Here is a 119212-nt window from a genome sequence, read left to right on the forward strand (position 1 = left end):
AGAGCCCGACGCGGGGCTCGAACTCACGGACCGTGAGATCACGCCCTGAGCCGAAGTCGGCCGCTTAACCGACTGAGCCACCCAGGCGCCCCCATAATCTTCTTTTAAACAGATATTTTTATTTTATAAATCCTGGTGTGTAAAGTTTTTGTTAAACTATTTATTTCAAGATAATTGGAGATTTCATAGGAGACTGAAAGGAATGTACACCAAAGTCCCATGCACCCTTCCCCCTGCCTCCTCTGATGGTAACAACTCACACAACTATGGTACTGGATCAAAACCAAAATACTGACATTGATATAATCCATAGTTTTAGATTTCACCAGTTACACACGCACTCATGTGTGTGTGTGTGTGTAGCTCTATGAAATGTTATCATGTGTAGCCTTGCATAATCATCCCCACAAGATGAAGAGACTCAACTGTACTATCCTTTGTGTCACTCCTTCATAGCTACCCCCCATCCCATGCCCCACCCAACTCTAACCCCTGGCAATTACTAATCCATCCTTCATCTCTCTATATAGGTTATTCCACGAGTGCTACATAAACGGAATTATGCTTTATGTATACTTTTGAGATTGGCTTTTTTCACTCAGCATAACTTCCTTGAGTTTCGTTTAAGTTGGAGATATCAATAGTTTATTCCTTTTTATTGCCAAACCACATCCCATGCTATGGATTTGCCCCAGTTTGTTTAAACACTAACTAATGGAAGGACATTTAGGAAGTTTCTAGTTTTTGGCTATTATGAATAAAGCTATTATGAACATTCATGCTATTTAGATACAAGTGCTCATTTCTCTGGGATGAATGACCAAGAGTGCAATGGCTGGGTTGTATTATAAATCCATTTTTAGTTTTGAAAGGAATTGCCAAACTATCTAACAGAGTGACTGTAGGAACCCTACTTTTTAAACTTAACAATATGTCGTCAATAATTCTTATCATTAAGTATTTCTTATGTCATTAAATATTCTTCTAAAACATGTATGGCAATACATAATTTCCAAACCAATTTTTAAATTTTGGCTATTTAGGAATATTTCTGATTTTATGTTAAAAATAATAAAGTAAAAAGTGTTATTGTGGATAAATCTTTGGGCCTATTTCTGATTACCTCCCTAGGATAAATTTCTAGACTTAAGCATACCAATTTAAAAAGCATGAATGAACATTTTAAAGTCTTTTGCTATGGTTTTTTTTTTTTTTCCAAATTGTCCTACTGAAAGCTGTTTCAATTTAAAATCCCACAGAAATAGGGGTGCCTGGGTGGCTCAGTCGGTTAAGCGTCTGACTTTGGCTCAGGTCATGATCTCGCAGTCCGTGAGTTCGAGCCCCGTGTCGGGCTCTGTGCTGACTGCTCAGAGCCTAGAGCCTGTTTCAGATTCTGTGTCTCCCTCTCTCTCTCTGACCCTCTCTCATTCATGCACTGTCTCTCTCTGTCTCAAAAATAAATAAATGTTAAAAAATAAATAAATTAATTAATTAAATAAAATAAAATCCCACAGAAATATGTGAGAATTGGGCAAAGTTTTTAAAACTACTAATATTGCAACACAAATTACAAATGATTGGAATCTTTAATATATAAACACACCTTACAAATTAACCAGAAAAAGATTAAATACCCAATATCAAGATGCTTTGGGCTGTAAGTGACAGAAAACTCCATTCAAAATTTTATAGAGAAATGTACCATTTCATATAATAAGAAGTCTAAAGTTAGGGCAACTTCTGGCTTTGTCGATTTCACACAACAACTTTAATAAAAGGCACCATAGTACATAGACTAACAGGATAAGCACTGAAGCTATACTGTTGGATTAACATCTCAACTCTTCCACTTACTGGGTGTGTGACACTAAGCAAGTTACTTATCCTATTTATGCCTCAGATTCCTGTTTTGGAAATGGTTATATTAGTAGTATCTATCTCATAGGACTGCTGAAGGATGACAAGAGTTTATATACGTAAATTATCCATTAAGTGTTGATATTTTCAAGACCTTAGGTTCTTTCTGTTCTTCTGTTCTGACATCTTGGCATGTTAACTTAATCCTCATTCTTGAGACTTCATGGTCATTTAAGATAGCTGCAGTAATTCTAGGCATCATATTTCAGACAATCAGAGACTAAAGAGACTAAGGAGTCTTCTCTGTTACTTAAAAACAAAGAAACCTTTCCAGGGAGTCCCAAACAGATCTCCCTCATATTCTGCTGGCTAGAAAATGGGTTACCCAGCACCAACCGAAAGAAAGAAAGAAAGAAAGAAAGAAAGAAAGAAAGAAAGAAAGAAAGAAAGAAAGAAAGAGAAAAAGAATGGAATTGCCATGATTGGCTTAGGCCAATCAGGATTTACTCATAAGCTAAAACCACTTTCCCTGTGGGTGGAAACCAAAGAAAATCAGGCCTTTTAACAAAGAAGAAGAAAGAAATGGATGTCAGGTAGACAACCAGAATGTCTGTCATGTATCATATTAGAAAAATGGGCAAATCATATGCATTGAAACATGAAAAAAATGTTCATCTATATTAATGAGCAAAGAAATGCAAACTAAAAGGAGTTTTGTATTTTCTCTATCCATTTGACAATGATGAAAAAGAATGATAATCATCTACAACAGTAAAAATTCAATGTACCTAGGAATAATCTTACATAAGATGTGCAAGTCATATATGGAGAAAATTATAAAATTTTACTAAACAACATTAAAGAAGACCTAAATAAATGAAGATATATACCATATCCATAGATAGGAAGACTCAGTATCTTAAAGATGTCAATTCTCCTCAAATTAATTTAGAGATTCAAAGTAATTCCATGGAAAATCTTTAGAGGTTGCTTTTTTTTTTTTTTGAGGAATAGACAAATTGTTTCTAAAATATATATGAAAGAGCAAAGACCTAAAACTAGTTAAGAACCGTTTAAAGAAAGAAATATTGCAAGGGAATTTTTCTTACCAGAGAGCAAGACTTTTTATAAAATAAGACAAAAATGTGATATTAGGTCAGGGATATGCAAATTTAGCAATGGAACAAAATACAAAGCCCTCAAACAGACTCACACATTATAGATACTTGATATATTAGAGTGGTAGCATTGAAAATCAAGGGAAAAAGAATGGAAAAAGAAAATAAAACTGGATTCCCACCTTACTCCTTACATAGAAAACTTATGTGTAAATCCTTTTTTAAAATATTTATTTATTTTGAGAGAGAGGCAGAGAGAGAGGGAGAGACAGAATCCCAAGCAGGGTCTGTGCTGTCAGTGAAGAGCCTGATGAGGGGCTCTATCTCATGAACTTTGAGATCACGACCTGAGCCAAAATCAAAAGTCAGACCCTCATCTGTCTAAGCCACCCAGGCACTCCCAAAACTTACATGTAAATCTAAAATTTTAACTTATTTAGAAGAAAAAAAGCAAGAGATCATCTTCAAGCCTTTAAATTAGGGAAGCGTTTTTGTTTTGTTTTGTTTTGTTTTGTTTTTGAGAGAGAGAGAGCAAGCAAGTAGGGGAGAGGCAGAGAGGGGTGGGGGTGGGGGGAATCCCAAGCAGGCTCTGCACTGTCAGCACAGAGCCCAACACAGGGCTTGATCTCACAAACCATGAGATCATGACCTGAGCCAAAATCAAGAGTTGAATGCTTAAGCGACTGAGCCACCCAGGCACCCCAGGGAAGGAGTTTTAAAATAAAATATGAAAAGCATTAACTACCTAAGACAAGGTTGATGCATTTGACCATATTTAAAATTGAGAACTCTGTTGAAAGACATCTCAAAGTGAGTGAAATAACAAGCCATGAACTGAGAGAAGATATTTATAAAACAAATAACTGAAGAAGATTAGTATTCAAAATATATAAGAAACTCCCACAAGTCCATTTTAAAAAGATTTTTAAGAAAGTAGGCAAGGGACACAAACAGGTATTTCACAAAGGAGAAAGAAAAATACATGGCCAAGAAACATATGAAAAAATGAACAACCTCATTAGTAATCAGGAAAACAAATTAAGATCATAATGATGCATCCTTTTATATCCACCTGATTCTCCCCAAATAAAATCACTGGTAGTACCAAGTGTTGCTAATAAGGTAGATCAGTTGGAACTCTTTAAGTCCTACTGGAGAGAGCATTCATTGATTTTTTCTTTAAAAAAAATTTTTTTTAATGTTTATTTATTTCTGAGACAGAGAGAGACAGAGCATGGGCGGGGGGAGGGGCAGACAGAGAGGGAGACACAGAATCCGAAGCAGGCTCCAGGCTCTGAGCTGTCAGCATTGAGCCCGAGGCGGGGCTCGAACTCACAAACCATGAGATCATGACCTGAGCCGAAGTGGGTCGCTCAAGCGACTGAGCCACCCAGGTGCCCTGAAGATTTTGTCTTTTAAGCTTTTTTTTTTTAGTAATCTCTACACCCAACGTGGGGCTCGAATGTACAACCCCAAGATCAAGAGTTGCATGCTCTACCAACTGAGCCACCCAGGCGCCCCGAGCATTCATTGATTTAACCACTTTGGAAGACTAGCGCTATTTGTAAAGTTGAATATTCACACAGTCTATGCTCCAGCTGTTCCACTTGCAGGCCAAAACATACACAAGAATATTTATAGTTTATATTCTCTCACTCCCCTAAAAAAGACTGGAAACACCCCAAATATCTGTTGAAAGAAAATGAATACATAGATTATGGTATGGTCACATGATGGGATACTAGGCAGCATTGCTAATGAAAGAGCTACAGATACACGTAACTACATCCATTTTAGGAATGTCGTATCAAGTGAAAAGAGCAAGTTGTAGAAAATTACATTATAATGTCATCTGCAAAAAAGTTAAAATCAGGTTGAACTAAACAATATGTTGTTTAGGGATTATAAATATACATTTTTTAAATAAAACAAAGCAATACCAGTCAAAATTCAGTGGTTATCCTTGGGTATTGGGAGAAGACAGAGAAACGGGGTAAGAGTACACACATCGTCGACATGGTATAGGCAGTGTTTTAGGATTTTTTAAAAATATATATCACATACTTTTTAAAATTGTGGTTAAAATACAGGTAACATAAAATTTACCTAAGTCCTTTAAGTGTGCATCTCAGTGGCATTAATGTACATCCATCCTCCACCATCCATCTCTAGAACTGTTTTCCTGTTGTAAAACCAAAATTCTGTACCCATTAAATAATAACTTATGCCCCCATCCCACCCCTGAAAACCACCATTCTACTTACATTTAAGAATTTTAGTTTTGGGGGCGCCTGGGCAGCTCAGTCGGTTAAGCGTCTGACTTCAGCTCAGGTCATGATCTCACACTCCGTGAGTTTGAGCCCCACGTCCGGCTCTGTGCTGACAGCTCAGAGCCTGGAGCCCGCTTAAGATTCTGTGTCTCCCCCTCTCTTTGCCCCTCCCCTGCTCATGCTCTGTCTCTCTCTGTCTCAAAAATAAGTAAAAACATTAAAAAAATTTAAAAAAAAAGAATTTTAGTTTTTAATTTGGGAGATGAGTTCATGCATGTTCATTTTGTCATGCTTCATAACTTGCATATATATATATATATATATTCAGACATGCTTTATCATGTCTGTGTTGTAGCATGGTAGTTTCATATATACATACATATACACACACACACATATATAACACGCAACATATATTCTTTTGTATGTATACAATAGTACATGCCTTATTTTTTAATGGCTTGATGCCTGGAAAAATAAAGAACGACAATATCCAAAATTGGCCAGAGCATGATAAGTGATATCATGATAAGTGATAACAAGCATATAAATTGGTACAATTTTTAGGACAGTTTAAACTTAACATAAATAGGGGCGCCTGGGTGGCTCAGTCAGTTAAGCGTCTGACTTCGGTTCAGGTCATGATCTCACGGTCGGTGAGTTTGAGCCCCGCTTGGGGCTCTGTGCTGACAGCTCAGAGCCTGGAGCCCGTTTCAGATTCTGTGTCTCCCTCTCTCTCTCTGCCCCTCCCCTGTTCATACTCTGTCTCTGTCTCAAAAATAAATAAACGTTAAGAAAAAATTTTTTAACTTAACACAAATAAAATTGACAAATATATTATGGCTTTTGGGAGTTATGGTGTTTCAATTTTGGTTTCTAATTATTCATTGCTAGTATATAGAAACAAGATTCATTTTTGCGTGTTGACCTTACATCCTTGCTAAATTCACTTATTCACTCTTGGGGTTTTTTTTGGTCATTGTTGATTATTTGGATTTGCTGTGTGGACAATGATGTCTTCTGTGAATAGGGGCAGTTTCCTCTCTAGTCTGTATGTTTTTAAACTTTCTTTCTCTTACCTTACTGCACTGCCTAGAACTTTGACTATAATATTAAATAGGAGTTGTGAGAGTGGACATCCTTGCCTTATTTCTGATCTTAGAAAGAAATCATTCTTTCACCTTAAAGTATGATGTTAAGTGCAGGCTCTTGTGGATATTCTTTAGCAAGTTGAAGAAGTTCCCTTCTATTCCTAGTTCTCTGAGAGTTTTTTTTTTTTTTAATTCAATGGCTGTTGAATTTTGTCAAATGCTTCTTGCATCAATAGATCTGATCATGTGGTTTCACTTTTTATATTGTTAATATGGTTGTTAAATAATGATTAATTTTCAAACATTAAAAGAGCTTTGCATCCCGGGTTTAAATTCTATTTGGTAATTATTAATCTTTTTATTCATTGCTGGATTTGATTTGTTAATATTTTGTTACAGATTTTGCATCTGTGTTTGTGAGGGATACTGGTCTGTAGTTTTCTTGTACTCTCTTTGTCTGATTTTGGTATTGATGTATCTTTTTGGATGGCAATATGTCAATTGTAACAAATGTCTTAAGAAAACGAGTTTGCCCAAAGATCCTAAGAACTTATCTTAAGGAAACAGAGCTTCTCATGACACGCAGACTTTAGATTCAGATAGTCGGTAGATTTGAACACGAATGCGTCCCCTTACCAACTGCTTGAATTTTGTGGCCGTTTTCTATCCTGTAAAATGCGGATAAGAGGACCTACCTCACAGATTGCAGTAGATAATTCACACACAGTGCCCAACACATAGTAAACTTGAAGTCAATAATAGCTCTTGGTATTATGTTATACTCTCTAGCCTATCTGGAAGGACATCATCTTTGCTCCCATATAAAGCTCCCACTTTGAACCTCCTTATTGGTGAGTATTCGGTCTCTTCATCCCTGACCCCTGCCTCACAATAAGTGTGTGAGGCGATGGGAATGCAAAGGTAAAAAAGGTACGGTCCCTGCTCTCAGGGAGCTGAATCTATTAGACACAAGTGCAAACGAACCAGTTTTATGCAGTGTAACAGCATTATAATAGAGCATCTGCCCTAGGTGTAGCGCGTCCCGGACGCGCACTCTCAGCGCGAGTCAGAACAGCTGGTGGTCACTGGAGCTTAGGGATCAGGAGGGAGGGCGGGTGGCAACTTTCACAGCACAGCCTCGGGTCGTTGAGGGGAGTGGGAGCGCCGAGACCAGCTGTTTCCATAGCAACAGAACTAGCCACCCTCGCGGGGCCTCCCAGCTCACCTCTGTCCAACTTCGTAGGAGCTGCGAACCGCCACTTCCGTTCCTCCAGTCTCGGAGGCTCGCGGACGCTCCGCCGTAAATGAGCAACTCGAGTTCCTAGTCTCTGATTGGCTCAGGCAGATGGAAGGGGTGGGCTGTGGCACGGAGGGGCGTGGCCTGCGGTCCGTGAAGCCGGAGTTTTCCTCGCGGAGCGGAAGCCCACTTCACCCGCCCCGGAAGTGCAACGATCGAGGTTGTACAGGTGCGGATTTCGCCGGCGAGGCGGCTCTTTTCGAGATGCCGGGAGCCGCAGCCAATGGCTCGGAGTTGTACGAGAGCATCGAGAGTTTCGTGGAGGCCCTGAAGCGGGGCGGCGGGCGGCGCAGCTCCGAGGACATGGCTCGGGAGACCCTGGGGCTGCTGCGCCGGATCATTACGGACCACCGCTGGAGCAATGCAGGTGAGGCAGGTCTATTCTGTCGCGTCCCTCGTCACTATCCGTTCCCGATCCCCAGGCGGAAAGTCGCCCAGGCCTCATCGTGCTCCTGCCCTCTCACGCTCTGTTCCTCGGACTGCAGGGGAGTTGATGGAACTGATTCGCCGAGAGGGCCAGAGGATGACAGCCGCGCAGCCCTCAGAGACCACGGTGGGCAACATGGTGCGGAGAGTGCTCAGGATCATCCGGGAGGAGTATGGCAGGTCAGCACGTGGGCCTTTTTGCACGAGCTCCGCCCTTTGCTTGGAGCCTTTAGTGGTGAGCAGGCCCTGTTGCTTCGAAGAGTACACCTCAGCCCACCTCCCTCTTTGCCTCTTGTTGCCTCCGTAGACTCCATGGACGCAGCGATGAGAGCGATCAGCAGGAGTCCTTGCACAAACTCTTGACATCCGAAGGCCTGAGCGAGGATTTCAGCTTCCATTACGCCCAACTCCAGTCCAACATCATCGAGGCAATTAATGAGCTGCTTGTGGAACTGGGTAAGAGTCCTGATCCCGGGTGTCAGGACAGGTTACAGGCAGATGAAGGAAGAGAAGACCCCGAAAGTTGTTCATCAGCAGAGATGGGAGATCGCCAGTTATGCTGTTCTCAGCTTTGTCCTCTATCCTGACTAAGAGGAAGGTTTGGAGCAGGACTAAGATAACCCTCCCTACATTTCTTTACAGACCAGCCCTTTATAGATTGCTGCAGAAGCTGTTAGGACAGAGCTTTATTTTCGTTTTAAAGATGAACTCCCTAAAACCACAGGTGGTAGACTTCACTAAACTTCTTCTTGAATTTTTATGCACACACGCACCACCTCCATTCCCCTGGTCTTTGTGACCTGGGAGATCTGCAGATATTCATTACAATCAGAATTCCCCAAGAAGGAAGAAGCTGGGTCTCTGTATCTGGAGCTGCTGCTTCCAAATTGCTCCCCTTTTTTCTTCTGTGGCCTCCTCAAGTGGAGGTGTTGTGGCCACCTTTTGGAGGAGGAGTCCCTTTAGGGGGAAAACTGTTTACCCCACGCTCAGCATTTTATGATTTCCCCAATTGGACCTTTTTTTTTTTTTTTGCCTGAATTCAGTGTCTTCAAAATCAATTGTAAGGAGCTGGTGTTGTGGCCGGGCAGGGTTGGGGGTTTAAGTGGATGAGTTGGGGGTTCTACTGGGAAAGAGGGTAGACTGCGAACTTAGGAGGTAGAAGATCCCAGAGGAATGGGGCTTTTAAGAAGAAGTGACCTTCATATTAAGTCCATTTACCCTGTGTTACCAGGGTCCACTAGGTAGGCACCTGTCTCTTTCATGTTGTAGCACGGTGGTTTCATATTTTCCTTGCAAAACTGACTGTTCTTGCAGAAGGGACAACAGAGAACATTGCAGCCCAGGCTCTGGAGCACATCCACTCCAATGAGGTGATCATGACCATTGGCTTCTCCCGAACAGTAGAAGCCTTCCTCAAAGAGGCGGCCCGAAAGAGGAAATTCCATGTCATTGTGGCAGAATGTGCTCCTTTCTGTCAGGTAGGGGGGAGGGGGGGGGGGGCTTCTGGAGTTGCTAAGAAAAATGAAAACTGAGGAGGGAATCAAGAAGTGATAGATGGGCTCCGTGCTATCTTTGAATTGATAAGCAAGACGTTGAGAAGATAAAGTAAAATAAAACATTAAGGGAATTTTCAAGTTGTTCATCCTGTCAACACTCTTCAACATTGGTTTGGGAGGCTTAGGTGAAATTCTGGGTTCAAGAAAAGAAATATATTGGTTCTTTTGGGAATCAAAATAGGGTAAATTACCTTGGGGATGACTGATGCTTGGCCTGACCGCACTCCATCCCTACGTAAATAATAGGTCTTTCAGAAGGAACTATGTAAGGATGCAGGATGTTGTAAAGGAACGAGCCAGGACCTATCCTGTCAGCTCTGCCCAATTATACACGCGAGCAGTATTTCCAGTTTTGTGGCTGCTCTAATGCTCCTGTGGAGAATTCAACATTTATTAGCTTCTCCTGGGCTTCCCTGCAATGTACCACAGAATACCGACCACGGGCAGAAAAAGGAGTTATCTGGAGGCAGTTGTGTGTCGGCTGTGCTCAGTATCACAGAATTCTCCAGATCCAGTTCCATTGGAGATGCCTTCCACTCTCTCTCACTCTCTCTCATAATGTCAGCCTTTCTGTCCTATTGCAGGGTCACGAAATGGCAGTCAATTTGTCCAAAGCAGGTATTGAGACAACTGTCATGACTGATGCCGCCATTTTTGCTGTTATGTCAAGAGTCAACAAGGTGGGTATATTTGGACTTATATTAAATTCATGAAGACTGTACTTCTAAAATACTGATTTTTCCCCCCTCCCTCCTATAATATCTATGAGGAAAGAAAGTTTCTAACACCTTTTGAAAGTACATATTTGGGCCTTTTTAATATATTAACTGAATTTCTTTTTCTTCTATCTGTATCATTGTTCCTCACTTAGAATAGCTTCTTTTTGCTGTCTTTGTTTTAAAGATTTTATTTATTTTAATTTTTTTTAATGTTTTTATTTATTTTTGAGACAGAGACAGAGCATGAGCAGGGGTGGGGCAGAGAGAGAGAGAGGGAGACACAGAATCTTAGGCAGGCTCCAGGCTCTGAGCTGTTAGCACAGAGCCCGACGCAGGGCTTGAACTCTTGGGCTGTGAGATTATGACCTGAGCTGAAGTCGGACGCTCAACCGACTGAGCCACCCAGGCGTCCCAAAAGATTTTATTTTTTAAAGCAATCTCTACACCCAGTGTGGGGCTCGAACTCACAACCCCAAGATCAAGAGTCATGATCTACATGCTCTACAACTGAGCCAGCCGGGCACCTCAGAGTAGTTTCTTTTTGGTGAAAGCATTGAAGAGAATGAAATAGGGCTAAGCTAAGCATGGCACTGCTAGGGATTGGGTAGAGGGTCCCTGCTTTCTGAGCAGAGAGCTTGGCAGTGGTGGATGATGAATAGAAAGGCTTCTGGCTTCTCAGGAGCTGTGACATAGAGATCCTAGAAGACAGGGCTAAGAGCAGGAGGTGGTACAGCTTCTGGTCACAGACTATATTCATTCTTTGGGAAGCCACTTTTGAGCTAGAACTCATGGTCCTTAGTCTAGAATCCCTTTTCCTTTACGGCTGTGTGACCCTCACGATGTCAAGAGGGAGGCCTGGGCATTCAGCCTATTGTGCCCAATGGCCTATTTAAGGTTGTATCTCTAGGATGACTCACATTTTGCTTCCTGTTCCAAAGGTGATCATTGGCACAAAGACCATCCTGGCCAATGGTGCCCTGAGAGCTGTGACAGGAACTCACACTCTAGCACTGGCAGCAAAACACCATTCCACCCCGCTCATCGTTTGTGCTCCCATGTTCAAGCTTTCCCCACAGGTACGTCTGTCTGTCTGTAGCCAACAGAAAGAAGGAAGCCAAAGTGTAGGCTTGATCTCCAGGCCTTCAACCTGCTCACTCTGGGGCTTCTCTTTATCTGTGTTTACTAAATGGATTAGACCCAGTAGAGGCTGGAAAAAGCCACAAAAGTCTTGAACCAGGAAAAAAATTGATAGTTTTTTTTTTAATTCCTTTTTTTTTAATGTTCATTTATTTTGAGAGAGAGAGAGCACGTGTGCGAGCAGGGGAGGGGCAGAGAGAGAGGGAGAGAGAATCCCAGGCTGAAAGTGCAGAGCCAGATGTGGGGCTCAAACTCATGAACTGTGAGATCGTGACCTGAGCTGAAATCAAGAATCGGACACTCAACCGACTGAGTCCCCCAGGCGCCCCCCAAAAATTGATAGTATAATTATCAGCTTTGAAAAGTCAAAATTGTAAGGTCAGGGTAGTACATAGTTGGGGAAGGCCCTTTGTTTCCACTGCCACCATTCCCCATCACCCTGACCATTTCTGAAAATGCCAAACAAGTTGAAACTAGGAACATAGAATCGGTTTTATTTGTCATAGTTGGAGGGACGTTCCTCTGTAGCTTGAATACAAACAGTATTACAAAATGAAGAGTTATTTCATTAGCAATAGAAGCTATTTGTAGGTCTCTTTTTTAAATTGAGGTGAATTTCACATAACATACAATTAGCCAGTTTTAAATGTACAGTTCAGGGGCACTTACTACATTCACAACATTGTGCAACTACCACTCTCTGGTTCCAGACCTTCATCATCCCGGCAAAACACTCTGTACCCGTTACATAATCACTCCCTATTGCCTCCTCTCCCCATCTCCTAGGAATCACTAATCTGTTTTCTGTCTCTGTGGCTTTGCCTGTTTTGGATATTTCATATAAAAGAAATCATACAATGTGTGCCTTTTGTTTTTGACATCTTTCACTTTGCATGATGTTTTCAAGGTTCCTAGCTATAGCACAGCTCTTTGTTTCTTTCTGTGGCTGAATGATACTCTCTTGCATGGATATACCACAGTTTATTTATCCATTCACCCCCTTGGGTAGTTGGGTTGTTCAGCCTTTGGTTTTAGTGAATAATGGTCCTGGAAGCATTTGTGTGCAAGCTTCTTTGTGGACATAAGATTTTTATTTCCCTTGGGTATGTACCTAGAAGTGGAATTTGCTAGGTCTGTCTCACTCTTTTTTTTTTTTTTTCTTTTCCTTATCTAGTTCCCCAATGAAGAAGATTCATTTCACAAGTTTGTGGCCCCTGAAGAAGTTCTGCCTTTCACAGAAGGTACAGAAGGGTGTGTGTGTGTGTGCGTGTGCACGCGCACACATGTGTGTTTGGGTCCTTTTGCTTTTGTTTTGGTAGACAGTCAGGGGTGAATGCTGCCAGGTTGTGTTTTTTTTATCATACTTCTTGTGGAGACTTCTCTTTAGTGTCTTAGAGTGCATGGGGACCTGATCATTTTGTTCTGGGACTAATATATTCAACGGAGTATTGGGGTCATGGTGGGTTGGATCACCCAGCATTGACTGAGTTTGGCTTTGCACATTGCTTGACAGAGGCAACAACCGAATGGGAAAATAGCCTTGTTTTTCAGTTGCTGTAGGGAGTCATTTTGGTGACGTGAATGGCAAAGGAAGTAGGCTCCAAAATGTTCCTACTATAAAACTTGCCTGTAATCTTTGTGCGTTGGGGTCCTTTTCTGTGACTTCTGAATGTAGCAGCTGTGGTCAGTGAGCCTGCCACCTCATCAACATCACATGGCCTTAAACACCATCTGAGAGCAAAGCAAGTGCTTGGGCTACAGTTCTTCTTAGAAGTTGAATAACTTCATTTATTCACACATTCGTTCTTTCAAGAATTATTTTATGTATGTATCCACTATGTATCCAGCACTATGCTAGCAACTAGGGATGTAAAAATGAACAACAAATAGGTCCTGCTCCCACAGAGCTTACGTTCTGTTGCAGAAGATAGACAAGAAAATGTCAGGTCATGAGATGTTTTGGGAAGAGAACAAAGAAGGATGATGTGATTGGAAGGTGGTTGGAGACTATGTTAGTTTGGGGAGGGTCTTAATGAGGGGACATTTCAGCTGAGTCCAGAATGAATAGACCCCACCGTGTGAAGATCAAGGAAAGAGTCTTCCAGGCATTGGTGCAAAGGGCCTGAGTTAGGTCCCTGCTTAGCCAGTTGGAACCAGATGGCCATTATGGCTGGAGAGGAACGAGCACGAGGGAGAGTGGCATGAATTATAATTAGTGTAGTGCAGCGGGGGAGGGGCTAGATCTTGAGGGCTGCTATCCCAAGCTGGAATTCTGTTCTAAGGGCTATGCAAAGGCATTGGAGAGTTTTAAGCAGGGAGTGGTATGGTCTGAAGTCCTCTCTTCTGGTTTGCACTCTGCTGCAGCTTCCCGAGGGGTAGCGAGTATGCCTGCATTATTGAGCCTAGAATCTATATGCTACCTGGTTATTAGAGCAGGATCCTCAGTTTTATCTTTGGCATGTGTGATTGATTGCCTTTCAGGGGACATTCTGGAGAAGGTCAGCGTTCACTGCCCCGTGTTTGACTACGTCCCCCCAGAGCTCATTACCCTCTTTATCTCCAACATTGGTGGGAATGCGCCTTCCTACATCTACCGCTTGATGAGTGAACTCTACCATCCTGATGATCATGTCCTATGACCACCATTCATTCTAAGCAGAAGCTGCTTAGCCAGATATGGAATGGAGAGGGACTTCAGTGCGACTGCTGAAAATCAAGTCCTTGGAATGGGGAGTGAACTGGAGCCAACCTAAAAAACTTAATACCGTTTCCTGCCTTTTTAGGCATCCCATAACAAGGACACACATTCAGGTCTGTCTTCTTGCCCTTCTGATCTTAACAGCAGCAGCGGGCCTTGACCTATTAATTTTGTAGCCTCTTGGGGCGCCTGGCTGGCCGTCGGTAGAGCGTGCGACTCTTGATGCTGGGGTTATGAGCCCTGTTCCCACGCTGGGCACGGTTTACTGTAAAAATTTGTTCTTTGGAACCTCTTAGAGACCTGGGGAGTCTGTTTTAGGAACTTAAACTTTCTGGTTCAGTGGGGCGTTAAACATAACACTGAAGACCTTGATGGGATATAGGTTTTTGCCCAGAAATGGCTACCACACCTTTTCCTGGGCTGTGCCAATAAAAGCTGCTTGAAGATTCCTGAGTTGGTTTATTTATTGTTCTGCTCTGAACTGCCTGAAACAGCAGCAGCAGCAGAGCCCTTTTTGTGCTTTGATAGAGGGCTGTAATTAGAGGGAACCGGCTAAGACAGAAATGCAAATGAAAGTATTTACAGTTTCCTTACTAATTCACTGGCAGTGGTCCCAAACAACTTGTTAGTAATCGAAGAGAGTGGCTCCAAAACCTCTCCGAATCATCGGGTAGCTTAAGAAAATGTACCATCTTGGGCTCTATCCCAGACCTACTACATCTGATCTCCGGGATGGCACCTGGGAATCCGCTTAAAGCTTCCCAGAAAAGGACCCTCTCGTGTACTGTTAATAGGATTGTACGCTGGTACCTTTCGAGAGCAATTCTGAACGTGCATTTCTCAAATTATTTGTACAAGCACATGGAGATATAGAGAAGAATACTTATCACTGTAGCAGCTGTAATGTCACAGCCTAAGTGTCCAGCAATAGCATTTTGTATTCTGTTAATTAAAAACAAGGAAGGTTTTTAAACATGACATACTGTGGAACATTATGTATACACTGCAGTAGAAGTTTCAAAAGAGTGGCTTAAGGGCCGTGTTTGGGTTAAGGACATTTTGGCTGGCTCACCCTGTATTTAATTTGAATTAGTTACCAATAATTAAAAATGTGAAAATAGGGGCTCCTGGGTGGCTCAGTCGGTTAAGCGGCCAACTTAGGCTCAGGGCACGATCTTGCCATTGGTGACTTTGAGCCCCACATCAGGCTCTGTGCTGACAGCTCAGAGCCTGGAACCTGCTTCAGATTTTGTGTTTCCCTCTCTCTCTCTGCCCCTCCCCTGCTCATACTCTGTCTCTGTCTCTCAACAATAAATAAATGTTAAAAAAATTTTTTAAAAATAATAAAAATGTGAAAATAAAGTAGAATAATAAAAATGTGAAGATCACATACTAAAATTCAGATTTCTTGCTTCTCTTGGAAACTCCGCAGCTTTGGCAATTTTGCGCCCATGTTCCCAAATGGCAGCAGTTGGCTACACTTGAGCAGCTTCTGACTCCATTAAATGGAAAACCTCCTTTTCTGCAGTTCCTCCCCGGTCCGTGTAACTCATGTTATCTGCCTGACCCCTAGAGGCATTTGATCCGTGAGCCTTGTGTTAAAAGAATGGGACAGATTCGGAAGGAAGTCCATTTAATGTTGTTAATTAAAGACAAGCTGGGGAAAAGTCAAGCTGCCGAGCAGTATGCATAATATGACCTTTTACTTCATTAAAACAAAACAATATGTACATGCAATAGGATAAAAGTCTGGAAGAATACTACCAAACAGTGGCAAGCTGGAGGATATCTTCTAATTTTTAGTAGGTTCATATATTATTTCCATTTTTTATGTGTTCTACTTTAGTACTTACCTTTTCAGAAAGTCTCCCCAGGTAATCCAGATGATCCGCCATGTTTGGGAACCACTGGCCCAGAGCAGAGGTCCCGGGCAGACTTGAGCATACCGCGGAACCCCCCGAGATGCTGGTCCCAGGCCAGCTTCCTGTCTCCTGCGGCACTGTCTGTGGGGTGGAGGGAGGGAGCACCAGGAGTCTGCAAGCACCCTAAGCACCCTAAGGATCTGAACAGGTGATTTGATAACCACACTTCGGTAAACACTGGCCAGAGGTAGGTTATGAGGGGAAGGCCTCTGCATCAACTTGAGATAGATCTTTGCCTTAGGGCTCTTGTCTTCCCTGAAAGAGGGAGAAAACAAGATTGAAGAGGTTTAGTCTGAAAGACCGGCCTAAAAGCTCTGACTCAGAAGAGGCTGACTCACTCAGGCCTCAGTCTGTCAGTTCTTTTCCTTAAAGCATCTAAGACCCCGCGCTTTCTCAGTGAAGTGGCTTATAGCTACCAATTACGAGCAATTGTCTCCTCTGAAGGCACCAATTCTAACAGCAATCCACTTGGGTACATACAACTGTGTGGTCTGGAGTAAAAGGAGTGAGTCAAGGAACTTAAATCTGTTTCTGGTCTAAAAATGCTTTATGATACTTGTCCTTTGTGCGTCCTAGTCTCTGGGTCTAAAATTAGCACCCACATTCTTCCCAGGCATAAGTGAGATGGATGAAGGTTCCAAGGGTAGTTTTGGTCAACTTTTAAAGTGCCTGGGACAGAAGAACTGCACCAATGCATGCTCTTCGGGCTCTTTAGGACCTCAATTAAGCAAGTCCCACAAAGCTATTTATATGCCTCATTTTTCTATTTCTCTCTCTCCTCTCTTCGACTGGAGGAGGAGTAAATATTGGAAAGGGGAGAACCTTATCTGAACAGGGAGAGACAAGCATGTCAACTTCCTACCTCTCGGCCTTTGTGTCTGTCTGCCTTTGCCAGCAGGACCCGGAAGCTAAGGACAAAAACTTGTAGCTGTAGCTTGAAAAGAATTAATAGAAAGAGGATTCCATGGATGTGAAAGTCCTCCTGAATACGCCAAATAAACCAAGTTAGATAACTTACTCAATACAGTTTGTAAAGACACTTTTCCCACGGTTTATATCTTCCAATTTAGGCGGAGGGCAGGAGAGGCACAATTCTTGGAACTCAAATCAGGAACAGAAATTCCTAATTTAGCCTCAGAAGTCTCTGAAAAACACTCCACCAAGGAAAACTTAAGTGTAAAGTGATACCTCAAAGAAATAAATGCGGGTATGGGTAGGATCGTACGTTTCACAGATGTGCTTCACAACCATTTCTCAAGGCAATCTGTTGGCTCAGTCTCTGGGTTAACGAAGGCCACCAGTCCTGTGGCTCCATCATCGGGCTACGTGATTCTATAACATATGTGGAACTCAGGACATCAGAACTGTTTTTGCTATATGGTACCAGATGGTGACGTAATTATTGTAAAGGCCCCATACTATCCACCTGTCCTCGCAAAAACTCCCTCTGCAGACATGCACCTAGTTGACACAAAGGAGCTATTCTGAAATGTGGTTTGGAAGTGTTTTCTATCTGGCCTACTTTGCTTTGAATTATTCTTTCATTCACCAAACAGCTGTTCCAGGTTATTGTGCAATGGCTAAGCAATTATTATTAATAAAGAGCTTATAGTCTAAGCTTTCAGTCTTCTGCACAACACTCACACAATGGAGGGCAGCCTTTGAGCCTAACCACACTGGCAACAGTGATTGCTTGATGTTTATATTAAATACCAAGCTGAAGAAGAGACTTTCAGTAGTGTTTTTTCAGGCATGTTACATTTAGAATTAAGACCTGCCTAGAGAAGAAGGAAGCTGCTTAAAAACTTGACAAGATTCCTAAAATTCGTAACTTCTATGCAAAACTCTGCAGTTTACTATAAAAGAGAGGTGATAAAATACCTTGAATAATAATGATACACTAATATAGCAGTAGCTAACTCCAACTCCAAACCATCTTTTTTTTTTTTTTTTTTGGCCAGGGTAGGGGTGGGTGGCAACCACCACTGCATATGCCTTACTTTTGTGGTAAATAAGAACAAGTTGTTAGGCAAGTTGTGAGGGTAAGGTCAGGCCAAATTAGCTTCTTCAGATTGCTACCTGGGGCACGCTAGCTTACGGGCTCCAGTAAGCTCCATAGATTCAGGTACGTAAGACGCTTGGATCCTCCAGACTTTGATCAGGTTGCCTGAACTTTATGTTTCAAAGCACAGGGTGCTGACAAATGGGCACGGGATGACAATGACCCAAGGGTCTGAAAGATCCTAAGCCATAGGATAGCCTCTTTTTTTCTTTATATGCCTGCAACTTCTGATACATTTAGAAGGGACACATACATGGAGTTACTGAGTGATGAATAAATGGAGAAAGAGAAGCAAGGGTTTGTTTGGTGAGATTATCTAGATTTTTGGTTTCCCAGACGTCCTTCTTTTCTGAGTCCACCTTGTTGCTATCTCAGTGCTGATAAGCAACTTCAGTTGAGAAAGTGTGAAAAGGCAGGACAGGTAACAGCAAACGCAGCAGTCAGTTCTCCTTGGTAGCCTGCTTTCGTAAAGGTTCTGATGGAACCTGGTGGCACTTCAGATGGAAAACAGGTAGAACGAGTCCGACTCTTTGTGCCAGAAACTGCTCTTCCCTTCATTTGGACTTGCTACCACTGGCTCCCACTTAAAGCTTCATCCAAGCACAGTTGTCCTCGCTCTCTAGGAGCTGACCACTGCATCTGTTCTCGCTTGGCATGGCTCCTCAGGCCCCTACACATCTCTAGAACTTGGTCTTGGGCCCCCTCCTGCTCTGCCCCTGTGTTGGCTGCCTTGTTTTTTTCCACTGTTAGGTTCAGATCCCATCTGTTCATTTGTGTCTGACCTTTTCTTTGCCTCACTCTGATGTGTGATTGCTTGAACCTCTCCATTCTCAGCTGCTCATGGGGTTCCAGATCACCAGCTAGGTTCTGGACCTTTCCCTAGCCCTCTCCCCTGTCTCTTCCCTCCCTTCTAGCCTACACTCTAAGCTTTGCTTTTAAGCTTTTCTGAGTCTAGCCCCTATTATCATCTATAGATTTTATTTCTGACAGAACTGTCATCTCCTCGTATCCCAGTAAAAACGACATAGCTATAACTCAGTGACCTCTAAACTAGAGGAAGTTACCACATTCCATCATCAGTTTCCTTGTCCTGACTAAAGCTAAGCTTCTTAAAGACATGCACCCTTATTTCAAATATAATTGTGATGAACGTTCCCCAAAAAGGCACTCTCTAGAATGGCTTCATCGCATATCGTATCTTTTTTTTTTACTCTGAAGTTAGTGAAGTTGGTGAAGTCTCCACTAACCAGAATCTAATAAAGTTGGACCACTAAGTTTACAAACTGGTAAGTCCCTAATAAATTAAAAATATATGGCAAGCACAAGGTAACAATGGGAAGGAGTGTGCAACGTGAAGCCACCCAGATCTGGGTCTGAATTCTGGCTCTTTTAGCAAATGGGGTAACATCTCTGAGGCTTAGCAGTCTCACTGTTAAAGAGACATCGGCGGGGCGCCTGGGTGGCTCAGTCAGTTAAGCGTCTGACTCTTGGTTTGGGCTCAGGTTATGATCTCACAGTTCGGTTCGTGAGTTCATGCCCCACTCTGCTGACTGGACACAGCCTGCTTGGGGTTCTCTTTCTCCCTCTCTCTCTGTCCCTCCCCTACTGACGCTCTCGCTGGCTCGCTCTCTCAAATAAATAAATAAAACTTAAAAAAATAAAGAGACATTAGCTTGCTAACAGAACTGCTGTAAGGCTAGTAATAATGTACACAAAACATTGGGTATATATAGTAGGCCCTTAGTGACTGGAGCCAGAAAACTTGTTTACCATTAGTCTGCCACTTAGTACCTGTGTGATCTTAGACAAATCACTTAATATATTTCAGCCTTTGTAAACTGGGGAGCCTAACACTATCTTATCTGGTGGGTTGCCAAGAAAATTCAAATAAGACATGCAAAAATCATGTTGTAAACCTTAAAGCACCACAAAGGTGTTAATGACTACTATCATGTGTTAGAAAATTAAGTCTGTTTTTACTCTATGGCAAGTAAAGTTAAAAACAAACAGAACAAAACAAAATCCAAACAGGCAACAAAAGTAATGTTAGATATTTTTGGCTAATAGGTTGGTTTTATGTTGATGTATGCAACTGGGTTTATAAATTATGAAAAAGGATAATTATCTCTTCCATTGCTTGAGTCAGGCTAGCCAGGAAGATTATTACATTATTTATGGAGAACTTTTTCTAATCTCTGCTATTCTCAAAAAAACGGTGGTCTGAGATTGTAGCAAAACATTTTGAAACTGCACCTCATCCTAATATAAGAAGTATTATAACACTTTTTTTAATCCCACAAATTGGTCTAACCTGAAAAATATTTTAAACTCCCAGGACAGCTGGCCTCCATATAGCTCTGGAGAGTGGAGGCAGAGGTCCAGAGGCCACAACACCCCACTGGGCCTGGAGGCAGAGACCCTGACAGCCTTGCAAATCCCCTGAAAACACCCTCCTTTTGAAGGTCATGTCTCCCAGTCTATGAAACCACTTATATGTATTAAGAAGAATAAAGGCCATTTTTAGACAGTGGTGCCTATTCTTCAGAGTTCCAATTACGTAATTCTACAAGGATCCCCTTGAAAACCAGTGAAGGCTTTTCCTGAACCTTCTCTGAGACACACACTAATGAATGCAATACTTCATTGCTCCTGTAAGATTCACTGCAGGGCTGCTGGCAAACAAAGTTTTCTTCCATGAGTACAAATGTGTTTCCTGTATTAAAAAATGAGAAAAATCATTCCATTGATGATACAAAGGCCAGTTTCAGCAGGCTGCAAAATACAAAAGTGGAAATTCTCACTGCAACGTCTTTCTCATTGTATGGGATCCCAGTTGCAATAAACATTACCAGCTGGGGTTTTTTGCTTTTCTTTTTGTCTTTCTATAAACCTTTAGTCTATTGAGTCTTATTAACCAGAAATCAAACATTCTAAAAAGGTAGAGGAAATACAGATTAAGGATGGCATAACAAGCATTTGCCACAAAGATCAGTCCTGGTCCCAAATGAAATTATGAGGCCATTAGATAGGCATACTGTAATAAAACTAAGATATAATTTGAAAGGGATCAAAAGAACTGTTGTCTCCTGGAAAACTGTAGAGAACAGGTCTGGTTAGGTTGAAAGAATAAATTCTGCATTTTGATATGAAACTTGCTCTCACATAAAGAGACACTTTTAAAGTACCAAAAAAATCATAGTTTTACAAGTCCTAGTACTTTCACCATTTTCCCAGTTGGAGTATGAACAATATCAGATGCTGAATGAGATCTTGCAGGGGAAAGAAGACAACCAACCAGGACAGGAGTTTAATTGTCTCTATTCTATCCTTGTCCTTGTTTCTCTCCCTCTCTCTTTTTTTTTAATGTTTTATTTATTTTTGCAAGACAGAGACAGAGTGTGAGCAGGGGAGGGGCAGAGAGAGAGGGAGACACAGAATCCGAAGCAGGCTCCAGGCTCTGAGCTGTCAGCACAGAGCCCGATGCGGGGCTCGAATTCACGAACTGAGAGATCATGACCTGAGCCGAAGTTGGACGCTTAACTGGCTGAGCCACCCAGGTGCCCCTGTCCTTGTTTCTCTTTTATCAATAGTTTTTTAATCCCTAAAATAATCTAACTATAGGCCTGATGGAAGACTACAGGGGACATTTTTTATTGAGTGTAGAGAACTCTTTAAGTCTGAGATTTAGAATGTAAATTACAGCAGCAGCAGTGAGAGATCAAGAAGACGGGGGAAGGAGGAGACCAATGGAGCGGGGCTATGGGCTGTTTAGGAAGGCAGAATGGATCCCAGGGAGTTCAGCATAGGTAAATTACATCAATGCAAACTATGAGGCTGGAAAAAATTGCAAAGCCAAAACCAAGCAACCCCTCCTCCCACCTCCCCCCACCAAAACAAAACAAAATCAAACCCACAAATGAATCAATTAGTCATTAAATTTTATCTCTAAATAAGTTAAAAAAAGTAGATATCATAGGGCAACCTCCTGAGTCCACAGCTGCAGATGAATGAACTGTCTTTAGCTTGGAGGGATCATCTGCTCAAGACTGATTGATCACGTTGCTTGGAGACACTGGTGGCCTCAGACTCTGCTGGTACCTGCAGCCCATGCTATCTGCTCAGAGGCAGTTAGCATCCCTTTGGCTCCTTACAGATCAATAATTCTGTTCTCACGGTGGCTCACAAGGAGGCATGGATGCCCTCTGGCTTTGCCCTGTTTCACATCTTTCCGCTTTTCCAAAGAGATGCCAGGCCTGGGCCATTTTGCGAAGTTTAGCAAGATTGGGTTTAATCTGTGGGAAGAAAGAGAATAACTCCCATATGCAGCTTGAAAAGCCAAGTACCAAATAAAAATTTCCTAATTACGGCTATTCCAATCTGTTCGGATTTCTAATTTCTGGATTCAGAAAAGATTAGAGATTTCCTTAGGATAAGCGGGACTGCCAACTTTAAGTCTAGACTCCCATCTCTTCAGGAATGAGGACAAAAGTTTGTTTTCATTGTCCTATGAAACAGTAAGATTTTAACGGAGTAAAGCCTATTGGATGCATCAGAAAACTCCATGCAAGTAAAGACTTTATAGCCCTTACAAGGAAAGGCAAGCAAAAGAAAAGATTTTGGAAAGCAGCAACATGGACATTCCTATTATGCTTTTGTGTTCTGTTTCATTTAAGATTATAACAAGAACAGAAAATGTCTTTAATTTAAACCACTCCGTGTCTTTATTGCATTATCCACATCATTGTTCCTGGACTGCTGAGTAATCAAGGCCAAACCATAATGTGAAAATCTCCTAAGCTTGGTTTCCTGCCGGATGATCCCCAAATCATAACTCTAGAGATCCTTAGAAATGGCTACCATTTCCAGCAAAGGCACCATCAAGAAACTGGCTGTTCAGGTTGTATTTGTTAGCAGTAAATTTGCTGTGTTTCTACCAACTTTCTGTAGCCCCAGAGAGACCTTCTACATCCTATCAAACCTAGAGCTAGTAGGCAACAGATGTCCAGGATACATCAGTCCGTACATGTGTTAAGCTTAAAAAATACAAAGGCATCACGTGTGTAATCTGACAGTGCAGCCTGAGCTCCATGGTGAATTTGAGCTAGAAGATGAAGTGGTGGGATTTTATATAAATAAACTTTCAATGCATACTTTTCAAAACTCGGGTATTTTGGAAAGGATTAAGACAGGCTACATTTGGCTGATAGGAGCGGGAGAAGAAAGAGAAGATAAACCTTGCTCCTCTTCTCCTGTTAGTCATTACTGTACCTGCTTTTCCTGCTCCAAGTGGTCTATGTCAGCCAGCGGCAGCATAGAAGGTCTCCCGTGAGCACACTGGAATGGCAGCTGGCACCACGACAGGGCTTCAATAAGGCGATAGCTCTCCTCCGGGCTCAGGCCATCATTAAACTTGATGGCCCCTACACGAAAGACAGAAACAAGGTTATGGTGTGTATAGTAGGAAAACAGTGCTGACCCTGGGCCAGCGCCAGATATCTGGGAAAAGTAAAATGTGTCTTAGGCTTCTTTCATGTGACCAATACTGCTTGAAATTGGCACTTATCGACACGTGGATGAAACTAAGGGTTCATGATGCACCTGTGTCTCAGCTCTTCCTTATGGAATCATGGTCTTTCTAATCCCTAGGGGAGGCATTCCTTCACTTGTTGGGATTCTGCTTTCAGAGTTCTTCTCAAAGAGACAAGGGCAACATTTTGCTTACTTCTTACAGATTGTAAAATCAAGATCATCTTTTAGCCAGTCTATCACAAAGATCTCTACTTGTTGTTTTTCCCACAATGTCCATTTTATTTGCTTTTTTCTATTTCCATAATAATCTTCCTGCCTTTATGCAGACATTGATACATTAATTCACTCGGTCAACAAATATTTGTAAGTATGTACTTTGTGCAGCAGGAGCTATGTCAGGCAGTGAATGAGACAGATGGTCTCTGCCTTTAGGGGGCTTATGATCCAATGGGTCCAACAGGTGAGACAAACATGAAACAAATAATTATACAATAATTATAAATTTTTGTTGTAGGCTTCTATTCTTTCTTACCAGCCTAATTTCTTGGTATCCTTTGCTGCTCCTCATATAACTAATTTCTTTCTGCCTTTCGATCTGTGCATAGGCTATTTCTACCCCTTGTGGCAAACCTTCTCTTCCATCCTATGAATCCATGTCCCTCAGTTTGTTCAAGGCTTGACTTACAATGCATCTCCTCTATGAGTTACTGCTCCACTCATCCGTGTCAGTCTGAATTATGGTCAAATGTATGTGTTGGTGTTTTGCTTTGTAAAAGCAATTTTTTAGTGTTCACTCTTCGTGTATTCAGTTTCTTGATCTAAACCGTACCCTCCATGGGGCACCTGGGTGGCTCAGTCAGTCAAGCGTCTGACTCTTGATTTTGGATCAGGTCCTGATCTCACAGTTTGTGAGACTGAGCCCCATGTTGGGCTCCACACTGACAGCTCATGCCCTCTCTCTCTCTCTCAAAATAAATAAACTTTAAAAAATAAATAATAAACTGTACCCTCCAAGAAGTGAGTAGTAAATGTGCCTTCTATCTCTTTCATAACTTCTGTACTCCTGCCGGGGCTTAGCATACAGAAGCACTCATTATCTGGTGTGCTGAGTCTTACCGTGGCAAGCTTGGGATGCCAACACCTTCTGGACAGTCAGTGGCAAAGTCCCTTGGATGCCTCCTGTGGTCTGGAGTAGCTAATGCATAAACACATTCTTCATTAAGAAAATGAAGGGAAAAGGAAATGCGACAATAGAGCCTTTTGTGTGTGGTGCCTCTGTGTGAAACCCCAAAATAAGAGGCTTACCTCTACTTGTTCTCGAATAAATTCCTACAAAGCAGAAAGGAAAACAGGCATTAATCCATTGTTGTAATTCTTCTTTTATAGTTTAAAAATACACTTCCTGGGGCGCCTGGGTGGCTCAGTCAGTTGAGTGTCTGACTCTTGATTTCGGCTCGGGTCATGATCTTGTGGTGGTGGGATTGAGCCCTGTGTCGGGCTCAGCGCTGACAGCATGGAGCCTGCTTGGGATTCTCTCTCTCCCCCTCTCTCTCAGCCCCTCCTCCTCCTCCTCCTCCTCCTTCTTCTTCTTCTTCTTCTTCTCTCTCTCTCTCTCTCTCTCTCAAAATAAATAAAGGAATATTAAAAAAAATACACCTCATAAAGGAGAGAGTTCCAGCAATATAGCACTTAGGTGCAAATAATTTATTTGTTGTGAGGCACTCTGAATATGAAATACCAAGACAATTTAATAGAACTCCTACTGAAGAGAGAATATATTTAGCTACTGAAGCTTCCTCCAGAGACAGCTCATAACTCATGAAGTTATGTAACTGCTGAGAGCAGCTTTGATGATTCCAGAGTCTAACTCTCAGGGAGGCTTCTCACTAAGAGGCTGCGTGTATTTACGATCTTAGCCAGAGCAAGTGTAATGCTACACACAAACGGAATAAATACACAACGATCATCAACACAATGGAGCACTGAGTGGGACATTCGCTTAGATATATAGTAAACATAAGTAGTCACTTTAGTTCCCACAGCATTTTTTTTTTTTTGACAATTCCATTCGGGGTCGAAAAGCTTATTTTGGGGGGCATTTTGTTGAGTTTCTCCTCACTAGTATATTTCTGTCCCTCAAGTAGCCTTTTCAATAGTTATCCCTGCAGATGTTAATATTTACAAAAGGACTTCAGAGAAATTTAAAGCAGACGCTATTTTTCATGCTGCCAATTTGTTTAACCTCTGGAGCTAAAAAAAACTGTTTTGAGATACAGCACATTTAATAATTTCTTTATAAGAAAACCCAAGATTTTTTTACTCCTAGAATTGGCTATGTATAAATCACCTTCCTAAGATTACAAAATGGTAGATCTTCTTGTTAAACCAGACTCAGAAAATTCTCCCCTTTCCTCAAAGACACCCTAGTCCACCATGCTTACAAATGAGTACAGTTACCAAGCACTGGGTGGTAGATACCATATATTTTTTAAAAGCTGCATACGTTCCCAAACAAACCTACACAGAAAGATGTTTCAGAATACCTGACCCATTAAAAAGCTTAGCGTGGACAGAGATCAAACCTAACCTCTTTGCCATTCTCTCTTGTGCTTGGTCATCTGGGACTTGTGACACATCATTTTTTAAGCCTGGTGAAGGGGAGAAAGATCGTATCTCTGTTCATGTCACATTTCAATGGTTTAATTAATACCAGATAACTTAATATTAAAAAGGCGCACTCATCAGGCTAAAGGACAGAACTTTATAGAAAATATTTGTGATCTTTCAACTGTCAGGATCCAAGTAGCTACTCCTTTTCAAGATACCAAAACTGTTCCAGCTTCTTCCAGAATTAACAAATCTCTCCTGAGCAGTGTGACTTAACATAGTCAAGATTTTCTGAAGCCATAAGCTGTATTTCAATTTGAAGTAAACTCCTTACCAGCAGTCTTTGAAGTCTCTTTGGGAAAAGTTGTTATTATAATTTTCTGGTTAAATACTTAGGGATTGAATTACAATAAAAGATTCTAACAGATTTTATCTTTTGGATTTAAGACAGTTTGGAGGAGGAGCCCTGGAGAAAAAAGGCTGTGTTGGGAAAAAGAGCACTGCTGAAAGCAAAGCAAAGGCTGTCTGATCAGAGAGCAATTCTGGAAGGGCCAAACTCATGATGGTCCAAGCACTGGCACTATTAACTGCCTTTCCCTCTCAAATGTCTTCTCACCCTTAGCCTACAGACATGCTTAAGTCTCTCCCATCTGAAAACACACCAAAATCTTTCTTCTACCCCATGTCCTGCCCCACACTGCAGACCACCTTTAGCTCTCACCCTCTCTCTCTTCTTCTGAAAACTCTTGAAAGAGCAGGCTACTTAGCTCTACCTCTTCTCCCTCCACTCCCTCCCTGACCCATAGCAACCTGGTTGGGCGCCCCCGCCCCCACCCCTAGGAGCAGACGCCACCATGGAACACCGTCCTCATGATAGCCAAATCCAACTTTTTAGGCTTGATGGCTATTGTTGACCATTCCCTTCTTGCTTAAAACTTTCATTGGTTTTAGTAATATTACTTTTTCCTGATTTTCTTCCTCTCTCTGACTAAATATTTTCAATCATCCTTTACAGTTTCTTCTTTTCAGCAGCAGCTTTCCAGACCGCTGCCAAAATATATGCACCCTGAATGCTGGTGTGCCACCAACTCCACCCTTTGCTCTCCTCTCTTTTTATTCTTCATATTCTTCCTAGGCAGTCACACTTCCTCTAGGCTCTTCTCCAGCTTCTGATGTTATAAAAATATATATACTATTAACTACCTCAAACATACATACAGCCCAGGTTTCTCTCCCAAGCACAGATGTGTAAGCCTGCCTATCCACTAGACATCCCCATGTGATGGCACATTCAATGCAACTAAACCCAGGCTCATAATCTAACTCCCCAGGCAGGTATACCCCTCCTCCTCTACTTCCTTTTTCTGTTGATGGCATTACCATCCTTCCAGTCATCTATGCTAGAACCTTCAGAATCCTATCTTATCTTTTCTCCTTTAATCCCTTTTATACTTTCTATTATTGTTCACCAAGTCTTCTTAATTCTACTTTCCAACTTATGTTTCAAATATGTCTCTCCTTTCAATTCCCAATGCTGTTGACCTAGGTCCTCATCCTTTCCTATTTGAACCAGTGCAATCAATAGCTTCTCAACTGTGCTCCCTGCCTCAAACATTTCCCATATCAATGTAGCATACAATTTATCTACTAAATCTATCTTCTAATTTTTATTTTTAGATATGACTAAAGTAACTCAGACTTCTGGGAAAATTGTAGACTTACTTCATGTGGATTTACCTGTGCTCCAAACAGAAAGAGTTAGAGATGAATAAGGAGTAGAAACCACAATGAATTAAATAGGACACCATGAAAAAAGAACAGACAGATATGAGAAAAAAACCTAACCAACATTCTGAATGTAAAACATGTAGTCATGGAAATAAAAAGCTCAGTGGATCAGGTAAACATCTGGTTAAATAGTAGGTGAAGAGAGAATTCAACTCACTAGAAGATAATGTATCACGAAGGGGTAAAACAATGGGAAATACGACAGAGAAGTTAAAAAGGTAGGTCCAGTAGACATCTGACAGGATTTCTAGGAAATGAGAGAGAATGGCAGAAGAGCAGTGGTTGAAGCGACAATAACTGTACATTTTCCAAGTGGAAGAAGCATGATGAATCTGAAGAAGGAAATGAAAACAAAGATAGATCATAGGGAAACTGCAGAACACCAAAGACAGAGAAAGTCTTAAAAGCCACCAGAGAGAAAATCAGATTACCTACAAAGTAATGATAACTAGATTGACAATGGACTTCAATGGCATAGAGAACGTCAAAGTTCTCAAAACACTGAGGGATGACTGACAATGTGGAAATTCCCTGCTTAGCTCAACAATCATGCAATTGTGAAGGCAAAATAAAGACATTTTCAAAGATGGTTTATCATTTACGGACTCTTAATAAAAGAACATTTAAAAGCTTTCAGCAAAAAGAAAGCTGAACACAGAATGAATAATCGGATGCAAGGAGCAACACTGAACAAAGACACTGGTAAATACTTTCGTTAATCTAAATAAACATTGACTCTATAAAATTAATGACTACCAGGGAGATTAAAACAGGTCGAGTTGGAGTGCCTGGGTGGCTCAGTCCAACTTAGGTTCAGGTCATGATCTCGTGGTCTGTGAGTTCGAGCCCCACGTTAGGCTCTGTGCTGAAGCTCAGAGCCTGGAGCCTGCTTTGGATTCTGTGTCTCCCTCTCTCTCTGCCCCTCCCCTGCCCACACTCTGTCTCTCTCTCTCTCTTAAAAATAAACATTAAAACAAAAAAATTAAAAAAAAAAAAAAGGTCAAGTTAAAATACTGAGCCACAACATGGAAGATGGGAGGGGAATGCTGGAAGATAAAGGGTTGTAAGGCTTTTGTACAGTTTAGGAAGAGAATAGAGAAGCAAATTACCTTAAACTTTGTTAAGGCTAAAATTCAAGGCTAATCTGAAGTAATACAAATGGAATATGTAACAACTTAAAGAAAATTTTTTTTAACATTTATTCATTTTTGAGAGCCAGAGACAGAGCACGAGTGGGGAAGGGGCAGTGAGAGAGGGAGACACAGAATCCAAAGCAGGCTCCAGGCTCTGAGCTGTCAGCACAGAGCCCGATGCGGGGCTCGAACTCACAAAGCCATGAGATCATGACCTAAGCCGAAGTTGGATGCTTAACCGACTGAGCCATCCAGGTGACCATGGAATATGTAACTTCTACGCTAGCAGAGGAAAACAAGGAGAAATAAAGAAAACTCTAATAGAAAAACAGAAAGGAGCAAAGAAAAGGCAACAAAGACAAAATAAACTGTTTGTTGTTAAAAAAAAAAAAGCGAAACACATAAGTAAAGAAGTTCTAGTTCTCTTCAACACCTCCAATGTCGTATCCCAAAAGCAGTTTTCCAGACGTTTACCAAAACACAAATGTAGAGGGTGAAATGAAAACTACTCAGCAGAATATGCTAAATTCCTTTATGATTTCGTATTGATGACCTATCTAGCCTCATCTAGCTCACCACTACGTATATATCTTAATTCGAGCCATATATACTGGTAGTTCCCTAAACACAGGATCTGCTCCAAGTCTCTGATACCTGTTGTTCTGTCTAGAACGCCCTTCTCTCTTCTGCACTCGGCAGGCTCCTACTGTTCTACCAGATTTTTCCTAAGGAAAAAATTAGCTTTTCTGTGACAGTTTCCTTGAACTCCACCCCCCTGGGCATAGTAATCATTTTGTATTTTCATAGCACTTTGAACATCCCTCTAACTGGCCAAATTTCATTGTATTTGTAATTATTTAGATGTCCTTCTTCACCTTGAGCTAATTCATCTTTTAATTTCTAGCACCTGGTACACAGCAGGTATTGATACTTGTTGGATGAAAGATGAACACAGAATTTCTAAAGAAAACAGGAGGTTACCCTCAGTTAGCAATTTCCTCAACATCTGAAGCAGTCTTACCTCCACAATACTCTTGGTCACAGGAGATCTTCCTCTTCGAAGTTCATTGGCTTCTCTTTGTACAAAACAGAGTGGTACTTTTCCTACAAGGACCAGGGAATCACTATTGTCTGGAAATATAATTTCAAGGCCCAGATCTTCCAGATTTTTGTGGTAGCACCTAAAGAGAGAGCCTCAATTACAAAACTATTACTTCATTCGCATTTCAGCACCAGTCCCAAGCACTGGAGGGTTTCTCACAAGATGCCACAAATTTTAAAAATTGTACTGCTTTTCTCATACATTTGTTTAGGATTTTATTATCAAATTTCCTGTTTGAATTACAGTAACTTTCATTTTTTTTCTCTTTTCCATTAAGAGAATCAATTTGTTTCTAAGTCTTGTTCCTAAGTTTTTATTCTTCACCGAGGAACTGCTAACTTCTCGCTGCTGGCACTTCAAGGAGTTTGGCACAAATAGAAGGGCTGAGAATGTTTTGAATCAGCATTAAAGCAGGGAGGTAATTTACAGCCCTAGGAACTGAGAAGTCCTGATTAACTGGATGTAAATAAATGGATCTGCCTCTACTACACATCATGCCCCAGGGAAAAAGATTTATTGGCAGTAGCATATTCCCAAACCTGACATGAATTCAGAGACAATTCTTTATTTCCAATAATTTGTGCCACCCAAAAGTGGGAAAACGTCCTATCTTATGACTCACCATATGATTTGCCCCTTCCTTGCGGCCCAGTGTTTTACTTTCTTCCCAGTATGATTATGGTAATGAAAACTAAGAATCTAGAATGCACCGAGGCAAAGCAGAATGGAAGCAATTACTGCAGTAACTTTGCTTTCAGAAACAGCACAGCATAAACACGGACTTTTCCAAGAAATGGTAAGAGGATTCTAAGCCAACTGCTGGAAAAAATTATCAAGGAAACTCTATCCTATACTCAACAGCTGTGATATAGTGGAAAGAACAGCATTTGAAGTCAGAAGACCCGCATCTGAAAGCCTGCTACACCATTCAAGAGTTGTTATGACCTTGAACAAGTCATGTAACCTCTCTTGGCCTCAGGGTCTCATCTGAAAAAAGGAACAACAGGTATGCTTGTACTGCGCAGAATTACTGTGAGAGTTTATACTATAGATATCATGTCCTCATGGTAGTACTAACCGTAAGAGTCTGCTTTGTTCTTCTGTCACTGTTATCTCTAGTGGAGGGCTTACAATGGAAGACAGTAATTTCTTCCGACCAGAGCCTTGTGGCTGTTGCTTCTCATACGAATCTATTGGAAAAGAAACGAATGGGTTCAGAGTAGGAAATGAAGTCTTCTAGACTTCAAGAAGAGCATGAGAAGGCACAGCCATGTTAACTATTATTGTGCTCAGCAGTGTGTTCAAACCGGTTGAGGCTTTGAGTTTCCATTATTATAGTCAAACGAGTAAGTATCCAGACCATTTATTCATTTCAGCAGTATTTCCAAAGTAAGATGTCTAAGACTTCAGTCTTACATTCAAATGAACAATGCAATGTTCCTGTAGATAGTCAATAAATGTGATTTTAATAATGGGGTGAATAATGTTGATTACTTAAGAAATAAAATTGGTTTACTATACAATCCTGTGGTTCAAGACAGTTTCCCATTCCTTCAGAAAGGTTTCCCAGTCTCTGAAGAGAATTTGTCAGTACTATTCTCAAATGAATGGTCTCAAGCCTATAGACAGTTTTTCTAACACTGCTTTTACCATATCTTTCTCAACAATTAGGTCTTCATTTCATACGGAAAAGTGAACATGGAAGTAATATCATTGCCATTCTAGCCCATGAACTATCTCCTTAGGTCCTCACCTACCTCTTTGACATAGTTTTCCATTATTTGACTACAGGGGTAAAGATTTTCCTGGGATTTTACCACTTGGAGAACACTGCCTCATGATAAGAAAAGAGCGTAGCAAAGATTAAAAAGCACGTATTGGCTTTGGAAGGCAGCTATGCTCACCACTATACCACCAACGCTGCACAGCAAAAAACACATATTGGCTTTGGAGAAACATATAACAAATTAGTGATATTGGTTGTCTCTGGGGAGAGAAACTAAGTGGGATGGGGAACAAGGGTAAAAAGGAGACTTGATCATATTCCATTTTGTACCTTTCAGACTTGAACTCATACCACCTATTCCAAAACAAATTTTAAAGTACAAACAATATATTGGGCCTTCTGAGCTGGTGGTGGTCTCTGCCTGACGAACTGTGAAGAAGGTATACCAAGATCATATGGGCACACAGAGGGGCGTATCTTTGTGATGGATGTCACGATAAAGTAGCCTAATCCTTAGGTACCCAACCCTTAGGGTTGATGACAAATGTATGGCAAATATGTCTTTGACCATGTAAGACCACCAAATTCGAATCCGTAAAGTGAATCACTATATTCTTTCAGTTAAACAAGAAGCCAAACCAGAAGGCTTCAGATTACTTTTTTTAAACATACAATTCATCTTTCCTCATGACAGCCACAGTTAGAAAAACTCTTTCAGTATACTAACTGTGCAGGGCAGTTTCACATATTTTCTAGTTCCAAACAGATCCTTACCAACAATCAGCTGCTCTAAACGGACACGCTCATGGGCGGCATGCTGATCCACTAAGACTAGCAGGTTTCCACCTAGAACATGAGCAAGGATTACTGGAGTATCAAATTCTCAGATCAAGATTAAAATAATCATGTTGTGTGGAGGGAAAAAAAGGTTAATTCAAACTAGCTAATGACATAAGCATAAGAAAGACATACATACTTAGTATGTATCTTTCATTTCTTAAAAAATTGAAATTATGGGGAAAACTATAAATTTATCCCTAATGAGAAACTTTTTAATACATTGGTATTTCATTTACAAAACAAGGTTAAAGCCCTATATTCCTAATGTTTAAATACTGATTTTGCGGGGCGCCTGGGTGGCTCAGTCGGTTGAGCGTCCGACTTCGGATCAGGTCATGATCTCGCACTCCGTGAGTTCCAGCCCCGCGTCGGGCTCTGTGCTGACAGCTCAGAGCCTGGAGCCTGCTCCGGACTCTGTGTCTCCCTCTCTCTCTGACCCTCCCCCATTCATGCTCTGTCTCTCTCTGTATCAAAAAATAAATAAACGTTAAAAAAAAATCTTTAAAAATAAAAAAATAAAAAAAAAAACAACTGATTTTGCTTTATTAATTCAGGTTGATACAATGAAGGGCCTTAAACACATTATCAAAATCAGCTGACTTTGATTTGCAAGCTACTCTGGAGCCCACAGAGAATGTAATTCTAGTACACTTTTTATTTCCAGAGAGTACACTTTTAATAAATGACAGATGTGATTCACTTTAAGAAACATTATAACCAAACATATAAATTCAATTTGTTGATTTACATTATATAATAATTATGTATTTTAAATGTAAGTGTAATTAGAATTGTTTTTAAAGACAGGCTGCTTCTGGCCAATTTAAACTTTTCTCACAAACCATTTACATATTAAAAAGGTGCAGGCCAGATGCAGTCCATTTAAAAAAATTTTTTCTTTTTTTAATATGTATTTATTTTTGGGAGAGAGAGACAAAGTGCAAGTGGGGTAGGGGCAGAGAGAGAGAGGGAGACACAGAATCTGAAACAGAGTCCAGGCTCCCAACTGTCAACACAGAGCCCAACGCAGGGCTCAACTCGGGAATGGAGAGATCATGGCCTCAGCCGAGGTTGGGTGCTTAACCAACTGAGCCACCCAGGTACCCCAGATCTAGTCTACTTTAGATCAGAGGTCAGAAAATTTTTCTGTGAAGGGCCAGACAGTAAATATTTTAGGCTTTTTAGGACATATAGTTTGTCACAACTACTCACTATTCCTTTTGAACCAAAGCAGCCATAGACAGTATGTGAACATTGTAGCTGTGTTCCAATAAAACTTTATTTATGGATACTGAAATATTAATTTCATATAATTTTAATGTGTCAAGAAATAATATTCTTCTTTTGCTTTTTCAATCATTTAGAACTGTAAAAACCATTCTCATCTCCCTGGGTGCACAAAAGCAGGTGATGGTTGGATTTGACCCACAGCCACAGCTTGCCTTGTTTTAGACCCAGGTTTCTCAAACTTTGATGGGCATACAGATCGCCTGTGGATCTTATTAAAGTGCAGATTCTGATTCAGTAGGTTACAGACGACACACGAGATTCTGCAATTTTAACAAACTCCCAACTGATGCTATTTACAGACCACGCATTTGAGTAGAAAGGCTTTGGACTCTCAAGTACAAGAAAGAAGGCAGAATGTCCTGACCCAAAAAACCAAACCTACAGGGAAATCCCTTTCTCGCTGACAGGAGGACTGATTCTCAATTACATTAGTACATCTTTTTATCTTGTCATTTTATTAATCTGGTCCAAAGGTTGAGGTCTATTGCTATCAGTTGTTTTGAAATAAAAGCTCTCCTCCTGAATTTGATCAAAATAGATAATACCTGTTTTTTCCATTTCTACTAAAGGATATAATGTTTTTATGACACCATCAAATTCATGGCATGAGAGCTTAAGACTTCAGGAAAAAAAAGGAACTAATTTTTCTGACAGTATGTTCAACCACAGGAATAGGCCCCAAAATATTGAATTTTAAATTCCTTTGAGGATAGGAGGAGTTGCAGCTGGTTGTGATGAATACTGAACATCCTGTATTGGGCAAAACAATGGAATAAATAATAAATTGTGAGGGAGTAACCTCAAACTTGAAATTGGAGTCAGTGTGAATTACCAAGAGTCAGGAACCCTAAGAAATCAATCCTGTACGTGATGGTGGCAGAATGATTCATAGTCTACATAGGGCTCACAACATTTTCTATTCCTTGAATGAAGCAGAATATATGAAAGTAATTTAATCACATCAGAAGCTGTATTTTTGATATTCTAACACAATAGAAGTTTCATAAGGGCAAGGGATTCTTTTTTCCCTTTATTTATTTTCATTTATTTATTTTAGAGAGAGAGTATGAGCAGGGGAGAGGGACAGAAGACAGACAAAGAAAGAGAAAGAGAAAGAGAAAGAGAGAGAGAGAGAGAGAGAGAGAGAGAGAGAGAGAGAGAATCTTAAGCAGGTGCCATGCTCAGTGTGGAGCCCAATGCAGGGCTCAAGCCCACAACCCTGGAATCATGACCTAAGCTGAAATCAAGAGTTGGACGTTCAACCGACTGAGCCACCCAGGTGTCAAGGGCAAGGAATTTTATCTGTTGTACTCCCAGCATGTATAATGGTACCAGGCACATAATAGGTACTCAAATATTTACAGAATAAATGAACGAATCATTTTCTTTGGGGTATCATAACTGAACAACTGTATTTTATCATAGGTGGAAACATGCAATACAAAATGCCAATATATGGCATTAATTTCACCTTAATTTAAAAACAGTAATAGAGGCTCCTGGGGGGCTCAGTTCTCTAAGTGTCCGGCTGATCTCAGCTCAGGCTTTGATTTCAGGGTCATGAGTTCAAGCCCTGTGTTGGGTGCTGTGCTCAGTGTGAAGCCTACTTAAAAAAAAAAAAAAAAAGTTTTAAAACAATAATATATTTGTCAATTACAAAATTATGTGCACATATTAAAATAAGTCGATTATAGGAACAGGTTGCTTTTAGTACTAATGAGTGACAGTAAAAGCACTTACATTTTTATTTAAAAAATGTATTTATCTAAGAGTACTCTTTGGTGGTATCTGACTAAAGTTGACTATTGAACGACATGGGTGTGAATGGCACAGGTCCACTTATGTGTACATTTTTTTCGATAAATACAGTACAGTACTGGGATGCTTGGGTGACTCTGTTGGTTAAGAGTCCAACTTCACCTCAGGTCATGATCTCACAGTTCGTGAGTTCGAGCCCCGCGTCGGGCTCTGTGCTGACAGCTCGGAGCTTGGCGCTTGCTTCAGATTCTGTGTCTCCCTCTCTCTCTGCCCCTCCCCACTCATGCTCTGTCTCTGTCTCAAAAATAAATAAAACATTAAAAAAGACCAGTACAGTACTGTAATGTATTTTCTCTTCTTTAGATTTTCTTAGTAACCCCATCCTAGGTGCCATTAGTAGAGATTTTGGTATTAAACAACAAAGAATTCTAGGTCATCAAAACCTTAGAAAAAAAATCTATTCATTTTTCCAAAACAAACTACTAGAATTTGACTTTCACTGAATCCATATTTATGACAATTCTGACCTATTATGACATTTACTAAATAAATCTACAATGTAAGCAAGGTAAAAGGGAATATTTTGAAATACAAAGAAAATAAGCTGCTTTCAAACTTTAGAAGCATTCGCCTGCCGGTCTACTGGTCTGGGCCCAAACCCTCCCCTGGTGCTCAGGGCTCTCAGCCACCTGCACTATCACGCATGCCTCATAAATGTGCTCAAGAGTCTTCCGATTGGAAAAAAACAAAAACAAAAACAAGTCTTCTTTCACCCTCACCCTCCTTCAGTCCTTCTCTTCCATGTCACAGATTTCTAAGGCTCTCCTTGTGATCTCTGTCACCTGGTCCAGGAACATCATCCACTCAGTTACAGAGGTCAGAAAATCAGGAGTCATCTTTGATCTCCCTTCCCATTGCCAATGCATCACTAAACCCTGCTGACTTTCTCTCCTACATATCCTCCCAATGCACTCGCTAGGCTTCACCAACTATCATTTTTAGATACTGAAATATCCTTCCTACCAATCCTTTTGCAGGTACTGGGACTCCACCCCACCCCCAATCCATTCTCCACACTGCAACCAGAGCAATATTTTCAAAGTACAAATGGAATGTGACATGTACCACTGTAAAAACAATAAAAAAAGAAAACAGAAAGCTTCCCGTTGTTTCCAATTGGTGTCGGGACAAATACAAAGCTTGTAACTGGCACTTAAGATCTGGCTTTGACCTACTTCTCTGGCCTCATCTCTGCACTCTCACTCCAGCTGTACTTGTCCTGCTTCCTCTCACTCAAGGAGAGGAAACACAAATTGTGTATGTCATTCCCTCAGCCCAGAATACTCCTCCCTCCCTTCTTTACTTAGTTAAATGCTCATACTCATCCTCACTTTACCAAAAAAAACCTTTCCAGACCTCCCTAATTCAAATCTCTCTGTACAGTTTCTTACAGCATCTTGTTTCTCCCGTAATGTTAGCTAGAATTAAAACTTTAACGTTTATGTCCTTATCTGTTTCTCTTACATGTGAATTTTTTGCCACCATTATGGGCTAGGGCCTAGTACAGTCTCTGGCATGCAACAGGCAGTCAATCAATGCTTGTTGGATGAGTTAATGTTATTATTTACAAACTATTATTGCTTTATTAAAGTAGGTCACCGAGATATTGTATGTAATTCTTGATAAACTTAGCAGGGTTCATTATATGAACTTTCTATTATTACAAAGGGAATACGTGAAGCCTCAAAAAGTCAAACAATATAACATATTTTAAAGAATAAAAGATGAAATTTCCCCTTTGCCCACTCTCATTGTCACTCCAAAGGCAACTACTATTAATAGTTTGAAATGTATCTTACATACATATGTCTCTGTATATGTATACAGAACTAATGCACATTAAAACTGTTGTTTCAATGCCTGGGTAGCTCAGTGCTTAAGCATCTGACTTCGGCTCAGGTCATAACTTCACGGTTCCTGAGTTCTAGTCTCACATCAGGTGAGTTCATGCCCTACTTCGGGTGAGCTCTGCTTTGGGTGAGCACAAGCCCCACTTTGGGTGAGCACGAGCCCCACTTCAGGTGAGCATGAGCCCCACTCTGGGTGAGCCCAGCTTTTCTCTTTCTCTCTCTTCCCCTTATGGGATAGTCTCTCTCTCTCCGCCCCCTCTCCGTCTGCCCATCACTCACTTGTGCCCCCCCTCAAAAACAAAAAACAAAACAAAAAAACAATGTTCTTTCATATAAATTTAGATTGGTTTTCCCAATTGGCTTTAATCTGTCCAAATCATTGCAACTATATTATATATAAAAAATATCTTAAGAAGTGCTTGCGTGTTTCAGTCGGTTAAGCATCCCACTCTTGATTTCGGCTCAGGTCATGATCTCATGGTTGTGAGTTCCAGCCCCACACTGGGCTCTGTGCTGTTAGCTTGGGATTCTCTCCCTCTCTCTGCCCCTCCCCTGCTTACGCTTGCACACACACATGCTCTCTCTCAAAATAAATAAATAAACACTAAAAAAAAAACTTAAAAGGAGGCTATTAGGAGACCAGCTGGTTATTAATCAAGGCTAAACTCCATTCTTACCTGCCTCACCATTCTCTTCAGTCTTGGTGCTCATTAAACAGGCAATAAACTTGTTATCCACTTGCTGTAGAACCTGCCATATATTCAAATAAGTGGTATAACACTAAATAAAAGTTAACAAAGCCTCATCTGTATACAAAGAGATAAAACTGCACTTAATTAAGAGTTATTTGCATTACAATCTTCATATCTAAGACTATGGTAAGGGAGTCATTAGGAAGGATTAAAAAAATAAGCAGAGCTATCAGAAGGCATAAAAGGAAGGAGACTACAGGCTAAGGATTCTAAAAAGGACACACAAGCAACAAAACTCTACAGAGCACACCTGAGATTCTCCCAACAGGACTCTTACTCATAGGTAACTATGACCAGGGGCGCCCAAGTGGCTTGGTCGGTTAAGTATCCGACTTCGGCTCAGGTCATGATCTCATGACTTGTGAGTTCGAGCCCTGCGTGGGACTCTGTGCTGTCACCTCAGAGCCTGGGGCCTGCTTCAGATTCTGTGTTTCCCTCTCTCTCTGCTCCTCCCCTACTCATGGCCAGAGACTGCTAACAAATGGGGCTGAAATAAATTTTGCATTTTGCAAAGGTAAGGAAAACCGTTTCAGAGGAGCTAATCCCTTAAAGTAGTAAGTTAATAGCCACCAGGGGCTTTAACCCTTGGGGACTCCTCTCTGTCCAGGTACAGACAAGGTTCTCATTGCCCTTCCCTGCCTCGGTCCCTATCGTTTAACTAAAACTGTTGTTTCAGCGCCTGAGCAGCTCAGTCATTAAGCATCTGACTTCAACTCAGGTCATGATCTCACGGTTCGTGACTTCAAGTCCCACATCAGGTGAGCTCATGCCCCACTTTGGGTGATCAAGAGCTTGCTTTGCTCTGGTACCAGGTCAGTGCCATGTGAGGGATTTACCTAGATCTATCTAACCTCCTAATTTGTTTCCATACTGAAAATAAGATGAAGACAGCCTGAGTGGTGTAAGGAGAGGGCAAACTAGCAAAGCAGATGAGACAAGGGGTCCCTTTTGTTAAGACTGCTCCTCAATCTGGAGTCTCCTAAGCCATGTCATTTGTCGCCTCACACAATAGAGGGTCATTTACAAAGGGGCACTGTTGTACATTTAAGGACAATGTCTGTACAGGATTTAGTTGATTTATAAATTATTGTCAAAATATAAAGTCAATATATAATCCTTGAAACTGTGAGCCTCAATCCTTAATTCATCCCTCCAACCTGCTCACACTACTAAAGACATTTTTTCCTTTGTAATTAAAATTGGTCCCTGCTTTTTCTTATAATAAAAGTTCTAGTAAGATTTAAAAAAACACACGTGCCTTGACCAAGGTGGTCTAGATCATTAAATAAATCCAATTTCACAAGAGTTAGTCCAGCTTAGGTCTTATATATATTTTTATGAGATTTCAAAGTCAATCTCTTACCTGCATTGAATGAATCATTTCTTTGGTGAAACGATAAGGATATAAGACATTGTGAATTTTAACCGCGAGGCTTTTGGCCTGGCCACTGCTTACATCAACAGCAACCTAGAAAGCAGCACAAACATCATTTAAATTTTTAATTCTTTATATCTGCAGAACTGTTTTACCAAAGATCCCAAACTGCTTTATCATTTTCACAGAACCTATTAGAAGTGGGTTGAATTCAGGGAACTTAGAGAAATTCAAAAAGCTCTGTGAATTATTAGTCTTAAATAATAATTTGGGGGTATAAACAAAATTACTAACAAAAACCAATGTTGTTTCAGAATAACAATTCGTTTATGCTCCATGATCAAGTCCTTAAACACATCTTAACTGAAAAATCAGTAATCAAGTGCTCATTTATTCTACACCTTTATCACAACACACAAAGTACCTTCTGTGATAACCCACTGAGAACACATACACTCACGTCCAATGATGAATTGTTCCTCCAGTAGAAGACTCGCTATTTTATCTGCTGATGTAACAGTGCTTTTTGTTTTGTTTTGTTTTGTTTTAATTATCACCACCCTAAATACCCTGCCAAAGCTGCAAGATAGGGTTTGTAAGAGTGGTAAACACATTCAACTCATCACACACTGACTACACATGTTTAATCCAGAATGTCTGAGCTCCCAAATTCTATGGATTCTGATTTCTCCTCTCTATATTAAATGGTATTTCCAAATAAATTATTTGGAAACATGCCCACTTTCCGCTTGTAATTAAAAATTAATATAGCCATTCATGTTCATATCCAGCTTAAATGAAGTACAAATTTTAAAATAACAAGCAAAGAAAATTTGCTACAGACCCACCTCTGGATAACGGGCAAATACTGGATTTTCCCACTCTGAGAACAAAGACTGAAGTGATTCTCTACCAACAGTATCATCCACAGCATCTAAGGCAAAAGGAAACAGATCAAGTTGGCATCGACAGCCACAGAAAAAAAGGTGAGTGGCACTCCTGTTTGCTGTGGTGCAGCGGCAAGACCAAAGATCAGACATATTGTCCCAATATTCTACAAAAGTTTAGTGTTTGCTGGATCTCTAAATTGTTCTGATCTGTTACTTTTTAAGTTAGAGTTGATGACTGTATCTTTTGGCATTATAGCTTTTTCTCCAAACTATTTTCAAGAGATATTTCAGAATACAAATCCAGAAGAAACTGGTTCAAATTAGTAGTCTCACTTCCTTTAGATAAAAATATACCTTACCTATTTTTAGAAACAAAGAATCTGTAGCCTTTTTTTTTAAAATAAGGATTTTGCTTACATAAACCTACTACAATACGGAGTGCAACTCCAATCTTTAAAAATAAGAGATATTCTCTCAATCACAAGACACCACAGACTGTGCATAATCACCCAGTATTGACTTCAAGTCTGGAAAAGTAATTTCTGATCTAAATGCATGCACTGAATTACTTAGTTCTGCTGTTAAATAGGACCGTGGGGAATTACTGGTTCCAGGAAGGCACAGCTGGCCCTGATCAAGCTTAATAACATAACCCTGCTTTTTAAAAAAATTTTTTTAGTTAGGTGGTACAGTATGTACTAGATGTCCCGGCAACCTCTGTTTTTGCCCCTACCTCTGTTATTCTGTCTCATCACAGTCCTCTCTTCCCGAGCTCTAGGAAGGAAGGGAAGAACAAGGTCGCTTCTAAAAGGATGACACTTGTACTGAGATCCTAAATGTAAAAAAGAAAACCTAGACATTTGAACTCAAAATATAAATTATTAAAAAATCAAGTTACATTAAAATCTTTCTGCACAAATGGAGTTGAGACCCGAAGCAGACTACCAAGCACGAGATTGAGAGTCAGAGTTCTTTAATGAGTTATGCTGCTAATTTAGGAACCTACATTAATGCTTAGTCCCGTTATCCACATATACCAGACAGAATGAGCACTAAAACAGATCACTGATTCTCAATGGGCACAATTTTGTATGAGAGACATTTGGCAACATGTGGTTGTCACAACCTGGGTAAGGGGTGCTACTGGTATCTAGCAGAGATAGAGGCTAGGGACTGCCAAATATTCTACATGTATAGGACGAACCCTACGACAAAGAGTTAGGAGTCCAAAATGTCAAGTGTCACGGTTGATATAGCTGGTATTTGACATATACTGGTACTTAATTGTTAGCCTTCACTACTTGGTGCAACCTTCACAAGTCCCCAGGTTTATGTCTCTTATACTCAAAATGTGTTGCTATTATAACATTTATCTGATATTACGTTTACATAGCTGTCTTCCCTAATTGATTGTGAACTCCTGAAAGCCAAGCCAGTGAATCTGCAACCTAGCAGTGTGAACAATAAATGAATACATGGACAGATAAATGAATGAAAAGTTCTCAATTTAAACTCCAAAGTCCAGGGGTGCCTGGGTGGCTCAGTCAGTAAGGCATCAGACTTTTGATTTCAGCTCAGGTTGTGATCTCACGGTTTGTTGAGTTCAATCCCCACATTGGGCTCGGTGCTGATAGCATGGAGCCTGCCTGGGATTCTCTCCTCTTCTCTCTCTCTATCCCTCTCTGCTCTCTCTCTCTCTCTCTCAAAAATAAAAAAACATACATTAAAAAAATAAACTCCAAAGTCCAGTAATATCTGGCCTAAATTCTGCCGTCCTCTCTAAAGGATGATTGAGTTTTAGAAACAATGCCTGCATTTGACAGTTTTTGAATAGGGGCCAAAACATGATGGAACTATTATTTCAAAACAATAAATCCATTGGACAAGAACTGGAGAGATGAATTCAGAATGATAAAATGAAAGGGTAAGGTGAAATTAGGTTGTGTTATTGGTAATAGAAAGGACAGAATTAGAGGCATTTTAATTTTTTTTAATTAATGTTTCTTCCTTCAAAAAAATTTTTTTAATGTTTTTATATATTATTTTTGAGAGGCAGAGAGAGACAGAGCACGAGCCAGGGAGGGGCAGAGATAGAAACACTGAATCGGAAGCAGGTTCTAGGCTCTGAGCTGTCAGCACAGAGCCCCAGCGGGGGCTCGAACTCAAGAACAGTGAGGTCATGACCTGAGCCCAGGTGAGATGCTTAACCGACTGAGCCACCCAGGCACCCCAGAATTAAAGGCATTTTAAAGAAAAAAACTGCCAAGGCTTGGAGACTTACACCACTCCTTAAAATTACCTGTATAGATATTCTCTTGTGTACGATTTAATTTGCCTCTTAACAATTCATCCTAAGTAACGTTTTTCTGTATGGTTCAGCAGTGTCCCAACGTCCTACCACACGTTAGCCCTTTACAGAAGGTGTGACATGCACTGTGAATGGGGGAGCCATCTTTCCATGAAACTCATTTCTATACCCAACATACTTTTTTATTTTCATTTTTCTTATGGAATTGAGTTAACAGGACACTTCAGAGACTTGCTACAAGACTTGCTAATGCAGAAAGTTAAATAGGTTGAAGTGTTTTAAACATCTAGATTGGCTCAACGGAAGCAGATGTTCATGTTGTGTGTGGCAGCTGACGTTCCCGCTTTGGTTCAGCAGCAACCATCTCAGGTTAATGTAATCGCTGCCTTTTTTGTCTCCATTTAAAAGCAGTTGCATTTCAGGAAGATGAGGTGCCAGTGCTTTAGGTTTACTTCCGATAAGCAGTCGTATAAAACAGGACATAAAACTACATCAACTGAAAATCACGTATGTCTTTAAGAGCCACCTGAGAGTCTCAGGAGCAGTGCTGAAAGACAGTTCTCCTACTTAAAACTTTGAAAGTTACTACAGTGATTATTTTTTCATGAGGAAAAAACTGGAAACCACTGAAAAATAAAGGCCTTATTTAACCTTAGATAAATCAGAGCCTCCTACCAGAGATATTCATGCTAAGGAGAATTACAAGTCAATTTACAATTACATTCATACAGTTTACATTCTTTTGCAACATTCAAGACTTTTAATATGTATGCACATTTAATGTTTATCCTCCTGATGCGAAACCAAGATTATAGCCAGATGGAAATCAGTTTTACCATCTCCCAACATCTGGCTCTCAACACACTGCCAAAACAATGTCACTTTTAATGTTGACTGAGACATGAGAACTCAAGAGTCCCAATCTAGGCTCTGTTGTAGCCTTGTGGTATGATTTCAAAGCCACATTACTGTCTTCCTGAATAACGGCTACTTATAGCATAAACAGATCAAATGGATTAGCATATGTATTATAATAAACCATGTCTGAAAAGTATAGTTGGGAAAATACACACTTAACCTACATTCCAAAAAATTCATGGTCAAGTCCTTTTTTCTAAAAACACAAAAACAGTTCAAAAATATAGTACTGTACTGAGCCACAGACTTCTGGGGAAACCCAGGATGATTACAGGATCATTCTGGCTTTTCACCTGAGAGCTGCAGAGAGCAACTTCCAGAAAAATATCACACTGGCATTGCAGGTATCTTTAAAGACAAATTTCTAGGAGAGTTTTATGTTTGGGAGAGAGAAGAAAGGAGGCTAGGGAAGCACTGTGGATCTTCTCAACTATTAATAGTGCCATTTTCATGAAAAATGGTCTCACCCTCCTACACATCCACACATCCATATACAAACACTTCCATTCTATTATGTCTTTCATTGTATTTCTGGATGTAAATAGTATTGGACCTAGAGAATCTTTATATACCATAAAACACATGTTTTATAATTAAACTTGAAAATGATCTATCAGCTGAGATCATCTCTTTGGACAATGATTATCTTACTCTTTGGCCATTATTACCACCTTCAAAAGCATTCCATGCCAGTGAGCACTATATATATAGTATAGTATACTATACTATAGTATAGTATATAGCATTATATATATATATATATATACTTACCATTCTCAAGTATGACATCCACAGCTACAGTTGTCAGGTCTTTAGTACAAGCAGTCTGAACATCCTCAGTAGGAGCAATGAATGTACTCAGTCCAGTTATTTTGTTGATGTAAACCATTCTTCCCAGGGCTACATCAAAATGCTGCTGCCAATCCAAAGAACATGTGTTTGACTCTTCATTTTCAAAACAAGTTCTTGCTATAGATTCTTCACTCTGAAAACGAGTTCGTTTTCTGTCAGCTGTGCCATCTTCTATGTGACTCATTAACATTTTACTGGGAGAGTCAGGACTTCCTGTCTGTGGGTCTGAAGCTATAAGAACATCCGTATCTTCACTGATGACTTTAGAATGACTACGGGGTAATACCAAAGGCGTTTCTGGTATCACGGAGTTCCCTGTTGTGTTGTTGTTAGAGTATGTTTTACTATCTTTATTGAAGGGATTATCCTGTGTGACAGAGTCCAACACTGGAATGATGCCACTGTCTATTTTTTTATACTCATTTTTAAATAACTTGCAAGAATCCAGGATTAACCCACTGCACAAGTCATGGTCTTTCCTACTAGAATCTGATTGTGGAAGTTCATTAAAATGACTCATCATTTCCAATGCTTGAGTCTCTCTTTCGGAACCTTTCATTCTGGATAATTTAGAGGCTAAAGATTTAGGAGACTGCTTGGCATCCAAAGGTTTTCTGTTAAAATCAGATAATTCCTTTAGAGTTACAGGACTTTCTCTTAAGCAAGGAGTCTGTTGTTCCAAACAATCTTCTTCACTAGAGAATGGAAACTTCTTTGAGTAAAAGATGTGACTTACTGGCAGACAACTGTTATTTGAATCATTATGTTTCATAGTAGTGATTTTACAAATGCCTGAGTTGTCTAAGTGATTCTTCTCTTTCCATGGAATGTCAGATTCAACTTGAGGACCGAGATTGGTAGAGATTTCAGAATTATTATTTTCTTCCACCTCTGTATTCAGAGGACTTTTAACCTTCCCATATTGCCTCTTAAACTTCTCTAAAGATCCCAGTTGTGACCTTAAGCTTAGCTTCTTACGGGCTATGGGTTTGGAGAAACCAATCAATTTATCTATTTTCTTACTACCATTTGAAACATATCTACACCAAGGGGAAGAAGAGGATGTGTCAAGTAATAAGCAATCCATGTGTGATTCTTTAGTACCTTCCTGAGAAACAGCAATGTGTTCACAAGTTGCTATAGGTTTGTTCTCTAGCCCATAACTTGTATTTGTTCTGCACAATTTCTTGTCAGACAGTTGAGCAAAGTCTTTACTTAAAGTGCTGGTTGGATCTTCGATGTTTGGAGTCTCAACTGAATGGCATGCTCTGTTTACAAATGTTTCTCGGGCACTCACGGGACCAGGTTGAATACAGTTTTTAAGTAAATGTTCTCTTTCAGTTGATTTAGTTTGCTCATTTTGTACCACATGAGTTATAAAGCCAGTGGAGCATAATTTAACTTGTCCATAACTAAAAATGTTTACTCTTCCACAATTACTAGGTTGTTTTTCTTTCTCTTCCTCTCTCTGAGCACCACGTACTCTCAATAACGTTGTCTCAAAAGGCAGAGGTTGGGATCCCATTTTGGTAGCGTCTTTAAATCTCTCTAATTGATTCTGAACTCCATTATTTTTCAGGATACTGGCAGCCATGCCATTAACAATAGCACTTGCTTGCTGTATTTCTAGATCTTCTCTATTCTTCTCAAAGCAGTATGATGTCTGAAAAGGGTTTACAAACATTTCTGAACTGTTTCCACATGGACTTTCTGAAGAGTTATGTTCTAAGCAAAGTTTTTTATGTTTCCCATTTTCTCCCCATTCTGATGCTTCAGCTGTCTGTTGTTGTAAGATCCCTGATTCTGAGCAAGAGCTATCTTTGTTTTGTAAAGATGACTCTGTCACTTTACCATGGCCTGGGCCATCTGATTCACAAATGTACAAGAATGAATCATTTGTGTTTTTTCTGGTAGCTTCTGAATCTCTAGAATTCTGTGTGTTTCTTCTGTTTTCTACAGTAGCTTTTCTTTTCACAGCTTTTGATTGAAAATTAAACATTTCATAGGAATCCAAAATGCTATTACATGCTTCTTGGAAACTGACCTGGTCACCCTTCTCATCAGAAGACACATGCTTCTGAAGAGTAGCACTAAATAAACTAAAATCGTTATCTTCACTAAATTCTTTAATGTCCTCACCTGATAATTCCACAAATAGTTTTTCTTTCTTTAAAAACATTTTCACTCCTTCCTGAATGCAAACCAAAATAGTATCCCAGTTCTGAAATTCAATCAGCGTTTTTGCTGGCTCCAGGCACACATCATATTCACAGAACTGACACTGCACATTGATTACATATATCCCATGGAGTTCTGGGTTAGACCGATGCCGAGGACTTGAATTCATTTGTCTAGTGGCAGAACCATTCTTTGGCTTGCATATAATACTTTCTTTCCTCAATAAAAAGTCAATGAATTTATGCAACTTTGTCCTTAAAACCAGTCTTTTGTTCACAAACAAAAATTGCATATTCTTATTGTAATGTGCTTCAGAGCTGATATAGCCGCTGAGCTCAAACTCCTTGTATTTAAATTTTATTTCTCTTAATTTTTGGGACTTACCCAGTCCATAAATTTGACAAAATCGGGAACATATGTCTTTGGTTTTAGGAAGCTGAAGAACCATGGAACCAGAAACATCATTCCTCAAAGAGAAAGAAATGGAAGGGTGCATGAGCGAAAGAGCTTCTATCCTCTGCCTGACCTTCTCAAACTCCAGTCTAGGATCCATGCATTTCCTCCTTACAGGTAACTGGTAAAATAGGTTATATACTGTTACTGTTGTCCCGGCACTTGGTCTAGTCAGGTCAGCTTCACAAGCTTTCAGGGCTTTTCCATTCTGAAACAGTTTCACAAAAGTTTTCATTGTCTTGTTTTTCTTGGATGAAATTTCCACAGCACTGGCCATGTCAGCTATACTTGCCAAGGCCTCCCTCGGAAACCATAAAACCTGGGATTCTCCAAGTCCTGTAGCGAGTTGCATTTACTAGTGAAATAACGATTTCCCACCTTGTCTATATCATCCCTCCCCATCCCAAATCCATTGTCTATCACTTGAACTTGGAAAGTCTCCATATTCACCCTGACAGCCACACATTTTGCTTCAGCATCAATGCTATTGAGGGCAAGTTCCTCAACACACTGGCCTAAGGAGCATATAGCCAAACCAGAACGCAATCTGGCTTGTACTTCAACTGACAAGCACTTGATCATGGCAGGTAGAAAGCTGGTTAAGAAGGCCAGGCACTGGCTTCCTTCTCTGACCGGAAATAATTGCCTATGGGAGGAAAACACACACACACAATCAAACCCTCAGAGCTACGGAGCATTATCCATTGCTCTCAAGCATAAGGGAGAAATGCCATTTGAGGTAAATTAAATCTCTTATTAAACCACACTGTAAAAAACAAAACAAATTATAGCTTTGATCTCTACACAGATCACACAGCTCATGTTTAGTGCAATGGATTTAATATCCAAAGCAGCATTCGCAATTTCATAATTTTCACTGCTCCTTTCTAAATCCCACATGCCCTAAAGTGAAATCATAATCACACTTGAAGTTGACCCATAAGACAGTGTTCACAATTCTAATCACTTCACCAAAAACAGATGTCTAAATTAAATTCAGCTAGAAATTCATGAAAAAAAATGTCCAAGCTAGTTTCATAATATTTATACATTACACAATAACCATGACTTTTAGTAAAAACTTGTAATGAACGGTTAAGACAGAAGAAATTTAAAAAATCAAATCTTTGTATCAAGAAGAGATGGGGGTCAAGAGATTATTATTCTTGGTTAAATGTTGTCTCCGGGGGGAAAAGACCGGGAATGCAAAACGATAAGGCAGGAATTTTCATTATGAACTTTTCTGTATCATTTGATTTTTAGATCTTGTCCACATATTACTTTCACAAAAAGTTTTCAGAAGGTCCCTGTATTACCATTCTTTGGGTATTTACACATGGCGGCTACAAACTACCTTCACAAGAATAGTGATGGTCAGGGGCTATCTGAACTTGATTTTAAGTTTTCCCTTCAGGTAAAAAATATGAAGATTATAGTGCCATTAAAGGTCTCCCTTCATAGGGGAGAGAGCAGCATGGGCTGGACCTCTCGAAGGTGGTAGGGCTAGTTCTTCAAGCCCGGACATCACAGTTATAATCGCAGAGCTGATGTTTTTTTATATAAGGAACTTTGCAGCCGGCAGCAAATGAGAGGTATTCTGAGACTGTTACCCAACTTCACGATTTCCTTATTACAACCCAGTCTTTTCAGGGCCACAGTCAAAGGGGATGATTCGGCCCCGGTCTCGAGCTGCGAGAGCTCCGGGTCGGGGGCGGGGGGACAGGACAGCCGCCGCGGGCCCCCCAGGCTCAGGCTCCACCCCGTCCCCTCCCCCAACTCGCAGGCCGAACCCCTGCCGCCCGACGCAAGAGGCCTCCCGGAGCCCCTGCACAGCCGGGTCCGAGAAACGCTCGCGGCGGTCGCCACGGCCTTTCCGCTATTAGAAGGGCTCCCGGAATCATCCTTTCGACGCGTGCTTTTCCCCCAAGTCACCTCGAACCGCGCTTCACCAACTCCCAGTTACCCACCGCCTCGGACGCCGGGCACGCGCACGTTCGCTCGCGAGGCTCGCGCACGCGCCACGAGCATGCGCTTCTGCGAACGCGCTTGCGCTTCTGGGAACGCGCTTTCGTCGGTGACACCCAAATGCGCGTGCGTACCAGCTGTTGTCTGACTGGGAGACTAGGCGGGGTCTCTTCACACTGGTACCCCTAGTTCTCAATCCTTATCCCCCTTTCGCATGGTGTGAAAAGCCGTTTCAAGCAGTTTTCTCTGTTTCTGTCGTTTTCCTTCCCCCTTTCCTCCTTTGCACCTACTACCATTTAATTCAATTATATTTTATTTGTGTTTATATCTTCTCTCACTATAATGTAAACTATTTGAAGGCAGGGATTTTATCTATTCTGTTTACTGCTGTATCCCGCTGGCCAAAAACAGTGCCTGGACGGTGAGGCACTCAATGGGTGAATAAATCCACACCCTTCCATCTTACAGAATGACAGCATTTCAGAGCTGGAAAACACTGAGAAACTAGCTCCACCCTCTTAATGTACGGATGAGGACCCCGAGACTCCTTTCATTGACTTTTTCGTTGTGTTCCTAATGCCACTGCAGCTTATTTTCAAACTGAATAAGAACGTTAAGAACCCTGTGAGAATAGATGTTTGGGGAATTATTTTTTTTAATGGTGATTTAATTTTGAGAGAGAGCGAGCCAGCACAAGCGGGGCAGGAGCAGAGAGAGGGGGACAGAAGATCCAAAGCAGGCTATGGGCCAACAGCAGCAAGCCCGATGGCAGGCTCGAACCTGTGAACTGCAAGATCATGACCTGAGCCTAAGTCTGACACTCAACCTACTGAGCCACCCAGGGATCCCGATATTTGGGGAATGACTGACCAATCCTCAGTTTTTGCTGTCTCATTTTCAGAGCAATCTAGTATTTCCAAAAATTGTAATTTATGACAGACATGTTAAACTCAGTAGGCATTTGCGATCCACCTGTTTAATGACTGACCGAGACTAATTGACACATGTGAAAGGCTGGATGATGAGGCAAAATCCTGAGTATTGCTTGTAGGGCTGCCATAACAAAATGCCACAAATCGAGGGGCTTAAACAATAGAAGTTTATTTTGTCTCAGTTCTGGAGGCCAGAAGGCTGAGATCAAGGTGTTGACAGGTTGATTTCTTCTGAGACCTCTCTTCTTGGCTTGTAGATGGCAGTCTTCTCCCTCTGTCGTCACATGTTCTTTCCTCAGTGCACGTACATGTCTGTGTCCAATTTCCTTTTTTTTTTAAGGACACTGGGGCATATTGGATTGGGGCTTACTCTAATGTCCTCATTTAACCTTGAGTACCTCTTGAAAGACTCTATCTCCAGATAGTCACATTTTGAGGTTAGGACTTAAACATATGAATTTGGGATAGGGTGACATAATTTATCCCATAACATTGTTTATATGAAATCCTTGCCCAGAGGAAAGGAATGACAGCGGGAACTCCAGAAAAGTAAAAGTAATTAGTCCAAAATGCCATTTAAACAGCTAACCTTAATAGGTGTACAATTTCCTGAAGAAAACTTCATGAAAACAATTTTTTAAAATGATTCAAAGTAATTTCTTTTTCTTTCAGCTCTCTTTAAATTACCTCAAAACTCTCTTCCCATAGATGTTTGCTGAGTAAATACCTCTTATTTTGCCCAAAATGAAGTTCACCAAAGAAAGTACCCTACACAGAAGGTTCTAATGTGTTTTTATTTATTAGAATTGTGAATAGTTAGTTGTCATCCTTCTATCATACATATACAGTGATATTCAAATATCTGATACTAACATAACTTACTGACAAATTCTAATACTGAACACAGAATAGTTCTATATTAACAATAAAAACAAAACCAGTGAGTTTATCTTAGAAAATTTAAATTCGGGCCATTATTTCACAATCTGGAAATCTGAGTAATCCAACTTTACGATGACTTTCTCATTCCTGAAGTTTGCTCTATCAATATGTGATTTGGGACTTCCTCTTGTCTCAAGCCATTCCTGCATATGACGCACTTTAGAGATGGGACCTTGCAATTGTCCTTGCACTGTGCCCTGGTCAGTGTTCTGGACCCAGCCAACCAATCCCAGCTTTTTACCCTCAGCCTAAGGGAAAGAAAAATATGAGAGAGAGAAAAATCCAGTGAGATTGAAAACAGTGCGACTACAATCTGTTGCCAGAATCTTGGCCTAGAATCAAGCCACTGAAACTAATTTGATATTGTCCAGAACAGTCAAAACAGAACTACAGCAAGGAGAATCTCATTGACCTTAACATGAAGAGTTGGCCACTTGACGCCATTTCCTTCTTCTACCCTATAAAACCCAGGCACTAGAAATTTTCATTATGTAATCAGTTTGGTTAAGTACTAAAGACTTAAGTACTAAAGCAAATCAGATGCTTTCAAAATGATTCCCTAAGGCTGATTGTTGTTAGGATACTGGGCTGTATCTTGCTCATTTTCCTTTCCCCTAATCAAGAATCTGGTGGGTATATTAAACAGAAAAAGCATGAAGTTATCTGATCCTTCTCTTTGTCTTTAGCCAGGACCACACCTAAACAAATCCAGATGAACGAGTGTCCATTATATCTTTAAAAATCGGGGCGCCTGGGTGGCTCGGTCGGTTAAGCGTCCGACTTCGGCTCAGGTCATGATCTCATGGTCCGTGAGTTCGAGCCCCGCGTCAGGCTCTGTGCTGACAGCTCAGAGCCCAGAGCCTGTTTCAGATTCTGTGTCTCCCTCTCTCTGTGCCCATCCCCTGTTCATGCTCTGTCTCTCTCTGTCTCAAAAATAAATAAACGTTAAAAAAAATTTTTGTTTAAATCATTATTTCCTGGGCAACTCATTCCTGTGTTCTCACTATAGAAAAACTGTCTAACCCAAAGTCTTTATGTTACATCCAAAGTCTACTTTCTATCCTCCTCCTAGGGCAGGAAAAATCATATAGTGATTAGCCTCTGAACATCAAAGTTTCATGAGACTATATAACTATTAGGTTTTTATTTGATTTTCTTTTCTTCTGTCTAAATAATCACAGCACCTTTAAATTGAATAAGTTTATGAAGATCATCTAATCATTGTAGTTGCTTTTCTCTTAGCCTTTCCAATGTTCTTTCCTTTAAGTCATTAAACTGTGGAATGACTGAAAAACTGGGAAAGGTAGCAATGTTTACAGGTAATTTTTTTTTTTTTGGTAAAATTTGCAAGCAGAGATATTATAAAATTTATTGTTAAAGTAACCTATGTAAATGGAAGGAATTGGGTTACAAAAGAAAATGGGAGTTAACATGATTGCGTGCCCAAATGCCAGAGTAGTGACCTAATAAATATGGGAAATTGCTGCAGTAGGCCAAAGAAAATGTTATGCACAGCAAAACCATGTTTGATGAGAAACTAAAGTATCTATCATATCAGTTATGTTCAAAGCAAAGACATGTTTGTATAATGAACAAAGAGGCTGCCCTCAAATAAGTAACCAATTTAAGGGATACAGAGAAAATTAAGGAATGAAGAAAAATAGAAGATACCTACAGCACGCATTAAGTGCCAAAATGGTGGCATAAAAAAAAAAAAAAAAAAAAGAACAAAAACACAGAGAATGGATTTCAAGGAAGGACTACATCCAATTGACTTTGTATAACAATTGCACTCTTCTGCTTCAAATTAACCTAGGAGGGTTCGATATCCTTAGATCTTAGAAGTTACCTTATATGGTAACTAGATATAATTATATTAAGTTTTGAGCAGGAGTTTACAAAGTCACAATAATCTTTAAATTGCAATGTGATTTATCTGAACTCCTGAGAGTGGAAAAAAACACTCCCAAGTTTGATTCGTGTTGAGAATGGGAATTTCCTATAGGAGTTTCCTGTAGGTTTTATTTGTGCATTTGATTCTGTTCTTATTTATTTTTTATTTTTATTTTTTCAATTTTTTTTTGACGTTTATTTATTTTTGAGACAGAGGGAGACAGAGCATGAACAGGGGAGGGGCAGAGAGAGAGGGAGACACAGAATCTGAAACAGGCCCCGGGCTCTGAGCTGTCAGCACAGAGCCTGACGCGGGGCTCGAACTCACGGACCGTGAGATCATGACGTGAGCCGAAGTCGGACGCTTAACCGACCAAGCCACTCAGGCGCCCCATTTTTATTTTTTCAAAAATTTATTTATTTGTTTTGAGAGAGGCAGAGACAGCACAAGTGGGGGAGGGGCAGAGAGGGAGGAAGAGAGAGAGAATCCCAAGTAGGCTGTCAGTGCAGAGCCCAACACAGGGCTTGAACCCACAAAAGCCTGAGATCATGACCTGAGCCAAAACCAAGGGTTGGATGCTTAACCAACTGAGCCACCCATGTGCCCCTGTTCTTATTTTTATTTTTAAAGTCTATTTATTTATTTTGAGAGAGAAAACAGGGGAGAGTCAGAGAGTGAAAGGGAGGGGCACCTGGGTGGCTCAGTTGGTCGAGCATCTGACTCTTGATTTCCACTCAAGTTATGATCTCACCGTTTGTGGGATCAAGCCCTGTGTTGGGCTCTGTACTGACAGCTCAGAGCCTGCCTGGGCTTTTCTCTTTCTCTCTCCCTGGCTTTAGTGTGTGCGCTTTCTCTCTCTCTCTCTCTCAAAATAAATATACTATAAATACATACATACATAAAAACCTTTTTTAAAAAAGAAAGAGAGATGGGGCGCCTGGGTGGCTCAGTCGGTTAAGCGGCCGACTTCAGCTCAGGTCATGATCTCACGGTCCGTGAGTCCGAGCCCCACACTGGGCTCTGTGCTGACAGCTCAGAGCCTGGAGCCTGTTTCAGATTCTGTGTCTCCCTCTCTCTGACCCTCCCCCGTTCATGCTCTGTCTCTCTCTGTCTCAAAAAAATAAAATAAACGTTTTAAAAAAATAAATAAATAAAAATAAAAGAGAGAGAGGGAGAGAATCCCAAGCAGGCTCTGCTTACCACAGAGCCCAACACAGGGCTTGATCTCACAGAAGTAAGATCACAACCTGAGCTGCTATCAAGAGTTGGACGCTTAACCGACTGAGCCACTAGGTTCCCCTATTCTGTTCTTATTTTTAAATGATAGTATATTTTTAAGTGATAGCATAATGTTGCTGAATCATGTTCAGTTTTGAATATCTATCTAAATAAATGAACAGTATTTGTTCCTAAGAAAATTACAGGAAGCTAATTCTTCCTCATAACCATATTCTGAAAACATTATTTTAAGGAATATAATCACCAACTCCAGTCTCAATCTAAAAAGAAAGTCCTTGCAGGGGCACCTGGGTGGCTCGGTCAGTTGAGCGTCCGACTTCGGCTCAGGTCATGATCTAGCGGTTTGTGGGTTTGAGCCCCGCGCCGGGCTCTGTGCTGACAGCTCGGAGCCTGGAGCCTGCTTCCGATTCTGTGTCTCCCTCTCTCACTGCCCCTCCCCTGCTCATGCTCTGTCTCTCAAAAATAAATAAATGTAAATAAATAAATAAATAAATAAATAAATAAATAATAAATAAATAAATAGAAAGTCCTTTCAGATCAATAACCTAGACTTCCATCTTAGGAAACTAGAAAACGAAGATCAAGCCAAAATTCAAAACAAGCAGAAAGATAAAAATAATAAAGATTAGAGTAGGGGCTAATAAAATAGAGAATGGAAAAAAAGAGAAAAATCAATGAAACAAAAAGTTGGTTCTTTAGAAAGATCAACAAAAATTGCCAAACCTTTAGCTAGACTGATAAAGAAAAAGAGAGAGAAGGCTCAAATTACTAAAATCAGTAATTAAAGAGGGGACATCACCATCAAGCTTACAAAAATAAAAAGGACTATAAGGGAATATCATAAACAATTGGGTAGCAACAAATTACATAACTTAGATGAAAAGGGAAGATCCTTAGAAAGACTCAAACTACTGAAACTGGCTCAAGAAGAAATAGACAATCTGAATAGACCTGTACTAAACAAAGAGACTGACTTAGTAATTTAAAACTTCCCACAAAGAAAAGCCCAGGACTAAAGGGCTTCAGAGGTGAATTATATCAAATGTTTAAAAAAGACTCTTTCACCAACCCTTCACAAATTCTTCCACAAAACAAAAGAAAACTCTTCCCAAATCATTCTATTAAGCCAGTATTACCCTCACATCAAAACTGGGCAAAGACATCACAAGAAAAAAAAAAAACAAAAACCCAAAAACTATAAGCTAATATTACTTGTGAATATGGATGCAAAACTCAACAAAACACGAACAAACCAAATACAGCAACATATAAAAAGGATGGCACACCAAAGAAAAATTGGGGTTTATCCTAGCAATGCAAGGTTGGTTCAACATAGAAAAATCAATACACTATAGCTTAAAAAATCATATTAATAAGCATGATATTAACAAAACAATGCAACATACCATATTAGCAAATAAAACAGAAACCGGATGAAACCAGATGATCACGTCACAGATGAAGGAAAAGCATTTGACAAAATTGAACACTCAAACTCGGAATAGAAGGGAACATCCTCAGCCTAATAAAAAGGCATCTGTGAAAACCCACAGCTAACATAACTAATAGTGGAAGGTTGAACACTTTCTCCTGTGATCAGGAACAAGACAAGTGGCCCTTGCCACATCTACTTAATATTATACTGGAGGTTCTAGCCAGGGCAGGGAAAAAGAAATAAAAGGCATTCAAAGTGGAAAGGAAGATGTAAAACTACCTTTACTCACAGATAACATATCTCATATACAGAAAAATCTTAGGGGATAAACTCACACACACAAATTAGAACTAGTAAACAAGTTCACAAGATTGCAGGATATAAGATCAATATGCAAAAATCAATTGTATTTCTATACACTGTCAACGAACAATCAAAAATGAAACTAAGGGAACAGTTCCATTTATAATAGCATTGAATATAATACATTTCTTTTTTTTTATTAAAAAAAATTTTTTTTAACGTTTATTTATTTTTGAGACAGAGAGAGACAGAGCATGAACGGGGAAGGGTCAGAGAGAGGGAGACACAGAATCCGAAACAGGCTCCAGGCTCTGAGCTGTCAGCACAGAGCCCGGTGCGGGGCTCGAACTCACGGACCGTGAGATCATGACCTGAGCCGAAGTCGGCCGCTCAACCGACTGAGCCTCCCAGGCGCCCCGAATATAATACATTTCTTAGGACTAAATTTAACAAAAGAAGTACCAGATTTACTTATGGACAACTATAAAATATTGTTGAAAGAAATTAAAGAAGATGTAAATAAATGGAAAGACATCCCATGCTCAAAAATGGAAGACAATATTGTTAAGATGACAATACTTTCTAAATTGATCTACAGATTTTTAGAAATTTTTTAAAATGCTTATTTATTTTTGAGAGAACGAGAGATAGAGTGCAAGCAGGGTAGGGGCAGAGAGAGAGGGAAACACAGAATCTGAAGCAGGTTCTGAGTTGTCCGCACAGAGCCCAATGCAGGGCTTGAATCCACGAACTGAGAGATCATGACCTGAGCCGAAGTCAGACACTTAATCAACTGAGCCACCCGGGCGCCCCATGATCTACAGATTTTAAGCAGTCTCTATTAAAATCCCAGCTGCCTTCTTGTAGAAATTGACAAATTAATTGTAAGATTCACATGGAAACATAAAGGACCCAGAATAGACAAAAATAATCGTGAAAAGGAAGAACAAATCTGAAGGACTCACACATCCCAATTTCAAAATTTACTTCAAAGCTACAATAATCAAGACAGCATGGCACTGACATAAGGGGTGAGGGGACAGTAGAGAAAGATGGGCTATAATACTGCCGGGTCCTTTCCCTCAACAACTTTAATCTTTGACGCTATCACCTCAATTTACTAAGACACAGGAATTTACACTGCATACTTGGTACCAAAGCTAATTGGAACATAGCTCTTGCTTTAACTTTTCAGCAGTTCTCTTTTTCAACAAGCACTTCATGTATGAGTATGAAACAGGGGGAACTGATCTGCAAGTGATTGGAAAAAGAGGTATGACACATACCATTCATATTTCGAAGATGCAGCATTGAATTTTCTGTCCCACAGTACCAGGACTGTGACACTTCTTGTTCTTCAGGCTTAACTCATTATCTTTGGGGTTGGCAATACAGTGGGAAGGCCTGATATCCTCTTACAGAGACAGAAAGCAAACTGAGATTGCAGCTGTGTGTGCAAGTTGAGGGTAGGTGAGTGACATTAAGGCAGAGGTAGAGTCTGGCTGTCAATGGTTTGTTCATGTCCACAATTACTCTCTATTACTCTAGTAGGAATACTAGACTCCATGTTCAATGTTACCATTACTTACCCTGGGATACATAAGGTATTTTTATTAGAAAAGCTTTAGCTTGAAAAGGTAACTCTTCTTTCAAAGCCATAATGAGTAGGCAGGAATCAAGTGGGGGAATGGGGTAGATGGAAGAAATAAAAGAGGTCTGAAGAACATGCAGCAGCTGCAGAGGAAACAATTACATAAATTGCATAATTTACCAATAGTTCATCTAAATGCCATCTGACCAATGTTAGCTTTCCTACAAGAATTGTGATCTCGTTTGATGAGGCCACAATAGGGAGAACTGGGAAAGCCCTCAATTCCCCTGGGGAAGAGAGACGCTCATTAGTAAGTGTTTAGGTACTCTGGCACCATTGTCAGGAAAGACCGATAGTAACAGCAGATGATTCTGCCATTTACATTGTATTTCACTCACTACAAAGCATTTTCATACCCATTGCTCTACAAAATACCATGCGGCTACCAGACAGCCAGCGTCTCCCAAAACACATTTGTTAGGAACACTGTCTCTTGTTCCCATACACATAGCCTAGCTATGTCCCCAAAGCTTGTAGGCCACATACCTGAGTGTATTTGCGGAAAAACACCCCTTGGACCTTCCCAAAAATCTCATAATCCACTGATATCAGGGTGTCCCCTTCTGCCATGTTCATGCTCATACCTGTCAGGGACCAGAAAAGCAGAAAAGTAAAGGGCTCGGTATCTTATTCCAGGACCCCAAATCCTGAAGAAGAAAGGGCCATACCCACACGTCTCCATCTGTAACCCCTGCGACCTCTCCCTGACATCATGATCCTCGAACTTCAGAGCACAGAAGCGAATACGTGCAAGCGCGGATATTGTGACAGGAAATCACCCAGGCCAAAGAGCTTTGGGTCACAAATGCCCACAGAGGCCCCTGTTTGGGCAATTACCTGCTTATCCAACTACCTTCCTAAACCCATCTCTCACCTGGCTCCCTCTCCATCCCTTCCTCTTCCCACGGACCTGGTCCCCTCGGCCACCAGAATCACCTCCTACCAACATTTGAGGGGTAATCAAACTATGAGCACGCCACGGGGCCCTGTCCCAGGCTCACCCTCCACGTCCTCTTGTCAGGCGCAAGGGACTACACCGGCGACCCGCACCCCAACGGTTCCCACAGTCCGGTAACCTCGGCGCCCGGAAGCCTAGAGAACGGCTCCTCCTTCGCTGTCTCCCATGCCCATCACCTCGTATGACCAATCAGAAACGGCGCCCTCGGCCCAGGGCCCGCCCAGAAGGCGGGATTTCCATCGGGCTAGTCTGGGAGCGCCGGTAAACCTTGGGTCCGGGATCTGTCCAGAGTCTTAGCTCTGATTCTACAGACACAGGCCTCCCCCCACCTCGGTGTCTAAGCGCACCCCTTTTCTCATTTTTCTCGTGGGGAGAAAGACACACGTGAAGAAGCACTTGAGATAAATTTACTCACTCAGTGAATATTTACTGAAAGCGTTCTGTGTCCCAGGCACATTTCTAGGTGGTTGACCTACATTAGAGGACAAAAAGGATCACTGACTGGTCGGGAGGAACTTAAATTTTGGAAGTGGGAGATAGATGATAGACATTAAATACCATAAACAAATAAATTGAATAGGACACATTGGCAATCCTGCATTGATTAAGTCTAACAGCATCATTTTTTTTTTTTTTTTCCAGCAGCATTTGCTCACTTTGTGTCTCTGAGTCACCCTTTGGTAGTTCTCACAATACATCAAACTTTTTAATCATTATCATATTTGTTATGGTGATCTATGATCAGTGATTATGACTCACTGAAAGCTCAGATAATGGTTAGCATTTTTTAGCAAAGTATTTTTCAAATTAAGGTATGGGCACTTTTTAAAGACATAATGCAATTGCATACTTAATAGACTACAATATAATACAATGGGAAAGCAATGCATATAAAAGTTATATTTCTATTTGATTCACTTTATCACAACCTTCACTTTATTGCAGTGATCTGGAACAGAGCCCATGATGTCTCTGAGGTATGCCTGGTACCTTTCTGCCCTTTTTCTTTCAGTTCTCTTCAAATTTTGGGCCATGCCCAAGTCTGGAATTGGTAGCAAGGGAGATAAGTGAATAGAGAGGTCCCAACGGCAGTTATTTTTCCTTCTGTGCTTCTGGAAGCTGCCCATGAAATGCTATCTTACTATGAAAACTCCAAATAATGCTTATCTAAATCAACCAATCACAAACACAAGCAAAATAACCCATGGCCCTGGAATCACAATTGAATCAATCAATCTAAGCCAAATGACCACAATGCATGAATTTCTTTCCAGAAAAGGGAATTGTCAAGGGGGTCGTGGCTGATGATTGTTAAAAGTACAGTCATCTTGCAGGCATTTGAATACAGCTATCCTTGTGATTAAGAATGCGTGTGAAGGAAAACTGTGGTGTTTACTGTTCCTCTTTGGATTGCTTGTATACATTACATCCTTTCATAATATAAGACTCCATATGTGATTATTCCAGGAAGGCAGACTTGGCGAGGTGAGGTGGATTTGCAACAGAAGTCATAAAGATTAACCATTTTGCTTGTTCCCCCACTGAAAAGTGAGGATCCAGATCCTGAGGAATCATATAACCTTAGTGGGGGTGAAGGTGGGGTGGGAAGCAGGATTGAATGTTATACTTGGAATATTTGAAAATAATGCTAAACAGAGTGCCTGACTGATGTTATTTCTTTCTCTAAAATTCATTTTTAATGTTTATTTTTGAGAGAGAGAGAGAGAGAGAGAGAGAGAGAACAAGCAGGAGAGGGGCAGAGAGAGAGAGGGAGACACAAAATCTGAAGCAGGCTCCAGGCTCTGAGCTGTCAGCACAGAGCCCAATGTGAGGCTCGAACTCATAAACTGTGAGATCATGACCTGAGCTGAAGTTGGACGCTTAACTGACAGAGCCACCCAGGCGCCCCTCTAAAATTCATTAAAAAAAAAAAAAAAGACAAAAAAATCCCAAAGCAAAACAAAACAAAAAACTAGTTTCTCTATAGAATTAAAAAAAAAAACAAAACTATGGTCTACTACATATGGGACATACGTAGAATATACAAAGAAATATACAAAGATGAATGATATATAATTTTGTCCTCAAAGAATTTATTTAGGGGGTGCCTGAGTGGCTCAGTTGGGTGAATGTCTGACATCAGTTCAGGTTATGATCTCACAGTTTGTGAGTTTGTGCCCCGCATTGGGCTTGCTGCTGTCAGCACAGAGCCCACTTCAGATCTTCTATTCCCCTCTCTCTCTGTCCCTCCCCCTCTCGCACTCTCACTCTCAAAAATAATGAATAAAACACTTAAAAAATTTTTTTAAAGGGTTTATTTAGTATAAGGGATGAATATGCATGCAAATAAAGCGTACAACATGCTCATCAATTCCACGACCGGCCACTGAGAGCTCATCATGAGTCAGCCCTGTCCTGCCACAAGGACAGAAAATATCTGAGAGCACAAAGGAGCAAAAAGATTCATTTTGACTGGGAAGATTGGGAAAGTGTTCTTGGAGGAAGCAGTACATCATCCAAGGTTACACAACCACGACCAGTAAGTGATAGAGCTGGGATTTACTTCCAGCAGTCTGAGTACAGAGCCCACTCCCAGAAATGTTACGCTCTCCCACCTTCCAGTGCATGGAACTTGAGGCAAGTTAGTACTGCTGAGAAAAGAAAGTGTGGGGGGGGGGGCGGGGAGTGCAAGTAGTCAGGTGTGGCTGGACCAGGGGAATCTCAACCCTGGCTGAACAATAGGACATTGGGGGAAGCTTTTCAAAATACCAATACCCAGGTCTCACCCCAGAAATCGCTTTCCAGGGGGAGTCCTAAAGCTCAGCCAGGGGTGCTATCCACTGGGCTAGACTCTGGAGAGGCAGGGCTGGAAAGGTAGACTGGACCTCATCTGGCAGATCCAAAAACCACGTTAAATTATGTGTTCCAACTTGAAGGGGAAAGATAAAGAAGGTATAAGTAAAGATATAGGTAAAGAAGAAGCCACTAGGTAGGAGAATGATGGGGGTCAGAGGTAGTAGGATAACTGCTCTGGCAGCAGCATAAAAAATGAGCTTTGGGAACAGATGTTGCAAGCAAGAATAGCAGTTAGGAGAGTGATGCTGTCTGAATGAAAACTGAGGAAGAACTCACCAAGGACAGTAGAAATATAAAGGAACAGTCACAGGGGCGCCAGGACAGCTCATTTGGTTTAGCAACCGACTCTAGGTTTCGGCTCAGGTCACGATCTCATGGTTCGTGAGTTTGAGCCCTGCATTGGGTTCTGCGATGTTTGAGCCTGTTTGGCATTCTTTCACTCCCCCTCTTTCTCTGCTGCGCACACACACACTCTCTCAAAATAAATAAATAAATAAATAAATGTAAAACAAACAAACAAACAAGAAAGAAACAGTCATGTATGAGACATTGCAGAATAAATTCAACAGAACCTGCTGACTAGTTAATCAGAAGGGGGGACCAAAAGGGAAGGAGTGGAAGACGACACACTATCAGCATGAAGGAGAACCCTGGACAAGAAGTAGATGGGGAAATGGGGAGATGATCATGAGTTTGTTTTCTGTCATACCGAGTTTGAGGTTCCTGAGGAACGCTCATGTGCAGGTGATACACGGGCTGTTGGAAATTTGAGTCTGTAACTAAGGAGAGAGTGTTAAGGTGGGTATCATTTAAACATAGGTGAGACCAGAAATGTCAGCATTTGGTTGAAATCATTAAGGAAGAGAATTTCTGGAACTGCATATATATGAGAAACCAGAGGGCTTTGGAGAACACCAAATTTGGGAGGCAGGTGAGGAAAAGACATAAATGTCAGAGACCTGGAAGAAGATGGAGGAAACACATGAAAGAAGAAACCAAGAAGGCACCAGAGCAAGTGAGAAGAGAGTTCCAAGGGAGGGAAAAATCAATGATGGCTGATGAATAGGCTGAAGAAATAAATAGCTTTTGTCTTTGGCTATCGGGAAGTCACTGGCAGCCTGGCAGTTAAAGAAAATGGAAATGGTGGAAGCCAGACCACAATGGACTGGACAATGAGGGCAGATGAGAGAGTGGGGACCGCAAATGTACAGCTATCTATTAAGAAGTCTTGTGGAGAAGAGGAGAAATGAAGGGGAACCTAAGATGAGAAGCAGCAGGTCAGGGGAAGTGAGGTTTGTTTTGCAGGGGAAAGTTAAACATAGGTTAAAACCAAAGAGAAGGAGTGTGGGGGTAGATACAACTTGAAGTAAACAAGATGGAGGGATAAAGTAATGGAGGCAATTCCTGGAGGGTACTGGAAGGGACTAATTCAACAGAACTCATGCGAAGAGAAAGATTCTTTTCCTTCAGAAACAAGAGGGAAGGAATGCAAGATGGAGGGGGGCACCCTGGGAAATTCTGGCAGACTGGAGGGGAGCTGTAGGAGTTGATGACAGGCAGGCCAGATGCTGAGATAATTGGGACCGTCGGAGTAGCGGGAAATGCCTGAAACTGCATATATAGAGAAGGCAGTAGAATCAGCTAGGAAAGAAAAGAAGGAATCAGAAAGGACTGCCCTGGAGGGCCCACCAAGGAATTTCTCTGAAACATATAAAGCTGTAATATGACATGTTGAAGCATTAACACCGACTACTGCTGTCCATTTTATTTCCCATGTGCATTAATCTTTTGAGTAGTTACAGGAAAAAAGTAAACTGCCTGTTTCAAACAGCTTACACAAATGAACTGAAGCATGAAGACAAATAAACGCTCTTCTAATGTTAACAAGTTATAGAATATCATTTAGTGTTGAAACCAAGTTATACAGATTATTTTCGATCTGGTAGTTCACTTTATTATCATTACACTTGGCTGAGTCACTGTTGGGCCCCACAGAGAGACGGCCAGAGTTACCACGTGAGAGTAAAACATTATATCAAAATAATTAGCTTGGCTACAAAAACTACCTCGGAGAGATACTGACTAGCAAAACCTAGCCAAGTTGCTAAAATTTGACCGCAAGTTCCACACTAGTGGGGAAGAAAAGCACAGATGGACAGCCATACCTGGGGCCCGTACAAAGCAGCCGAGCGTGCTAAGAAAGGCTATCAGCAGGCCCACTCCCGCTAAGTGGGCGGACACCGGAATCCTGCGGCAGAACGACTCCAAGGCACATCTAGGGGCTCTGTCTTTTGCCAGAGAAGGGCACACCCCAGGGTCTGGGAGCATCGTTCTCAGAAAAATACAAGTTCTTTGATGGAGCCCCAGAAGAGCCTCTCCCACCCCCTCTCCCGTTCCCCAAGGGCAGGGCGGGACAGAGCTGCAGAGTTGGCGGGACACCGGGTCAAGTGACACTCAAACTGACGACACCCCCCCTCCCCCCGCGGGCGGCTCCCGACCGCATGCGGACTGCGCCTGCGCGCGCTGGCCGGGTTGCGGTCGCGGCTGGAGAAGGGGCGGGGCGCGCACGCGCTCCCGTCTCCAGGCAACGGGAATAACAGAGGCCACCTGAGAGCGCCTGCGCGGCGGTCGGTTGAGGTGGGGGTCTGGTCTGGAAAACTAAGTCCTGGTGCTTCCCCTGAGCAGGAACGTCGCCAGTGACTCAGGTACGCGGAAGGGGGGGACAGACATGGGGTCAGCGTCTCAACCCCCCCAAGGGCTCCATGGACAGAAGAGCGAGGGCTTGTTCCCACAGCGGAATCCCCAGCGGGGGCGCCCTGGCTGACCTCGTAGCACAGAGCGTGACTTCGGCATTCCGGATCTAAAAGCTGCAGCGGCCAGGTCAGGTGGCCCCCAGCTCTCAGGTTACAGACCTTCCGCCGTCCGCACCGCCGGGACTTCTTGGGTGAGAGTTTGGCAGCCAGGCACCTGCTGCAGGCCCTGAGCGGCCTCTGTGTTTGGAGTCAAGCACGGTGCCAGCAAGAGCCAAGCCCTGAGAGCTCTCTTGTGCCAGTCACTTACCTCTGGGCCTTAGTTTACCCACCTGTGAAATGATAGGGCTGGATTCAGAGTCCTAAGGTCCCTAAATGCCAGTCACGTAACTGAGCGAAACGTTCAGTTTATGGGTGAAGAACCGAGCCAGCAAGGGGAAGCTGCTTGTGCTGTGTCACAGGCCTAAACCTTGACTTTCAATTCGATAGCTCTTGCCATTAAATCTTTCCACCCATCCATACTGCGTATGGCAGGAGCATCACTGTGTATGGCAGAGGCTGGTACTGGAATAAAGCTAGGTGGCAGGAACACCCGTGTCACGTTCGTTTTTCTATTCTCAGGACCTAGTAAGTACCCACAGGAAATAATAAGCATTCACCAAATGCTTATTGGAGGAAAGCTCTGGCATACCCAACACCACTGTTCCTAAGAAGTTCGAGAGAATATGTAGGTAGGACAAATGTGGAAACAGTTTACTTTAGCAGCTGGGGTGAACCTCAGACAAACTCCTTACAGATATCTGGTTTAAATCTCCCCTAGGCTTCAGTCCAGTCCCTGAATGGCTGGTCTCCAGTTGGCGCCACATCTGCCTGTGGGCGTTATGCTCCCATATAATAAAGCGGAAGCTCCAGGGCTCCTCTCAGCTAAGCAAGAGCCCTGTGAAAAAGGTGACTCTTCTCAGCGGTCCTCAATGGGGCACCCGAGGAACAATTTCCAGCAGAAGCTTTTGAGCAACAAAGAGCTGATGCCGGAGAATCTCTACACTCCCTCCAAATGGAACACGTACAGCAAAGCTTGGAGCTACTCCTATCCCCAGTGTGTTGGAATCAGCCAGCAGGATTCCAGAAGCAGTCCCCAGGGCCAAGCAAAGGGTTTGTTTTACTCATCAGATCCTCAGTCCTGGTATCCCAAAGCAGATAACCAGGAATTCATCCCCTTTACAAAGAAGCGAGTTGGGGTGGACCGGGCATACCCACTGAAACCTGTGTTCCACAGGAAGTCTCATAGTATGAGTGAGGCTGCCATTGATGGGGACCAGAATGTCTCTCCAAGACCCCCTGAACCAAGAGGGTTTCCATACAGCAGCGCTGGTTCAAGGAACTGGGAGAATTCATCTGGGGTTTGTGCTGTTGCTGCCACACAGGAGGAGAGGGCCGTGGCACATCCCGACAGGACTGAACGGGTGCAGATCCAAAGACTAGAAGCTGCAGGGGAGAGCTTACGGGAGGAAATCCGAAGAAAAGAGACCCTCCTAAGGGAAAAGCTGAAGAAGACAGAGGAGGAACTCAGAAGGATCCAGAAAGAAAAGGAACAGGCTAAGGAAAATGAAAAAAGAGAGCTACAGAGAATGACACTCCCCAGGAGGAGAGTTAAAGGTAACAGCAACACCACATACAAATCTACCTTCTCCCCAGAACTGGGGGCTGAGGAGGTCTTCAGCAGACAGAGGGGAGAGGATGAAACTAGAGGATGGCCTCAAGAAAATTCTAGTCCACTCCAGTTCTCTGATTATGGAATACAGAAGCTCAAAAGGGAAAGACTGGTGGCGAGCAATAACAAAATCCGAGACTTAGTCTCAGGGCCACCAAAAGAGTTCTCTCAGTCTTCAGGAGTGCCAGGCCGTGCTTCACGGGGATCCACCAGCAATTCTAGTCTGTCTAGGGCACCAGACTCCTCAGTTTCCATCTGTTCTACCGAGGAGCCAGAACTTGGCGAATGTAGCCATTGTGGACGCAAGTTCCTGTTGCTCAGACTGGAGAGACACTCCAACGCCTGCAGCAGGATGCAGAGTTCCAAGAGGAAAGTGTTTGACTCCTCCAAGGCCCGGGCCAAGGGCACAGAACTAGAGCAGTACTTGAACTGGAAGGGATCGGCCTCAGTCCAGGTAACAAGGGCAGGGCCTTATGGATTTGACTTTGAGTGGGGATCATTGTAAAGGGACTGTTATATCAGTTTTCTTTAGAAAAAGTTCATGTGTCATATAGGGAGAGAGTGAGAATGAACATTTATTGATTACAACCGCGTGCCAGGCACTGTAATGGGAGCTTTTCATAAGACCCCCACCACACCCCTTTGGGGGTTTCACGGTCTCTTATTTTATCAATTCAAAAATCAAGTCTCAGAGAATTTTACTTACTTGAGATCACAAAAGGCTTTAAATGGCTGAGTCAGCCTATAAATCTGGGTTGGAATGACTTCAAAATCTAGACTTAAAAAATATTATGTCCTATTGATTATAAAAGTAATAAATGTTTACTACAGAAAATGTAAAAGATGGGAAAAATATAAGGAAAAACCATGCAGCTGTTCAACCCCCCCGCCCCCCGGCCCCCCGCCCCGAGAGAATTCCTTGCTCTTTGCAATATATGTTCTGCCAGCTCCCAAGATTAGGATTTGTTACTAACTCCATAACCATATCTACTTTTCCAAGATTAGCTCAATTTTGATATACCTTCTTAGTAAGTATATAAAACACAATTAAGTTTGCACTTTTGGTTAACATTCCAACTGCAGAAAAACTAGGTTGTAAAAAAACCATGAGACACTTCCGTGGTGAGGTTAGGGGTACCTCACAGGCACATCTGGACAGTCAGATCTGGAGAAGATTGTCTGTCTCATGTCTCATGGATCAGTCCACCACACCGCCAAGGTTATGCCCCTTGGTTTTTCAATGAGTGTTTGCCAAAGTGTGGCGTGCTGGCAAACGCTTTTTATTTTAGTAGTTTTAGTGTGCGTTAGAAAAATATAACATCGTATGAAGCCCGTGGTGTCTAGGAATCATGAACTTAAAAGAAAAATATGAAGTGATCTATAGTAAGGGGAATAAAATGAAAGTGGTAGGCAAATGATCAAAGTTTGGGAAAGCCTAGACCATATGACCTCAAAGCTCCATCCAACTCTACTTTTCTAAAAAAATATGAGAGCATATTCTGTTTTCATTTCTTTTCAACACTCCCTTTGCTGCACTAGCACGTCTTGTCCGTAAGCACTTTACAGTTTCCATGCATATTGCTGGGGCCTTTGAAAACTCAAACTTATGTGGTGGCTGTTAGGAGAAGTCATTGGTAGTTATTTCTTTCAGTACTATTTGGAAGATCACCACAAGAAAGTCCCTTCTGGGTTCAGAGATAATCTGCCTGAGGCCCAGTTTCCAACATTTTTCTCTTGCAGATAATGATATGATCACCAGTTTTCCTGCTCTTTCCTGTTTTCTTTCTGGTCAACCCAATAACCCACTGGGGTCTTCTCTGTCCCACTGTAGCGGTTATTTCTGGCCAGCACCCAAAAGAATCTTGCGTTTCTTAAATTCCTAAATACATTAGGAGTGAAGCAAAAGAATTGAGTTTCTGAGATCAGACCCCCTAGCTTTGTGGAAACTCATTTGGGGCAGTATGTTGCACTGAGGACACCAAAGCAGAAAGGGTCTAGATTGAGATGCGCTCCGCTCCTTGGAATGTCCCAAGTCTTATTCGAAAGCTTTATGCCTTTGGAAGCTGAGTGGTTTGTATCTCCCTCTTACTCGTCTGGTGTACTCATGAGAGTAGGTGATTTTCCTTGTGTCCTTTAATGTTCCCATAACTTCCAGTCTCCAGTCTGGAGACTCTCCAGTCTCTCCACTGGACCTTAAGCATTTGAGCACAAGGCCAACATCTTTGTGCTTTGTGATTGATGAGTGTTAACTGAATAAAATTTCAATATGATGAATTCAGTGTAACTATCATATAGTTGAGGAACTTCTCCCTAATTCAATTCTCTTTAAAGTTCCTGGATTCCATCTCTAACACTCAGATTCTCTTGTCTTCTTGTCTGTTTCATTCAGTAAGGCTCTCTCCTGAAGGATCCTTTTCCTTTGATAATATCTCTTCCTGTTATTCATCATTAATGATGTCAGATCACCAAGCGGCTACTTGCCTTCTTTCTTCTGAAGAATTTTACATTAATCTAAATCATACTTGAATACATTTTAAAAATCATGTACTGAGTGACGTATAAGGTAGATAAGCAGGATCCTGCTTCACCCCTCCATCCTAAACTGGCCCCCAGCAGCAGCCTTCAGTTCTGAAAGATGACTTTTTCGATATGTATTTCCATATTTCTCAATATGCTTATTTTCTTGATTAACCCATTTTACACATCATCTGTTGACTTCCTCTTATGAGTGCTGTGGGTAAAGCTTTCTCTCACATCTCCTCTCTTCTTACTTTTCTCTTTCCCTTCTCCTTCCATTGTAGTGGAATCACAATTTTGCGTTAAACCAGTAATCAGCTTTTCCATTATAATAACCACATAAATGTTGTTCACTCATCAGTGAACAAATTCTGCCTCTGCCCACATGCACCTGGAATTAGTAGTTGACTCATGTTTTCATTTGCTTGGTTTCTTGCATACCGGTCTCTAGTTTTTTCCCCTAAATGATCCATCTGATGTCAGACACCTGTTAATGTTTTTGTAAATGTTCAAACACCTCTTATAATCCATCAATTTGATTTTTTTTTTTTTTTAATTTTGGAAACCTCCCTCCCACCACTCTTTTTCCTCCTGTACCAGTCTGGACTGGTTATTCTCTAGACCTGGTGCAGACCTATTGTTTTAGGATTTCTATTTGTTCCTCTTATGTGTTGGGTCCCATTTCCAGCTTCTTATGTCTTCCTTCTCTTGCCTTACTCTTTGCGTTGCTGAAGCTTTCAAGAAATGTGCTTGGGAGGCATGTTTTTTTGTCTCGGAATGAATGAAAATATCTATATAATAGCATTATATTTGATGGATGACTTGGCCAGGTATAGAATTCTAGGTAGAAAATGAATTTCTATTTGAACTTCTAAGGCATTTTTTCCACTAGCTTTTAGCCTCCAATGTTACTTTTGAGAAATCTGATGCTGTTTTGCTTCCGCTGCCCAATATGAAACCTCTTTTGGTGTTTCTCTTTTTCCGAAAGCTTACAGGATTCTCTATTCTGAAATTCTGAAATTTTACAATGATTGCGTTGGATACTTGGTAGGCCATTTCAATTTCATGAGCAGTCACCTTAATTCTAGGAATGTTTATTGTTGTTATTTCTTTAATAATTTCCTCCTTGTGCTTTTTCTGTTCTTTTTGAAACTCCTATTGGTCAGGTGTTGGATTTCTTGGATTGGCTTTTTAATTTTGTAATCTTATCTACTTTCTATCTTGATCTTTTTTCTCATTTGGAGTAGTTTTCATGACAGTATTTTACAACATTTGTTTTTATTTTTAGCTATCACAGTTTTTTTTTTTAATTTTTAAAAATTTACATCCAAATTAGTTAGCATATAGTGAAACAATGATTTCTGGAGTAGATTCCTTAACGCCCCTCACCCATTTAGCCCATTCCCCGCCCCCCACACCCCCTCCAGTAACCCTCAGTTTATTCCCCATATTTATGAGTCTCTTCTGTTTTGTCTCCCTCCCTGTTTTTATATTATTTTTGTTTCCCTTCCCTTATGTTCATCTGTTTTGTCTCATAAAGTCCTCATATGAGTGAAGTCATATGATTTTTGTCTTTCTCTGACTAATTTCACTTAGCATAATACCCTCCACTTCCATCCACGTAGTTGCAAATGGCAAGATTTCATTCTTTTTGATTGCCAAGTGATACTCCATTGTATATATATATATACCACATCTTCTTTATCCATTCATCCATCGATGGACATTTGGGCTCTTTCCATACTTTGGCTATTGTTGATAGTGCTGCTATAAACATGGGGGTGCATGTGTCCCTTCGAAACAGCACACCTGTATCCCCTGGATAAATGCCTAGCAGTGCAATTGCTGGGTCGTAGTTCTGTTTTTAGTTTTTTGAGGAACCTCCATACTGTTTTCCAGAGTGGCTGCACCAGCTTGCATTCCCATATCATAGTTTTAATTTATAATAGTTCCTTCTGGTTCTCTGGTTGTAAGTTTTCTTTTACCTGCTTTGTTGCTGTTTCCTGAGGGAGGAGGAACGAGTTCATGTACTTGTTGTTTTTTCTCTCTTCCTAGAGCTTTACTCAAATATCTGGTGATCCTAGGCTGTCCATTCATATTTAAGTGAGGCTTGTTCATATTAGGGTTATCAAACAGTGAACCTTTGCATTGGGGTCACTCAGGGTCAGCATCTAATGGCTTTTCTCTCAACTGCTTGGTGCATCCGGAGAACTCTTGTCTCCTACAAGGGTGCCAATGTGTTTGATATCCTGGGAGCAGAGTGGGGGAAACAGACCGACAGTTCCGTAATTTGCCACGTACACTTGCATTTAATCCCAATTCTCAGTCCCAATATTAACCCTGTTCGCCACTGTGCCCGGACTTCCTGAGTCCGCAACCTGTCTGGTTCAGCTTCTCCAGAGAATAAAGCCCTGTTCTCCTGTGAGGGTGCTGGCAGTGATGAAAACTTGGTTGTGCAAGATGGCAGAGGGGCCCCGGGATCCAGTTTATTCTTGCCATGCACATTCTCGTGAGCACCGAGCCTCCCAGTACTATCCTCCTTGGCAGGCCCTTAGCTTAAGTGCCTCCACTCTGGCAAGTCAGCTCTGCTGCCCTTTCCTGTTCTCTTTGACCTTATGGGTGAACACCCTTTACATTTCCTTGCTGTCTTTCTGATGACGACTCAGGAGATGAGGTAAACTCCAAGGTGAATGACCAGCCTTCCTCCTTACAGGCTGAACCTCCTCGGAAGAGCAACTGGAGACAGAAGCATGAGTCTTTCATCTGTACCCTCCGTCAGGCTCGAGAAGTCCAGCAGGTAATTGCCAAAGGTGGAAACCCCTCAGACTTGCCTCCTATCCTGCCTGCAGAAAATCCAGATTATATTCAGTGTCCTCACTGTAGTCGCCGCTTTGCCCCCAACGTGGCCGAGCGGCACATTCCCAAGTGTAAGACCATCAAGAACCGGCCTCCACCTCCAAGGAAGCATCCCAGTTGAGCGGACAACAGTGGAAGCCTCCTTGATAATTCAGAAGGCTCTGCTTCTCGTCAGCAGTAAATGGGAGTAGAATAATTTGATGGAAAACAGAACTAAAAGTTTTATACCTCCCCCATCTGCCTGCAGAGCTTCAATCAGTGAGGAGAGACCCTTTGCTAAGCAGCAGGAGGCAAAAGGAAGCCTCAGCTTCCCACTAAATTACCAGCTCAGGCTGGAGTGCCTTGTTATTGCCCTAAGAACGGATGGCTGAAGGAAGACACTCGAGAGGCGAGCGGGCTACATTAAAGCTCTCTTCTCGCAAGCCCGACTTGTGATGTGTGCTGGTTAAGTGCCTGCATTCGCTCTGCCTTCTTGCCACTGCCTCTGCATGTATGTCTGTGGTTCCAGTTAACTCTTCTCTTGCAGGAAGTTGGTTCATTACATTGAGTTGGGTCAGAGGATCATGATCACCCAGGTGGTATCTTATGAAAGATAATACGATTTTGCCGTAAGGCAAATGGAAATTTATCCTTGACCTCCCTGATGCATGGTCCTGCCAAAAGCTAATACAAGTCGGTAAGGTTAGGGTGCCAGTATATCCTAAATCCTCCTGTGGTTACTGTGTACTAAAGGGAAACTCATCTTTATGTGCTTTACAGGGTAAGGGGGGGGGGAGGACCCAGTATGTCTCAGTAGTTGTTCTTTTCTAATGGATTTCATGTCAAAAAAAAAAAAAAATGAAGAAACTTCAGTTTCAGCCACTGCTAGCATTCTGCTTTGAAATCAGTTTGCTTGTATGGCTTTTTCAAATGAGAACAAAATCTACCATCAAAGCAAGCTGAGACATTCCCGTGGCACACGTCCCTCTCCCATTACACCACAGCAAACATCTATCTTAGCAAGTAAACAGATGAAAAAGATACCAGATCTTTTTAATTTTCCCTATGCAGAATTGTGCATACTGCAAGTAACCTTCATAATTAGACCTTCAATAAATGGGGTTTGGAGATTAAAATTAAATAATAAAAAGAGGAAGTCCTAGATTGGTCAAATGGGAGAAGTGATAAGGTAATGCCTGTCAGGGGTAGTATCAGTTCAGATAGGATGAAGATTGCACGACAGATCTGAAATAACTGATCTGATTATGGTCCTGAGACCATCACTCAAATTGTTAGTTTCAAATATTAGAGGGGTGCCTCAGTGGCACAGTCAGTTGAGCATCCCACTTCGGCTCAGGTCACGATCTCACGGTTTGCGGGTTCAAGACCCACATCGGGCTCTGTGCTGACAGCTCAGAGCCTGGAGCCTGCTTCGGATCCTCTGTCCACCTCTCCCTCTGCCCCTTCTCCGTTCATACTTTTTCAAAAATAAATAAACTTAAAAGAAAAGAAAAAGAATGGGGTGCCTGGGTGGCTCAGTCGGTTAAGCGTCCGACTTCAGCTCGGGTCACGATCTCACGGTCCGTGAGTTCGAGCCCTGCGTCGGGCTCTGTGCTGACAGCTCAGAGCCTGGAGCCTGCTTTGGATTCTCTGTCTCCCTCTCTCTCTGCCCCTCCCCCCTCCCCCCACTCTCTCTCTCTCAAAAATAAATAAACATTAAAAAAAATACTGGAAAAAAAACACCCAACCTGACCTGGGCCAATGTGACTAGGCAGACAATAAAGCCATATTTTACTAAACAATAAATGGCCACTCACTCTTGTTCCATTTCCTCTGCAGCTTCTGCTGATTGGGCTAACAGATCAGACCAATATGAAATATGAATTTAAAATTTTAGCTGTGAAGCTGAAAAAAATTTACATACTTAAAAAACAGTACATATTAAATTGCTTTATGTTCTTCCTAATTGTTGCAAAGAGGGATCACATAATGGAGCTTTAGGTTGGCCACTTGAAGAACCCTCACACACAGTGGATATTTAAACCGATATATACATTCATTCCCCAGGCAAGCCTAGTGAGGTACAAATTGTAAGTTTCACACTTGATGGTAAAAGCAATAGATGGCAAGAATGAGCTGTGGCCAAGGCCGCAAAGTGGTAGCTTATGGACTGCTTTGTCCTACAGATGTGTTTTATTTGGCTGGTACAGAACTGAAACTGGATTGACATTTAAAAATTGGGATATGGAGGGGCAGCTGGGTGACTCAGTCAGTTCTGTGTCCAACTACAACTTAGGTCATGATCTCATGGTTTGTGGGTTCAAGCCCCATGTCGGGCTCTGTGCTGACAACTCAGAGCCTACAGCCAGCTTCAGATTCTGTGCCTCCCTCTCTCTGCTCCTCCCCGTGCTCTCTCTCTCTCAAAAATAAGTGTTAAAAAAAAAAAATTAAAAATAAATAAAAATAAAAATTGGGATATGGAGAATCTCTTGAAAAGGCAGAAGTTCTGGAAACACCAGGCCAGCAACCCTGCATAGTACCACTGAGTGTCCTTCAGACAGGCTCGCCACTCAGATAACCACAGCCCCTCCTGGCCTGCTTCACTTATTTGCCTTATCTGCCTTATCTGCCTGGCTCAACAGGCACTTGGGTTTGGGATCCCTGAATGATGTTATTAAGTTCACAGATCAGGGTCCTCCGGGGGAACAAATGTATGTGTGGGGAGTGCTGTCTTTAGACACAGGAAGCAGTTATTCATTCTTACATTGCTAGAGAAATAAAACAATAGTCAATGCCTTAGTGTTCCCTCCACTCTCAACATGTTTAGGCCTTGCTTATATTAGGAATATCTTTTAAATTTAGCTTGATCTGATCTTTGGGAAGAGGTCAGAACCCTTTTTCTATCTAAGTCCATTCCTGGATAGCAGAGAATAATAGTGGATAAATAAATGCTGCTTGTTAATGTCCATGTGTTATACTACTTTATCCAAGAAACTTTAGTACATGCAAATGTTATGAATTTTAAAGTTCAAAAGGTTAATAAACAATGGGGAAAAAAATCTCATGGTGAAACTCACTTCATATAAAAGTATACGCAGACGTGCTGAGAGAGTATTTCCTAACAGCAGTGTATTTAATGCAGCCTAGTACCTTGTGGCCAACATTTGCTTTTGGTCATTAACTTATCGTTCTTCCCAACTACAAAGGAGGTAGCGCAGATGTGATAAAGTGTTTTTCTAATGTTCCTGATTCTGTGAGGTTTAGTGATCAGCATGTTTATTTCCATAGTTAATCATTGAAGTAATAAATGATTTTTGGCTTTGTGGCAGGAAGGAACATGTTTTGTAGTCCTGACTACAGCCCAGCCTGCCTTGACACTAATGAATAATACTACTTTGGAGGCCCAGGGATACTCATCTGAAAGAATTTATTTATAATACATCCTCGCTCCAGAGCTGTTCTTTCTCTTATGAATGTTTCCAAATATATGGCAAATCAAATGAAATTTGAGTTTAAGGCTGCTTTTGCTTTAAACTTTAATGACATGCTCAGCCAAGAGAAGTGATAACTTGGCTATGCCAGGGAGACCAAATACAGTTCACCCTCTTTGACGGAAAACAGATTTATAAACATAGACACACATTATCACTTGAAAAAGTCCACTGTGACTGAGGGGTAAGTATAAGAAATGATCCTTCCTCTTTCAGTGGCTCATTTTTTCCCTTCCTTCTGCATTTTAAGCACTTGAGAAGTTTGGGGGAAAAAGTTGTAGCAGCAGAAACGATTCTATTAGCAAGAAAAAGAAACTGGAAAAAAGCAAAAGATTATTTGTGCAAATGTCCCTTGTGTTGTTTCTATTACAAGGTCATTTATTTATTTATATAAAGACTCATGGAATCAAAGATTCATGAAGGCCTAGAATCTGGGTGTTTCATCCCCAGTGACTAAGGTCCGTGAGCAGGCATAGCACTGATTGAGAGTTTAAATGTTTATTTAAAACAGAAATGCCAAACCACTCCACCCTCAACCTTTCAAACATCTGGCTAACAATAAGCTAGTTCTTCAGCAACAATGTCAGAGCAGCGGAGTAACTCAGGTTATATTGTAACTCAAAAGCAATACTACTCGAAAACTGAAAACACCTAGCGCTGCAGAAAGAACGGCAGGACAAACTTGAAGAGAATTAGCTATAAAAAAAACCATTCAAAGGCATTTCTGCTGCCTAACCTTTCGCTTTTTATCTAATGCATGGCTGCCACCTTTGAACTGGTTTCTACTTGCATAGCTATTTGGTGGGAAAAATCATATGGCTGTCCCAGGCACAATTTGGGAAAGTGCAAATTGTCTCTAAGGCACAGAACTCAGATTCTCAGCCAGATTACCAGCAAACTAGACTTCCCAAGGGAACATGCTAGAGAAAATGACCAGTGTTCCCCTGCTAGAGAATGGCTCCCCTCTGGAACAAGAGCAGGGCTCTCCCCCTCCCTCTGATGCTTACTTTCATCCCTGTCTCAGCAACGTGCCCCTGTTCCTCCGTTCCACAGCAGAACCAATACTCCGGATTAACACCCAAACTGAGCCTGCCTCTCAGGCCTGCTGAGATGGTGAGTCTGAGGGATACAGGAACGTGAAAGGCCAGTCAGCCCTTAAAAAAATCAAAGGTGCATTTACATGATGAACCAAAACCCATTGTTAGGGTTTACAGCAAACCCCCAAGTCCCCAGAACTTGTAACTTTAATCTGGGGTTGGCCCCTTCTCTTATTTTAAGAAAAGGCTTTAGTGATTACGTTAGTACCATTGTACTAGGCTTCCCAGAATTGAGAAAACAATGGGAACATCAAACCAAAGAAGATCCCATTGAACAGAGTTGCCCATCCCCAGCCATGGGGTCTTCCCCAAGCATGAGCCTTTACGCCACCAGTTTTAGGGAAATAGCAAAATTTCCATTGCACAGGTCCTTCCAAAATATTATAGATATCAAACATTCATTTTTGGGGTTTGGGGAAAATGAAACACAAATTAATTTAGCTGTTTCTAGGGAGGCACGATGTGAGACTCATCAAGGCAGCCCCTATGACCCCAAACGCTAACAGAATATTGCATAAGGCTAGGTGGAAACCTAAAGCTCATATCCTTAAGTAAAACCATCAAAAGCTTTGAGGACACTTTCTCTCTTTGGGAAAGCTGGTTCGTTCCTGTCCATAAGGACATAATGACTACGGGATTAGAACGGAGCTCTCAGCCAAATTCCTTTCACTTGGCGGCTTCTGCCTGTTTTGTTAGGCTTCAGGGACTACCAGGTTTTGGTGCTGGCTTTGGGCCACTCAAGTAGGAAAGATGATACAGATTCACTGATATGGCTTCATAAAACACCAAAAGGGGAAAATACTGACTAGACATACAGAAAGGGAGTGGTTGGGGCTGCTGAAGTCAAGGTTAGAACCCTAAGAGCCATGAAGGCAGAGCACTCTAGACCTTCTTAAAGATACCAAGTAGAGGCAGCTACAGGAGGCCCTCTCTCCCTCATGGTTTTCTCTTAAGGCTGTTCTATTGCCCCACTGACTCAATTCTCGATGAAGCACCTCACTTTTTAGAGGCATCTTCTAAAGTTAGGAAATCCTACCTGCATCGGCCACAGACTGAAACTCCAGCTGTGTGATGAGGAGGGACCTAGCCTTCTTTCTTGACTCCTCACTGAAGAAATTCAATCGACCCTCAGAGGAAAAGCAACTAAGCCCGCTTTTCCTCCTAAAGCATGTAGCTGCGCAAAGTAACTGAACTTTCTGAAAACAAGCCCTAGATTGACTCCACCAGACATATTTTCCCAGACTCAGGGCTCCTGAGAGGGTTTTACCACTTCACCGCTCTCCAGACGACCCTGGATGGGCCCCACCTGGTTCTAGCCCACTCAAGTTTAACACTTTTCCCTCCTCCACCCAGAGGTGCAATGCCTGGTGTTGAATTCCCAAGGCAGCTTCCAAGTAATGGTGAAATGATAAATGGGATATAAGCTGCTACCAGCAAAATTAAGGTGAGCATTGTGTCTCCTCTTCAAAGGTGGGATCACCAGATGAGGTACAGAGCTGCTGTTGCTATGGCAGTCACTGAGGACAAAGCCAGGGCCGTGGGGCCCTTCCATTCTCCAAACAAAACCACTCCTAGATCCTATCTAAGAGGCAATGCCACTTTCCAAGTGTACACGGAAAGTGCTTTGGAGCCTCCGCCTTGCACTCCTTGTCTGCAAGTGAACAAAGCCAGGAAAGCGCTCTCTGCATTCAGTAAGTGTGCTGTGAAGTTCTTTGGATCCCAGTTTCCTGGAGGCTATACGGGCTCAGGAGACTAGAGGCTGGGTCGACAGGAGTCTGTTCCCAGGAGGCACCAGGAATCTGAATCTAAGTCAGGCTTTGGATCCATTTCCATCTCTTCCTTTGCTGTCTGAGTTCCTTTGGAATGCATCCCCTCCTGTCCAAACAAAACACAATTCCACATTAACAATACTGCCACCAGTCACCGCAGTCCAGGACTAGGTTTTCAATGTTGACTTGTAAGGATCTGTGGCCACAGTTTTGTGAGAAGCTCGTAATACTACCCTTAGATAATACCATAATAATGCTACCTTAAATAAAGCCAACACCTTTACACTTGCTGCAGGCAGGGTGACCAACTGTTTGCCCAGGACTGTAAGATTTTCTGGAATGCAGAACTCTAAGTTTTAAAACTGAGACAACCATGAGGTGCCTGGGTAGCTCAGTCGGTTAAATGTCCGACTTCAGCTCAGGTCATGATCTTGTGGTTTGTGGGTTCGAGCCCCATACCCGGCTTGCTGCTGTCAGCATGGAGCCTGCTTTGGATCCTCTGTCTCCCTGTCTCTGCCCCTCCACCACGCATGCATGCACGTGTATGCTCCCTCTCTTTCAAAAATAAATAAACATTAACAATAAATAAAAGTGAGACAGCCCTAAGCCAAACAATCCTCCTGCCTGCCACGGCTGCCAATCACCCCATGCTTGCCTCGAGTATACTACTTCCCAAAGTCCTTTCATAGACATGATTTCATTTAATCCTCAAAACAACCATAACAAAGTACATGGTATTATTTGCCCCTTTTAGGTGAGAAACCAAGTTTCACAGAAACAAATTTGTCCAGACACACAAAACTGACAAATGGCAAAGCCAAGGGTTGAACCCTATTTCCCAGTCCTGGTTCACTCTAAATAGAACTAATGGCTAAAAGAGCTATGGCTCTTGAAAAACAATGCAAACAGCATTGAAATTATTTTTATCAAAAATGTTTAATATGAACCTAATTAAGTCTTAAGTCTAACTCCTAGTTTATAGAAATGACAGGGTGACAAAAGAACAAGTTAAATAACGTTCTAAGAAGAAAAGACAAATCCAGAATGTAGCTCATTTTGTTAAAGAGCCGACCCTGTTTCTTCAACAAATTGATGCCATGAAAATTTAAAAAAAAAGTTCATATATTGAAAAAAAAAAATCATATATTGAAAAAAAAAGGAAACCAATTTGACAATAAACTTCATATATTGAAAAAAAAAGAAAAGTGATGGTAGTAGAAAGAAGTATTCTAGATAAAAAAAAATAAGAGATATAACAATGTGATAATGTAATGTAGGGCCCTTGACTGGATTCTGGACTCATAAAAAAAAAAAGTTATAGAGGACATTTTTGTGGGAAAACTGGGAAAATTCGACTATCAATTGGGTACTGGATGAAAATTGAGAATATCAGTGTTGAGTGTGATAGTAGTTTGGTGGTTAGCTGGGAGAATGAATGTGTTTATTTTTGGATTTGTGTAAGAAAGTATTTAGAGGGGCTATGTTATGACTTCTATAATCTATTTGAAAATGATTTAGCAAAATAAAAAATATATATACACACATATACCCACATATATTTTAAATACACACAGATATATACCCCCACATATTTTAAATGTACACACACACACACACTTTTGAAACATGTTAACAATTGTTCAATCTAGATGGTGGATTATGAGTATTCGCTGAACTATATGTTTATAAAGTTTTTCATAGTAACAAGTAAAAGAGGGGTGCCTGGGTGGCTCTGTCAATTAAACGCCCAACTCTTGATTTCAGCTCATGATCTCATGGTTCGTGGGACTGAGCCCCAAGTCGGGCTTTGTGCTGTCAGCACGGAGCCTTCTTGGGATTCTGTCCTCTCTCTCTGCCCCTCTCCCACTCACATGTGCACTCTCTCAAAATAAATAAATAAGCATTAAAAAAAAATAATAAAAGAAAAAATATACAATAACAAAAAACAAAGTGATGAAAATGATCTAACCGAGGTGCCTGAACAAGGCCCAGGGCTGCTGAAATTAATTACATAAGTTACATCATCAAAAGATAAGTCTCTGCAAAGGAAAAGGTCTATTTCAATTCTTGGGTGTTTTGTTTCTGTTACTCTTCAAAACAGTTAGAAATTGAATTATTCCTTTAATGCTCTCACCTGCTGCCCTCCTTCTAATTTCTTGTTCAGCTTCTGTAGTTGGGTAAAAATCTGGAGGTTTTCTTGCTGTAGCTTCTGTTGTTCAGCCAGACACTTTAACACCAGCCCGTGCAATCTCTCAACCTCTCCCTGCAGAGTGCTGCAGGCACAGGTAGGAGTTAATGGCGTTCCCTTCCCAGCACAGGTCTCTGCAGGACTCAGCCGAGGTGGCTAAGGAGAGAAGAAAGAGGTCACAGGTGCTTCTGCATGCTTATCCCAACTCCCCAATCCAACCTTCCTCGAAATACTATCGGACCTTACTTTAAAAGTAAAAAGATAAACCACACACACACACAAAGTAAATGCAAGAGAAACAGAAAGCTGCTGGGGTTACAGTAGCACCTGGCTCTAACATAACAGCAAGAGAACTCTCAGTGCCTCAGTCTCCATTATGCTAACGTAAAAAGAACAATCACCTGTTTTGGAGAACTTGGCAATTAAATTTAAAGTGCATGGCTATCATCCCATTTAAAATGCTGAAGTGGGGGATATGGTTTGGAACAAGTCTTTCTGATCACAGTGAGAACACTGTGACCCAACAGGTCAATATTCATGAAATGCAGTGGATCACACTTTAGAAGAGATTTAAAAGGTGTTCAGTAAATAGGACTGCCAAAATAATTCAAGAAAGTTAATTGATAGAGGAATTTAAATGTTCACCTTAAAGTTTCAAAGGTTTTATTACACCTTTTCTAGTCTGGATTTCTCTCCTTTCTTCCACTGTACTTCGTTTATAGGAAGGGTCAGCAAATGATAGCCAAATCCGGCCTATTGCCTGTTTTTGTAAATGAAGTCTTATTGAAACACAGTCATGCTCATTCATTATGTATTATCTACAGCTGCTTTTATGCTACAGAGTTGAGTAGTTGCAAAAGGGACTGCATGGTCCATAAGCCTAAAATAGTTACTACGTAGCCCTTTATAGAAAAAGCTTGGTGACCCCTGGTTTACATTTGAGGTACTTACCACAATTTGATTTCTACCAAGGTTAGGCACACGTGTGTGGCTCCCTCACGAGACTACAAGCATTATTTCTGACTCATATTTAGAGCCCCCAACCTACACTAGCAGTGTCAAGAAAAAGTGGATTTGAATTTTGGAACTTTAATTTTGGTACTTCTGAGGCAAAGAGAAAAGAAAGTCCTCTGGTGTGGAGAACTGTTAGTGCGTCAGGAATGTGAAAGGGTCAATGTTTTTCCAAGGCAACTCAGGTAAGCCTAGGACAGAAGCTTTAAGCACTGCCGAGTAGACAGTATAATGAGTCGATTCAGGGCAGTGGGAGACTGAGGAAGCTAGAGGAGACAGGCCAGGAGAAGTGGAGAGAGCTCTCTGGTTACCTAGTTGTGACTCAAAGGCAAAACGTTCAGTTACCCAGGCTCCTACTGGGGGCTTGTGTTCCGAAGGAGCTTCAGAGGCCACTTTGAGTCCTTGCAGCTCTTCATAGGGCAGGGTGTCTTTCTCAGACTCTGAAAAGGCTGTACTTAGGGGAGATGGGCTGTCAGGCATGGGGATGAATTCTGCATTTTCCAGCTCCTATGTATAAGACAAAGAATCTCATCAGTTCTGTTTGAGCCATCTATTTTCCTTCTCCCAAATTCCCATCTTGCTATAGCTTTCACTCTGCTGTGACATCAGCACCCCCTAGTGGGGCATGACAGTTGTGAGTACAACTCAGCTCACCGGGCCTGTCAACAGGACATCCCTTCCTCAGAGGAGTAACAGTGATTTGAATTCAAACTCAAATTCAAGAACATGGTTTGGAGTGTGTGGCACATCTCCTTGACACACTTATTTTACACAGTCTGTTCGAGCTGGGAAGCTTGAAGGTGATGGCAGTGAGGCCAATGCCCAGGCTGAAACGTTAGGTACAACAGTGCCTCTTGCCTCTTGCATTCATACTCCTAACTGGCTATCAAGTTTCGTCATCTTACACGGGAAACTAAATCTCTAGATTTTTTTTTTTACGTAAAAATATAAATTTCACAAACTACAATGTAGTTTGACAAAATACAGAAAATGACAAAATCCAGATGGGCAAAAAGACCAGCAATTCCATCACTCCTAAATAAGCACTGTTAAAATGAGCAATACTGTGTTCAGTCTTCATAGCAGATACTCTTCTATGCATTACATATTTTCTAAGAGAACGGGATCCTGCTGCACAGGTATTCCATCTTTTTCTGCCCAGCCACATGTTGTAGCCAACTTTCCATCTAAATATACTCCAACATTTTTACTATCCGCACTTCAACATTCATAACCTCTCTATTGTACAACATTCCAACTGCCCCAATAGTCCACTTCTACAAACCACAGTACAAAATCTCTAAGCTTAATCTGCACACATGCATTACAAAGACTGCTTCAAGGAAGGTTTTATTAATTTAAATTCATTTAATACCGGTATGAGAACATTTTGTGTCTCTTCTTGTCAGGAAGAAAAAAGAATTAGAGGTTTGGTAGTTTCGTTCCAGGTGGAAGTCAGAAACCTCGATGCCTACTGCAAAACGCTTGAACAGGGCATGGGACACGGAGAGATTCTGACGGCTCCTTTCTAGTTCCTGTAAAGGGTCTGCTATTGTATCGAAGATACCTCTGCCAAAGGAATTACCTTTCGAAGCCAGCCAGGGCAGGAGCTGCTGGCCCCACTAATGATCCCCATGGCCTCCGTGGGACTGACTAAACCTTCCATTCCTCGGTCTGCTTCCATTGTTCCTCGGAAGCCTCCGCTTGGATCAGGAGTTTCAGATTCCCGCTGACTGTCCTCCTCTTCTCCCCCACCGCCGCCGCCTCCTGGGCTAGCACTCTGAACCACTGACAGATACACAGCACAGAAAGAGAGAGCCTTGCTAGGCAGCAAGAAAGATTTACGATCTCACAGCCCCCCTGACCCCTGGAGAGCTTCCTAGAGTCGCATGAAGTAGTAGCAACAGTGTCAAGATATTTGGGACTAAATTTGTAGTTTTTATACAAGATTGAATATCAGCATCTTTATAATGATAATTGACTTCTACATCCCAAACTTACTCATTTCTATGTCCATAGCAGATTATCAATGTTCTAAAGCACTACTGAACAGCCGCCCCGACCACAGCTCATTGAATCTACCGCCCGTGCTTTAATAGATACATCCAGACTCTAGCATTCTCCACCGAGGCTTGTCAAGGTTTCGTATAAATACAAAGCACTTTCACATTTGAGCCAAACAACTCTTAAAATGGCCAGATAAACTCACCACTAACTTCCTTTCTGGAGAAGTCTTCAACCATTAAATTCATTAAATTCTTTTGATAACGATTTGTAAGAATTTTTAAAATATGATGGCTGGTTCTTTCATATCATGTAGCACATTCCAAGTTATCTTAATGAAGACTAGCTGACGTGTAGTCAAAAAATGGAATGAAATTTTAATATGGGCCAAAAAGATGTATTTGCTAAAGCTAAAAAAGTAAGTGCATGGTATATTCCAAAGTTAAACATAAAGGACTGTTCACGATCACCAGCTATAGTGGCTTGCAGACTGTGTCACACTGTGATCCTACCGAAGCAGCAGACCTGGAGATGCCAACAAAAGCTCCGAAGCTTGTTTTAAATGGCTTTTAAAAATAATGTTACATTTGAAATATACAAAAGACTATTTTAACACACGTGTAAGTTTTGACGCCTAACAAAACAAAAACGTGAATCTACCACTTGAAGAACTAGAACTGTACTCTCCAATACGGTAGTCACTAGCCATATATGGCTATTTAAATTTAAATAAAAAGTTCAGTTCCTCAGTCACGGTAGCCACTTTTCAAGTGCTGGACAGCATACATATAGAACATTTCCACTGTTGCAGAACGATTTATGGGACAGTGCTGAACTAAAACATTACCTGTATCATATCTGTCTTGTGAATTCCTTCTCTTTCTCTGGCCTCCTACCTACATGTAACTACTGATTAATTCTGTATTTGTCATTTCTTTATATAGTTTTTAAAGTTTATTTTGAGAGAGAGCGAGCGCCCGTACGTGTGAACAAGGGAGGGGCAGAGACAGAGAGAGAGAATCCTAAATAGGCTCTGCATGGTCAGCACAAAGCCCAACGTGGCGCTCGATCCTACAACCTTGAAGTCATGACCTGAGCCAAAATCAAGAGTCGGACACTCCATTGGAAACACCTCATAGAGTGTATGTGTGGTTTCCTTTATTCACGGAGCTATGTGTTAGATCTGTGGGAAAGAACTACAAGACACTTATCTGCTAAAACACTGAAAGACCCTAACGGTCAAATTTTTTAAATCTTATGTATTGGAATATCCCAAGAATCTGTACAGTTCTAGGCTGTGCTAGTTTAGGGGTGAATGGGATTTGAACTCATTCACATTTAGAGGGTGTTTGAAATTGAGAACCAGTAGACCCATCTATTCTGACCCTAAACATGACCCAAAGTAAAAAAACTGGATCCCAAAGATTACAGGTGGGGAATTCTTGAAGCATATCCATATTCAAGTGGAGATTAAAGAAGCCCAACGGAAAGAACTCTGTACTAACGGTGACAACTGTGGACTGAACAAAAGCTCTTTTTAAAAGGGCTATTTTGAAGATTGTGATTCTGACCCAGAGGGAACCACAGTGACTGGGAGAGGAAGGAATCACATGTTAAAATTCTTAAATAAAAATTTATTGACTTAAAAAAAGAGTCTAGATACTGAACCGACTGAGCCATCCAGGCACTTCTATCATTTCTTCTTAAAAAAAAAAAAACAAAAAAAACAATAACATACTTATATATCCTTAAGCAATATATAAATCTGGCTTGTTTTTCAACTTGATAAAAAGGCACATAGTCTGCTGCAGCTTCCTTTTTACATTTCACATTATAGACCTATTTGTAGATGTTCATTTCTACTTTCGTACAGTATTCCACTGGATGGTTAGAACCCATCCAACCAACAAGTATTTATTGAGCATTCACCATTTGCCGGGCACTCTTCTAGGTAATGTGGATAAAACTAATGAATAAAAAAACCCCAAAATCCCTGCCCTTATGGAGTTTACATTTTCCAGCTAATTGATATGTGCTTTTAATCTTATTTTTTCCATTAAATACTGTTCCAGCAAAACAATGCTGTAAGAGAACAGCTGTGATTAGCAAAAAGATATTTTATCATTTGGGACAGATATTAATATGCACAAATAAATGCTGAGCAATAGATTACTAAAAGAAACTAATAAAAGGTATGGTGTGTGTGTGTGTGTAAACTAGAGTTCAACAAGTCTAGATCAGACTCTCAACTTTCTTTTTCTTGGATTAATTTGCTTTTATTCTGGGTCTTTATCTGTGTTGATTCTACAAACTATCAGAATCCAAGTTTCGAGACATCAAAGAGTATAGGTACTTTAGAGCAAGTGGAAAACCAAAAAGGAACACAGATTTAATTTCCTGGCATAGTCCTAAATAACAGAGAACCATGCAAAAAGCAGCCAGAGGAAAGCTATCAGAGAGCTTTGGGCTGATTCTCCTAACTGCTTTGAAAGTTTAGCCAACTTTTAATTCTGAGGGCCTGTTTGGAAGAACTATTTCTATAGACGGGAATAACCCTGGGAATACGGTGGAAGCAAAGAGTAGATAGAACCATAGCCCCTAGCATGGTAAGGAAAGAAACAATACATAAGCCACATTACAATGTTGGGCAAGCCACTTCATTACTTCCATATGCTTGGTTGGCAAAGATGTACTCTCCCTCTGACCACAATGTAATAAAAGTCATAACTTATTGTGAAATACACCCAAAATATGATCCTCCCTCTTGATCACCGTATTCCTCATTTCCCAAAGATATTTCCTATTTCCTTTTTTTGGAGACTGCATGGAATCTAACCCAAAGACCCACAGCTCAGAAAAACCACTGGTACCTGAGACACTGCTACTTACCAGTTCCAATGGATAAGCCACTGCTATTGGAACGGATGGTCTTAGAATTCAATACTTTCTCTGAGGAAAAATATTAAGTAGGTAAGCATCAGAAACAGCTATAGGGAGGAAAAGTGAGAAGACTAGACTAGGGAACTAATATACGAGATAACAGCTATCTCTCACTCCAGATAACTTTATAAATACTTACTGTTCTAGATATTAAAGCACCACTAGCTACCCTAACTACATCCACTATGTAAAGTAGCAATTCTTCTTAACTGCTCTTTGGAATTACCTGAGAAGCTTTAAATAGTAGCAACCTAGGTCCCACCCCAGAGATTCTGATTCAATTGGTCAGGACAATGGGATTTCCAAAAGCTCCTTGGGGGATTCTAATGTGCAGCCAAGGTTGTGAACCACTGATCTAATAGAATGGACTTGGAAACCCTCATACAGGCTTTTATAATTTAGTTCCTAACAGAGTAATCCTTATGCAGAAAACAACTGATTTAGTTTCCTTTTAAAGGTGTACTGAATGTTTCTCTCAAAAGCATGAACACAGGCAACAAATTAGTGGACAACTAGAGATAACGATTCTATGGCAGAGGAAGAGCCCAAAGTTATGTTAAAAAAGTCAGAAGGTTGCCAATGACAAATGTCAGGAAATAACAGTGTTCTGTCCCCGTCACAAGGCATGGCGTCACTGTTATAAGACTTAAAGGAACAGCCTCTTTTCTTAGAAACACTTCTGTTTCTAAGAATGTGACCATCAGTACCTTCAGTGTGGGTCTACCCTCTGTCAAATCCATCCCAACCCACACATATGAGACACTTACCAACAATGAGAATGGTGTGCCAGCCACGGCAAGATAGGTCTGGGACGTGATGCAGAGATCCAAAAATAGGCCGAGGCCATGAGGTGCAGATATCAGAGCCATGTGGTCTCTCTGTGGGGGTCATTGCCAGGCGACCATTACCACCATTGCCCCAGGCAAAAATGTGATTATCTAGGGAAAAAAATTAAACAGCAGATAGTTTAACAGAAAAGTGACTTCCCTACTCTTTGGGTTCCCCATCTTTATGTCCGAGAGTTAGAAAGATTTCCCACTATGAACAAAACAAGGGAAAGCTGTTTATTCCCCTAAACAATTCCTGATGCCAACCTGGAAAAAATGACGCGTCTATGTATTGCCTGCCATCCATCTATCCACCCATCCATCCATCCACCCATCCATCCACTCATTCAACAACCTTTTTTGGTCATTCAACTGTTTATTGGGCATTGATTTCACGACATGCACTGCTGGAGGTGTGGGAATACAGCAGTGAATAAAACAAACTCAACTACTTTTGTGGAACTGACATTCTAGTCAGAGGAGACTGATCAGTCAATAAGTATCAAATACTTCTGGTAGTCATAAGTATTATGAAAGAAGATACATGGTAAAGAAAAGTGGAAATAAAGACTAATAATGGGGTAGCATTATTTCAGATAGGGTAGTCAGAGAAGTACTTGTCCATACTTCAGCAGAGACCTGATTGAAGTGAGAGAGGGCTATGTGGATATGTAGGGGAAGAGCTTCCCTGGCAGAGAAAACAGCAAGTGCAAAGGTCCTATGTGAATAACAGGAGCATCATGAACAAAGAGTAAGAAGGCCCCTGCAGCTAGAGCAAAATAAGCGGGGGGGACAGTGGTCAGTAAAGAGGTCAGGAGGTAGCTGGAGTCCTAGTCATATAGGGCCATGCAGGCCACTATAATGGCTTTGGTTTTTACTGATTGAGATAGGAATCCATTAGAAGTTCTGAGTGTACTAGTAGGTATGTAAAGGATTCATCAGGCTACTATGAGAACAATCAATTGCAAGGGACCAAGGGTGAGCAGGGAGACCAGTTGTAGTAGTGAAGATGGTGGGAAGTGGTTGGATATATTGTGAAGATAATCGATAGGATTTGCTGATGAATGGGATGTGGGGAATAGGATGAAGCTGCCATTTCGTGAGACAGGAAAGCTATAGGAGGAACAGATCTGGGCAGAAAATCAAGTTTGATTTTGACTATAATACGTTTGTCTGAGATGCATGTAACTTCTTATCCAAATCAGAGCATTTTTTAATGAAAAGGGGGTACTATTAATGATGAAACCTGGACAATAGGGATGAATGAGGACTGACCTGGGAAAACTGGGCTCTAAAGCCACCATATCTTTAGACATCTAAGTCCAGGGGCTGATGAATAACCGAGCCTGGAGTTCAAGGGTGGTGACGATATAAAACTGTCAGTGGATACAGGGAACTTAAGGTAATAAGCTCGCTTAGGGAGTGAAGGGAGACAGAGGAGAGATAGAAGGATTGAGCAGTTCCGGGCATTCTAGGACTTAGAGGGGTCAGATACTGCCATCAATGGCACCTGATCTATCAGCCTGTACGAGTCTGTTTATGTGTCTCCCCTACCCTACTTAGACTGTGAGCTCCTTAAGGATAGGGGCTTTCTGAGACTCACTTTTATATTGCCAAAGCCTAAAGAGGACCTGGAACATAGTAGGCACTCAATTTATGTTGGCTGTGTGAATGAGGCAATAGAGAACAGTCCGGAAAAGTAGAGGTAATACGCCCAACCATGGAATCCAATTCTACACTCCTCATTCTGAAGTTTACCTTGTGAAGTACACAGATCTACTGAAGAGACATTAGCTCCCTGAGGCCCTGTCAGGAAGTGCTGGTAGACTTGCAACACTAAATTTAATCCTCAGCGACATCCTCACTCTTTCTAGGTAACATTTCCATTTATCTAGCCTGACCTGACCTAAACAGTTTGCTCCCTAATATCCCTCATTTGGGGACAAGCAGGGAATGTTAACGTGCCACTCTGAAAGCTGCTTCACTTAAATATGGCAACACATCACTTATCTGACACCGTCCTTGGATCCCTCATGTGTACACAACAGGCACAGACCAAAAGAAAACAAAGGCATCTTAGATCACGAGCAACAAAAAAAGCTGAAATGAGTCAAAAGACAAGATGATAAAACGTGATTTGTTGTTCCCCCAGTCACAAGAAAGAGTGGCTACAATTAGTCCAGAAGGTGATACAGGAAAAAGAGAGAAGAAAGAAAGAATGCGGAAGAGGGAGGGGATAAGGACTAGCAGAACTGGCAGTAAAGAAGAGAAGTGGGTGAGTTGCCCGGGTGGCTCAGTTGGTTAAGCGTCCAACTCTTGATTTCAGTTCAGGTCACAGTTCGTGAGTTTGAGCCCTGCATTGGGCTCTGCAATGAGCGTGGATCCTGCTTAAGATTCTCCCTCTCTCGGGGCACCTGGGTGGCTCAGTTGGTTGAGCGTCCAACTTCGGCTCAGGTCATGATCTCACAGTTTGTGGGTTCGAGCCCCGCATCAGGCTCTGTGCTGACAGCTCAGAGCCTGGAGCCTGCTTCGGATTCTGTGTCTCCCTCTCTCTCTGCCCCTCCCTCACTCATGCTCTATCTCCCTCTGTCTCAAAAATAAACAAACATTAAAAAAAAATTAAAAAGATTCTCTCTCTCTCTCTCCCCCTCCCTCCCTTCCTCCCCCACCTCTCCCCAGCTCACACATGCACTTGCTCTCTCTCTAAAATTAAAAAAAAAAAAAAAAAAAAAAAAAAAAGATTGGGGTGCTTGGGTGGCTCAGCTGGTTAAGCATCCAACTCTTGACTTCGGCTCAGGTCATAATCTCACAGTTTGTGAGTTTGAGCCTCGCATCAGGCTCTGTGCTGACAGTGTGGAGACTGCTTGGGATTCTCTCTCTCTCCATCTCTCTCTCTCCTCTCTCTCAAAATCAAAAAGTAAACTTAAAAAAAAGAGAGAGAAAAGTAGTAAAAGAGGCAAGAAAATGCCACAGAGCGAGCAATGTGAAGAAAGAGAGAAGAAAGTTCAATTAGACCAATTCCAATTCCAATGGAAGCTGAGAGACACATAGTATTCAGCCCTTCAATCCTTAGCAGTCCCTGAGGACATCACTGCAGTGTGGCTGACAGCAGCCAAGGAGCAAGATTAGATTATGTCATTTTCCTCTCCAGCCACTTCACCCAACATTTATTGAAACCAACGTGGTCCTGGGCCAGGTATACATAGAAGTATTTAGATGTGCCTGGGTGATGCAGTTAAGAGTCTCACTTCGGCTCAGATCACGATCTCATGGTTTGTGGGTTTGAGCCCCACATCAGGCTCTGTGCTGACAGCTCAGAGCCTGGAGCCTGCTTCGGATTCTATGTCTCCCTCTTTCTCTCCCCCACCCCTGCTCATGCTCTCTCTCTGGCTCTCAAAAACAAATAAAAAATGTTAAACTAAAAAAAATTTACACAGAAGTATTTAATAATTTTTGGGGTGCCTGGGTGGCTGGCTTAGTTAAATGTCCAACTCTTGATTAGGTTCAGGTCATGATCTCAATTTGTGGGTTCGAGCCTTGCATTGGGCCCCACAATGTAGTGCAGAGCCTCCTTGGGATTCTCTCCTCTCTGCCTCTCCCCTGTTCGCATGCCCTCACTCTCAAAATAAATAAATAAACTTAAAAAAAAAAAAAGATTTAGTAATTCTTAAAACATTTAAACAAAAAAGTAAAAAAAGCAGGGACTTAGAATATTAACTTGGTCATTATTTAGATAACTATTTTTTTTAAACAACCACTATGTTGAACACACAAAAAATTAATGAAGCTCTATGAGCATAACAATTAGATACCAACTGAATGTAAATAAAAAGTGAACGTATGATCCAGCTATATAACCAGTCTACCTCTTTCCCAGCCAAACATTAAAATATAGCCATCCATCCGGAAAGCTTGAAATGACGTGTCCAGACTCACTCACCATCGGTGGCAGCAATGGTAAACTCATCACCGCAGGAGACCCTGACCACTTGCTTCCCACCTAGGGGTCCTCCCAGCAGGTTGATTCCTAGACGCTTCTTGTAATTCCCAACGCCCAGCTGTCCACACTTATTGCAGCCAAAGGTCAGCAGCCGGCCTCGTTCTAAAAGAGAAAAACAACCAGGCACACGTGGGGCATGGAGTACAAGGGAAAACACAGCCAGAGCAGAGTTCCACGGACTAGCTTCTGGTTGTTCAGAGTATACGAATATAAAGCTTGCCACACAACCTTGCATCTATGGCAGCTAGGGTATCTAAAACTAATTAGACTCTGAAAGTTACTCAATATTGTATTTTCTAATATTGTATTTTAAATGTGGAAAAGGGGTACTACCTTAGTAAACGGACAGATGGTACTAATTTAAAGGCAGTCATTTTCTGGAATTATTGGCATGGCATTGTCATTAAGAGATGTACTGACTGCGCATTTATAATGATTATTAAAAAAAGTTTACTTGAATTCCTAATTTGTTAATGAGATAATACTGGATGCCAGGGGGAAAACGGGAGAATGTATATGTTGTTAAGAAGGGCTACTACTAAGGCTGCCTGGCTGGCTCAGTCAGTAGAGCGTTCGACTCTTGATCTCAGGGTTGTGAGTTTGAGCCCTGTGTTGGGTGTGGAGATGACTTAAAAATGAAATCTTTTTTTTTTTTTTTTTTGGTGCCGAAACCTGGGACCATTAAAAATGAAATCTTAAAAAAAAAAAAAAAAAGGAAGAAGCGCTAACACTTGACAGAATAAAAGAGCATGAGCTACTGAGGCCTGTGTAAAAAGTTGTAAACCAACTCACCATCAATAGCAGCCGTGTGAGTCTTGCCTGGGGCAATTGTACGGATCTTATAAAAGGACAGCTGTTTGGCCAAGGTAAAGGAGGTTGTGTAGGGAACTTCGTGGTAAGCCTGAAATAAGATAAAACACAAAGCAAATACTCCTTAGGTAAAAAACGAAGGGGTAGCAGGCTGAGAATGTTGTCATGGTGACCAAAAGGCCTTTCAAGCAAATTTGTTACTAAGTAGAAGATGCCAGGTAGCTTTTCATCTCCAACAGAATACAAAACGGAATAAGCTCAATATGTCATCAGAGAATTATAATCAGTATATGAGGCAGGGCTTCCTGACAACAAAAATTTTAGATTCCTAATCTAAGAGTATGTAAAACATTAACTCTCCGTCCCAGAAAGTATCTACATGAGGATACAACCAGGGACACTTATGTTGGGTATAAACACTGTATATCTAACAAAGGCAGGGCAAAGAATTAAAATCTTGGAAGACTCTCCAGCCCAGAACGCAACCAGTTTACTGTGATCTAATTTCATCTACAAGGCAGTGTTCTCAATGTGTTAAAACCCACGTTCCCTTTAGATTAGTATTAAAAAATTCCTCTCATGTAAGTTTAAAATTTCACAACAAACCCAATGTTATAATAAAACTGAAATCAAGTAATGGTAATTTTGAATATGCCTTTTCAAACTATGCAGACACCCTTCCCAGATTTGCCCCAAATTTGTACTCTCCCATTTGAGAATCAATACTGCAGAGATTACTTAAAAATTCTTATCTCTTTCACTGAGTCAGGAAACTTTTTCTCTTGATTCTTTAGAACATGACAAAGACTCATCATATTAACACAAAGAGGCGACTTAATGTGAATTTCACAACATCCTTGAAGGAAGTGAACAGTAATTATACTTACTAAGCCTGTACAGGATCAGTGATTTGGGAACAATAAATCTAAAAAACTCTCCAGGGAGATCATGCATGAAAATGTGTTTCTTTTCATGTCAATTATCTTGTACCTATTTCAGTGATAGGTAGAACCTGAGTTCCGTCACTTGATTCTTTGTAATCAATTTATTTGTTGAGGCATAATAAACTATAAAATATTGTACAGCTTGAAAAATTTTTCTGTATGCATATAAATGTAAAACCACCACCCAGATCAAAATAGAGACCATTTCCATGATCCCAGGATCCCTTCCATTTATACCCATACCCCCCACCCAGAAGTTACCACTACTTTGTCTTCTGGTATCTATAAGTTAATTTTGCTTGTTCTTAAGCTCCATATAATTGGAATCATATAGCACGGACTCTTTCATGGCTGGCTTCTTTTGCTGAACATAATAATGTCTGTGAAATCTTTTTCCTTACGTACAATTTCATGGTCACTAACCAAAAGCATTCCCAAAGAAATTCCAGCCTAAGAGAAGTTCTGACAGTGTGGTGAGGACACCAAAGAGGGTACTTACTTCATGGTTTATGATTCCAGACATGCACTGATTCAGACCCAGCTTATTGAATTCATTGAGTCCACAGGCCAGCACTTTACCTGACTGGGTCAGCAGAAAAGTCCCATCACAGCCACACTGAACTGCGACAATAATCAAGGCCTTGGGAACATCCACCTGCAAGGAAAAAAAAAAATCAGAAAAAAAAAAAAAAAAAAAAAAATCCCCCAAATGTAACTTGTATTAGGAAAAAACCCTCAAATTTTTGATGTCCTGCATCTGGCAGAACTGACCACAGTAAAGACTGCTCTATCATCTTCAGATTTTCCCAGCAGCTTATTGTTTTCAACAAGGAGCTCAAGTTTTATAATTAAGTAAAAGGCAGCAGTTCCAGGTTGGCTCAGCAGTCCTGCTGAAGTTTGTTTTAGCAATAGGTCTTATTTAGAAAGACTTCTCAGAAAATGTTGGGAAAGGAGAAGCTTCGATCCATTGCTGATTTTTGTTCTCTGAGATGGAAGGCCCCATGACAGTTATAGAAGAAACTCAGTAGCCTTGTAGGGTCCTAGTCTGGTCACATTATAAACGAGGTGACAGAGTACTGAGGAGGCAGCCAGGACTTCCAACTGCTCACATCCCTCTAGAGCTAAATAAACAGAGCTGGAGAATGGTAGGGGGATAGAATGGATGTCTGTGAAACCTGAAAACTCAAACTTCAGTGCTTCTACTATGGCTTTTTGAAGAGAAACAACCATGAAATCCATTGAGAATGGTCCCACAAGTGATAGAAGTTAATTTTTAAGATGTTAATGAGCATTGTTAACAGTGAATGGTACAGTCGATTCCTGTCAACCTTCCAGTGGGCAGGCAAGCCTGTGACCCAGGGTGGGTGTGAGAGAGAGGACCATGTTCTTCCTGCAGCTGCTTTTAGCTCCTGGGCCAGCTCCTGCAGGGCTAGCTCCTACAGTGCAGACAGTAATTAGATATTATGTTTCGTACAACGTGACCCCTCAATACAAACACGTATTTCATCTGGTGTCCAAATGTGGAAATGGGGAGGGGGGGAATGGCTGTGTTGGGTTAAGAAACAACATACTGCTTTCCAGTATCTTCCCAAGGAATTTTCTGGGTTCACTGTACTTGCTGATTTTAGCTGCCATTCCTGAGTAAGATGTGACTCCAGTGTCCAAAGTGGCTATATCCTCTTTCTCAGCTTTTTATGATTTAGTCAGATGACAAGATCACATAGTGCTAACTCAGGAATTCTGGGTTGTCAGTCCCCCAGATAGAAAATATTTCAGAAATAAACACCTTGACATGAGGATTCGGAGAAAGAGGAGTCTGTATTATTACTGGAGTCTGTGTGTCCTCTACACAGGCTCTAGGAAGAAGCTGCTTCTGAGTTTACCTTTTGTGGTGTATAATAATCCTCTTCTGAATCCAAACCCAGTCGTCCTGAGACATACATAAGAAAGAAAACAATGAAAATGAGGGTCTTCTTCCCAATGAAAATATTCTACAGTATTCTCTTCCACTGAATCAACACTTCTCAAGTATAGGCTACATGTGTTTAGATGCATACAAGCTTGAAGTCAAGTTGGCTCCTGGGAATAAGTGGACAGAGACAAATCTATACCTACCATATTCACCACAGCCCCAAGAATAGACTTCTTTGTTTCGTGTCAAAACCACCACATGATTATCTCCACAGGAGACCTGCTCCACTGGATTGTTCAGGAAGAAGTTCAGCTGCATGGGTTCTAGTACTTCGGGCCCAGCAACCTTGTCCACCCCCATGCAGCCATAATAATCAGATCCAAAGGCATAGAGCTGACCCTCATCTGCAAAAGGAAGAAAGGCATAACACATCAAAGGAATGACTCTGTCCAGCCGGAAAGCTGGGCAGGGCTGGCATGAGAACTATCCCAGCCACTGATCTTATATGAAATGACTGCATCAGAGAAATCCGAAGGATAGACTGTGCAAGTCTAGAGTTATTTTTATTTAGGGGGTCACGTGTACTGTTGTAATAATTTTTAAAAATTGGTAGTATTATGTTGAAATTTTATTAGGGCCATCTCTATTTTCTAGAGAAAAGGAAAAGTAAGCAATGGCAAGACAAAAACTAAACTTTAGCTCTTGATTCCTGATTTAGTGTTATTTACACCTGACCAGGTGGTAACGTCATTTTTCCCCCCAACTGGGACGTACAACATATTTCTCCTGATCCCATGAGATTTGTTATCTGTGTGCCTCTATGTGCTATTTGCCATAGAAAATTGGGCATGTTATTATTAACGTGTGTATCCGCTCACTGCCTTTGGTTCATGAATATGGTCTTTTGCTGTAAAATCCCAGCTGAAACTGCACAGCATTAAGTACAATACTTCACTTTAAATGCACTTTGGATGCTTTCTGTTGATGGCTTACCTGTCACACAGACAGTGAAATCATCACCACAGGACACCTGACGGATAGCTCTGCCTTGCAACTTTTCCACATGCTTTGGCTGTCGGTAGGAGGCTTTGTCTCCGTGGCCCAGCTGACCATGGAGTTTAGTACCCCCTTGCATGTTCTGTGAAATAAAGAGGACTCGTAAAGTTTTAGCTTTTCATGCGAAAAGCTAATCTTCAATAAAACTTCCTATCGAGAAGACCAGGAACGGGGCACCTGGGTGGCTCAGTTGGTTAAGGGTCCGACTCTTGATTTCAGCTCAGGTCATGATTTCATGGTTTGTGGGATTGAGCCCCACATCAGGTTCTATGCTGACAGCATGGAGCCTGCTTGGGATTCTCTCTCCCTCTCTCTCTGCCCCTCCCCTGCACGTGTGCTCTCTCTCTCTCTCTCTCTCTCAAAATAAACAAACATTAAAAAAAATAATAAAGAAAAGAAAACCATAGGAAAAAATCAGCTGGAAATTTAGAAACGAAAAAAAAATGGGTAAGGGGATTAAACCTTTTAATGATAGGTAGTATAAAACCCCTGCCAACAGGTAAAGATTTAAAAGTATCCAGATTGCTATCCATCAAGACTTAAAAGAACACATTCCCAATTCTTTCTCCTTCAAGTCTAAGGTGAACTTTATATTTAATTATGAGTGCTGGGAAAAAAAAAAGAAAATCCGTACATAGTTTAATTAATTTGATTGTTTTTTATAGGAGTATACTCTCTTGGAAATCCTTAACTAGGAGTTTTACAAATTTTGGTCACAGTTTCCCTGAAGTATGGAACAATTATAAAGAATCTGGCTATATCAAAGAGGCTGCTATATAGCACTAAGAATAGTCCCAAATGACTTTTCAACAGTTTTATAGGGGCTGTGGCAGCCCCCTAGGGGCTAGTTCCTTAAGGGACAGGGCTTTAGGAAGTAACAGCTAACATGCATGCATGCATTCATTCATTCATTGATTCTTTTAATCAATCAATCAATCAATCAATCAATAATTGTCTACTCTGTCATGCACTGGGGACAAAGCCTGGCCTTGTGGAGAAGTTATCTGAGACTGCTGGAAAAAATGAGCTCTCAAGAAGAAAAGGAAGAGTGAGAAGAACTGACGACCAGAGACAAAGTTAGGTAAAGGAAAAGCACTCTGAAACACATGAGAAGGCACACTATGGCCAAAAAGACAGGAGAAAAGCCAAGAGAAGATGTTCTCATGGAAGTCAAGGGAAGACACAGCTTCAAGGAGGGAGAGATCAACTATGTCAAATGCTGCTGGGAGGTCAAGCAAAGTAAGGACTACAAAGTATATGTTTTATTTTCACAATTTATAGGTCATTTTGTTAAGAGTAGTTTCAATCAAGTGGCAGGGACGGAAGCTGCATTGTAGGCGAATGAGGACTGAGTGGCAGATAAAGGAACAGATAGCAAATACACGCAATTTGTCCCAGAAGGTGAGAGAGAAAGTGAAATCTAGAGGGGAGCAAAGAAAAATTCTGAAGATATACCTAGCCATCTTCGATCACTGACACAGGTCTTAGAATTTTCCTGATGTGGGAACACTGCTTCATTTGTTTATAAAACTGTTTCACAGATACTAGTTGCTCTGAAATTCATGGTAACAGAACAGAGTAATTAAGGGACTTCCTGAAATCACCCAGCTGTAAATAAGAGTCCAGTCTCCTGAGTCTAAACCTAGGGCTCTTTTAATTCTTTCTTTCCTTCTTTCTTCCTCTCATTCATTCATTCATTCAAAAAACACTTACAAATGACCTAATATGTCCCAGGCATTGGGGACACATCAGTGAACTAGACAGACAAAATCCCTGCTCTCGTTAGAGCCTACATTCCACCACTCCACACTGTCATTCCTGTGCACATGTTCAACTAACAAAATACTTAGACATCCTCAGCCCAGTAAATAATTAGGCTTACATCACTGTTCTAAAGTACTTAGCTTTCACTTACCACCCAGGTGTACAGTTCCTTCTCCACTGTGACCACAGCAAAGTGGGTATTCCCTGCACACACCTGCCGGGCACTACAGCCACTCTTGATGACATCCAGTTTCTGGGGAGTGGATTTTCCACCACCCCAAACATAGACTTCACTGGTTCGTGACGTTACCACAGCAATGGGTGCTTCAGTCACAGTGCTTGACCTGTCAACAACCCCCAGAACAAAGGCACATTTAACATAAAAACTGTATCAAAGGAAAATGCTTCCAGTCCGTTCCCAGAGAAGAACCGCCAATTATGGTATGAGAAAGTATGTTCTTTCTCGACAACTTATTTCAACCCTCTATCATAGCAGGCTCTGCAATTTCTGCCTCAGGCCTTCATCACAGCTCAGCCAGATCAGATTCCAGTCTGGTCCATAACACCTACACTTCTCAACTTTTCAACATTCATCATGGTAATGATGACCGCTACAGCACAAGGGTGAAATCACAGCTTTCTTTTTCTCAGAAATAACTATCTGACATTTACGCAGACGTTGGCTTCTGAAAGGATGCCAAAGGCTACTTACTGGGATCAAGCAAGGCATAGACCAAAAGAAAGAAAGACCCCCTGATGGTAATTTAAGATATATCACTTTTCACGAGTCTCTTAGGCATTACCTTGGTCTTTTTGTAGGTGCATTAAGCAGTATGACTTTTTCCTCCATCTCTCTACCAAAAAAAAAAAGCAAAGATACGTGAGTGAAAGAATTGGTTCCTACACTGCACCAATGTCTCTGAAATACACTTCACAGGTTTAGTCCTCTAATAAACCATATGTCTCCAGCAACACGACAATTCTTTGGGGAAAGTACCTTGATATGATTGGAACAGTTATACAGGCCTGGCTTTGGACCATTCATTAAATAGGAAGGGGCCAGCAGTTTGGGGACATTTGTTTTCTATCACCAAAAAACATTCCAAACTGGAACAGAGAACCTCGAGAACCTCTGATGCACATTTTAAATACCTGACATCTCCATCTAGTCTGCCCACTGACTTCCCAAACTCACCATCTCTAAACCTCAGTTCATTCTCCTTCTCCCACACAGCTTTTCTTTCTGACTCTCCTATTTCTGTAACTGGCACTCCCCATTCTCTCAGCAGACTACACTTACAACGTTGGTCATCCTGGACTCAGGTGTCTCCCTTTCTTCAGTATTTGAGTCCTACAGATTCTACCTATGCAATGCCCTTTATAGTCACTTCTGCTCTCCAGGCTTGCCACATTAGCTCTGGGCAGCTTTGCTTCCTGGAATGTAGTAGCACCTCCTAAAGGTAAGACTTAACACAGTACCAACTGACTTTATTCAGTCCTATACTGATTCAACACCGAGACTAGTTTGCTAAGTAAGTCTTCCTTAGGCATGCCCCTCATCACATGAACCACCCTCTCATAAACATCCATTACTTCTACACTACTGCTTGAATTAAGCACACATCCCTTTGTCTAGCATTCAAGATTCTTGACCTACCTTTTCAGCCTTTCTTCCTGCTACTTCCTCCCCATATTCTGGTCCAGGGTTCTCATTTTGCCTAAAACACTTATAGATGAATTCCTGGGGTGGTGTTTAGGCATCAGTATTTTTGGAAAGCTCTGGAGAGGCTGCTATTTAGAGTCCCAGGTCTAGAACCACTAACCTACTCACGTAGAACTTAGTATTTCCTGAATATTTTCCACAGTTTGCTATGTCTCTGCTTTATCTGGAAGGCTCTTATATTTTTTCATCAAAGTACAAAGTTCTAATGAAGTACTATGTACACATCTACAATTATCTCTATAAAAATTGCAATTAAAAATTAGCAGTGGAAATATCTGAAAAGAAATTAAAATAGTGATTGTATTGCTGGGAAGTAAGCCAGATAAAAAATTTAAATATGCCTAACCGGCTGCAAAGGGTGATACTGCTGGACGATGTATGGTACATAAGTGGAAGGTCGGAGTGCTGTATCCGGAGTATTACACATAATTCTAGGCACTGAAACACTGGCTAGAGTTCAAGTGGAGAAGAACCAGAAAAAATTAATTAAACGATACCACAAAATAAAGGTACTGACCAAATAGCAAAGATTATGGAATTAAGTATATGCTTAGTGTATCTAAGAGCAAGGCTTGAAAAAGAGCACAGCAAAGGTCTGAAAATTGGGAAGATATAGAAACAGAACTGGTAGGGGAGGAGGAAGGACAGTAAGACAAAAATAGTATAACAGGATGAAATATAGACTAGAACATTTAAGAATAATAATGGGGTGGCTGGCTGGCTCAGAGGAGCATGTGACTCTTAATCTAGCGGTCGTGAGTTCAAGCCCCTTGTTGGGTGTAGAGATAAGAAGGAAGGAAGGAAGGAAGGAAGGAAGGAAGGAAGGAAGGAAGGAAGGAAGGAAGGAAGAAAGAAAGAAAGAATGAATAATAAAGAACATGTCTTTTTTTAAGTTAGTGTTTGAAGCCTCTTGTAAGACGTGAGGGATAAAAGATCTCCTTCCTACCTCTAGAGACCAATAACACAGAATAAATCTCAGGAAGTAACCTGTCAACCATCAATCAAGTCTGATTTCAGGACCTGAGCAAAGGTATCTGAAGAATACTCCTCTAACTGAAATCTACCATCTGAACACATGTACTGAAAAACAAAGGCCCACTCTAAATCCACACTACTGTCTGATCATTGCTGAGCATCTTGTGCCAAGCCCTGGGCTGAGCACTTTAGATACATTACTTCCTTTAATCCATACCCTACCTGGCTTTATAGAGGAGGAAATGAAAGACGAGAGGTGTTAAATAACTTGACAAAGATAACAGAACTCAGATACAAATCTAAGGATGTCTGAATCCAGAGCTCTCCTCTCTTAATTACTACACTCTAATGCCTCAACTCTAGATTAAAACTCACAGATGGGGGGAGTGCAAGGTTCCAGGGTCTCATCATATAAATTCAGAACAAAACAGCACAAGCTAAGGAGGTGAAAGTCAGGAGCTCCTCTCAAGCAACAAAAGAAGCGATGTTAGTGGAAAACAGCACCAGAGTGGCCAAGTCAGGAAACACTGCCCTCTCTTGTGGTCCTTTGATCAGGCCTTCAACAATCAACCATCTATAGAGAAAGACAACAGAGTGACTTCTCTGTACTTTACCTCCTGCGTTTCCTGAGAAGGGGACGATCCAGAAGTTCATCTGCTGTGGGTCTCCGCTCAGGATCCTAAAAAGTACAAACTGGGTTAGTTTTAATTTAAAGGAAAAGGGAAAAATGGGATCTAAAGAGGCATTTTACTTCCTCTTAGAAGGCTGTATGCTAAAATTACTCAAAGACCACAGTGTATTATCCTTTTGTATATTATCCTTATGTTTCAAAAAACATAATTCCTTTTTTTTTTTTAATTTTTTTAATGTCTATTTATTTTTGAGAGACAGAGAGAGAGAGGGAGACACGGAATCGGAAGCAGGCTCCAGGCTCTGAGCCATCAGCACAGAGACTGATGCAGGGCTCAAACCCACGAACTGCAAGATCATGACCTGAGCCGAAGTTGGACGCTCAACTGACTGAGCCACCCAGGCGCCCCCAAAAAACATAATTTCTTATGTCATATTCCATGTTTCACGCATATCATCTCATTATCATCAACACTTGTACATGAATGAGAATGCACCTTCCTTACTTGTTCAGTTAGGGCAGTGACTCTCAAATTACAATATATATAGCACTTAAGAATCTCCCAGAGCGGGGCCCCTGGGTAGCTCAGTCAGTTAAGCATCTGACGTTGGCTTAGGTCATGATCTCATGGTTCCTGAGTTCGAGCTCTGCATCAAGCTGTGCTGACAGCTCACCTGGACTCTGCTTCAGATTCTGTGTCTCCCTCTCTCTCTGCTCCTCCCCCACTTTTGCTCTGTCTCTCTCTCAAAAATACATAAACATTAAAAAAAAAAAAAAAAAACAATCTCCCAGAGTGCTTGTTATAAATAAAGATTTCTCGGATTTACCTACAGAGATTCAGATCCACTTGGTGTGCATTGGGTCTCAGGAATCTTCATTTTTTTTACTTGTAAAACATCCCCATCCCCCAGTGATTCCAACACCTATGGTCCATGAACCATATTTTGAATAATAGCAACCTAGACGACACTGCAAGGCAACTGTGAAATGGCAGAACTATATTTATTCTGCACATTAGGAACTCTAAATTATCTCTGACTATAATTTTGTAAAATCGATTTACAAAAATTAATCTTGATCATAAAAAATGGAGCACAATGTAGATGGTAAAATCATTCCACTAATTAATTACAAAGTAAGAATTAAGAATCTGCTGCCTGAAGGACATAACTATCATGAATTGCCAATGCCTATTCTCCTAGGTACAGCCACAAATACATCCTACCCTGGGGAAGTGGATGTGGCTTTATACAGGTTCATCTATGCCATACTCCAAACACTAAGGTGGGAAGAGAAAACACCAAACTGAAATCAGCATGTAAGTCACACTTACCTGGTCAAGACATGCATGGACCATTTGAATCAGTTCCAAAGAGTACTGGCTAGAATCAACTTCCATGGCCCGGATTCCTTGTACAATCTTCACACACAAATTGAGTGGATTCTATGGGAAAATGATTATTCTTGGTTATATAAAGATTATAGTCCACCAATAGGGGCTCTGAGATATCTGTGACTATTATTTAAAGAAATGGAAATATGATTTCTTTTATAAACTATTAATAAGCATCAGCAAGAAACGGTTAGGGATACACTGTTGCAATCAAGAAGAATGAAGCCAAATGGCCAACATGGAGATATGACTATGTGGCCAGTGGCATAATACTCAGAGTATATTATAATCTGACCCTTCAGCTGAATCGCAAGAAAAAGGAAAACAAGATTAGCCATGCTTCTTAGCTTTAAGCACCTCCTTTACCAAGTAATCTGCTTTCTAATTCATATATCCTAATAATGGTTATGCAAGGGATACTCTGTTGCGACAGACGAGGTAAATAGTAAGATGATAATGATAATATAATAATACCATCAACACCTTAACCAAGAGACCACTCTGTACTAGGTAGGCATGTTACATATATTATTCTTTTTAACCCTTGCAAACCCCCCTTAAGGAGGTTATTATGATTACCAATTCAGAGATGTAAAGCATCTTGCCCAAGACTCCACAGACAGTAAAAAATGGAGACATAACTCTAACCAAAGTCTATCTGACTCCAAAACTCATTTTCCTTCCACTATATTACTTAGGAGAATTAAATGACAGACCAGAATAAACTTCAGGATTTAGAAAAATAAATAGGTCTCGTGAAAGGCCAATGAATCTGCATTATCTTATATTTGCATTTTTCATATACATTATTGTAGCATCTCTATGAGAAGGATATATATTTTTCCTTGTTATAGATAATGAAACAGGATCAAAAAGATGAAACGATTTGCTGAAGTTCTCACACGTGGCTTGCAGAAGATCTGAATCCGTTTTTGCTACTCAGATTGGTCCACAGATAGCAGCATCAGCATTGTGCGGGAGTTTGTTAGAAATGCAGAATATTGGGGGATGGGGGGAGGCACCTGGGTGGCTCAGTCAGTTGAGCATCGGACTCCGCCTCAGGTCATGATCCCATGGTTTGTGGGTTCAAGCCCTATGTTGGACTCTGTGCTGACAACTCAAGAGCCTGGAGCCCACTTCGGATTCTGTATCTCCCTCTCTCTCTGCCCCTCCCCCACTCGCTCGCGCACTCTCTCTCTCTCTCTCAAAATTAAATAAAACACTAAAAAAAAAAATTAAAAAAGAAAAAAAGAAATGCATACTATTGGGACCTACCCAGACCTACTAAAAAAAAAAGAGTCTGCATTTTAACAAGGTGCCCAGGTGATTTCCTATGTGTATGAAAGTTGGAGAAGCACTATTTTACATTGGGCTTCAGTTAGGAAGAAAAGAAAAAAAGACTTAAAGGAATTTGTTGTCAGGAAAGAGGACAACAGCCTTGCTAGGGATGTAGTGTGTAACTTTTTATAAAAAATATCAAAACACTTTAATGAGTATTATATAATTTGCCTTAGCTTTAAAAAAAAAAAAAAAAAAAAAACATAGCTGAAGCATAAGAAATGAAATGGTTTATCCAGACTACAGTGTCACATAGTGGATCCTAGAGCCAATTTCAAAATTATAAGTCAATAAATTCAAGTACAATGCTTAAAGCACTTGAGTAGGATTATTTCAGTGGGGATTGAATATAAATCTGGTATACAGCATTTTAATAATACACTACTAAGCCCTTGCATACTTTTTTTTTTGTCTACAGCTGATTGCTGTTGAAGAAATCAGAAACTGAGGGATAAATGAATTTGATTCTCTCAACTGAGTTATACCATTTGGAAGGACAAGGTGGGGATAATACAACTTACTGTGGCATCAAATGTTCTCTTTAGTGTAAGCAGTTCAAAAATGACACAGCCTACTGCCCAGATATCAGACTTGAAATTGTATTTTACTCCTTGGCAGAGCTCTGGAGACATGTAATATGGCGTTCCCACAAGCTGGAAAACAAAGAGTAACTTCATTTTTGAGAGAACTATATTAATATTTCAACAACTAAAGTAAATTTCCCACAAACTAGTGATAACACCTATGAAACATTCACTAGTATATCCCAAAATGTTTTTTATGAGATGATGCCACTATGGAGAGAAATTTTCTTTCACATCAAATTTCTTGGACCAATGATAAAGGGCAAAGACACTGTGGTATTTGGGAGGTACAACGGTGATTCCTCGATCACAGAGGCTTTAGGCCCACTGAAGACTTCATACAGATAAAGACACAGTAAAAGCTCACCAATGGAAAAAATCCAAAGAACTGGCAGTGGGGAGAAGATAACTGAATAAAGGGTCAAAGTTCTAACTAAAATGCATAGTAGTGAAACTCTGTAAATAACTCAATTTGACATCTGCAATACCAACACAGCTAGTGAATTTCTTTCAAATTTAAAAAAGATCTTCTGCCTTGAAGAATGGGTTTGGAGTCTGGCTATAGCCAGACTCTGGCTATCACCTGAGTCTGGGTGACTCAGTCGGTTGAGCGTCTGACTCTTGATTTTGGCTTGGGTCATGATCCCAGGGTAGTGGGACTGAGCCCTGCCTCAGGCTCTGTGTTGAGCATAGAGCCTGCTTAAGATATTCTCTCTCTCTCCTCCTCTGTCCCTCTATCCTGTTCTCTCTCTAAAAAAGAATGGGTTTGGAAATAAAAATATCCTGAATGGCGACTGTGCCAATGTACCCCAGAAGTTCTAATAAAACTGATAGCCATGTTTATTTTTCTTAATATGAAATTTATTGTCAAATTGGTTTCCATACAACACCCAGTGCTCATCCCAACAGGTGCCCCCCTCAATGCCCATCAGCTCCTTTCCCCTCCCTCCCACCCCCCATCAACCCTCAGTTTATTCTCACATTTTAAGAGTCTCTTATGGTTTGCCTCCCTCCCTCCCTAACTTTTTTCCCCCCCTTTCCCTCCCCCATGGTCTTCTGTGAAGTTCCTCAGGATCCATATAAGAGTGAAAACATATGGAATCTGTCTTTCTGTATGACTTATTTCACTTAGCATAACACTTTCCTGTTCCATCCACGTTGCTACAAAAGGCCATATTTCATTCTTTCTCATTGCCAAGTAGTATTCCATTGTGTATATAAACCACAATTTCTTTATCCATTCATCAGTTGATGGACATTTAGGCTCTTTCCATAGTTTGGCTATTGTTGAAAGTGCTGCTATAAACATGGGGTACAAGTGCCCCTATGCATCAGCAATCCTGTATCCCTTGGGTAAATTCCTAGTAGTGCTATTGCTGGGTCATAGGGTAGATCTATTTTGAATTTTTTGAGGAAGCTCCACACTGTTTTCCAGAGTGTGATAGCCATGTTTAATGAGCAAAGCCAGTAATTTTTAGATGACTTATATGGCATTTATAAATTTTCCTATCATTCTTTCTTTAAACTTGTTAAAAAAAAAAGTCAAGTTTTGGTTTTACCAGAATACTATTGATGAGAAAAACTCATATAAGGACACGATTGTTTCCTCTGAAGCAGAGACTCCCAACCTTGGCTATCAGCATCCTTGGATGGCTCTAAATTGCTTATAGGCATTATCTTGACATTATCAAAAAAAACATCAACAGGACAAAATTCATTTAATTAACTCACATTTTCAAGTTCAAGGACAGGGCAGTATGAAACCAGAAGAGTAATAACTGGGTTTTATAATTCCTAAAAAAATGAAATCACTGTCCTTAAAAATCAACGCATGTCTACTCTTTACCAATGGTCTTTCTTTAAAAAAATTTTTTTTAATGTTTATTTTTGAGACAGAATGTGAGCGGGGGTAGGGCAGAGAGAGAGGGAGATACAGAATCTGAAGCAGGCTCCAGGCTCTGAGCTGTCAGCACTGAGCTCAGCTCTGAGCCGTCTGAGCCGAAGTCGGATGCTTAACTGACTGAGCCACCCAGGCGCCCTACCAATGGTCTTTCTAAGTAAGGATCAGGGAAGAAGGGAGCCCTGCAGTTAAGACTATGTATGATATTAAGATCAGACTGTTCTCTGGGCATCAGCCTTTATTTGTAATATCAGGCTTCTGAACCAGAAACATTCAGAGGAAACACAAAAAGAGATGTCTAACATCCTAAGCTCAAATATTAAATAAGAGATAAACTGAAATCCACTAAAGATCCTAGGCTGGAAAAAATGATAGAGCATTTTTCTGTTTTTAGAAAAGTCTCCTGGTCAGTGTTAGAAAGGGCTATGAGGTCAGAGCTGTGATGTGGACAATGACTCTTGAAAGAACATCTCAGCATGTAAATGCCTGTTAGCAAGCCCAGGAAAAAACACTGCTGAAGACTTGCTTTATAAGTATCGAGAACTTGCAAGAATACTGAGAAAAGTGTGTGAGATTTAGAGTGTACACTATCTCATGATACTGGAAAGGAAAAGAAAAGAAAAAGTATGACAAGGGCAATACATACTTACCGTCTCAGCCATGGAATACTCAGAATTCAGTTTCTTTGCTAGGCCATAATCTCCAAGTTTTATCAGGTTTGCCTTGGTCAGAAAAATATTTAATGTCTTTATATCTCTGGAAAAAAAAGATACCGTGTATTTATTATTTACCATATATTACCATATATTTTGCTTCAGGCCCAACGCTGCCCAGAATTAGTACAGAATAAAATGTGTGGTTACCCCTGCTCAGACTGTTACAGGATCCAAAACAGTGGTCCCCACTTTCACACATACTTTAACATTGAAAAGGGAATTTGAGGGACTAGAGGCAGAGAATTAACTTCATTCTCCGGGGCTTCACAGCACAGGTATGTCTCCCACACCATGGAGGACGTTAGGAAAATTGAGGGCTGGATGGAAAATATAGTGCCCCAGGTAATCCTGTAATTCCTGTAAAGTGCACTGCCTCTTCAACAACCATTTATGCCTTGAACTGGTTGGTGTTAAAGTTTCAAATCTGTTAAGGCAAGGGAAGAGGCTGCGCATCTCAGCAGCAACATGATTCGGCTGTAGAGATCACCTAAATAAAATCACTGGCTATTTTTCTAAAGATGAATTGATCCTATGCAACACAAATAAACTGCCTGGTTCATACTCTGGCTTCCTTAAAAAGGGAAAAAAACAGAAAAATGTTCTTTTTTTTTTTTAATTTATTTATTTATTTTGAGACAGAGAAAGAGAGAACACACACATGTGCAAACAGGGGAGGGGCAGAGAGAGAGGGAAAGAATCCTAAGCGGGTTCTGTGCCTCCAGGGCAGAGCCCGACACGGGGCATGATCTCACAAATTGTGAGATTATGACCCAAGCCAAAATCAAGAGTCAGTGCATGGCGCCTAGATGGCCCAGTTGGTTAAGTGTCTGACTCTTGTCTCAGGTTCAAGCCCCACATTGGGGGGCTCTGTGCTGACAGTGTAGAGCCTACTTGGGATTCTCTCTCTCCTTCTATCCCTGCCCCTTCCCCACTTGTGCATGTACTCTCTCTTAAAATAAATAAACTTAAAAAAAAAAAAAACTTAAAAAAAAAAGTCAGCGCTTAATTGACTAAGCCACCCAGGCACCCCACAACAATACTCTTTGTAACTTTTGAAAAGAAAATGCAAGTGTAGCCATTCAATAACTATTGAGAAACACATATTAACTGAATGAACAAACAAAAAGAGAAATACAGTACTGGTGGATCAACATTCATCTCTAGCAATGATCAATGACTTACTTCAGAAGGGTATAATGTGGAAATGTTTTTCTAACAGTTCTTTCCTATAGCTAGAAATGAATAGAAAGATGTTTTCCCTCCTCAAATCTGGTAAAACTGTGTAATTATACAAAACAAACAAACAAAATATTTTTTGGGGCGAGGAGGGGCAGAGAGATAGGGCGACAGAGGATCCAAAGTGGGCTCTGCACTGATAGCAGTGAGCCCAATGCGGGGCTCAAACTCACGAACTGTGAGATTATGATGAGCTACCCAGGCACCCCAACAGCTTTTTATTTAAATTAAGACTCCATTATAAAATTAAAAACACTTGCCAATTATTATTGCTCACAGGGAACATTTACTGGGAATTCCAACCAATCTAATACCACTCCTCTCAGTGGCTTCTAGACTTTACTGATGAATTAATGAATTGAACTCTAAAGTATCTGTTAAAGAAGTGACTGAGTAGTACTTAGCTATTGAAGAGATTCTTCCTAGATCATAAACATAGTTTAACTGCAGGAAGTGAAGGTAACACGCCTCATTACTCACTCTTTCCTTCCTAAATTATATTAACGGAAAAGCCTTGACAGCTTAATCAAGAAAATAATAGTGCTGACGGGAGGCACATCCAAGGTGGGGGTCAGATTGGTGGAGGACTGCATCCCGTATTCTTTTACTCATACCTATGAAGGATTCCAGCTTTATGGATACAGCTCACTGCTGAAACAATCTGAAATAAGTACCACACCACCATCTGCAGAAAAAAAATGAATTATATTTGGACTGGAAATAAGAAAAATTCCATAAAGACACACACTAAAACAAAACAAAGGAAGCTACAACCAGAGGTTATGATTCAACATGACCTTACATCTCTTGCTTGGAGGTTGAGTAGACAAAGAAAAGTGGTAGGGGTAAAAATAAAAAACAGGTCATCATAAAACAGTTCCAATGTCATTATAAAATATAATATGGTGAAGCAGAGTTGTGGAAAGAAATCCAAGAAGAATGCAAAGGTATAGAAAACTGGGCATACCAGTATGCAGTAATAGAACCAGGAAAGAAAGCCCATAGAGAATCATGATGTGGAGGTAAACCGTTTAGGAAGCAGCTATAGACAGCTTCCTTGTTAGAGGTTTCCTTTCTCATGAATATCAACCAGGGCCTGGAGGGAGTCTGAACAAAAGGAAAAAAATGCTCTTCATTGTTGGAAGAGGAAATACAGAACTAGAATACAAGAATCACAGCATTACAATTCTAGCTTCCTTCCACAGAAATATGAATTACCTCTTCCTCAAACAACTTGTCCTTCTGGCGAAGGATTTTGTCATACAGGTTCCCTCCTGCAATTAAAGGAGAGGCAGGTTTGAATTGCTTAATAAAGATCAAAGCTTGACTTCTATATCTACCAGGGTTTTAACAGGTGACCCAAAGAAATGAAGGATTCTACTTCCTTTCCAAAGGAAACCCCTTCTTCTCTCTTGGCTCTTTACAAAACTCTTCCATCCCTCAAGTACTGTATCTAAAGTAATTTTAAAAGGCTCCCCTAAAAAATGAGGCTCAATACAAAAATGGGAAGTATGACATTTTTAGAAAAGAATAAAGGCCATTTCTATATTATCCCAATTAGCAAAATACCTTGAATGTCTTCATATCAGAAGACTTTCTTTTTTAGAACTCCTTTTAAAGGAATCTGCAATATTTTTGTAACAACTCTCTGAAGTGTGACTACTAGAACACTGGGTACCTGTGATGCAATGTTTTGTACATACAGGTGTATCTCATCGACAACTTCCTTTCTATTGCATACTGAAAAGGTTTCCCATAATTTACGGTACACCTTAGATTGTTTCCAGTCCTTACTCCCTTTGCTAACTCCTTCCTGTGGAATAAGTCTGAATTTGCTTCTCCCTTTCCTTTATCAAGTAACAGACTGCAAATGATCAGGGTTCATTTTACTTCCTACCTGCAACTATAACTTAGGCCTTAGCCCGGGCTCTGTTTCACAACTTCTTTTCCCCTGCAATTTAGTAACTTGTCACTTCAACAAATCTACCACCGTTCTAGTCCCTCCTAACCACAAAGGAAGTTACTACTTGTGGCTTCTGCTACTTTAGAAATATCTAATACAATCTTCTACATTTAGGGTTGATCAGAACCAGGAACAACCGTGGTGCACAAGAGTCAAGACAAAAAGTTAGAATTCTAGGAGCTTTCTCTTTGAGATTTAAGTGAAGAATATGCTGGGACTTCTTTAGCATAGCTAAAGCTTCTTTAGGGTAGCTTAAGAAAGGGCTTTGAGGGTTCTTCTATGTAATAAGGATAAGAGCTAGGACAGCACGTATGAAAGATTTGCTGCACACCAAGTACTATGCTAGGGGCTTTACATATTCGTTTAATACAACACCCTAGGAGACAGGTACTGTTTATTAATAAACTCATATTAAGGTGAGGAAGCTGAGGCACAGAGAAGTTTCTTGTGCAAATTTACAAAGTTAAGAAGCAGTGGAGCTTGGGAAATGGGTTTAGAGTCTATTTTCTTAGCAAATGAGCTATACACACTGCTATCTTATAAGCAAAATGGTCCAAAGTAATCAAAGACCAGATATATTAAAGCCATCCTTTACTATCTGTCATTTTCATTCACCTGTGATCTTTGAATCACTCTTCAAAAGGACAGTTTTGACTGAGTCAGTATTAATAAATGTCCCTTATAAGATTTCATTAAATATACCAAGGAGTGCCAAGCTACACTGTTTCTAGTGCCCAACTAGATGTCTAACATTAATGCCTAACTAATGTTAATTCATTAGAAAAAACCTTGAAGAGTGAATGTAAAATTCAACTGAATTAATAATTTGAAAATGGAACTATAAGCATAATAGAGAATTTGAGCATGCAGTATGCAGTATTCCTTCCCTTATTTTGTAAATCACTTCAAAATTCTCCAGGGTCTGAACTTATTTCTCTTAAACTCTAGAAATCCATTTAAAATTGTTTTTTTGTTTTTGTTTTTGTTTTTCAAAGTAGGCTTCACGCCCAGTGCCAGAGCCCAATGTGAGGCTTAAACTCACAACCCCGAGATCAAGACCTGAGCTGAGATCAAGAGTCAGATGCTCAACTGACCGAATCACCCAGGCAGCCCTCCATTTGAAGTTTTTCACCAATGCATATACCTTATTTTCCTCTCCCCCTCAAGGTAAGTACAAGCACAATAATGTCTTGCCAGAGGAGGTCCCACTGAAGTCTACCTTACCATTACAATATTCCAGCTCAATCAGCAGAGTCGTATTGTCCATGAAATGATTGTAGTAGGCAATAATGTTGTCATGCTGCAGCAGCGCCAGAATAACAATCTCATTCAAGGCATCACGACGCTCCTTCTCTGACAGTCGGGTTAAATCAACTTCCTTCCACACAACCAACGAGTCATCCTACAACACAGTAATAGAGGTATCGTGCTTTCCTCTTGGCTGGCAGAGAATGAATCCACACCCGGATCTCTAAGCCTAGAAAGAAAACTTCCTAGATGGGCACAGACGGACTCCTTTTATTTTTTCCTTTAGACAAAACAGGAACAGAATTTTAAGATTCTTCATAAAATTAAGCTTTACAATTTACTGCAGGACTAGGGAAAGCAAAGCACTAAGATGCTATTACATTGTGGCCACATTTAAATTTGCATGATGTCAGTTCCAGATAAAAAATAGGAGATATAGATCTCAAAGATCCTACTGAAGGGCATCATGACAAACTGCTAGTCATAAGCATTGTAGTAGGGCTAGAATACTGGAGAAATGGAGAACTGGAGAGACTGGTTATCTATAGCTGACCAGAGTTTCTTATAAAATGGAAACATTACACTTACCTCTAATTTTATAAATTTAGATTTCTCTAGTGATTTCTGTTTATGTTTTCTGGATAGGAATAAGTCATGCCTAAGGGTTCAGAGTTCACTTTCCTCACCTGCCCTATTTTGCAACTCTGTATCTCCTATAACTTTTATGTATCACATGTTTCCCTCTATCGGGGACAACTCACCTTCAGCTCCCAATACCCACTTCCTTTTATAACACCCAAATTCTTTCTGGATACTGCTTCTTAGCCCAGAAGCATCCACACCTACATCACTCTCCCTATCCTTTAGAATGATTCGGCTAAGCCTTTTATACTTTTGGGGGGGAGATATCCTGATAAACTTTCTACTGTGCATGTATTCAGTGCAACCGTTCCCTTTAGAACTCAGACACTAAAATGATATTTGTCCATCCTTTTTCATTTATATACACATACAACTTAAATGCTATGTGTTTACTAACAGGGCTAACTTGTCTTCCCATCGAAATAGAAGCTTCTTGGGGGAAACGGCTGCTTCTAATCAAACCTTTGTACATTCAGACCTAATAAACATTTGGCCAGATGGCTAATGTTGTGCCATTTTTTGAGAAATGTAATCAAATTTAAATAAACCAACCTCAGTAATCAAGTTCAACATGATGGAAAGGCATGGATAAGGAGATGTGAAACTCTGTTCTAGCCCAAGATTTACTTCTAATTTAAGTGTAAAGTCCTTTAAATATACCGTCTTCGTTTCTTTAACTTAGTTTAACAGAAATAGTAATGTTCATCTCCTCTTTCTCATATTTTGAGTACAAATAAAAGCAGAATACTAACAGTAACCCTAACATCATACATTAATGCGGCATTAGGATAAAAAAGAACACTTGAAAATTTTCTCTTGCAACCACCCCTTTCCTCCATCTTTTAGCCTTAAAACTATGCTAGTTTGGAACACACCCCAGAACTGCAGATGGTGTACTGATGGATGAATCATCATCATCATCATCATCACCTATAGTCTTCAAGTTTAAGACTTTAGTAATCAAATACAATTGATGGTTAGTTTTTGGAAGCAGAGTCACCACTACAGGGTTTTTAATATCACTATACATTTTGAACTTGGTGGTCAGTGATCTAGGAATCTCTTCAAAAGATGTGTATATATGCAATAGGGGAGGGGGGGTGGGTTATGTTCACATTAGGTTCTCAAAGGTCTCTTTGCCTCTCGCCACCCGAGAGGCTTAGAATATACCAAAAAGGTATTTCCCATGCATAAACACTGCGGGATAAACATTGATGAAGACAGCAATGACCCTCTCAGTGACGTTCTAGAAAAATCTCCAATTAAATGTTCATACCTGAGCTTAAAGATAACGGCAAAGACAGCCGAGTTGCCACTGATTGTGGGAATTCTGAAGCTACGCCCCTCCTCTCCACCCCGACCCTGGAGAGCTATACTGCATGAGGAAGGAAGTTTTGACAACACTTCACATTCGTATGCCATTTTTAATTTACAGTTTGCAAAAAGTACCTTCGTTCGATTCTCAAAGTAAGCGTAAAAAAATAAAGATTATTTTTGAAGGTAGTTATCATTAACCCCAATTTACAGATGGGTAAGCTAAGGCTCAGAGAAAGTTCAATGACTCGCTCCCTTCCCCGGGTTCGACAGAAACGCCCAGTTAGCAAAAACAGCGATCTGACGGATTCCCGGTGCCGGTGAGCCGGAGACTGGAGAAGACCCTGAGACACACACCCCGCCTGCGGCTGCGCAAACCTAAGCGAGCACAAGGCGCAAGCCGCAGGCAAAGCGGGGAACCGGTCGGGGCTGGGAAGCGGGGCGGCGAAGGAGGGGCTGGGACGGCCGGAGCCAGGGGCCGCTACCTCGGTGCGGCGGTACAGCGTGGCCTCCCCGAAGGCGCCGCGGCCCAGGACGCGGATGGGGATGTAGTGCAGCTCCTCCTGCTCCGCCGCGCCGCCGCCGGCTCGCGGCCCCGGACCAGCACTGGGCCCCGGGCCCGAGTCCCCGCCACCCCCGGACTCGCTCCCAAAGTCCGAGTTGATGGAATCGCAGTGTCGCTCGTACTCGCCCAGCACCGACATGGCGGCGGCCGCGGAACCGGCCTGCGTGTCCCCGGCGGGGCTGACCGCGCTGAGCCTCTCTCGCTTCAGACGCCGGCGCGCGGCTCCGTCAGCCCCGCAACCCCGCGAGGCTCCATGGTGGCTCCTTCCCCCCCTGACCCGGAAACAGTTCCTGGTGCTTCCGGCTCGGCGGGCTTTTCTCCGCCTGCGCTGGCCCACTTGCTTAGCCCGGCGGCCTCGGCTTCCCTCCCTCCCTCCCGGGCGGGCCGGGCTTGGCGGGCGCTGGTGGGGACGCCGTGGGACCGAAGGGCTCCAGACACGGCAGGGGATCACCGACGGGTCTGTAGACCACTTCCCCGATCCCTGGCCGGGTCCCCAGACAGCTTCGAGGTCCGGAGGTCGCCCAGTCACCTCTTGGCGCCAGGCCTATCTCAAGGGCAAGTGATTCCACGTTGGACAGTGCTCTTTGTTTAGGGAGATATTAAAGATACTATAGTAAGCGGAAATATTTACTGCCTGTCATCTCAGTAGGTGGGCCCAGTTATTTCTCCCAGAACCCCCACTAGGTTCTCCCTGTTCTGTACTACTCCAAAAATATTTTAAATCAACTCTCCTGACACTCTTTTTCCAGATTTAACATTCTCCTTGCGTCTGTCTTTCCAAATCTCTGACCGTCTGATCTCATGCAGCATTCTTCGAGCAGTGAGGTGTCAATGTATTTAAGGGTGGGAAATCTACAATAAGATGCTCCTTACCCTTAAGTCACTAGGAGAATTGTAATACAGTAAAAAAAAAAAAAAAAAAAAATAGGTCCCAACAGTTATGGACCTTGGGCAACTTTACGTTACCAAAGTTTTTTAAAATCTGTAAAGCTTGTAGGAATATGACCTACCTCACAGAGATAAGTTAATTTTTTATTGTGTTATGTTCCTGACACTACGCTAAAGGTTTTCTTATGTCATCCTACTTAATCCTTATATTATTCTTATTCTAAATAAAGAACTGAGATACAGAGGTTAAGTAACCTGCTCATTGTTACACAGCTAGTAAGGGGAGCCCAGAGTCAAACCCAGCACTCTGGATCCACATCTTTGAGAGAGCACAATGTTTTGGGTGTTGTGGCTGGAGGCCAGGGTGTGTGTGGGGTAGAAGCAAGAGAATACCGGGCCTCAACTGTTGAGTTTGCCTTTCCTGTGGGCAATGAAAAATTATGTGAGATTTTTTTTTTTTAATTTTTTTTTTCAACGTTTTTTATTTATTTTTGGGACAGAGAGAGACAGAGCATGAACGGGGGAGGGGCAGAGAGAGAGGGAGACACAGAATCGGAAACAGGCTCCAGGCTCCGAGCCATCAGCCCAGAGCCTGACGCGGGGCTCGAACTCACGGACCGCGAGATCGTGACCTGGCTGAAGTCGGACGCTTAACCGACTGCGCCACCCAGGCGCCCCGTGTGAGATTTTTTTAAGCAGGGGAGTATATGATTAGTGACCGTATGTCCTAATTTGCTGGGGAAGTCCCAATTTATGCCTCCTCCCCTCCCCCCTCCAGCATAACAAATAGAGCTTTATTTTGCTCAAGTGCCCAGTTTGGACAATAAACTATACTACGATCACCTTACATAAGACCAAAGATGTATCTTACAAATAACTCCAATGACAATGTGGAGGACAAAGACTGGAGGCAGGGAGACTAGATAGGAGGCAATTTAATAGTCTAAGAAAAGAAAAGGCACTGAAGTATTTACCAGTGTGAGTGGAGAGGGTTCCAGATTTGAGAAGTCCATTTGAGGAACATTTAGAACTTTGTGATCAATCGAAATGTGGTTGATGAGGTAAATTTCAGTGGAAGAAATTCACTTCCTGATTTTTAATGAGGTGGGTAGTGATAGCAAGGAGAGGATAAAGAAAATTGGTAAAATGGGATAGAGGAGTTGTGAAGGATGAGTTCACATTCCTCTGACCTCTGTACGGTTCATCAATGTCCCTTTCATTTATGTATGTATGTATGTGTTTAAGAGAGAGAGTGTGGTTGAGCATATGAGTGGCGGAGGGGCAGAGAGAGCGAGCAAGAGATAAAATCCCAAGCCAGCTCGGCACTGTCAGGGCAGAACCCAGTGCAGAGCTCGAATCTACAAAAGTGAGATCATGACCTGAACCAAAGTCAAGAGCTGGGACGCTTAACCAACTGAGCCATCCAGGCGCCTACACTGTGTGTGATGTCCTACACTCTGCATAACATTCCACATTGGGTCTGAGTAAGAGTACAAAGAGACTTCTGTCTCCCTTGATCTGGATCCAATACTTCTTTTTCGTATGCTAGTCTTCATAATGATGGTCTGCTTATGTCATACTTGTACTTTAAGCCTCTTTTTCACATCCAAAGCAATCCAGAGTAACACAGCTCTCCCAGTAGATCACATCACTTCTTTGTAAAATACTGATGCTTGTTATGTTTACTTTATTGTCTATCTCCATTCATTAGAACCTTAGCTCCACAAGAGTCTGGATTTTGTACTCGTTTACAGCTGTATATCAACACCTAGAAAAGTGCTTGATATTCTAGGGTTAAAATTTATTTGATAAATGAGTATCAGGTCGTTATTATCTCCTATGTATAGAACATTTCTTTTTAACCTAAACGCAGGCCTGATAACTCCTGTCATGTTTTATTTTGATGGCTTTCATTCCAGGATGCCAGATTATAGATATTTTTAAAATTTTCAGTTAATTCATGCAACAAACACTGAGTACCAATTTATGCCAGGTGCTGAGTTACAACAGAAAACAAAATAAACATGGTTCCTACTCTTATGGAGCTTACAGTCCATATAACAAACAACCAAGCAATTACAACTGTGTAAATGCTGTGGTTAAGTACAAGCTTCCAGAAAGGAATCCAGGAGGGGCATCTTTCCAAGAAAACTTGCTGGGTTAGTGAAGGCTTCCTGGAGGAATATCCAAAATTCAGTGACAGGTGAACAAAGTAGGGAGATTATTCTGGATAGACGCCATTCCATTTACCTTCTATTCATCACAAGGCACTTGGAGGATACATACTGCTTCTTATTTGAGTTTATTCCAGAGCTTGGCTCAGCACATTAAACAAAATATATGTTCAATGTGGTTTTTTTTAGTGTTTTTATTTTTATTTTTTGGTTAAAGGAATGAAAAAAACAATGACTTAAAAAGCAAATAGGTTTCACCAAAGCTTAAAAATTTATTTTTCTGGGGGCCCCTGGGTGGCTTAGTTGGTTAACTGTCTTGACTCTTGGTTTTGGCTCAGGTCATGATCTCACAGTTTGTGGGTTTGAGAGAGAGAGAGAACCTGTGTTGGGCTTTGTACTCACAGTGCAGGGCCAGCTTGGGATTCTGTCTCCCTCTCTCTGCCCCTCCCTTGCTCGTGCCCTCTTTCTCAAAAATAAACAGACAAAAGAAATTTATTTTTCTGGCATCTTCGCCATGAGGAATGACAGTTTTCTGTAGCTTGGTTAACCTGATAGTGTAATTTGTTCTAGTTATAATGCATAGATTAAGCTTAACAAATGTCCTGTTAGAGAATACAGAACAGAAATACTCATGCTCAGTTCTTCATTACACTGGATATAAATGAAACTAAACATCTGGCCTTTGAATATTCTAAAGTCCAGAAACACTGAACATTGTAAACGTGTAACTAATTTTAAAGTGCCTTTGGTAAAAATGGACATTTCCAGGGGCGCCTGGGTGGCGCAGTCGGTTAAGCGTCCGACTTCAGCCAGGTCACGATCTCGCGGTCCGTGAGTTCGAGCCCCGCGTCAGGCTCTGGTCTGATGGCTCGGAGCCTGGAGCCTGTTTCCGATTCTGTGTCTCCCTCTCTCTCTGCCCCTCCCCCGTTCATGCTCTGTCTCTCTCTGTCCCAAAAAAAAAAAAAAAAAAAAAAAAAAAAAAAAAAAAAAAAAAAAAAAAAAAAAACGTTGAAAAATGGACATTTCCAGGTTTTATTTTAACAATACAATGCTATATAGCAGATGTTCCTGGTTGTTAACGGCAGACTCCTGGGGCCACAGAATCACTGTAAAAATTAAAGAATCTACCAAAGTGCCAAGCAAACTCTATCCCTTCACTTTCCAGTTTGGTAGACTCTAGCTACATGCAGCTATTGAACACCTGAATTGTGGTTAGTCTGAATGGAGATGTGCTATAGCTGTAAAATGCACACTGGGTTTCAAAGACTATATGGGGGGATAGAAGCAAAATACTCATTAATCTTTTTTCTATTGACTACATGTTGAAATGCTATTTTGGATATATTAAATATACTAAAACTAATTTCGCCTGTTTCTTATTGTGGCACTGGAAAATTTAAAACTACACACAGGGTTTATGTTATGTGGGATACCACTACAACAGACTGAATAGTCTGCACAACACATACTACCATTTAACAAGTATGTGATACTGTTGAGACTATTAAGTTCATTTAAAAGTTTTGAATTCAGGGGCAACTGGGTAGCTCAGTTGGTTGAGTGCCTGGCTCTTGGTTTTGGCTCAGGTCATGATCTCATGGTTCGTGGGTTTGAGCCCCAAATTGGGCTTGTGCTGGCAGTGTGGAGCCTGCTAGGAATATTCTCTCTCTCTCTCTCTCTCTCTCTCTCTCTCTCTCTCTCCCCCCCCCACCCTTTGCTCCCGCCCCCCCCACCCCCAGCTTGCACTCTCTCTCTCTCAAAATAAATTTTAAAAAGTTTCAAATTCATTTGTTTATGTTCTCCAAAAGTAAATCATCAGTGAAGAATAAGACATTTTTGATATTAAAATAGTTACACTCAAAATTGGGAATCACTACTTTATAGACTATAGATTCACTGACAAATTTATTACCTGTTTTTGGGTGGAATAGAGGCAGAGGGAAAATAAGATGCCAGCTAGTCAATGTGCAAAGCACTTTAGGCTAACCTCTTGGAAAGAAGCTTTATGAAAAATGTTCAAATGTAAGTAAAAAGAAGGAGAAAATGGCCTTTACCTCATGGGTTGGATTTTGCACAGATGTGATGGGCAAAAATGCAAGTCCTAAAAGGTTATAAATTGGAAGGGGTGTTTTCAGAATAGAGGGCAAAAGAGAAGACACTCTGTAGGAATAATTCCAGTAACAGTTTCCAAAAGAGAGAAGGTACAGAAAATGCTTGACTTAGAGAACCCTATTTTGCCTATCTGAAGATGTGTATTATTGTTATGTTTATAATTTTTTTTTTAATGTTTATTTTTTTTTTGAGACAGAGACAGAGCATGAGCAGAGGAGGGGCAGAGAGAGAGAGGGAAACACAGACTCCAAAGCAGGCTCCAGGCTCTGCGCTGTCAGCACAGAGCCCGATGCAGGGCTCGAACTCATGAGCTGTGAGATCATGACCTGAGCCGAAGTCAGACACCCAACCAACTGGGCTGCCCAGGTGCCCCTATTATTGTTACATTTATATACATATTATATATAGCTTACATATTTATATATAAAATATAATAAAATTTTATTA

General features: G+C 41.2%; 5 protein-coding genes and 1 non-coding gene across 16 annotated transcripts; 3 read left to right on the top strand and 3 right to left on the bottom strand.

Moving 5' to 3' along the window:
- The first annotated feature begins 7765 nt into the window (after window positions 1-7765).
- Window positions 7766-14618, top strand: EIF2B2 (eukaryotic translation initiation factor 2B subunit beta). Its single transcript, XM_042990137.1, has 8 exons — window positions 7766-8000; window positions 8119-8239; window positions 8367-8515; window positions 9374-9537; window positions 10200-10295; window positions 11273-11410; window positions 12646-12712; window positions 13953-14618. Exons 1-8 carry the CDS (start codon window positions 7838-7840, stop codon window positions 14108-14110), a joined length of 1056 nt encoding a protein of 351 aa, XP_042846071.1. The 5' UTR covers window positions 7766-7837; the 3' UTR covers window positions 14111-14618.
- A 7456-nt stretch (window positions 14619-22074) lies between these two features.
- Window positions 22075-49537, bottom strand: MLH3 (mutL homolog 3). Its single transcript, XM_042990139.1, is given in 14 exon segments — window positions 22075-22445; window positions 23422-23573; window positions 24799-24877; window positions 24988-25011; window positions 30232-30391; window positions 31391-31502; window positions 32813-32884; window positions 38514-38586; window positions 39952-40056; window positions 40812-40897; window positions 41587-41685; window positions 44851-47862; window positions 47865-48208; window positions 49530-49537. Coding segments are annotated over 13 exon segments (4377 nt in total). The 5' UTR covers window positions 48145-48208; window positions 49530-49537; the 3' UTR covers window positions 22075-22322.
- Window positions 49538-51234: 1697 nt separating this feature from the next.
- Window positions 51235-64164, bottom strand: ACYP1 (acylphosphatase 1). Of its 4 annotated transcripts, none has more exons than XM_015543398.2 (4): window positions 63903-64143; window positions 59297-59353; window positions 58410-58507; window positions 51235-51649 (listed from the first exon to the last, which is right to left on the bottom strand). In XM_015543398.2, exons 1-4 carry the CDS (start codon window positions 64063-64065, stop codon window positions 51434-51436), a joined length of 534 nt encoding a protein of 177 aa, XP_015398884.2. In that variant the 5' UTR covers window positions 64066-64143; the 3' UTR covers window positions 51235-51433. The 4 variants fall into 4 exon arrangements, with proteins under 4 accessions (XP_015398884.2, XP_007095110.2, XP_042846074.1 ...); XM_015543399.2 differs by lacking the exon at window positions 51235-51649 and adding an exon at window positions 57368-58006 and having other exon boundaries at window positions 63903-64164; XM_007095048.2 differs by lacking the exons at window positions 59297-59353; window positions 63903-64143 and adding an exon at window positions 58925-59025.
- A 167-nt stretch (window positions 64165-64331) lies between these two features.
- ZC2HC1C (zinc finger C2HC-type containing 1C) lies at window positions 64332-103886 on the top strand. Of its 8 annotated transcripts, none has more exons than XM_042990149.1 (5): window positions 64332-64442; window positions 65109-65218; window positions 65308-66652; window positions 71429-71512; window positions 103842-103886. In XM_042990149.1, the coding sequence occupies exons 3-5, from the start codon at window positions 65327-65329 to the stop codon at window positions 103869-103871; spliced, it is 1440 nt and encodes a 479-aa protein (XP_042846083.1). In that variant the 5' UTR covers window positions 64332-64442; window positions 65109-65218; window positions 65308-65326; the 3' UTR covers window positions 103872-103886. The 8 variants fall into 8 exon arrangements, with proteins under 8 accessions (XP_042846083.1, XP_042846082.1, XP_042846084.1 ...); XM_042990148.1 differs by lacking the exon at window positions 103842-103886 and adding an exon at window positions 74880-75008; XM_042990150.1 differs by lacking the exon at window positions 103842-103886 and adding an exon at window positions 71819-71995.
- On the bottom strand, window positions 75524-113843 carry NEK9 (NIMA related kinase 9). The gene is made up of 22 exons (XM_042990141.1): window positions 113512-113843; window positions 111047-111224; window positions 109078-109133; window positions 108474-108544; window positions 106558-106663; window positions 103945-104076; window positions 102026-102136; window positions 100676-100740; window positions 98167-98217; window positions 97515-97707; window positions 95537-95681; window positions 94747-94947; window positions 94515-94561; window positions 93131-93286; window positions 91670-91778; window positions 90818-90979; window positions 86818-86988; window positions 86000-86059; window positions 82692-82894; window positions 81452-81613; window positions 80042-80251; window positions 75524-78013 (listed from the first exon to the last, which is right to left on the bottom strand). The coding sequence occupies exons 1-22, from the start codon at window positions 113728-113730 to the stop codon at window positions 77891-77893; spliced, it is 2931 nt and encodes a 976-aa protein (XP_042846075.1). The 5' UTR covers window positions 113731-113843; the 3' UTR covers window positions 75524-77890.
- LOC122239974 lies at window positions 84189-84319 on the top strand. Its single transcript, XR_006219359.1, has one exon. It is a non-coding gene; the product is annotated as a small nucleolar RNA SNORA18 (small nucleolar RNA).
- Window positions 113844-119212: the final 5369 nt, after the last annotated feature.

The sequence above is a fragment of the Panthera tigris genome, chromosome B3 (assembly GCF_018350195.1).
Source record: "Panthera tigris isolate Pti1 chromosome B3, P.tigris_Pti1_mat1.1, whole genome shotgun sequence".
Taxonomy (NCBI): Eukaryota; Metazoa; Chordata; class Mammalia; order Carnivora; family Felidae; genus Panthera; species Panthera tigris.

Bases quoted from the DNA above. Each gene is read 5' to 3' on its own strand.
- NEK9 (XM_042990141.1), bottom strand. From the start codon at position 113,730: ATGTCGGTGCTGGGCGAGTACGAGCGACACTGCGATTCCATCAACTCG. The intron at 104,077-106,557 runs GTAAGTATGTAT...TTTGTTTTCCAG, and splicing joins AGTATTCCATGGCTGAGACG to CTTGTGGGAACGCCATATTA. The intron at 78,014-80,041 runs GTGAGAGCATTA...TTGTTTGGACAG, and splicing joins AATTAGAAGGAGGGCAGCAG to GAGGGGATGCATTCCAAAGG.
- ACYP1 (XM_015543398.2), bottom strand. From the start codon at position 64,065: ATGCTCCCAGACCCTGGGGTGTGCCCTTCTCTGGCAAAAGACAGAGCC. The intron at 59,354-63,902 runs GTATGGCTGTCC...CCTCTAATGTAG, and splicing joins CTGCTTTGTACGGGCCCCAG to GTCAACCACCTAGAAATGTG. The intron at 58,508-59,296 runs GTGAGTAAATTT...GGTCCCTGACAG, and splicing joins TTTCAGTAAATATTCACTGA to GTATGAGCATGAACATGGCA.
- ZC2HC1C (XM_042990142.1), top strand. From the start codon at position 65,327: ATGGCTGGTCTCCAGTTGGCGCCACATCTGCCTGTGGGCGTTATGCTC. The intron at 66,653-71,428 runs GTAACAAGGGCA...TCCTCCTTACAG, and splicing joins AGGGATCGGCCTCAGTCCAG to GCTGAACCTCCTCGGAAGAG.
- EIF2B2 (XM_042990137.1), top strand. From the start codon at position 7,838: ATGCCGGGAGCCGCAGCCAATGGCTCGGAGTTGTACGAGAGCATCGAG. The intron at 10,296-11,272 runs GTGGGTATATTT...CCTGTTCCAAAG, and splicing joins TTATGTCAAGAGTCAACAAG to GTGATCATTGGCACAAAGAC. The intron at 12,713-13,952 runs GTACAGAAGGGT...ATTGCCTTTCAG, and splicing joins AGTTCTGCCTTTCACAGAAG to GGGACATTCTGGAGAAGGTC.